This window comes from Argentina silus, assembly GCF_951799395.1.
Source record: "Argentina silus genome assembly, chromosome: 12".
Lineage (NCBI taxonomy): Eukaryota > Metazoa > Chordata > Actinopteri > Argentiniformes > Argentinidae > Argentina > Argentina silus.
The window spans coordinates 1,259,111-1,361,610 of record NC_139666.1 but is presented as its reverse complement, the minus strand read 5'-3'; the positions used below and the strand labels follow the sequence as shown (position 1 = coordinate 1,361,610).

The following is a 102,500-nucleotide window of genomic DNA, read 5'->3' as shown; positions in this document are numbered from 1 at the left end:
GCTATGACATCACCGCTGAGCCAGCGGTCACAGGGCAGCCAGGTCAAGTGCCTTAGCAACAGGGGAACACTTAAACCCCAGGCCTCCAGACCTCCAAGGCAAGGGATCACTGGTAGACATACACACACACACACACACACACACACACACACACACACACACACACACACACACACACAGGCACACCAAGGGTTTAATGTCCTGGGTTTAGATACTTTGACAGAAGTGGAGTTCCACTAGAACACAAATCATTACTTCCTAACCAGCCCTGTCTGTCACCGGGTCCTGGTTGAGTCTACACATCACTGCCACTGCTGGTCAGGGAACTAGAAGATGTGCTGCATATTCTCCTGCTACGAAGAGGCGTGATCGACAAGCTACCCTTCAAAATCCACATTCAGCGCCACATTCCTGTCTGATATTCTCTCTCCTTACAGTATGTTTGTATGCTACAGTATGTTCCTCTTTGATCCCTTCTCCGCCTCGCCCCTAGAAGTTGTTGACGCCACAGAGCCTCGCACAATATCGGAGGTGAATGCGGGGAAAATAATTGATTTGACTTTGGAGGAGAGAGACGATCCCCAGGAGGTTTAAACCCGAACAGAGGAGGAGCAGCCATGAAGTGTGTAATCACTCGGTATCCATGACGCCGCAGACAATAACCCCTGTTAATAACCCTAATCTCCATCATCAGGACGGGAAGCAGGCAGGGTACGGAGGCGAGGAGAGGAAAGGCTGCTCTTTTATAAGGAGCTAAATTGGTTTTTCTGGGAGCTTATAAGGGATTAAGCACAGTGTTAAATCCTTTAAGTGTTCCTGAATACGTTGATATTCATGAATGCAGGACACATACATCCCCACATACAGATAAGACATGCGAGCATGCAAGCATTCATACATAGACGCGCGTGTGCACGCGCACACACGCGCACACACACACACACACACACACACACACACACCGGTTTTTGAAAATATATCAACAGAACATGCGTGATTTGTGTGGTGCGAAATCTGGCTGAAATTCCATAAAAATAGTCCATTTAAATGTTGCTAATTGTTTTGAGGGCAAGCGAATCTCAGAAAAACCCTAACCCTAACCCTAACCCTAACCCTAACCCTAACTGAATGTGTTCAAAACCTCTTCTCCATAATGTTACGCAGGAATACTGGGTTACTATTTATACACAACATAGTTTATGATGAAGAGCAGAGCCGTAGTGGAAATGTTCATATTGAATTAAACTCAATTAAAAACTTTTGCAGAATTTTAAATCACTAGCCTAGCCTGGATATCAGAACCTATTACTGCCTACTGGATATCATTGCTGTATAAAGGTCACAGAACATGGCTGAAGCCCCTGACCTCAAAATAAACCAAAAAGACATGAGCTCACCTGCTAGGCTGGACAACAGTCCCTGTCTGCTGTAGGTTAGCTTAGCCAGCGCCCCCTGAGCCAGGCCCAGCCCCAGCGCCCCCTGAGCCAGGCCCAGCCCCAGCGCCCCCTGAGCCAGGCCCAGCCCCAGCGCCCCCTGAGCCAGGCCCAGCCCCAGCGCCCCCTGAGCCAGGCCCAGCCCCGATGTGTGGCCGCCTCACCCCCCCTACGCTATATGCTATGCTATGCTATGGCTATGCTATGTGGGACCACACACACAGTCTCTCACACACTGCTAAGTGGATTACACACTGATGATTTGTGTTTGACCAAAAGCATTTGGTCACGGAGCACACAGCAATTCAAACCCAGGATTAGGCCTCCAGCATGTCATCCGTTTGGTCAGTGAGCGTGGCTAATGGTGGCGGTGATTTAGCATGTCATATAAGCTAACAGGGTGGGATAGACAGACACTCTGTCATGTACGGCATGGGAGAGAACCAGCCGGAAAAACACTGTTGGAGTTAGATATGAGGGAGCTTGAGTGTGAATGTTCTGGTTGGGTCTTCAGTTCACATTGACACCAGATGTAATAATGTGCCATGTCAGGCCCTCACAGAAAGAGTCAATGATATACATTATGAGAAAGTTCTTATCGCGTAATTAATAATGCAGTTGAAAGGTTCTTACATGAGTATCTTAACAGTCCCTCCTAAAGACCGCTTCACCCTCACTACCCCCCCTATACTAACCCTAACCCCAACCCTAGAGACCTCTTCACCCCCACTACCCCCCCAATACTAACCCTAACCCCAACCCTAGAGACCTCTTCATCCCCGCTACCCCTCCTGTACAAGTTCTCTCCTGCTAATAAAATAATAAATTAAAAAAAATAGCCTACTGGCATTACGACTGCCAATGGCCCCTGGTGTGAGCATTGATTACTTTGTCTTATGATGACTGTTGGACAGATGATTCACTTACTTAGACAAATGTATTGTTGTAAGTCGCTTTGAATAAAGGCGTCTGCTCAATGCCATAAATGTAAATGTAGGTCTTATATATCAGGCAAGTAGTGTATTGAGAAATGCATGATAGTAAAGGTTGAAGACCAGGTGATGCCATCTCCCTGAAGGTGCAGGTGAAGGTGCAGGTGAAGGTGCAGGTGAAGGTGCAGGTGAAGGTGCAGGTGAAGGTGTATAGGTGAATGCTTGCCATAGGCAACGTCAAAGAGGGAGTGAAATCACAGAGATAAAGAGTTGTTGAAGCTAGCTGAAATACGTTTCACAATAAATGGGTCTCTGGCGATGGAAAATGTTACAGAAAATCATGCTTAGCAATGGTAACATAACTCATACTACAATGCGGTTTGTTATGTCTGAATGTCAAACTGAAGTCCTCTGCATTCATTCACAAGTCAACTTTCTTTTCCGTTTAAAAACGACCACTAGCCCACACTCCTTCTCCACAATGGAGGGCTTTATTTTCGTTCGAAATGTAGTTTCCCACCTTCCCGGGGGACATGTTGTATCGCCATGGGGACCATGACAGTGCTTTGAGTCTTCAGACCCTCTCTGAGTAAATTCGGGTTGACCTCCATGACCGAAGCGCTGCAGAGTTTGTGTCAGGGCAGGAAATCTCTGTATGATGACAACGCCATGTGTGATTAGACAGAAACTCACTCTCTCCCTGAGTCTGAGGAGAGTCTGAGGAGAGTCTGAGGAGAATACTGTCTTTGTTCTCAGACAGCCAGTCCCACTGCTTTCACGGGTCGTATTATCTGTCCTGAGACTAAGTTATTTTCATACATTTTTTGATTGATAATGATGTATTTTGATTCTTATCTGGTTAAGATATTTCCGCTTTTCATTTGTCCCTCGGATTCCCTTGAGTACGTTCAAATTATGTTTTGAGAGGATTATTGATATTTCGTATGTCTTTATGTGGTTATTGTCTTCATATGATTATTCCAGATTCCAGTGAGTGTGTGTTTGTGTGTGTGTGTGTGTGTGTGTGTGTGTGTGTGTGTGTGTGTGTGTGTGTGTGTGTGTGTGTGTGTGTGTGTGTGTGTGTGTGTGTGTGTGCATGCGTGCATGCGTACGTGCATCTACGTATGCATCTGGACAACCACTTTCCACCAGACTGTTAACATTGGTCTTGACTGCTGTCCTGTGGCCTAGCCAGAGAAAGACGGCCCGCTGTGTGTCTGAGGGGCTCAGGGACCCCCAGCCACCGCCATACACAGCTCCTCATGTGTGACTCACCATTGTTCCTCTCACACACAGCTCTGGCTTTGATGTGCATGGTCGTCTCTCAGCCCAGTGTCTGTCTGAACCTTGCACTCCGCTCTGCTCGGGGGAACCTGCCGATCTTTCCCTACATGAAGGTAAAACCATGGATAATAGTGGTATCAGACATTTCCCTTGTCTTACTGTCTGATGGTCTACTGGTGTGCTTTAATGGTCATATGTTCCTCGAACTACATGATTATCAGTGTATGGATTAATTGATTTCCCTGGTTTGAGTAACTGATTAAGAGGTTATCTGTTGAGTAAGTGGATGTGTGGGTCTGTATCAACCAAGGGACTCTCTGTCAATGTTGAACTGTGGTGTTGGGAAACACCTTTCTGTGGCCTCTGATTAGTTTCATCTAAGGGGGGGTGGGGGGGGATGGGGGGGGGGTCCTTCCTCCCGACATTTGCTCAGATGCTTCCCTGGTTGCTACGACAACAGGCTGCCACATGCTGTTGAAGGTATTTTGATTGACAGACGTGCTCTGGGCCGACAGCTCCGAGAGGACAAAACAATACAGGGAGGAAGTCGGCCATTAGTCCCCTTACCAGTCCTTAACCTCTCCTTGATCCCTCTGGGGACGCAGGGTGTGTGTGTGTGTGTGTGTGTGTGTGTGTGTGTGTGTGTGTGTGTGTGTGTGTGTGTGTGTGTGTGTGTGTGTGTGTGTGTGTGTGTGTGTGTGTCTATGTCAACATGCTATTGGTAAGCCATGTCACACTGAGCAGTTACTGACCTTCAGTGATGACCTGTGATTAATTGATTAATTGATTAATTGATGATGATGATGATGATTATCGGAAGCAGAAGGAAGAGGAAAAGAATGAATAAGGTTATAAATATCATCCAACAACACATTGATTCACTGGTTTAATTACGTGGGCATAGACTCAATACTACCACAGATGCTGCATAGACTCAACACTACCACTGATGCTGCATAGACTCAACACTACCACTGAGATGCTGCATAGACTCAACACTACCACTGAGATGCTGCATAGAAACATGAAAAATAAGTCACAACCAAAATATACATTTCTTTATTGGTAATAATGAGGAACTGGAAACACGTCAAATATCTCACAGATGTGTGTGTGTGTCACAGCTTGTCTTAAGGAAGATTACCGAGATTGAACTGAGAATTATCAGAATGTATTAACGAAAGAAAGAAAAAAAACACATACACACACAGACACACACACACACACACACACACACACACACACACACACACACACACACACATACACACACACACACACACACACATACACACACACACACATACACACACACACACACACACACACACACACATACACACACACACACACACACACACACACACATACACACACACACACACACACACACATACATACACACACACACACACACACACACACACACACACACACACACACACACACACATTCCGTGTCATGATTAGTTGTTTGTGTGGAACAGGACAGGATCACACAGACTGAGGTAGGTTTAGTAGATGTGTAGTTTACGCCCCCTACTGGTCGTCTAGAAACTTACATCAACTCTTTATTGCAGGAATGTCAGTAATAATGCAATCATACCTTTATTTGTGTCTGCTTTTCTAAATGTAACAAAGTGCTACTAAAACAAGAGAAAAGATAGTAGAAATACATCAGCATAAGTACAATTCCAAGCAGAAAGTAAGCAACATTCAAATCATAATTAAATATTGTAATAGACATTCAGGCAAGTCATTGAAATAAAAAATAATTTATGATTTACAATGATACTACAATACAACCCTCATACCATGAAAAATACCTTAAACATATCAATAGATTTTTGATTCAAAATAGTCATATTTGCATTAGAAAAAAAAAACACATTTGTTCATTTGTCCTTTCCCTGTAATCCCAGTGGGCCCTGTGAGGAGTGTGGCCTGCTGAAAAACCAATTAGGTGTTTGTAGCCCATCTGACACCTGACCAGTTTTCATTCCATGCCCTCGCCCCCCCCTCCCTCCCCCCCAGCCCCTCGTCCCCCCCTCGTCCCCCCCCTCCCTCGTCCCCAGCCCCTCGTCCCCCCCTCCCTCCCCCCCAGCCCCTCCCCCCCCTCCCTCGTCCCATGGTCCAAGGCCTCATATGAGCCTTTAACTGCCTGCTTCTCCCTCCTCTCATCCCCTCTCATCCCCTCTCATCCCCTCTTCTTTACTTCCCTTGTTAAAGAGATGCTGACTCAGCGCGGCAATTCTATTCCTTTAGCTGTAAATATGATCCTGGGATGTGCTGCTGCAGCTAAGCCACAAAACTACATCATTACCTCTCTTAAAGCTCTCCTACAGTGTGTGTGTGTGTGTGGGGGGGGGGGGGGGGGGGGGGGGGGGGGGGGGGAGTAGAGACACTGGTGGAATAGGAACTCTGATTGTGATTGATGTCTTCCCATTAGCCTCTCTGTTAGCGCTCCGGTTCGGGGGAACGAACGAGCACTGAGTTGTAACACAACACATTACCTACTGAGTCTCTCTCATTCTCTCTCTCTCTCTCCCCCCCCCCCCCCCCCCTCTCTCTCTCTCTCTCTCTCTCTCTCTCTCCCCCCCCCCTCTCTCTCTCATTCTCTCTCTCTCTCTCTCCCCCCCCTCTCTCTCTCTCTCTCTCTCTCTCTCTTCCTCTCTCTCTCTCTCTCTCTCCATCCTCCACAGCCGACGTTTGAATAAAATATAGACCCTCTCTCCGAGATCCTCATTCCGTGCTCAAGGCGAGGCGCTCAGGACTGTTTTCACATCAAAACCATGGATAATAGTGGTATCAGACATTTCCCTTGTCTTACTGTCTGATGGTCTACTGGTGTACTTTAATGGTCATATGTTCCTCAAACTACATGATTATCAGTGTATGGATTAATTGATTTCCCTGGTTTGAGTAACTGATTAAGAGGTTATCTGTTGAGTAAGTGGATGTGTGGGTCTGTATCAACCAAGGGACTCTCCGTCAATGTTGAACTGTGGTGTTGGGAAACACCTTTCTGTGGCCTCTGATTAGTTTCATCTAAGGGGGGGTGGGGGGGGGGGTCCTTCCTCCCGACATTTGCTCAGATGCTACCCCTGGTTGCTATGACAACAGGCTGCCACATGCTGTTAAAGGTATTTGTATTGACAGGCGTGCCGACACAGCCAACGTTTGAATAAAATATAGACCCTCTCTCCGAGATCCTCATCCCGTGCTCGAGGCGAGGCGCTCAGGACTGCTTTCACGTCAGACGCTATTTGCAGAGTATCCCTACTCAATAAACACATCTTTGTATCCATGATATCTAACACTGTTCAAATTACCCGTAGCAGGAGTTCTCCCTGTGTAGCTCTCCTCTCCTGCACAAAATCTTGATTGTGGATGTACACTATCTGGAGTAGCTACCACAGTCAGGGTTTTTTTATGATAAATTCCCACTCAATACACGGCTAAGTATTCATCCGTATTCGTGTTGGCCTAACCTGCAGGAGCTATTCTCTACTGTGTACCACTACTGCCACAGCCAGGTCTGTTTTCCCCTATTTGGTGCACCTTGTCAAAATGACTGATGGGTACTAGTGCCCAGAGTGTCCTGCATTACCCCAACAAATGATCTGGGCCTGGACGGAGACCTTGGCCTGGGAGAAATCAATATTTCACCATTAGAACCTATCAGAGGAGAGTTAGGGGCCGGCGCTGTCAGAGGCGACGGGATCGGATCGCCACAACATTAAAGCTGACAAGTCCGGTGGGTGAGTAATCAATATCCAGTGGTTCACAGATCATTCCGGATCATTCCCGGTCGCGTCCTACCGCCGTGATGGATGTCCGTGGTGGGAAGAGAGTGATTCATGTTGGGACACCGTTTAACAGGGTTTCTCTCCTGTGCAGATGGACATCCCTCAGGGACGTACAGGGGGTGGAGGGGGCAGTGGAGCACCCATTACATTGTAGGGTGTCACACACACGCTCGGGCGCGCACAAGCACGCACACACACACACACACACACACACACAAGTACAGTGATTTTCTGGATTTTGTGCCCTGCCATGTTTGAAAACACCTCAGTGAACAAGGTCAAACTTGCCCCAGAGTTTGATGAGCAGATGTGGTTAGAATGACCATCCTGGCTGCCTTGCTTTAAGAAGAGGGTTGTGGGTTCAATATCAGATCATTAACACTACACTGGTATTAGGGTTGGGTAAGACTACACTGGTATTAGAGTTGGGTAAGACTACACTGGTATTAGGGTTGGGTAACACTACACTGGTATTAGAGTTGGGTAAGACTACACTGGTATTAGGGTTGGGTAAGACTAAGCCAGTGTTTAGGGTTGGGTAACCTGTTGGCCACTCACTGCAAAGAATGTTGATGACAAATTGGCCACTATCTACTGTTGAACCACGCTGGGTCTGGAGAGGAGAAAGAAGAGGCTGTCTGAGCGTCTTCCCCCACAGCCGTTCTGATGTGAGCGCTCTCAACCTTGCCTCCTGACCCTTCTCTGAGAGCAGATAATTGCTTGTCAGGAATAAATAGAGAGATTAATGAATTCATTAGCTGAGGGGAGTTTAGCTCTTCAGAGGAGCACTTACAGCTATGACACATCACGCCTATTGTTTTACTAGCTAGTTAGCCTTGAACAATAACATTCACACACTAGATTGGCTCATACAGTAGGCTAATCTAACCCAAAGCAAAACAACCAAAACAAAAAAACCTTCTTATCCTGGAAATTTAGCAACCGCCATGCAAACAAAGCTGCTCTAAATCCAGATTATTCATCTTAATTACTGTAGTCCGCGGGCGACTGTGTCTGTGGAAGCCTGTCGAAGACAGGGGACATTCATCCACATTAACACAGAATAGACTGGAACAGCTAATCCAGGGGTGGCAGGCTCTGCACATTTGGTGTACTGTACTCTCCCTGGGGTTCATGCCAATACCACGGGTGGAGGATGTCTTTCACTCACCACGGGTGGAGGATGTCTTTCACTCACCACGGGTGGAGGATGTCTTTCACTCACCACGGGTGGAGGATGGAAACCCAAGCAAGAGGCTATTTAATGAAAACAAACATCCATTTAATAGAATACTAGAAACTAAAAATACATTACTCAAAATATGAAACATTTATATAATAAATATAGTTTACACTGCTGTGCAGTAACGTGTGTGTCATCAAATAAGACACTAACACAACGAAAGTCAACAAAAGGCAGGTTCTTTATTTAACCAAAGAGATTGCACATGTTCAGATTCCAGAGGCCCTGCCAGCGAGAGGCCGGAAGAGCCCCCCAGTTCAACCAACACTCGTTAAACTCTCCACTTCCTGAAGAGTTAGAATACATGAAATACAAAGCAGTTTACCATATTCCTGAAACATGTCTCAGCTACTGTACTAACAATGTTGACATGACATGCTATCCAAACAAGTTATTTCCCACTGAAGATTGTACGTTTATAAAATGTAATGTCCCTCCATCGGCTGTTTTGTTTTTTTGCCTCGTCATGCATGTCTAAATATTATAAACAATCTTTACAAAAACACTGTTTTGAGAGTTTCCATTTCTAAATACATTTTGTAATTTCTGTCTAATCGAATCCATCGTGTTAACGGTTACAGAATTAAAAGGAGAAATGTTTCCTTCATTTTGCTGCGTTTCATCTCCATTTTGTATATATACTGTAGGAAGACATCCCTTCTACTTCTTTTTCTTTTTCAATACAACCAATTCTGCTACGGTACATTCTGTCCCACGAAGCGCGTGGTCCCTTCTCACCCCGCTCTATATCAATCAATCAATCAATCAATCCAACTGCAACTGGGAACGTATTACAGGACAGCTCAAAACAGAACCGTGTTGAAATTCAACATACATGTAACACTGTGATACACACCTGCAGGTAATGTTAAAGTGACCATGAGTTAATCTAATTCTCTAGATAAGAGATGCAGACCTGGTATTATATGGAGAGAGAAAGAGTCAATCTCACAACTGAGAGCCCACTGAGGATGGGTTTGTTGTGCCTGAATCTGGTGGTTAGACTACGCACTGAAAAGCGTGGATCCTGTCCAGAAACAACCCTTAGCCTCCCCTCCCTGGCTGCTACCTACGTCTGGAGACCTGAAAGGACCCGATAGATATAAGCAAGATGGTAGAGGCTTCGTCTTCCCCTCCGATGGGCTAGGACCCTTACTTTCTCAGTTTCCCAAATGCTTTGTAGCTTAAGTAGTACAGTCTTTATACATGTACCCACGCCTCTCCTGTACCCACGCCTCTCCTGTACCCACGCCTCTCCTGTACCCACGCCTCTCCTAGACCAGCAAAGTACTTCATTTACCATTTGTTTGATCACACAGAGAAGACTGACCTGCAAAACATTGATTTTTACAACAGCTACTCTCTCTCTCTCTCTCTCTCTCTCTCTCTCTCTGCTTAGTACCGCTTAAGCTACGAAGCTTTTGGGGGAAACTCACCCCTGATCTACACAAGTGTGGATAGGGAGCAGGGGCTAGTCCTAGTCTCTGATTGGGGGGGAGCAGGGGCTAGTCCTAGTCTCTGATTGGGGGGGAGCAGGGGCTAGTCCTAGTCTCTGATTGGGGGGGAGCAGGGGCTAGTCCTAGTCTCTGATTGGGGGTCATATGTTCTAGTGGGGACCCAAGATGGCGGGGAGCAGGGGCAGGCAAGGCTGGTGGAGACCGGGGGCCCAGTGTGCTTGTTGCCTTAATGCTGAGAAGCACCATGACGTTCAATACTGAACACTGCACCGCCTCTCCCTACAGCCGGACACACGGAGGGACAGAGAGGTCCCTCAAAATGAACATTCAAAAAACTCTAGTAAATATGTGGATATAATTGTACACAGTAAAAGCAGGAAATACATCTCACTCAATGTATATATAGACTAAAGATGTAGAATAGATACAGATATAGGCTATAGATGTTCTAGTAATAGTTGTACAATGGAGAGAATTAAGTCGTTAAGAAAAGAAAATAGTAAAAATGTGTATCCCTGTGTGTGTGTGTGTGTGTGTGTGTGTGTGTGTGTGTGTGTGTTTGGCACATTGGAGCCAAAGGTGTCAACCCACTGATGCTGATGAGGTGTAGACTGCTAGTCTGGTTCCGGTCCGGTTGCAATCACAGATTGCGTCGTAGATTCCCCCCCCTCCCCTCCCCTCCCCCCCCCCTCCACCCCCCACACACACACAGGACACCAGAACAGGTTGTGTTCTTCATCTCCTCCTGTCAACAACTCAATGTTTAGAATGTTGCTGGTGCATCCGTGAGCCCTGGATAAGGCTGATAACAGCCAATCAAAACACTGTTTTGTCCACCAAGAAATGTTCCACAGCGAATCGGAAGCACGGCTGCTGCCAGGGTTGACCAATCCCCAACCCAATGCTGCGTTCAGACGTCCTTTTGTAAATCCTTCTTTTGGCTTTTTGCTGCTTCAATAATGTCAGTCTGAGCTGCGGCTCCACGCGGCCGACTGATGTCAGTCTTGATGAGTCTTTTCCTGAACAACTTTACACTCGTACTGAAGGGAAAAAAGAGGGGAAAAAGAGGGTGAGCAATGTGACAGTTGAGTATCAATGCCAAGTCCTTTTACCACAACATTCAAAGTGATCGAGGCTAGTTAGACTTCCTATCCACACACGTGGCATTTGTTAGAGGGACATTTATCCAACTAGGTTTGTTTTTTCCCCCTAAACACTCACGCCATAGAAATCCTGTCCAGAAATTGCTCTGACATTGACAAGGACACACGTGTAGAAAAGGTGTTGCACCCTCACCATGGCGAGCTGCCGGCCGATGTTCCCCATGGTGATGACCCCGGCGAAGAAGATGCAGGGCAACCAGGACCGGATGTACAGGAAGTCTGGGGACGTATACCTGAGACAGAAGAGGAGGAAGTAAGACATTGTTGTGTAACACACAAGGCGGCCAGCCTGGAGGGGACAAGCTGCAAAGTTATAGATTCCAGATTCAGTGAGGTGGGGGGCTCTTTGATAAACAAAGAGCTATTCATCAAGGCATTTGCTTATTTATTTATTTTTTTGTAATATGTTTTTAGGGCATTTCTGCTTTATTGGGATAGAGACAGTAGAGATTGACAGGAAGGATGGGTGAGAGAGAGGAGGGATGACATGCAGGATATGTCGATGGCCGGAATTGAACCAGGGACCTTGTGATGATATGGTATGCGCCTTAGTGTGCTACGCCACTGAGTGCACCCATCAAGGCATTTGCATCGCTTTGGTTAACAAAGACTCTGGCCACGCTTGTCTATGGGGTAGAGGTGAGAGGCGGGGGGGGGAGATGAGGAGTGTGTGTGTGTGTGTGGGGGGGGGAGTGGCTCCGGGACAGGCCCCGGGGGCTGTCGGCAGCGTACTCACTGAAAGACTTCGTTGTAAACGAGGAGCTGCGTGGCTAGCGTGGCGAGGAAGGCGATGGCCACGCCCAGGCCGAAGCCGCTGCGGGAGCGGTCAAACGTCCACCACAGGCCGACGGACAGCGCCGCCAGCGTCAGAGACAGCTGCACGTTGTTGGCGAAGTCCACCTTCTGAGACAGCCGGGGGTTAAGGACGACCGCCTGAGTAGCTGGTAGAGCGCGGCGAGAACAAAGCCTAGGTTGTGGGTTCGATTCCCGCCGGGACCGTATATACTGAAAAATGTATGCACTCTGGATAAAAGCGATTATTATGTATACATGCGTATGGTTGTGTTTCTGACTCTCAGTAACTGGAGCCCCTTAGAACTATGGGTAATATAGGTTGAAACACTGGACAAAATGTTTGTTTGTTAGTTATGTTTTAAGGTTAATGGCAAAAAATGTTTGGTTAAACAGATTTTTAGATTGGCTTTTACTCAGGTTTTATGTTACATATTTACAGAAACTCTCAGTAACTGGGTTCAGTGATAACATTCAGTGCTAACAGCCGTGTAGGAGAAGGATACAGCGCTGGCATGGTTGATGCCCACGAACACGGCCACACAGCGCATCACGCTGGACCACTCCCTCTTGAACTTGTGGGGCTCCCCCAGACGACTGTCGATGCAGGGGTACAGCAGGCCGATAACCGCTGGGGAGGGGGGGAGAGAGAGGGAGAGACGGAGGGAGAGAAAGAAAGAAAGAAAGAGAGGGAGGGAGGGAGAGAGAGAGAAAGAGAGGGAGGGAGATAGAGAGAGAGAAAGAAAGAAAGAAAGAGAGGGAGGGAGGGAGACAAAACAATGTGATTTATTGCTGCAGCAGCACAGTACATGCCTGTGAGAGTATTGTGAGAGTATTGTGAGAGTATTGTTGGGGAGAGAAAAGCCTGTTGAATAGCATCAACGCCATTCTGATGACACCAACTCTCTAAAGCGACTCTCTGTTGTTGAGCTCGTTTCCCTTTGACAGGCCTACAGGGACGGCAACACCCCCCTCCCCCCCCCCCCCCCGGCCCTCCGCAACAAGGAACAGAACAACTTAAAGTAGCACTGACTGTGACAACTGCAAGCCTTCTCCTCACCCAGCCTAAGCCTGCTCAATCGAAAAGCTTACTGTTTCATTTTCATTTAGTTTGTCATTTGGCAGATGCTTTTTCCAAAGCGACTTACAATAAGTACATTTGTCAACAGTCACTGTAAGTAAAACGTTTGATAAGAACAGGCCATCGGCAGTCACAGTGCTAGAGAAAGGAAGAAACTTTATTTTATGTTTTATTTATGGGTAATGTAGGGTGTTAGGGGGTAGGGAGGTCTAAGGAGGAGTCCAGATGGAGCCTGAAGAGACGGGTAGGAAGACAGGTCGTGACCCTGGCGTCCTGACAGGCGTGGGACACTACTACATGCAGAGGAACTTTCCCTGGTGGAGTCTAAAGAAGCAAGAAATAAAGCTGTCTATCATGTTATGGTACAAGGTAAAGACATGGTTTATTACCTATAGAGTTATGGTACAAGGTAAAGACATGGTTTATTACCTATCGCGTTATGGTAGAAGGTAAAGACATGGTTTATTACCTATAGAGTTATGGTAGAAGGTAAAGACATGGTTTATTACCTATAGAGTTATGGTACAAGGTAAAGACATGGTTTATTACCTATCGCGTTATGGTAGAAGGTAAAGACATGGTTTATCACCTATAGTGTTATGGTACAAGGTAAAGCCCCAACTAACTCCAGAGCAATCGCACAGTACAAGTAATAAACTTGCTTTTGCCTCGTCAACAAAACCACAATACCCATGAGGCCGAGAGAGTCAAGTGTGCACTAACAACCAGAGGAAATCACTGCCGCCTTGAGGAAGAGGACTGGTCCTCGAGGGACACGCGCCCGGGGCTGTTGTGCTTTGGACTGAACCACTTGAGACCCGCTCACTGCTGAGCTGTATTACATTTACACTCCCAGCTAGAGGAGGGGAGACCCAGGGGCAAACAATCCAATAATGGTATTCAAGCCTGCCATGCACAAACCTGTGTGTGTGTGTGTGTGTGTGTGTGTGTGTGTGTGTGTGTTCCTTTGTATAGCCTAAGCTGTGTCATGAATGTGTGTGGGTGATTGTGTGTGTGGGGAGGTGATTGTGTCTGTGTGTGTGTGGCTGTGTGTTCCTTTGTATAGCCTAGGCTGTGTCATGAATGTGTGTGTGTGCGTGTGTGTACATGTGACACATCTCAATGCGCAGCATCCTACCTGAGGCAGTCCCACAGCATGGGGGCACCCACCAAGCGGAGGAGAAGATGCTGCTGATGACATCAGGGGGGAAGAGGGTGACATTCCTCTGCACCTGCAGCAGGTTGAGCACCAGCGACAGGAACACCCCCACGGAGAACAGCATGGCCCCCCGGATCACCAGGTTAGTGGTCCTGTTGGTGATGACCGCAATGTAGGGTCCTCGGGAGGGAGAGGTGGGACCAGACCCGGACCCTAACCGCCGTTGGGCCGCCGTGCTGTCGGCCATAGCTGCCAGGGCTGGGGCAAGCGCGGTCGCCACACTGGAGGTGATGAGGAACCCTGGACTATCCTCCGGAGGTCTCACTGCCAGCTGACATTCCAAATATCCTGAAATGCGTAAACGTATTAGTTGAGTTATTGAGCGAACACATTCAAACAGCAACTTGCTACGTAGCTGTACACTGGCAGGCTACATAACCAGTATTCATCACCCCACAAACAACAACAAGAATAGTTCCTCCCCGGAAATATCGGCTGCCAGCGGCAGAAGAGCTCATTTTATCAGCTGGTTATTATCTAGTTCGTAGATTGGGGCTTTAAATGGCAGTGATGCCTAAGGTCATTCATGCATAGCCACATCACAACAAACCAGCCCAAAACATTTACGTTTAGGTAACCTTAACTAACACAACTAATATTAACTAACACAACTAGTAAGCTAACAAGCGGGCTGTCCTGTTAATGTACTTGAACAGGTTGGAATAGTTGAGCTGAGCCACGATGACGACACTCAAAACAAACAGCATTATGTTGACGCTAGCGGAGCTAGCCTAGCTAGCTTATGCATACGTTAGCCACAAGCAATTTGCAAGAAATGAAACACAAATCTTACCTCTCAAGTGTAAAAGGGCTCTTGATGGGAAAATGAGAGACACATTCACAATATGTTTCTGAAATCGCACGTATATTTGTCTAACGTCAACCAGCTGTCAGGCGTATGGGACCTAGCGGCTAGCTTGGAAATTAGCCTCCTCGCTAACCAGTGTGTCGCCTACTTCCGGTGGCAGCGGGTCGAACAGCCAATCAGGTTCCACAGCCATGACGTAACCTCGTTCCACAGCCGTGACGTCACCCACCGCCGCCAGAGCGGCTTCTCTTTGATAACGACGCGCGCGCAGCCGACGAGAGGAGCTCGTTTCTGTCATTTATGGACAACGTTAATCCACCAATGGTGATTTCAATTAAATCTAATTCAATTAACGAATTTGGAGGGTAGTCATTCGAACCAGATGGTGTATTTCTTTTATTATGAAGCACAGTTGATATCAAATGGTTTTTTAATGTAGGCCCCTGAATTATGGCATAAAATCCATGGCATGAAATACAGCGTGACAAACTTGACGATCGCTACAGAAAAGGTACGCGTGAAGGGTCTGTAGCCAGCATGTTGAGACTGAATCATCATGAGAGTTGTAAATAATCACAGAATCCATCACAAGTAGCCCATACAGGCTCTGAACACTGAATACAAAATCAAGTGTAAATGTGACAGAGGATTAACTATGATCCACTGACTGACTGCCTCCTCCCCAGCTATCAGCTTATTAGACCAGCGTGCTGGATCAAATCAAACGTGTTGGTGACTGAACGGAGCAGTGATGATGAGAAACGCGAGAGGAGAGGCCGTCATGAATGAAAGATAACACGAAGAGAAGAGAGAAGAGAATTGCCTTGCTTACTGTGAGTGTGAGATATCCTGGGATAAACACCGAGGGATATATACAAGCTTGCTGCAATACTGCCCTTTAACCTATCTAGGGGTATTTACATAACCGTCATGCTATCTGTAGAGTCCGCTGTGTACTTCTGGAAATGGTACCATTAGTTTATGACAGCATGTTGACTGTAATTGGAACTGCATGCCTCCACATCATGTTAAATCAAGTTTATGACTACACCACTGAAACAGATTAAAAGTTACTTTCCATAGAACTTTACAGGCCGAGTGTGACATAAAAGTCTTCTTTTCTGAGGCGTAACACTTTCTGAGCAAAATACTTTCTTGACTGGGTCTCATTTGGGGATTTAGAATCCTGATTTATATTATATAAATGTGTTTACGCATTCATTACAAAATGGGAACATTTTGAAGAGATTCTCCTTGTTTAACCAAAATGTCTGTCAGCATTTTACAGAAACATTGACAACACTAACAGTATCCTTTCACACAGGGTGACAAGGGCTCAGTTCACACGGAGTGAAAGAACCTTAGGACAGTTTATTATGAATTCATTCAGAATCACTATTGTCATGAGTTTTCTAAATTTACCAGGGTGACTCGCAAAGTCCTGTCTGCTGCAATACCCACAGTCCCTTGGGAGATGTTCTTAACCATAATAATTAGAGTGATAGAGGGAGTCTGGACTGGGGGTTTCAATTAGCTGTCAAGGGCTATTCGGAGGCCCCCTGACGCTGAGGGAAAATGGCCGGGGACCCAATTCATCATCCTGCCTGGTCCGATGTGTGTGTGCCTTTTCATTATCAACTGTGTGTGTGTGTGTGTGTGTGTGTGTGTGTCTCTGTGTGAGTGTGAGTGTGTGTGTGTGTGTGTGTGTGTCTCTCTGTGTGTGTGTGTGTGTGTGTCTCTCTGTGTGTGTGTGTGTGTGTGTGTGTGTGTGTGTGTGTGTGTGTGTCTCTGTGTGTGTGTGTGTGTGTGTGTGTGTGTGTGTGTGTGTGTGTGTGTGTGTCAGACCCCTGGTACAACGGTGACAGATGGGGAGAGGAGGTGGCGGATGGAGGCAGGGGTTGCACCCTTGTTGCAGTCATCCCGATTGGCGCAGTACAGGTCTCAGCTCCCCCCCTAATAGGCCCCCTGATCCTTCCGTTGTCTCTAATTAACCTCTAACCCCCTCCCTCCCTGCCTTATCCACCAATCCCCAGACAGGGATAACAAGACAAGAAAATGGCTGATAGTGTAGTAATTCCCATTCTGTGTGTGGCAACGAACACAGTACATGCAGTTAGTTTGGATATTATTAGTGCTGATCTGCTATCATACATCACTCTCATAATATAAACAATAATAATAATATACATGCCATTCAGCTGACGCTTTTATCCAAAGCGACTTACATTGCAGTGAGTGCACACATTTCAGTATATATGGTCCCAGCAGGAATCAAAGCCACAACCTAAGCGTTGTTAGCGCCATGCTCTACCAGCTGAGCCACAGAGGACCAACAACAAGTTACAACATTATATGAACAGATGTGCAAAGGCCATACAGTATTGAACATGCACTGTAATCGATTGAACATGAAGTGAAAATGTGTAAAACACATTATTTGAAATTTGAAAAACACTTCAGTGAAGACGGTTGTATTTTGCCTGCATGCATGTCGTAGCACATTCCCCCATCCACAGGGTACACAGGGTACACAGGGCAGGAAATCACTCACAAGGGTTTGACACGACATGCTCTCTGTTTGTCTGTCGGAGGCTGACATGCTGTGAACCCGCATTAACATCTGTAGCCCTGCTTCATACACAGCAACGGAGGAGCGGGCAGGCGGGAGACAACCCAGGAACAAACAGAGGAGCGGAGGAGACATGCTGGAGGTACGTCCCTCAGAAGGCATTCTGACATTTACGGCAACAATAAAAAAATAAAACAATGAAATCCAGACAATGACATTGTGTTAATGCTTAATGACCCAAAGTCATAATAGAAAGTCACATTATCTGTAATTACTTGATCATACATCTTTTTGCATGTCATTTGCTGGAACGTGAGTGCACACACACACGCAAGCAAGCAAGCACGCACTGCCGCACGCGCACACACACACACACACACACACACACACACACACACGCACTACTTTCTTTAGCACCAATCTATCAGCCACAGAGGAGAGAATGCATCTCATCTCTCAGAGCTTGGGACACAGAGGGTGGTTCTGGGCGATTCAGAGTCCACTAGTTCATCATTGTCTAGGAAAATTCTGGTGACTAGGAGGAAAAATGCTAATGTCTCATAGCTGGCAACACAGCGGGCACAATACCAGCGTGTGTGTGGCATATTGAATGATAATGACAAAGCAGGCTATCTCCCCTGTGAGCGGGCCTGCAGAACGATGATTACAGATTGGCCAGTGTATCTCCCCACCCCCCCCCCACGAGGGGCCGTGATTCTAATGCTAATCACAGTTGGAGCCCATTGAAATATATCTGTCTTGCAAGACAAGCAGAGGAAGTCGAACTGAATAAACCAGTTAAGCCATACAATTGTGTATAACTACAGTAGCCTACTGTGTTTATTTGACCAAATGAAACCCATTGGAATTCTTGTACTGTGCGTTTCAACCTTCCCTAACCTATTGCACCATCTGCTGGTTCCAGAAAAACTACAAGCCTGGTTTTGTGAGGAACAAATTATTTTGGTACAGTAAGTCTTTCCTGATTCACAATAGCACTGGGTAACCCATTGTTTGTATAGAAAGGAGCTGATGGAGAGGTTGAAAGTGTTCCCTCAGGATATTCATCCACACCTACGTCCTGTACAATGCACCAATCATCACACAGGTACCAGTCCACTCTCTCTCTCTCTCTCTCTCTCTCTCTCTCAGTCAGTATGAAATGCACTAAATGGGATTCATCATCCATCCATTACTAACTATGAGACAGACTCCTCCAGTGCAGCTCGCCAGTAAATATCAGTCATTTCTAGCTGCTTTGTTTTCATATCCGAGGAGTGAAACAAGAAGGGGCCTCAGCCTCCGAGCCGCGCGCAGTGACGCTCAGCTGCACACTCAATGTAGGTTAATGGAGGGGGGCGGGGCGCGGGGGGGCGCTGTCCGTACCGCCGCCGTGATTGGCTGGCTCCCCGCGGCTCCCCGGCAGCAGCGCGGACTGTCACAGTTAATCAGGAAGTGTCTCTTTAACATCGGCCTGGGCTATCAGTGAGGTGAGCCCATTTGCTATTCAGGACGAAACAGATGATAAATCATTTGTACATAATTAGTGCTCAGCAAGGTTACAACTGACACGTATTTTCATCTTAATTAGGGAGGAAATTTGTTCCATTAATTTAATTTGGTACACATGAGCGCGCTAGCACCTAACTAAGTTAATTCTACACCTGTCAGGGTGGGGAGGGTGTGGAGGAGTTGGATGAGGAGAGAGAGGGAGAGAGACTCCTCTATCAGGCTACATTATTCCATATGTAGGCCATGATAGCAATGGGAGACGTTGGAAGAGTGTAAGCGTATTGAAAAGCTATGGGTTTTGGGCACTGGGAAACTATTACTGCAATGTAATCACAACACAGTATTAACAGTGTAATAATCCATTACAGGAAGAAAATATTTATTGAATCATTCAATCCAGCATCCTCTGCAGATCGGCTCTCTGAGTGCAAAGGGGCAATGTGCCTTCACCATAAAACAAACATGTAACACTATCACACTTCTACACGTTGCGGAGGGCAGACCAGTTCTACTATGAGATGGCTGTGGTCCACATACCCTCTGTTCAGTGATTCAGTGAAGGACAGCTATTTGTATTTGTGAGTGAGAACCACTGTTTGTAATGGTTTCAGCCGGCTGAACTCAGGTTAGTCCAAGGACTGGGTCTCTTTTCAGAGTCGAGGAGGCTGAGGAGGGGAGAGTCTATGAAGCTGTCGTAATAGAATGAGAGAGAGAGAGAAAGAGAGAGAGAGAAGGACAGAGAGAGAGAGAGAGAGAGAAAGAGAGAGAGGGACAGAGAGAGATAAATCGAGAGAGACAGAGAGAGAGAAATAGAGAGAGAGAGAGAGATAAACAGAGAGAGAGAGAGAGAGAGAGAGAGCAGATAGAGAAAGAGTGAATGACTGATTTAGGAACTATGGGTTTGTTTCTAATGGAATTCTCCGGAGCCTCTTGGGCGCTCAAGCTGACAACTATTACCTGCACTGATGCATAGTCCATAATGGGCTCCCCCTCTTTAATGGAGTGTCTAACACGTGAAATACAGAGATGTCAGGTGCCAAAGCCTGCTCCCTCTCACCAAAGTGAAGGTCTAACACGCTCTCTAATAGCTTTTCTTTTGGACAGTGCCGCAATGTACTTACAAATACTGTTTATTGTGAATGTGCTACACACACACACGCACACACACACACACACACACACACACACACACACACACACACACACACACACACACACACACACACAGGTACATTCACAATTAATTAAGGGGTAATTAATTAGGAATTGTATTTCTCTCACTCTTAAATGATGGACATCAATGAAGAAGGCGACGGTGACTATGATATAAAAAAGTTGATTTGCTTGAATCAGAATCAGGGCGCCTCATACCTCCTGAATCAGAACGTTCTACCAATCAATCAGAGCTTTGATGACTGTCATCAGTGGCATTACACCTCCATCTGCTGGACGACAGTAGAACTGCACTATGAAGAACCGCTGCAGTTCTTAAACAACGCAGTAATTGTGTAAACTAGATTATGGTTATTTGACTCATGCATGTACTCATACAACAAAAGCGGTTGCGTATCTTGCACGTCTCATTTTTTTTAATTGTTGTGTTTAATTTTTCGTCACTGTCAGACGAGAGGTCATACGCTTTCATCATGTGACACACCACATCAGTCCAACATGGCGGCCAGTGTTTTCCAGAGAGTCAGAACAGGCTCGAAAATAGGAGCTCAATATGATCAAGAGGGCAACCTTATCCAGGTAACAACACTTTCATCTTAAGCAACACTGTGGCCTTGAGCTCTCCAAAAGTGGTGCGGTTAGCGTCATTGCAACCACACGATATTGGAAGGTGAACATGGGTGGGTGTGCCTGTCAAGCTAGCAGGCTAACTGGCAGGGAGATGTAGCCCAGCTAGCGTTAGTTTATTGACGTTTCAAAAAGGCAAAGGGAAAGTCTGCATGTCTACATGTATGTTTTTTCTGTGTAAAGATGTTTCAGAGTTGAACTAGTCTAGTGCCTAATGTCTTGGTAAGAGAGGATAACTGGTAGCTGGCTTGCCTTCAGACGTGTTAGGTTTACATCTAGCTGCAGTTTGATAGATGAACCTCTGACTGGCGTGCAGGTGGAGACCAGGGAGGATGAGGAGCAGAGCATCAAATTGGCAGAGATCTTGGAGCTGCTGCTCGCTGCTGGATACTTCAGAGCCAGGATCAAGGGACTGTCACCTTTTGACAAGGTAGGTAACTTGACACTGCCAGTTTTCCTCTAGATCAGTGACTCTCATTCCTGCTCCTTGAGAGTTGCCACAGTGTGTCCGGGCTTTTGTCCCAGCTTATCGTATCACCCTTTGTTGAACTGATCAATAGCTCTTCAAAATGATGATGATCATTTTAGGATTAGCCATTTTCCCTTTAGATCAGTGACCCTCAATACAGGTCCTTGATTCACTCCTAATCGACTGATCTTCAAAGCCTCGATTAGCTGAGTTGTTGTGTGTTAGTGCTAAGGTGGAGCAAATCCTCCAGTGCAGTACTGTATCTCTCCGGGACCAGGAGTGAAGAGCACTCCTCTAGGTACACTTCCACTCTGCCTCCCTGACGTGTCTGTCTGACGTGTCTGTCCACAGGTGGTTGGAGGGATGACCTGGTGCATCACCACCTGTAACTTTGACATTGATGTGGACCTGCTGTTCCAGGAGAACTCCACGATCGGACAGAAGATGTGAGTCAGCTCTCCTCTCCTCTCCCTCTGAGCTGTGTAGATGCACTAACTAGTGGATGTTATTCACAGTGCAGGACGTCCAGGGCTGCTGTGTGACCGTGTGTGTCGTCTGCCTACAGAGCTCTCACAGAGAAGATTGTGTCAGTTCTGCCTAAGATGAAGTGCCCCCATCGCCTTGAGCCCCACCAGATCCAAGGGCTGGATTTCATCCACATATTTCCAGTAATACAGGTGTGAGCATTGCTATATCACAGGTCACAGGTGTATCACAGGTCACAGGTGTATCACAGGTCACAGGTGTATCACAGGTAACAGGTGTATCACAGGTCACAGGTGTATCACAGGTGTATCACAGGTCACAGGTGTATCACAGGTCACAGGTGTATCACAGGTCACAGGTGTATCACAGGTCACAGGTGTATCACAGGTCACAGGTGTATCACAGGTGTATCACAGGTGTATATTTGCTAGCTTTAGAATAACCGAGCAGACACCCTGCAGTGTGCATCAGTTACCCAATAGGACTGTGGTATTGGAATTCATACTGATATGATTAATAATCTGTCGTTTGACGTCACAAGACAAGTGGATGTACTTTGGTGTTTGTGTGCAGCCGGTCGTGTTGCGCCTGTTTGAAATGTCTGTGTCTGTCTCCCAGTGGCTGGTGAAGAGGGCCATAGAGACCAGGGAGGAGATGGGAGATTACATACGAGCCTACTCTGTCTCTCAGTTCCAGAAGACACACAGCTTCCCTGAGGTGAGGGTTGGCGGGCGAACAGTGCATGTGTGTTGGTCGAACAGTGCATGTGTGTTGGTCGAACAGTGCATGTGTGTTGCCTTTTCGGGGGTGTGCAAAAAAAATGTGTGCCAAAAAAAAAAAAATCATTAAAGTACTCTTCTTCTTCTTCTTCTTCTTCTTCTTCTTCTTCTTCTTCTTCTTCTTCTTCATCATGTTTTCTCCCTCCATCCTAGGATGAAGATTTCAGAGACAGGAGGAGTAGTGCTGTGAAAGCAGTCCTAGATGTATCAGTGAGTAAATCCATAAATATGATAATATGTACAGCACCAGTCAAAGGTTTGGACACACCTTCTCATTCAATGGTTTTTCTTTATTTTTATTATTTTCTACGTTGTAGATTAATATTGAAGACCTCAAAACTATGAAGGAACACATATGGAATTATGTAGCAAACAGAAAAGTGTTAAACAAACCAGAATATGTTTTATATTTTAGATTCTTCAAAGTAGCCACCTTTTGCTTTGATGACAGCTTTGCTCACTCTTGGCAAGGTGTGTCCAAACTTTTGACTGGTACTGTACTTCTATATAAATAAGTCCTCTAGCCTTATGGTCTGTATACTGTACTAGGTCTCTGAGATATCTTCTTCTTCTCTGGTTTTGACAGGAAGTGTATAAACCCCAGAGGAAGTACAAGAGACAGGTGGAGGCAGGTGAGCTGTTGGACGAAGAGTCCAGGGTTCACTCCACTCTCCTGGAGTATGGCAGGTAAGATACAGCTCTCCATGTTTATCTTTCTGTCTTCCAACCCCCCGATTTCTGTCTCTCTCTGCCTCTCTGCCTTTCCCATTCTCTGTCTGTCTGTCTCTCTCTTTTCCCCCACTCTGTCTCTCTCTTCCTCTCTTCCTCTCTGTCCTCCAATTCTTCCTTTCTTTCCTTCTCTCTCAGCCAACCCTAATATCACAGTGTTATGTTTGACTGTTGTTCTACCATAACCTTTTCTCACCATGCTGTTCTTGCTCCATCCACCCCTGTCTTAGAATGTCACATTACCTTCTGTAAGTACTATGTGTGTGTGGACTGGTTTGCTGCAAGTGCTTTCGAACGAACATGTGTGTGTGTGTGTGTGTGTGGTTTAATTACAGCAGAGATTTGCTGTCCTATCCATTGTTTTGCTGCTTTGCTGTCCTATCCATTGTTTTTGGCTGTGGCACAGAGTAATAGACATTAGGAGTGGATGTAGCCTATTCTGTGTCTTTACAAACCTGTGTATTTGTTTATGATTTGTTTGTTCATTTGTTCTGGGTGTATCCAGTCTTATGCCTTCAGCATGGTACATTTATTCTATTTTGACGAGTCTATTGCAGACCGAGCTTAATTGCAGGTGTGATGCAGGTGTGTGGAATGCAGTGTGTCTTATGGATGTAAAGGGAGTGTGTGTCCTGGCTGGACCAGGTGCCTCCTGTTAATCATGTGATCCTCTTCTCTGTTACGATTACAAGTGTCTGTCTTCTCTTTCAGACGCTACGGATTCAGCAAGCAGTCAAAGCAAGACAAGGTGAGCATCACTGAGATGGGATCCAGTTACGAAGCCTCCCTTTTAATCACCGAGGGCTACGAGACGTTAATGACACAGTCTTAATTAGAAGCCCATAACTACAGCCTTACACCCACACTTCCTGTACAAGGACTGTGATCATTTGGAGGTCTTTTTGATCCGTTATTACAAGGCTGGCAGGTGGATCACAGATCTGGTTCATTCATCACACACACGCGATACAGCAGGGTTTGAATAGAGCAATGAGATCACAGGTGTACTGTTACTGTTACGGTACCTGGATGACATCAAGTGGAGGGGTGAGAGAAACACCTGTGTCTTCAGCTCTGCTTCCATGTCCATCACGAGACGCAGTCACGAGACCAAGGGGGGGCGAATCTCCTCTCCTTGCCTCCTTGCCTCCTTGTCTCCTAGCCTCCTAGTGCACACTGATCTCCGACCAGCTTTTTGCGACGCGCTCACGCTGTCCTCTCTCGTCCCGCAGGCCGACGAGCGGAAGAGCTCATTGGCTCAGGGCTCTCAGGCCACACCCTCGGGGATGACGGAGGTGTCTGAGGAGGAGGATCTACAGGCAGCAGAGGAGGTGAGGTCACGTGACACCCGCGGTCGTCCCGGGCCTGTCCGAGAGCCGCCGCTGTGGTGATGTCACTGACGTTGACTCTCTTGTGTTTCCTCCCAGCTGCGTATTAAAACGCTGATGACCAGCATGGCTGCCATGGCGACCGAGGAGGTAAGCAGGATGGATCTTCTGTATGTACTTGTGATTGGCCCTTGTCTTGGTGTCCTGGATAGCCAACGTAACTAAGAAGCCTGCTACGTTACAACCAATGACAACACGTTAGCGTTTTGTGTGGTGTTTACCTAGCAACAGTACTTTAATCGGCTACAAAATGAAGCATCATCATTTATGGATTTTTGGTGAATGTGAGTGCTGACAGTTTGGGTGACTTTATTCACCCTCGGCACTGAATGAGTTAAACACATTTATGTGGGGCGCTCGGTGGCGTAGCACACTAAGGTGCGTACCATATCATCGCAAGGTCCCTGGTTCGATTCCGGCCATCGACATATCCTGCATGTCATCCCTCCTCTCTCTCACCCATCCTTCCTGTCAATCTCTACTGTCTCTATCCCAATAAAGCAGAAATGCCCTAAAAACATATTTTAAAAAATAAATTAAAAAAATGTGTGTGTTTTCCTCCAGGGGAGGCTAACCGCTAGCACCGTGGGCCAGATCGTGGGCCTGCAGTCTGAGGAGATCAAACAGATTGCATCGGAGTACGCTGAGAAGGTGAGCTTCTGACACGTGTACAGAACCAGTCAAAAGTTTGGACACAAACTTGCCAAGAGTGTGCAAAGCTGTCATCAAAGCAAAAGGTGGCTACTTTGAAGAATCTAAAATATAAAACATATTTTTGTCTACAACATAATTCCATATGTGTTCCTTCATAGTTTTGATGTCTTCAATATTAATCGACAATGTAGAAAATAATAAAAATAAAGAAAAACCATTGAATGAGAAGGTGTGTCCAAACTTTTGACTGGTACTGTGTCATAAAATGTCCTGGAGGAACGTTTACTATTGATAAACCTCTCCGACACCGTTGGCCAATAGCAGTCGGGGCGTTCGTCGGAGGACCGTCCGGAGCGGTACGGGCCGGTCCAACAGCACCGGAGGATGGTGACGTCTCTCAACAAACAGATCCAGCAGAAGACCAAACAGCTGGAGGAGGTGAGGCTCTACTCTCCACTGCTCTACTCTATTCTACTCTACTCTCCACTGCTCTACTCTATTCTACTCTACTCTATTCTACTCTACTCTCCACTGCTCTACTCTATTCTACTCTACTCTCCACTGCTCTACTCTCCACTGCTCTACTCTATTCTACTCTACTCTATTCTACTCTACTCTATTCTACTCTACTCTCCACTGCTCTACTCTCCACTGCTCTACTCTCCACTGCTCTACTCTATTCTACTCTACTCTATTCTACTCTCCACTGCTCTACTCTCCACTGCTCTACTCTATTCTACTCTACTCTCCACTGCTCTACTCTATTCTACTCTACTCTCCACTGCTCTACTCTATTCTACTCTACTCTATTCTACTCTACTCTACTCTACTCTATTCTACTCTACTCTCCACTGCTCTACTCTACTCTATTCTATTCTACTCTCCTCTACTCTATTCTACTCTACTCTATTCTACTCTACTCTACTCTCCTCTACTCTATTCTACTCTACTCTCCACTGCTCTACTCTATTCTACTCTACTCTCCTCTACTCTATTCTACTCTACTCTCCACTGCTCTACTCTATTCTACTCTACTCTCCACTGCTCTACTCTATTCTACTCTACTCTCCACTACTCTACTCTATTCTACTCTACTCTATTCTACTCTACTCTACTCTCCTCTACTCTATTCTACTCTACTCTCCACTGCTCTACTCTATTCTACTCTACTCTCCTCTACTCTATTCTACTCTACTCTCCACTGCTCTACTCTATTCTACTCTACTCTCCACTGCTCTACTCTATTCTACTCTACTCTCCACTGCTCTACTCTCCACTTGTCTTTTATCCACATTACAAAGAAATCATTCCTTGAAGGGAGGGTGACTTTGATAGAACCTGTGTGATATGTCACTGGTCATCATTATCCCTTCTGCCCGCTGCTGAGATCGCTTTAAACAGTGGAAGGATACACAGTCGTATAGGTTAGTATATAGTATATGCTTACTAAAAGGTGTGTGTGTGTGTGTGTGTGTGTGCGTGCGTGCGTGTATCTAGATGCAAGCCAAGCATTTAGAGGTGAAAGCAGGATGTGAAGAGGCCAAGACCAGACTGATGGAGGTGGGGCATGTATCTTTACACACTGCAAATACATTTCTCTCAACAAAACAAATATTTAAACATGTTCACAAAACAAATATTTAAACGTGTGTGTGTGCGTGCGTGTGTGTGTCCCCAGGCCACGGAGGCGACAGAGAGGCTGGAGAAGGAGCTGGGAGCTCTGGAGGAGGTGGAGACTCAGGCTGACACCCAGTGAGTGTTGGAGGAAGAAAAGATGAGAAAATACATCAAATATCTTCTTTTTTATTTTTATTTTTTTCAAAACTCTTCTCGATCAGTCTTATTATGCTGTCTTCATGTATGTTGTCTTCATGTATGTTGTCTTCATGTATGCTGTCTTCATGTGTGTTGTCTTCATGTATGTTGTCTTCATGTGTGTTGTCTTCATGTATGCTGTCTTCATGTATGTTGTCTTCATGTATGTTGTCTTCATGTATGCTGTCTTCATGTATGTTGTCTTCATGTATGTTGTCTTCATGTATGCTGTCTTCATGTCTTCATGTATGCTGTCTTCATGTGTGTTGTCTTCATGTGTGTTGTCTTCATGTGTGTTGTCTTCATGTATGCTGTCTTCATGTGTGTTGTCTTCATGTGTGTTGTCTTCATGTATGTTGTCTTCATGTGTGTTGTCTTCATGTGTGTTGTCTTCATGTATGCTGTCTTCATGTATGTTGTCTTCATGTATGTTGTCTTCATGTATGCTGTCTTCATGTATGCTGTCTTCATGTGTGTTGTCTTCATGTATGTTGTCTTCATGTATGCTGTCTTCATGTGTGTTGTCTTCATGTATGTTGTCTTCATGTATGCTGTCTTCATGTATGCTGTCTTCATGTATGTTGTCTTCATGTATGCTGTCTTCATGTATGCTGTCTTCATGTATGTTGTCTTCATGTATGTTGTCTTCATGTATGCTGTCTTCATGTATGCTGTCTTCATGTGTGTTGTCTTCATGTGTGTTGTCTTCATGTATGTTGTCTTCATGTATGTTGTCTTCATGTATGTTGTCTTCATGTATGCTGTCTTCATGTCTTCATGTATGCTGTCTTCATGTATGCTGTCTTCATGTATGCTGTCTTCATGTATGCTGTCTTCATGTATGCTGTCTTCATGTATGCTGTCTTCATGTATGTTGTCTTCATGTATGTTGTCTTCATGTCTTCATGTATGCTGTCTTCATGTATGCTGTCTTCATGTGTGCTGTCTTCATGTATGCTGTCTTCATGTGTGTTGTCTTCATGTGTGTTGTCTTCATGTGTGTTGTCTTCATGTATGTTGTCTTCATGTATGCTGTCTTCATGTATGTTGTCTTCATGTATGCTGTCTTCATGTATGTTGTCTTCATGTATGCTGTCTTCATGTATGTTGTCTTCATGTATGCTGTCTTCATGTCTTCATGTATGCTGTCTTCATGTATGCTGTCTTCATGTATGCTGTCTTCATGTGTGCTGTCTTCATGTCTTCATGTATGCTGTCTTCATGTATGCTGTCTTCATGTATGCTGTCTTCATGTATGTTGTCTTCATGTATGCTGTCTTCATGTATGCTGTCTTCATGTATGCTGTCTTCATGTATGCTGTCTTCATGTATGCTGTCTTCATGTATGTTGTCTTCATGTATGCTGTCTTCATGTATGCTGTCTTCATGTATGCTGTCTTCATGTATGCTGTCTTCATGTATGCTGTCTTCATGTATGCTGTCTTCATGTATGTTGTCTTCATGTATGCTGTCTTCATGTGCACCACCACAGCCTGCTGGAGAAGCTGAAAGCTCTGGTCGCCATGAACGAGAACCTGAAGCATCAGGAGCAGGAGTTCCGCACACATTGTAGAGTGAGTTTTACTGTTTATACGCTTGTACACTTTCCCCTCGTACATTAGTACAACATCTCATTGAACTTAGGGCAGAATGGATGTTTTAAATGCACCTACATCAGACATGTAGTCCATCTGAAGTGTGTGTGTGTGTGAGTCCATCTGAAGTGTGTATGAGAGTCCATCTGAAGTGTGTGTGTGTGTGTGTGTGTGTGTGAGAGAGTCCATCTGAAGTGTGTGTGTGTGTGTGTGTGTGTGTGTGTGTGTGTGAGAGAGTCCATCTGAAGTGTGTGTGTGTGTGTGTGTGTGTGAGAGTCCATCTGAAGTGTGTGGTTTATGTGTGAGTCCATCTGAAGTGTGTGTGTGAGTCCATCTGAAGTGTGTGTGGTTTATGTGTGAGTCCATCTGAAGTGTGTGTGTGAGTCCATCTGAAGTGTGTGTGGTTCATGTGTGTCCAGGAGGAGATGGTCCGTCTGCAGCAGAACATTGAGGACCTGAAGATGGAGTCAGGAGATGACACTGAAGACGAGAAGGTAGCCCAACGTTCCGAAGACGGTCCGTTCCTGTCCAGCTGATGAATGTCGATGTTAAACAAGATTAGATTGACTGACTCTCTCTCCCTCTTCCTCACCCCATCTCTATTTATGCCCCCTTCTCCCCCTCACTTACTCTCCCCCTCACTTACTCTCCCTCCCTCTCTCTCTCTCTCTCTCTCTCCCTCTCACGTTCTCTCTCCCTCCCTCTCTCTGTCTCTCTCTCCCTCTCCCTATCTCTCTTTTTCTCTATCTCTCTGTCTGTGTCTGTCTGTCTGTCTGTCTCTCTCCCCCTCTCCCTCCCCCTGCCCCTTCACCTCTCTCCCCTAGGAGAGGAGTCAGCTGATAGACAAGCAGTACACCACAGACAGAGAGAAGCTGCAGAAGATCAGACTGCTGATGGCCCGCCGGAACCGGGAGATCGCCATCCTGCAGAGGAAGATGGATGAGGTGCCGAGCCGGGCCGAGCTGACCCAGTATCAGAAGAGGTTCATAGAGCTCTACAGCCAAGGTTGGGGGTCTCCGCTTCATACGCTGATCTGGGTTCAGTGACTTGGTTTAACCCCTGAAATCTGGTCGCTGGATTTTAATTGAATATGGACCCTTGGCTCAGTACATGGCTTGATTGATTTAGAAATTAAATTAATTGTGGTCTGGGGTGGTCCAGTGGTCCAGCACCACGGCCTACAGTGCACACATATGCCCATGTCAGCATGGGTTAGAATCCGGCCCCTGCCCTGCTGACATCCCCTGGCCCCTGCCCTGCTGACATCCCCTGGCCCCTGCCCTGCTGACATCCCCCAGCCCCTGCCCTGCTGACATCCCCCGGCCCCTGCCCTGCTGACATCCCCCGGCCCCTGCCCTGCTGACATCCCCCGGCCCCTGTCCTCCGTACTTTCCCGTCTTTCTTCACTGTCTCTCTCCAATAAAGAAAACAATAAGAGTGGGACTGCCCCACAAAAAAAACTAAAAAACAAAGAAGAAATGAAATGAATGGCGGATGTTAATATTCTTCTCTTCTCTAACAGTTTCTGCAACACACAAAGAGACCAAGCAGTTCTTCACCCTGTACAACACACTAGATGACAAGAAGGTGTACTTGGAGAAGGAGGTGAGAGAACAGAGAGGGGAAACAAATGGATCAGTTCTATAGGTTTCACAGAGCCTGGACAGGTGACAGCAGCTTGTGTACTCCAATATTCATCCTCCTCCTCTGTCTCCATACGTTTCTGTAGGTGAATTTACTGAACTCCATCCATGACAACTTCCAACAGTGAGTATTCTCATTTCCTCAGAATGTTCAGGTACACCTTCTGTTGGCCCTGTGCCAGCTGGTGATGTGAAGGTTCTAATGTCCTTCAGCCCCACGCTTGGTGTTATGGGTAGTGTAGTCCAGCGGGCTCATTTCCTGTCTTTCCCAGGGCCATGGCGTCCTCAGGAGCCAAGGAGCAGTTCCTGAGACAGATGGAGCAGATCGTGGAGGGAATCAAACAAAGCCGCATCAAGGTAATAAATAAAATAACAATAATAATAATATTTTTTCCTTCTTCTACCATTGTGACCCCTGGTCTGAGCATTGATTACTTACTATCTTATGATGACCGATGGTCTATTCATCAGTCATCATAAGATAGTAGATACTAGATACTTACTTAAACAAATGTATCTGTTGTAAGTCGTTTTGGATAAAGGCTAAATGCCATAAGTGTGTGTGTGTGTGTGTGTGTGTGTGTGTGTGTGTGTGTGTGTGTGTGTGTGTGTGTGTGTGTGTGTGTGTGTGTGTGTGTGTGTGTGTGTGTGTGTGTGTGTGTGTGTGTGTGTGTGTGTGTGTGTTCTGTCCACCCGTCAGATGGAGAAGAAGAAGCAGGAGAATAAGATGAGGAGGGACCAGCTGAATGACGACTACCTGGAGCTGCTGGACAAGCAGAGACTCTACTTCAAGACCGTCAAGGACTTCAAAGAGGTACTTCCCCATTGAGGCAATACTGCCCTGTAGAAACAGCATAGATACAGTAGAACGCTGTGGTACGGCAGGGATGAGTTGCTTTGTTCATGTGACTTAATGAGCTGTATTGATTCCAAATGCATTCTAAACTGAATTAGAATTGTGGAAAAGGATTCTTTAGGTTATTGAATTTGGTTTTTATTGCGGTTTATGAAAGCTGAGAATGTGTAGTTGGCTGTGACCGAGAATGTCACCCATGCAACAGTTTACTTGGAGTGAATCGTTGGGGTTCTGTATTTTTTCCTCATTGTATTTATCTTCTTCTCTACAGGAGTGTCGCAAGAATGAAATGCTGCTGTCCAAGCTGAGGGGGAAGGGAGCCTCCTAGCCCAGACTCACGCCCCCTCCTAGCCCAGACTCACGCCCCCTCCTAGCTCAGACTCACGCCCCCTCCTAGCCCAGACTCACGCCCCTCCTAGCCCAGACTCACGCCCCCTCCTATACAATCTTCAAATGTCTATTTCATTTGTTACTGAATCATGAATTATTCTCTGTAATCTCAATTATTTGGAGATCATCTGCATTGCCTTATTCTGCCTGTTGTGTTGTGATTTTGAAGCATGTCGTTGGTGTCCTGTGTAGCTGTGACTGACGCTGACTCTGATCCTACACCAAGCCATCAGTCTGAATGTTCTATTTACTCATGTGCCGTTCACCTGTGCCCCAGTGATTTGAACCAATACTACAGCCCTTATGTGATACAGTACATACTGTATATATATATATCTGCCATTTACCTGATGCTTTTTTCCAAAGCAACTTACATTACAGGGAGTGCATACATTTATCAGTGTATATGGTCCCAGCGGGAATTGAACCCACAACCTAAGCGCTGTTAGCACCATGCTCTACCAACTGAGCATCAGAGGACACCATACTGCATGATATTATTCCATGTGTATAATTTGCACTTAATCTGTACCCCTGTCAGTGGAGGTAGAAATCGGAGGATGGGCTCATTGTAATGCATGGAGCGGAATGAGGAAGAGCATGTGGGCCTGTCCTCTGATCTACCTCCACCAGCCTCCACTGACTGCTGTTCTAATTTAAACAGCTCTTTCAGACGTGAACGTTCTGTAAATGACTGAAAGCCGTCAGACTAAGTTTGGCTTCACCTGTATCAGTATTAATACAAATACATGTATGAACAGAGGTTGTTAGTGTTAAATGCAATCATGAAACCCCCAATAACTATAACTACTAACTGTTGCCTTTCAGAATTTGTATTGAATAAATACTGCACTGAATATTTCTGTTGTGTGTTATGGTGCTCTTAAGTGCAGCATTTTTACACAGGCAAAATGTCAGCCCTAAACCCACGTGTCTTTTTCTCGCCTGGCTCACCATTCCTATGTTGGTGTTCAATAAAATATTTGATTGCACTGCATTTGTGATTCTTCTACATGATGAAGTTTGAGAATGTAACTTTTGTAGCAGGATTTATAGAGCTGACAATTCATAATTCTTATGACTAACTAACTTACAGTATGTATGACTAAACCAGAAATTAGGTTTGGTAGGAGAGGGATTTTGACGAGACATTCCAAATTACGTTGTCAAGTGAGTGTTCCTAATAAAGTGTTCAGTGAGTATATATCTTGGTAGATGGTACTCGTTTCCCCTTTGCTCTGTTTTGAAGTTGGATCACAATGTGCATAACGTCTGTCAACAGCTGATGTTTGGGTTACAACACATTATTACAACACTACTGTTTGTCTCAATATCAGCAGTGAGTCAGCTGCACTGCTTGTGATACACTTGAGGAGACATTCACAGTTACGTAATTAAGACCTTTGTGTGTAGACGCAGAAAAAGTGCACTATTAGGCTGGACTATTGTTGAAAGGGTGTAGTCCAGACAGATGCCAGTGGAGCAGAGGCGAATGTATCTTTATCTCCACCCTTCTCCCTTGTAGATTATGTCAGAAATAACAACACAAGGACCAATACAAAAGAGCTCTAATCTAGTGGAGACAGCGTTCCAAGCTACGGTCTAGAAGAATGTTATTGCAACCTTTAACAGATCTGTATATGGCCTGGAATGTCCCCATAGAACAGTAACAGTAATTGTAGCTGGTAGCAAATAGTTGAATCCATGTATTTTTACCCATCAAATGTTTCGTCTTGTCTACAGGAGTGTCGATTATCACATACACTTTACACTGTGATGTGGCCTGTTGGGAGTATTGAATCAGTTCTCCTTGCCAAGTTGCCATGCTTATATCACAGGTTAGGTTAGGAGCGCAGAAACACTGTATGATGTTATGTCTGAATGTTTACTGTTTTTACAGTAAGTTCGATGTTTACCACATTGATCTTGCTGCGTGACGTACCCACCTGGACTTACACAGAGGCATACAAACGGACTCTGGTTCTACATAGAGACAGGAATGTGCTGTTATGTTCTGTCTACCAATGGGGCATTCACCAGTGCCCTGTCTGGGCATTTACCAATACACCACCCCTACTGTATGTCATAAAAACTGTAGGAGATTCTCCATGATATTCCATGTATGTACTCTGTGCTTCTTGGCAGGCACTGTACTGTTATTTTCTAATCAGTCTTTTCTAACTGATCCAGATTGTCTTGCTTGTACAGTATCAGTGTTAATTTCAATACATATTGATTTCTGTAATACTGTGCATGGAAGCGCCACTTACTGCAAATGAAACCACAAAACTCCCAATAAATATGTCCAGTCATAGTAGAGATACTATATTACACTGCTTGTATGTACTCAGTACTGACTGCCTTTCAAACTCTCTTTGCCCATTGCATAGATTTCAGACACAATTACATTTAAGTAAAATCAAGGATCAGGAAACGTTTGGGTCGTTAAAGAATAAGATAATTCAGAGACAGGTATCCAGTCTTTATATTGTGCTCTGCACTGAGATGTTTCTGTGTCTCTGCAGCGTCTCAAAATCGGATGTTCTGTGTTCTTAACTCCGCCCAGGGGCGGGACTTATAATCAAAACAACTTTAGGTGCGTGTCTCTGATGTTCTGCGCCAGACTGGAGAGGTGCAGAACGGAGTCTGTAGGCAAGACGATTGTGCATGAAAACTTAAGAAGCAATGCAAACTTCGACAGCGGGTGAGTAATAGGCTTATTCGAGGCAACATTCTTTGTTGATACCATTGATTGTGCTCATTTAGTTTTTTAATCGATTATCTTATTTTGCAGAAAACTGGAGTATTGTCGAGAGCAGGAGCTTTGGAGGTTTTGGCAGATCTTATAGAAAAACCAAGGTTCCCCTCGACTGTCGTTCTCAACCGTTCGGCAAGCCTAATTTTAGCCTTTCTCGGGTAGGAAGAAAGTATCTGTGTTTATTTGTGTATTTTTGAAATTCTGTGGGCGGAGACTTTCTTTCTCTTCCTGTTCTCTGGTAAACAACTTCTTATCTTTGGTTTCAGTATCAGTTATGTAAGGGCTGTGTGTGTTCTGTTTGCAGGAGATAAAAACACATTTGAAAATCTTTGCAGAATGGAAGAGTTTTCTAAAGGTAAATGGAATGGCTTTTTCCATATAATTATGGATTGAGTAGTTCTGTTCTGTCAGAATTCTGTCACAGAATTATATTTATGTTTGCAGGGAGGACTGTCCAAAAACTCCCTCTCACAAACTCCCCCAACAAGTCAGTCTCCATCTCTGGATGAGTCCAAAGTCATAATCAGAGAACTTTCCACACATCTTTCTAAGATCTCAAAGGTAGGAAACAGTGAAGGGGAGCACCAGAGGATGTAGCACCAGTTTCAGAGGGAGAAACTAAATAGGAGAGGGAAAGCAGGTTAATTGTCCACTGCAGGTTTACAACAGTATATGGGGAAGATATGCAAATTGCAAACAGATGGAAAGAGAAGAGCGTAGAGAGTAAGATATGGAATAATATACAGGTTATTATATCCTACTTGATATCCCTTTCAGTCAGATGCAAATGTTGTTTTCTGATTCCAAACTTTATAGAACCAAGACCATCTCACCAACAGCCATGAGGATGACTACAGCTTGGCAGAATGTCAACAGTTCATCCTACAATGGGCAGAGGAGCTTACCACCTTAAAGGTTACCAGTTAGAACAAGGACAAAGATAACCGGTAGCAACATCTGATATTGTTTTGCATATGCAACAAGCATGCAGTGACAAGCTTGTGTGTTTTTAGACGTCTGTGGGTGAATGCAGAACCTCACCAGGCTGCAGAGTTACATGGGAGGAGTATCTGGAGGAGGAGAGAACATCTCCAAAGAAGGCTGAGAGAAGACTTGAGGAAGCTCAGCGTGTCGTCTCCGGCTGGTCTGCAGGACTACTCTCACGAAAACAGGTCTGAGAAAAATAACGTGCAACCCAGTATCCTGATGAACAAGTATTGGTTGTGGCTTCAATGCTTACATTAAACAATCACAGTTTTTTGTCCAATACATGATAGTAGAATGTCTATGTCCCTGTAGGACTCAGTGTGTCCAGGTGTGGACGTGTGTGCAGTGCTGCAGGACCTGGAGAGACAGTGGAAGAGAGGGAAGCTACCCAACATGCTCCCTGTCATGGACTTCATCATCTGGAGTGTCCTCCAAGAGCTGCCTCAAGAGGTATGATGATACTGTACTGTGTGGAATATAACATGAGCGGTTATGGCATGGTATTAACATTGGAAGAGCTGTTTCCCGACCTAAAGATGTTAACACATGATGTTAAACAATCTATGAGTGGTTGGTAATTGGATCGTTGGTCATTTTGTTGTCCAGGGCTCCATCCCTCAACTGTGGCTGAAATCCAAGCAGAGGTTCAAACATACAGGTAGCCTCTCTTTAAGTATCAAACAAGATAACACGAGCATGACATATGTACCAAATTCTTTTTGTTTGTGATAACTGGTTCTCAGCCGTGCATTATGCCATTGATAACTCTCTGTTTACCTACAGCAAATACCTTCATAGATTTCAACTTTTTCATTTTCAGCCTCGATTGCAATGATTCCAGAGCCAGGTATGTTGTGTGTCGATAGGTCTGTAATGGATCAGTTGTCATTGTACTCAAGAGCTTTATTGCTAACGTTTTTTGGTCTCATTTCAGTGTGGGGTTGGATAAGAAAAGCAGCAGGTAAATTCATAGATGTTACGTACTGTAGAATAGATTGATATATCCATTACATACACATTAATTCTATCCATATGGAACATACAGCATAAACACCCATACATTTCTTGTATGTGCGTACAGTAGACAAATATTTGAACTACTTACTTACATTCTTTCACTCAACTGATACGTCAGACTGTACATCAAGTCTTATTTATTTATTTTGCAGTTGACATTGTCTTGGACCCCGAATCAGCCCATCCAGCGTTCATTATGTCCAAAGATAAGAAACGTGTTAGGGTGGGAAAAGTCATAGAGAGTGAGTATGATCCCAGTGACGGATCTGGCAGGACACCACACAAGTATGATGGGTGGTGGTGTGCTTTGGGAACAGAGGGCTTCACCTCAGGCAGGTATTACTGGGAGGTGGGGGTTGAGAGGAAAACGGATTGGAGAATAGGGGTAGTTAGGGAGTCCGCTCCAAGGAACGGCTTCTCAGATCTGAACACAAGAACAGGTTACTGGGCGTTGAGGATGCAGGTTGCTGGGCTTAAGGCTCTTACAGTTCCTGCTGTTGATATCCAGAAGCCAGAGGACCTCAGGAAGATTGGGGTTTACCTGGACATGGAGGAGGGGCAGCTCTCATTTTATGATGCTGTGAGATGCAGTCACATCTTCACCTTCAACGCCACGTTCTCTGAGAAGGTTTATCCGATCTTTGGCACTGTGGAAACAGACACAGATCTTACCATAATGTAATGCATGTGACAGGTCATCAAGATTTCGGTGGAGTGTCAGTCATTCTGAGACAGTGTACAGTGCTTTCAGTAACAATTCATTGCTTTTGATTCCCTGAAATAATGTAAATAGTGTAGACCAATATGTACGCAAAAACCTTCAAATAAAAAAAGAGAATCTATATTTTAACCTTGTCGTAATTGTTTGATTTCAAAGCTAACATTTTAGAGCACAGAGCCAAAACAAGAAACAGACTGTATCGAGCTGGGGCTTCCACACGGTAGAAAACAAGAATCCTAACCCTAACCACTGCCTCCACTTCACATGTGGTGGACTAGATAAATGTACTTTCGTTTGAGCTGTGAGTTCCTATTACTGCACTGAGAGCTATTAGCAATAGAGACCATTAATAAAAACATTTCCATGCAAGAGCATGAATCCATCTGAGACTATTTTCACATAAGAAACAGAATGTACAGGTGGCCTGGTTGGCCTGGTGGTTTCTAAACCAACATACCCCTTCCTGATCATGAATACCTCTGTGTATTTTAGGGTCCTTTGGTATCATATTATCTAAGCGTCCTGGTGGTCTGTAGAACAGCTGCAGAGTTCATAATGTGAATCTATATCATGATTGTCCTGAGTAAGAACAGGATCTTCTATATTTTGTTCCTGCATGTAACATGTATGCATTGTATGATGCATCTTGACAGCTTTTGAAAGAGTGCAACCAAATCAACAACAACAGGAAAAAAAAAACAGATGCATGTCTTAACTGGTTTCAACATTAGAGGAAGTACTCTTCTTCCCCTTTTAGTGGCTGCTTCTCACAAGCCAGAACAAGATCGAAGGAAAACATTGTCATTACTAGGGGGTGTTTTCAGATCACGATAATGATAAGATCGGTATGATGATTATCCAGTCTGGGGAGGCAACAAGCTGAGAGAATCAGAAAGCAAAGGGAGAAGATAATGACAGCTCACTTGAGCGCCAATGTTTGGCACTTTCTGTTTTACAATTGAACTATTTGAACCTTGACACTAAATTCCCCTGGGGTTTCAGGTGAAATATCCATGACTCACTGTTGATACTGGGAGGGAAATGTAGTGTTGGAGGAACCCATGTGTTCACTGTTTACTATCGACACCAACTGAGGAAAACCCAAACATGATGTAGAAACCCAGCAGGAAGAAATGTGAATGTTCTTACTGTAAATGACATCTGTACATGTCTTGTTCCTGGTAGCTGTGCTCACAACTCCATTGATTTGTATACTAACTCAGACGTTGTATCTCAATGGATCCAGTAAGGGATTGCAGTGCAATGGTTTGTGTTGTACAAAGTATCACAACACACAGTATATAGACACACTACATGTGTATAACAGTTTCACCTGGCACAGACTCATACATACAACAGTTTACACACACACACGCACAATATAATCACAAAAAATCAGGTTTGCATTGAGGTGACACTAAATTCCCCTGGAGTTTCAGGTGAAATATCCATGACTCACTGTTGATACTGGGAGGGAAATGTAGTGTTGGACGAACCCATGTGATCGCTGTTTAACATCGACACCAACTGAGGAAAACCCAAACATGATGATGTAGAAGCAGAAGCAGGAGTCTGTGGCATTGATACCATTGAATGGCCCTCTCGTTCCCCTGACCTAAATCCAATTGAGCACCTATGGGACGTTATGTATCGGTGCATCCGACGCCACCAAGTACCGCCACAGACTGTCCAGGAGCTCACTGATGCCCTGATCCAGGTCTGGGAGGAGATCCCCCAGGACACCAACTCATCAGGACCATGCCCAGACGTTGTCGGGAGTGCGTACAGGCACGCGGGGGCCATACACACTATTGAATGGGCAATGAGGAGCTAGAGGGCGCCCTCTGCTGGTCATAATCTCTTAAAGCAGCATACAGTATTCCATCATTTGATGGCTTGCCTGGAGGTTGTGGCATAGAGGCGGGGAAACGGAGGTCTAGGGTTCTGCATTGAGATTAGAAATTGTCTTGCTATAGGCTACAATATAATATTTTATTGATTGCGGAGGGGCTGATTAAGAGTTTATTATCCACAAAAAAAATCACTTTGACATAGGCTGTCATATTCTCCAAGAATCAATGCCTATATCATTCATTCATCAGTCACCCCTTTAAAGGGTGTAATGGTAATGATTACTGCATGGTAGGACCAAATGATTTATTTCAATTTATTTGGGTTTTTCAACTGTATTAGCAACTGTTCGGGTTAGCCACGGTACACATGTCTAATACGTTGTGTGCTTCATGTAATGTCGAGAATCACTACAGTATTTACCCAATTAAACATCAACAGCCATAAGCATCTGTTCAGCTCAATCATTAAAATGAAATCACTTAAATCCCCCCCAAAAAACAGGCTCCAGGCAGGGATCAAACCCCGCACCTCACCCCTCATCTGGAGCAGCAGGGACATCTCTATCCACGCAGACTGGGACAAAGGGAGGCAACAAGTGGAAATGATGATCTGTTACGGTGCGGAAATCCGATTAGGTGTGAAAATATACTTCGGTAATTTGATTTTAATGATCGAGTTGAACAGCGCTTATGGCTGCCTAATGTTTAATTGGATAAATACTGTAGCATTACTGTAAATACTGTCTCTATATTACATAAAGCTAGCTCGATACTAACGCATATTAGCTAAATTATACCATATTTTGGATCCATAAATACAAACGCATATTAGCTAAATTGCACCCTAAGAAATACATTAAATACAGATGCACTCATAATTCTGATTATTGCACAATATCGAAACCCGGAAATTACAAGACACCAGAGAGCATCAGAGCACCCCGAACGTTACCCGACCCATCTGTGCCCCCGAGGCGGATACGTCCCGACACCGTAACACAAAAGAATAATACATAATGGCATGTATAGATTTTTATTGTGACATCACAGGTAAACAAATAACTCCCATAACTAAACTAAAAATCCACACCGACAAGACCATTTCTAAAAGTCAAAGTAAAACACAATTTGAAAGAGATGCACAACTCAGTCACACATTCTATGTAGAGGCACAGACCTGCATACCAAATCTAGACCTCCACAGTTGTAAATCTATCCCTAGCCCCTACCCTGCATATAACATAACATATGACAAGATTGGATAGAACTGTTAACCTTTTGCTTTCACCTACTGTATCCAAGAGGATACACAAGTGCCTAGGAGGTAGGAGGTAGGGGCTTGGGGTCGATTGGGAACATGACGACGACCACCATCACCCCCCCTCCTCCTCCTCCTCCTCCTCACCTGCATCCACACTCGTCCACCACCATGTCCTGGTAGTGTCTGAGCACCACGTTATCGTTGTTGTCGTAGTAGAGCATGGAGACGGGGGACAGGCGGACGGGCACGCAGCAGGGCTGGGGCGTGCCGCGGGGGTCCAGCGAGTGCACCAGCGTCTGCAGGATGGCGTGGTTGGTGCCGTTCAGGCTCTCGCTCAGCGGGAACGGGCACTCGCCGTGGCAGTAGTTGGCCAGGTAGCCCTGCGGGGCGATGATCCAGTCCTGCCAGCCCACGTCCCGGAAGTCAATGTAGAGGCGGCGCGGCTTGCACACGTTGCTGGGCGTCACCGGCGGGAGGTACGTGGCGGCAGCGGTGGCCGCGGCGCTCCGCTTCTGTCTGGAGCTGCACTGGAGCGGGTTCAGGGACACGGCCACCAGCGAGGCCTGGAACTCAGGGAGGGTTGCGGTTGGCCCGTGGAGGGGGAGGCTGTTCCCCGGGTGGTAGGCCAGGAGGGGGTCCTCGGGGTCCTCGGGGTCCTCGTCGTCGCGTGGCGTGGCGTGCGGTTGTAGCTCCAGCACCAGGCCGTAGTTCCGCCCCGGTCGACGCCAGCTGTCCGCCAGCGCCGTGAGGTCAAGGGTCAGCGACCCCGCCTCAGGGCGGAGCTGCACTGACTGGGACAGCAGGAGGCGGCGGTTGGCGGCGGCGTTCGCTCCCCTCAGCGTGGCGCGCAGCACTCTGTAGAGAGACACGCTGAGGGCCCGGGCGCCCGGGAGGAACCTTGGGGAGCGGAACGCGTCCCAGTGGAACCTTATTTCCAGTTGCGCCAAGGAGAGCTGCTCCACGGGCTGGAGGACGGACATGTTGAAGAACAGATGCTTCTCCACGCAGCCATGGCAACCGCCGCTCCAGCCAGAGACAAGTCTACCTGCAGGATCAATTTAATTTTTTTAAAATCACAATCATTATTCTAGTCACACAATATAGATATTACTCCATAATTCATATCATTATCTCATTCATTTTCAACACACCGGGGATACAGAACTACATATCTTAGCTATAAACATTCAGTGGAGTAAACTGGTCCTGTTCACATCACTACAGACTGTTATTCATTTACAAAACAATATTTAGGACAAACTGCCAGCCAGATAGATGATAGGGCTACATGAGGAAAATTAGTTATTTTATTTATTTCAACAAAAAGTTAGTTCCCACTCCCAACACTGTCCCATGGGGTGCATCCCAATACAACACTGTCCCATGGGGTGCATCTCAATACAACACAGTCCCATGGGGTGCATCTCAATACAACACAGTCCCATGGGGTGCATCTCAATACTCCAAAGTGGTTTGTTCTCCTTATCTCCACTCCTACAATGGTATTCCAACTGGAATTCTCTCCAGAACAGTTTAAAACTTGAGGATCTAGTCACTGTGGTGGAGTTTAAACACTTGGTCGATGCAAATATCACAGATGTGTGTAACTGTCATTTGGACAGATGTCTTTAATGATGACATTTGTGTTTCTATATGTAACTGTTGTACTGTATGTGTGTCCATAGTTTGTTCAACGTTGTGTGTGTGTGTTGTTTTGTCTGAAACTTTGTTCCCCCCGCTGCTGTTGAAACAGGTCTCTCTTGAAAAAGAGATTTTCATCTCAATGAGACTAACCTGTATAAATAAAGGTTAAGCAAATATATCTGGGAAGACAAGTCTTCACTTTTACGGGTCCAGTCCTCTCAGATCATTAGGGTGAAGAGGAGACAAGGAGAAGGATCTACTTTAGATTATTGGGACGCAGCCCTGGGGACTCATATGAGGAGGGAGAGACAATCAAGAGGTCATACCACGAGGGCTGTATAATATTTTTGATAGAGTTCATCATCCGTTTAAGTACAACAACAGCCATCCTACGAACTAAACCTCACCTTGGTCCTGCACAAACCGAACGATGTTCCCACGCACTCCGTACTCGGACACCACGCACGGGTCGTTGTCGCGGGCGTCGTGGTCCCGGGCGCTCGTCCTTTTAAACATTCTCCACAACACCGAGGGCACCCGCCGGTGTTCCGACGGCTTGGGTCGACCGGAGAGGCCCAACGAACCCAAAAACAAGCGCTCCTGAGTTTTCCGGTCTTCTACATTTGCCAAACCACACGCGCCAAATGATAAGATTATTAAAACCACAAACTTCATCGTTATTGTATGGTACGTTTGAGGGCCCGTAGCTTAATTACATACAAATAAACGATTGCAAGACCTTCCTTCCCCTGTCAGCCCCAAGTGTGTGTGACTCCGCGTGTTTGCAGGAGATGTGATTGATGATTGACGGAGTGGCGGTGCGCGCCCCCGACGGGTTTCTATCAGCGACCAGGTGTGAGACGGCGTACGCTAACGACGGGTGCCGTGGTCAGTCAGATCAGCAGGAGGAGAGAAGCGGCCTCAATGAAAGCATTTTGCTTATCAACCATGTAAACAAAAGAGACACCTCGCTGCAATCACCATGTAAAACAGGTACTTTGAATGAACCCGCTTTTAAAGTCCTTAGTTAACTTTCCACTAATCATACTTGTGAGTTGCTGTTCTTTGGATCAGTGCGTATTTTGGCACAAGGGCATTTGGGAAAAGTAATCTAATCAGTTCCCGTATCTCTATTACGCTCGGCAGAGGTTTTACTAGAGACTTGGAGTAGGAGCAGCCAGAAGGGGAGCAGCCAGAAGGTTATATGGATGAATATTAATGAGCTTTATCTGGTAGGTGACACCTCATGGATGGACCACAGACGCCCTCAGATAACATCACTCTGTCTGTCTATATGGAAGTGTGTGTGTGTGTGTGTGTGTGTGTTTTGTGTGTGTGTGTGCCTCTGTGTGTGTGTGCCTCTGTGTGTGTGTGTGTGTGTCTGTGTCTCTCTCTCTCTCTCTCTGTGTGTGTGTGTGTGTGTGTGTGTGTGTGTGTGTGTGTGTGAATACTCAGAGCACTTATCAACATGAGCTGTCTCTTAGATATGTAGGAGTATTCTGGGATGGCGTAAGTCTCTGTATCCGTGGCGATGTGAGCCTGGTACAGTGACCACTCCCCTACGAAGCGACCGCAGTAAACGAGAACCCCGTCTATCGTTGAGCCATTTCTCACACACACACCCACACACACACACACACACACACACACACACACACACACACCCACACACACACACACACACACACACACACACACAAAGACACACACACACACACACACACACACACACACACACACACACACACACACAAAGACACACACTCTCACTCCCACCAGTTTCGATTGTGTGTGTGTGTTACTTTTCCCAGTTATGACCCCCCCCCTCCCCGTTCCTCCGCTGGTGCTGTATAAAACACAGGCCAGACACCACAGCAAGGACTCGGCTGGAACAGAACAGGGACCAGACTCAGACTCCCTCCAGGACCCTGGGACTGTAGCTGATACTCAGACTCCCTCCAGGACCCTGGGACTGTAGCTGATACTCAGACCCCCTCCAGGACCCTGGGACTGTAGCTGATACTCAGACCCCCTCCAGGACCCTGGGACTGTAGCTGATACTCAGACCCCCTCCAGGACCCTGGGTCTGTAGCTGATACTCAGACCCCCTCCAGGACCCTGGGACTGTAGCTGATACCAGAGAGTTCTAGACGGAGCGCTCACTCTGACAGGACAATGAAGCCCTGGAGGTAATTATGTGTACTGCACATTTGAGACAGGATAACTGATCATGAGTGAAAAGTGAAGAGGTGTCTGATGTCTCTCATTTGTGTGTGTGTGTGTGTGTGTGTGTGTGTGTGTGTGTGTGTGTGCGTGTGCGGTGAACCAGTGAAATGTTAACCCTTTGGTTGGCGTGTGGGTGGGCCCTTGCTGTGTGTGTCTTCTGGACGACGGCTGCAGACCAGATTCCAATCTTTCCACACACACCATCACCAGCCACCACCACGGACAACCCCTCTACCCCCACCACGGACAACCCCTCTACCCCCACCACGAACAACCCCTCTACCCCCACCACGGACAACCCCTCTACCCCCACCACGAACAACCCCTCTACCCCCACCACGGACGAACCCTCTATACACATGACACACCACCCTGATAGCAGCACAGAGACCAACCTCTTTGTTTCAACAGAAGGGTGAATAGCTCTCCTGAACACACTTACAATAAGGATAACTTTAATCCAAGGCTGAGTTATTGATAAAGCTCTGGACTGATGTTAATTTGAAGTTCAGATAAGAACTGAATCCTTTCTAGAGCTGGGTTTACAACCCATAGATTGAACTTAGTTGTACCTCTTGGATTAGGTCAATAAATATCTTCAAAAGATGTGAAAGATGTGACTAAATTAAGCCTAAATAATATTAATTTCAGGTTACAGTTCTCTGTTATGTTGACATGGTAATGTGTTTGATCTGCTTGCAGGCCCAACGTGGGGTCCCATACACAGACACACCCGGAGGCTGTCTCCATGCCAACAGCGACGATGACAACATCAGTGACAGGACCATCAGTTGCTCCTCTACCCCTGACAGTGTCGCAGACCCCAGAGACGATTGTTACCACCGGCAACACCCAGAATAACACTCAGACAGTTTTGTCGCCCACGGCAACATCACCAGCGTCACCACAACCAGCAACATCACAACGACCAATAGTAACATCAACACAGCCGAACCCCACTCGCCCAAACACCACTGTGCGACCCCCCCGTCCATCACCACCTGCCCCCCCCCCACAGCACCGCCCAATCATCCCCCCTCCCCTGTATGTCGGTGATGACGACGACTTTGACGAAAAAGAAGAGGAGAAACCGGTGAAGGAGGCGGGGCCTGAAGGCGTCGGAGCGGAGCCTCTGTGTGACTACGACCCCTGCGTTCACCTGCAGGGACCCTGCGCTGAGGTCAGGGAGGCCAAGGGGCGGAGTTGCTCGTGTCCCAGTCTGACTCCGCCCTCCGTGACCCCTGACCCCGTGGAGGCGCTGGAGGTGTCGGGGGTGTGGCCAGAGGCAGCCAGCGTCCGCTGGTGTGCCCCGACCTCGACCGTGACAGAGTTTGGCGTTCGGGTTCTACTAGAGAACGGCAGCGTGTTCAGTAACGGCAGCGTGAGCTCCTGGGCGAGGCAGACCAGCGTGTTTGGGCTGGAGGCGGGCCTGCGGTACAGTGTGTGTGTGAAAGCACAGAACCGCGCCGGAGACTCCCAGACAAGCTGCGTGGCGGTCTCCACCCCCCAGGGCGGTGACACGCTTGCAGTGTATGCGCTGGCGGGAGTCTGCGTGGCCCTGGTGTTGACGGTGGTCGTGTTGAGTGTGTTTCTCCGCAGGCTGTGTCACAGAGGCTCCACACACACACCACTCCTCAACCCATCGGCACACACACTCCACGGCCCACACCTCACCAGCCTGGTGTCCGTCCGTAATGCTGCCTACATGTGCTCTGACGAGCAGGTTGCAACCCCGCACACACACGCGCGCTACACGTGCACAGACCAGCTGAAATTATCTACCAGCGCACGCAAGAAATAGAGCCTCTGGAGCTATCGCTAAACCTCGATCTCACATAAAAGCACCTACTGTACTTACAATCTAACATGCTCACACATAACATATTTATATCCACTATAATTGTCTTGTGATTTTTTTGAATGTCATGTGATTGTCTCTGTCATGTTTTATTATTGTATTACTATTGTAGCTGTCTTGATGACAAACTCATTTCCCCATCTCATCTCTTATTGCACTCCTACTTGTTCTGAGCTGCCAGCGGACCTTCATCTGTACCATTCGTCTGTACCATTCATCTGTACCATTCATCTGTACCATTCATCTGTACCATTCGTCTGTACCATTCATCTGTACCATTCATCTGTACCATTCATCTGTACCATTCATCTGTACCATTCGTCTGTACCATTCATCTGTACCATTCATCTGTACCATTCATCTGTACCATTCATCTGTACCATTCGTCTGTCATGTAAACGTGAATAAAGTTCCGGTCGCGAAACCAGTGGGAAACCCTTTCTTCTTCCTGTCGTAGTCATAGTAACTGTAGTCACAGACAACCATAGCCAAGCCTTACCCCATATTCATAGGGATAATTAGAAAAAGCTACAGACAGCCAGTCAACTAAAATTTGCTATGAACAGAATATCATTATCAGTTTTTTTAGACACTTGGTCCCTATTGAAAATGTACTTTCATAGATTTTAAATTTCAGAGATGACATTGACACACTGATTTGGGATATTATTTACAGAACAGTACTAACAGTGGCCAGAGGAGGGTAGTATAGTTACAATGTAGGCGAGGAAGAGAAGGGATCGGATAGGAGAAGAGTGAACGTGTGAATGGCGAGGACGCAGGTTCTTGGACATAGTAGACGACACCACACAATGAGCAGAGTACACACAGACAGCAGAGTACACACAAACAGCAGAGTACACACAGACAGCAGGGTCCGCTACACACAACCTACTGATTGACCCTCTTTCACAGGCTGACTTTGGCGCCACTCACACACACACACACACACACACATTATATATATAATTAGCATATTATTTGTGGTTCCTTGATCGTTTTTACTATATTTAAATGCTACATGGAGATTAAGTAAACTGTTTTGAAGAAATCCTGGACACCGGAAGTAGGTGGGCGAGGTCCGGAGTTCAGATTCGAGCTGAGTTGAAACTTCCAACAGGACTTTAATCCAACAGGACTTTAATCCAACAGGACTTTAATCCAACAGGACTTTACGTCCTGGGATGTAGAATCTGGCCTCATTGCTTTGCTGTCATCTTACTGTAATATCACAGACGTGCACACGTCTTTTACACGTTTCAGAAAACGAGTCTGCATTGCACGATTGACAGATTAGCTTTCGAAACCAAGGCAGGCGCAGTATGAAAGCAGTCGTTCTCGCTGCGGGATACGGGACCAGGTTACAGAGAGATGTGGAGGGTGACCGAAGCGGAAGATTCAAACATCTGGTTGGCATGGCCAAACCACTGCTCCCCGTGGGCCACTGCGCCCTGATGTCCCACTGGGTCCACGCTTTGACTGCCACTGGATGTGTGGATACAGTTTATGTGATAGTAAGTAACATCGACAGTGCGTCATACTAGCCGGATAGCGCCCTCCTTTGGACAGATCGACAGAGACAGATAGAGTCGGAGACTTTGTCATGTATCGAAATACAAATGACCCCGCCAAGACACAGTTTTGTAATAAAATCCTTCTTTCGCTCAGTCTGATTGTTGCTCCGGTGGTTGTCTTCTTTGATTGACTGTATAGAAGAGGATGCTATCCGGCTAGTGTCATATGTGCAACAAGGTCGTCTTCACACCTTGTTTGTTTGCTTAAATTCTTATTGGCACCATCTGTGACAATTATTGTCTTAACTTCTTATTGGCACCGTCTGTGACTGGAGTATCCAGTCTATATTTACATGTGGATGTTGTTTACAAAAAGTACAGTTTTATTAGCCAGAGCGAGCTCCCAGCTGTACGTACAGTCCCCTGCATAAGTAACGGGACCTGCGAACCAAACATACCTTCCCAAACAATAAATTCCGTTACTTAGAACAAGAATGTGCAGATGAATGAGTCAGACACTGAGAGTGTAATGACCTGTCCTGTCTTTTCACCTCAACAGACTAACGCCTTATACCACCGCGCGTTCGAGCAGTGGGCCCAGGAGTTCCCTGCTGTTAAAATCCTCAGTGACGGAACCAGCAGCAATGAGGTTGGTCAGATCACAGTGCTAAAAAGCGCAGTCTTTTATGATGATCATCATTTGTGGTTGTGGTTACACTTGGTACACTGGTCTGTGCATCCCTAAGTGACTATTAACTGCAGCATCATCAGTTAAGTAAGCTATATTATTTTTAGGGCCAAGAGAAATTCTTGACCATCTGAACTGTCGCACCATTAATTTGTAATCCAAAGCTTCTCCTCATGGAACCTCCGCATACCTGGCTTGTCTAACTCTGGTGTCTACACGGTTGAGAAGGTGCTATATCGGTCTCTTGGTGCTGGGGTATAGAATTACCAGAAAAAAACAAGTCAAGAATTGCTCCGTGCCTTACTCAAAAACGTACTTAAAATGCCTGGGCAGGGCACCAAGTGCAGATTTTAAAAACACCCCATTTTACCCGTGTAGGAGCGTCTGGGGGCTGTGGCCTGCCTTCAGCTCGCAGTCAAGCACTTCAGGATAGAGGACCACGTGGTGGTTGTTGGCGGGTATGTTTGAACATTCTATGATTCGAGGGTTAAAACTGATTAATACGGAAGAGGATTAGGGCCATGTGGGGAAAAAAAAGGTGCTGAAAAGATCCCAACCTTCAAAGCCCTAATACTTAATATTCTTATTATGTGCTAAAAGAGCAAGGATTTCCTGGTTACTAAAATCAATTCTGCAGTAGTTTCACCAGGTCATCTAAGGGGAGGCATGCAATTAACCAAATCCCCTACTTTAATCTGGAAATACAACTGCAACTTTATTTTTAACATGTTGAATTGTTCTTGACCTTTTATTTTGACTTTACGAAATTGACTTTATTTTCGAAATTTGTTTAACTGCCCCATTTCTCTTCACTTGGCCCTAATAATCTGTTCCGTAGGTTAAAGGTTAAAGGTTATTAGAGCTGTTATCACTGCTGAATGCCGGCACATTCTGACATTTTCTTTCTTCGACAGTGACACTCTGTTCAAGGAAGATTTCAGCCTCACTGAAGTTAAGAAGAGGTTTTCTGACTTTCAAGAAAGGTGTGAAGACAGCAGTCTCGTTCTCTCTTACGAGTGTAAAGAAGAGGGTGAGTGAAATATAATTAGAACATCATGCCAGCAGCTTGCCTCCAAAACCACAGGGAAAACCACTGCAGAATGTCTAGGTCTCTGTATCCACTTCCATACACTCACGTTGCAGTGCACACACACGTTGAACAAGTCTCAATTAGGATTACACTTGTTTAGCGGTAGGTGCGTAAACGGGTTGTCCATTTGTATTTGAGACCAATGTGCATCTATCCTATAGAGACCTGTAAGTATGGCATTTTGGAGGTGGATGAAGACCTCCAGGTGCTCCGTATGAGGGAGAAACCGCTTCCCTCAGAGACAAAATCACGGAGGGCGGTGAGTCCATTTAAGCTCTTCAACATAGCAAGCCTCCTTGCTTTAGAAGGCTTGCAATACAATCACGGGTACCATGTCAATATATTTAGTTTTGAGTAATAGAGGTTCAACTGGGGTGCCATTAAGGGGTTTGATTACTGATGAGCAAACCGCATTTGACTTGTTTGATAAACCTCTATGGAATACACTATATTTTTTGTCTCCATTTTGTTTTGCAGTGTCCCTGTTTCTATTTGCTTTCCAAGAAAACTTTATCTTTGCTGGATGCCTTTCTTGATGAGAAAAAGGTAAAAGAAAAAAAAGAAAAGGTCTTCTGTAATGTTTTACATTTGTGATGGTGCTTTTTACATTTGTGATCTCCAGACACTGATAGATTCCTTTTTTCTCTCCAAAGGAAGCACCAATCGAAGAAAAGGATGCTCCAGGAAACTTTTTGTCATGGCTTATTCCAAGGTAGTTCCTAAGATTGACTGTTAGTATTCCTGGTTTAAATACAATACCTCATCTCAAAGTAGACAAATCTTTTTTTTTTTTTTTTTTTCTTTCAGAAAGCCTGTGTACATTCATCAGATATCCGGCCGGTTTGACGTGGGAAATCTGCCGTCCTACGAGGAATGTGACCTGTATTTCAAAGAAAAGCTTCAAGATGTGAAGTCTTACATGATGTAGATGACAACAAAGATGCATGTATGGTATTGACAACATGAGGAAATAAGTCACATTTTTGGACACAGAAGTATCGGATTATATAACAATGAACATTTATGTACTTCTGCTGCAATCAAAGACATTCTCATGTCAGTTAATAGTGTGGCATACTATGATCATAATCGTTAAAGTACTGTGAACTCTGCAACAACTGAAATGTACCATGCCCCTAATGAGCTGGATTCAATCCAACTGTTCCATGCTGTGCTCCCCCTCCCTCCCCCTCCCTCCCTCCCCCACCCCCACCCCCACCCCTCTCCTTCCTACGGTCCACATTTTCCCAAGAGGAGGAATTCCACTCTCCCTTTCACACAAAAGCATTACAAAACATTCCTGATTAAACATTTTATTAATCTAAGCTGACAAGTCTCTTGCACTTGTCTGAGGCCTTCTCGTGGCTGTTCTCCATCTTTGCAATGCGGGAGCCAAACTGCATCGCTCTCTTCGGCAGGACAGTGGAGGGCCCGAGGCCCAGCGCCTTGGCAGCCAGCCGTAGTAGCAGTTTCTCCCCTACACCTCGAGGCAGGGACAAGTCTGCCTTCTCAAACACAGGCAGGGCGTTAAGGAAACTCACAACATCCTCATCCAAGTAAGGAAACCTATTAAAAAAAGGGAAACAAAGTACAATATGTCACGATAACGCCATGCACTTCAAAACATAGAACCTGGCAAATATGGAAAACCAGCTTCCCAACTGAAAAGGGCAGAATGTGAGCTAAAAACAACAATGACATTAACCGGTAATGTAATTCGTAAGGGCCATGAATGATTAAAAACAAAGTATTCATGAACCGAGGGCCCTGTACTTACCTAGCCTCTTTCCCATGGTCCCCGATGATTCTGTCATCTCGTCCCAGATTCCTTGAGGAGATTCTACCCAGCTCCATGGCCAGCTCTTGGACCAGACCCTCATGTCCAGAGGTCTTAAAGCGGACTCTGTGTCTGGAGTACCCTGCCAGCTGCTCATCTGCTCCGATACCGGTCAAAACTACCTGCAGACACGGAGGAGTTGAGCATACACGATCTTTGAGTCCAAAAGCCACCCTCTCCTAAAGAGCTACTTGGAGGTCTATGAATAGGCAGTGTTCATACTTGGGCTCATTATTTAAATTATTCTATGTAAACTAATATTATGTGGTCCAAGTTGCACATTAAAGAGAATTCTTTTTTTTTTTTTTTTTAATTTATAAACGAAATTCTGTAATTGCATGAGAACAAGTATGTTATGCTGAAACACATGCAAGTAAATAATTTACTGAGCAAACTAATTTGCTCCTCTTTTATCTATCACTTTGTTGCACTGTTGAGGAGCTAGCTTGCCCTAAGCATTTAATTTCACAGTCTACGGCTGTATTCCGTGTATATTACAAATAAACTTTGATTTGATTTGACGCCTGTGTAGTCAGGCCGAAGTAGCTGAGGGGAACGTTCAACAGGTACAGTGGCCTGCGTAAGTATTTGGACAGTGAAGCATTTCTTCTTCTTTTGCTTCTATACTAGGTTAAATCAGCTTTTATTTATTTGTATGAATATTTGGTTTCACCTTTTAGAAACAATAAACACTTTTTATATATAGTCCCCCTATTTCGGCAACCAGAAGTATTTGGACAGATTGATATTATGTCCAAATTAAGCAGTCCATGTTTAGTATTTGGTTGCAAGTGGTGTGGATGAAATTACTGAAATGCGTAGTAGAACCACCATATTTGACACCTGTGTGTATTTAAGCTACAGGTAGGTTACAGGTAGGCTACAGGTATGTGTGTTGTTCCTCAAGGACACCATATGTTCTATTTTGGTCTATATATATATATATAATTTGGGTCGATTTCCAGGTGCAAATTTCTTATTGGACATTTCCGTTTATGATATTTTACCTTTGCAGATGAGGTGAACATCCTCTGTCCTTTGCCTTCTGTGATCAAGCCAGTTCCTCTAGCTGCAAACCACACAGCACACCCAATGCTGTCGTCCAGCACGGTCTCCAGCGGGTGCACCAGGTGACAGATGCGCTCCTGACGCTTCTTCTCAAGCTCCTCTTTAGTGACGTTGATTTCAACAAAATTCCATCTTCTCTCTGGATTCAAGTCCTGAAGCTCTTTCACGCCTGCTCTGCCAGTGATCCTGTCAGGAACATTAAAGGGGCTACACGGAGGGGAAGAACGAGCTGCGTCAGTCCTGGGATCTGTGGGCTTCCTTTTGTGCTGTTTTACTTTCTTGGCAGACTCTTTCTGAGTCTTTGGCTCCCGCATTTCGAAAGCTACATTCAGAAGGTCGATTGGTTCATTGGTGGGAATGTGGCAGTCAGCAAGAACAGCCAGAATCATTGAGTCAATCCCCCCGGAGAAAAGTATGGCGATTGCGGCTTTGTCGTCGGTGAGTGGGGAGATCGCCGGCGTTTCCGAGGGAAGACATTGCACACGTCTCCGTACTGCCTCACCGAGCATATCTATCAGACCGCTAACGACCGGCGTCCTCTCACCGCACGTTAGCAACGCCTCCAGGTTGTCAACAGAAACCTGTGAGCTTGTACAGGGTTCCACCTCAACCGACTCAGGGACCGACATGTTCAGAGGGCAAACCGGAGAGGTGAGGAAGAGGCCAGAGGGGTTCATAACTGCTGTAGTGGACCGAGGAAGACCCTCCCACTTAGGTTCATGACCAGAAGGGAACATACTCTCACCTGAGTGAACCCACGGATAAACCTCAAATGTCAGGGAACGAGACTCTGCGAACGCCTGCAGGTCAATCCTGTAAACACCCATGGCTGGAACCTCTTGCCAAAGTGTACCGTCACAACCAGGAGGACAAGTGGCCACAGATGTCAGATTCAACACGTTCTCCTCAGCATCAAACTGCCACAGCAAGCTTCGCCGGCCAAAGAAGTCTCTCCCAAACCAGAGGTAGTGTCCAGCTTGTTGGTAATATACAAAAGCCCAGGGCCCTTTAACTTCTGACAGGACAGGCAGGATCTCTGTAGGGCTGTTGCAGGCTGATAGGTGGTGGCAGAGAACATCAGTGTCATTCTCCTCTGGTTTCACCGACAGTCCATCAAAAACCTCACCGTTCCACAGCAGAACATTACCATTAGGGTCTTGTGCTGGCTGAGGGGTAAGGCTACCCCTCAGGTGGAGTACATGAGCAGAGAAAAGACAGCGGTAGTGGGGATCCGTTGCAGTTTTGGTGACATCCTGACTTGAGTTGGGCCCCCTTCGCCTTAGGTTCTCACACACGCTCTTCTCCAGAACCAGCTGGGAGGGGGACAAGCTCAGCACACAACAGATGCCACACATGGCTTGTTGCAGACAGAAGGTATTAACTGTAGTTCCCTCCCAGATTGAGCGGAGCCTACATGTCCTGGAATCCCTTCTTCATGTTGTCTAGTACCTCTGAAAAGAAGAGAATTGCACATTAGGATTAATTAGGACGCCTTACACAAGAAAGGGTTTAAGAGAAAACCAAACTGTTACGGTACATGTCTTTACTTACGTTTGCATGAGGCAAGAGTCTGTCTTCTGTCTGCCAAGAAGAATATGTTACTGTTTGGCTGTTGCACGTACACCCTCTGAGAATAATATGAGAAGAAATATGTATTAAAGGCACATTCTGGGATTTGTTCCGCTGTTCAATGGTCATTTCAATTCATTATAGGCTCATTAATTATCTAAAAATATGACTCATCATAACCCAAATTATCTTGGTTTGACTTCTGTTTGTAAACAACGTCTTCGTAAACAAACAATGCATATCTAATCATCAACACATGTATTAAGTATTATTGGAATAGTGTACTTTTGTTTAATCTTTAGGTAAAATCAATTAAACTACCCTGTCCTTATTCATTACTCTTACTAGGCTATGTGATAAAATCAGTATAAATCATGTGGATGTAAAATGTATTGCACAAGGAATAAAGCGCAGTTGCGATTTTAAATGATGTAAGCACGTCTCTGTTGTTGGGTTTAGACGGCATGGCTATGCTAAGCTAACTATCAGAAGAATAGCCCCAATATGTTCAAAACTATAATTGCAATTGCATGGACGGTCAGTCCTTTCCTCCAGAGCTGTGAATATGAATTTGAGGGTGGTCACATTTCCCCATTCCCACCTCTCCACTTTACACCCAAAACAAGTGGTGGGCTAACCATTTGGCCGAATTAAGTATTGCATATTTAAAGTCAAACATATCTCACATACTATAAATATCATATGGTACAACGAGGTCATGTACGATAGTCACATATTATACGATCATTTTTCTTACCCTGTTTTTCTTCAAATTGGAAAGCTCGTCAACCACGATTTTCTGTTCCTTGATCTACAGAGAAAGAGGAAAAAATAAAACCACTCATGAGCTGCGGAAACGTTCTCATTTTCTCTTATATTCAAACCGGCCACCTAAAGACGGCACAGCATTAATGCACCACCCAGTGACGGAGTGTACGGGTGGTGAAACAGCTATTACACACTCTGTGTTACCTGCAGTGAGCAGGAGTTATCTACAGTAGCTATCTCTAGCTAGAAGCATTCCTACCTTTTTGTTTAATTCCTCTTTTAACGTAGATTCTCCCTCAGCAGCGTTTTCGTTTTCCTTCTGGTTTTTTGCAGACATTTTTAAGTGAACTAAATAACATCCAGCGACGGGATTAGGAGGAAAGTAGAAATGTTGCCCACATGTTGCGACCGGCGAGCACTGATGACGTGAAGGTTGTCTTCTACTGGAGGTGCGTCACTGGAGACGCCCAAACTAACGCTCAACGCTGCAGAACTGACATGAAAATTTTCATATTTGGCTGCTAAATGTACTCCCACCATAATATAATTGAATGTTCTTCATTATTTTGCTTTCCCCATCATCCCAGAAACAAAGACCGTGTGAGAAACAGCGCAGGTTATAATATTTATTCACAAAAAAACTGCGCAGGTTAGAAAATGTATTTTCTTTTTTTTTTTTAATCCGTTCCAAATCAAATGTTATTTGTCATGTACATCGCGTACAGCCGTAATTGATAGTGAAATACATTGGGGTCTTGCTCCTCGCTCAACAACAAGAGTTAGCAACAATCAACAAATCAACACCAAGAGTAAAAAAAAAGAAAAGAAAAGTGACAATAGAAGAAGGCAGAGACTCAGTGTGAAAAAGATGCAGTTCAGTTTTATGGACACATAAGAAAAGACCCAGAGAAACCCAGGGCTGTACTGGACATGCCGACACCCACTGATGCCAAGGCAGTTCAGCGTTTCATTGGCTTTCCGACGTACTGGCTGCCTGAACATTACCAAGCTGTACGGGAAATAAAGCACCGCTTGTTCCTCAAAGCAACACCGGACTAACGTGCTGCCAGGGAAACAGTCTGTGGGTTCAGCATGGGTTCAGACGCCAACGAGCAAAACTATGCTCAAATAGAAAAGGAGTGTTCGAGTATTGTATTTGCTTGCCAGAGATTTCATCATTATCTGTATGGCAGGAAGATGATAACAGCAGAGACCACTCGTATTTTTTTTGTTTATTTAACCTTTATTTTGGCAGGGAGTCCCATTGACCAAGGTCTCTTTCACAAGGATACAAGGTCTCTTTTACTGTGCATATTCACAGTTTACAATCATACATCATACAAAATTACAACATTATAAAACACAATCAAACAAACACATTTTTCAACAAAGAGGTCCTCAATCAAACTGTTAAGTTGCCTGAGTGGCACCAGAACAATCAACTAAAATGTTTTTTTGTAGATAGTTCCAGCAGTGAGGTGTACAAAAACTAAAAGTGGATTTAAGCTGTTGATCGCAATCCTCGAAGAAGCCACTCCTCTGTGCCCCTAAGAGTCTCCAAGGTCTGTTAACGCAGCTGCAAAACTACAACCTGGGAGTCAGAGAGATTCTGAGCAGAGCAACAACACAAGGCAGGAAGTCAGTTGCACCACACACAACACTGTGTGCAGCATAGAGAGAGCAAAGCATCTCAATGTTGCTAACCACAGGTTCCGTCAGAGCTTACGGGACACAGAAGAGGCTGAGGACGATACTTAGAGTTGTCCTATCAGGATGGCCAGATGTGAAAGAGGACACGCCCCTTGATGGGACAATTGGCGTGATAGGTGTTTCTGGTTCGTCAGGTCTGTTCCTTCACATCATTTGTGCAGCCATAAGAGAGCTCTCAAAGTCTAGTACTGATTCTAGGCTTTGGAGTCTGCTATTGGTGTCGGTCAACATGAGGACCAAAGAGACATCACTGAAAGTCAGGGAAGCCATTATGAGGCTGAAATATCCCCAAATCAACAGTTTGGAACATCATTAAAAAGAAAGAAAGCGCTGGTGAGCTCAGAAATCGCAAACGGCCTTGTAGGCCAAGGAAGACTTCTACAGTGGGTGACCGAAGAATCCAGGTCTACTATAATAGCCTTTCTCCAATAGGTGCCAAGTGGGCTTAAAGCAAATAAACACATGGGCTATTTAAATGTTTTAAACGACTAAACACAATCATTTTTGCATGGTTTTGACCTGATTGACTGATTACACTGTTACACATCAATACATGGACCTCTCCAGATCTCACTCTGGGTATTTTTCGTTCGTAATGAGGGCCCAGGGCTTCTAGTGTTGACTGTTCTGTCATTTATCCAGGACTCTGCAGACAAACATTGACCTTGCTCCACATGCACATGAAGTGAGAGGTCAAGCACAAAATCCATGCTCACAGCTGCCAGTAACAAACAAAAACGCTATCTGCTGTCTGTCTTCACTCAAGTCTGTTGCCAGGTGAAGCAAATTGTTCATATCGATTGGAAACACCTGTGAGATGTTTATCCTTTAAATTCCTGGTACGGGATTTATCTGGATACAGGCAGGCAGCCTTTTTTGTTCATTATTCTGACTGCCATTTTATTTCACAATCAGCCCACATATTGGTATATTGTCATTACTTGTCCTATGCATCCCTTAATAGACTATGAATCATGTTTGTGATGCGTAAGAATCACAATTGATACATAAATAGCTTATAGATGTCTATGAATTTAGATAACAAAACTAAGACTCAATTTTATAAATCTACGAGTACTTATGACCGAGTGAAAACGAGTGCAGTAAGACTTCCAATAAGTGCAGAGTCTCCAACAAACGCTTGCAAATGAGCAACCGTTGCGACATCACCAGTATTTATTCAACAGTGACAGATCGTTTACGGCAACGTTGTATGGAAACAATAATAAATTACTATATCTATCAAAGATTAATCTCGTTTTGACAGATTATTGTAGGCCTAGGCTAATAATGTTGGTGTATATTTGATCTCAGTATAGTATCTATTTCAGCTGTCATATCGTGGGTTTGAGCAGCAGTTTGGCTGCAGCAGAGTAACACAAGACCCGGAGGTCTACTATTAATAGCCGGTCTCCAATACGTGCCAAGTGAGCTCAGGGGTTAAAGCAAATCAACACAAGCGCTTTTTTTTAAATATATATATATACATTTTTAAAAAAGTATTTGTAGCTAAGATTGTTAGCTGCAGGCTAATGCTAAGATAGCCGAAGGGCAGCTCGTATCGACCTAGGTCTGCAGCCATATGACGTTGCTCAAACCAGACTTTTAAGGTTTCGTGTACTTCTGTGCATCTCTAAGTAGCAGCCGGCAAGTTAAAATGATCAGAAATATGCCCAGTGTTTTAAATACTTGTATTTCGTGTCTATGCTAGTCATTTTAAGACCATGATATTTTGGTTATTTTCAGGTGCCGGAAAGCCGACGTCATGCGTGACAAAATCAATCACCGCTCCAGTGGCTAAAGCTAAAGCTAGCTACAAGTCATGCCAATTCACCGATACGTGGGCTGATTAAAATAATACACGAACATGGGCAGAGATGTTGTGGGTAGAGATGTCTTTACTGAGGAGATATTCCACTCCCTTGATTTACAATATGTTTTCCGAGAGACTGGGAATATGGCGCCAGGCTCATGTGGGGATTACATTTCGAGCCACTGTGACTTGTCTTAGCAACCGGTGCTGAACACAGTAAGACAGGATGATTGAGGCCACTCTGACAAGCCGTCCCTTTTTTGTGTTCCTGCTGAGGGTATACATTTAGATCACATATCTGTTTAGTAAACAGATATGCTGTTCCACAGCTAGCCTGGAATAGCCTCTTGGTGATGAATTCCCCCTAGGTCATGTTTGTGGCCACAAAATGACACAGCACATTGCCTGACCACTGATGACAGACCCCAGTCATGCTGACAATAACAACCCACTAACAGGGCTAGATCACCCATTACCCCTTCAATGGACCCAGGCTAAATCCCTCACCCTCAACTGTGTTCACACTTGTTCATGAATAGAGAAACATAGGTGAGTGATACCCAATGTCACTCATATAATTGCTTGTAAACAGTATCAATTGGCATTCTGTACCCCACAAAATTAGACTGTTATGTCAGGTCAGATTTTATGTATACCACACAAAAATGCTATAATTCTGTGTGCATTTACAAACAAACAAAACACATTAAGAAGCCACAAGTAATACATTGCTTGTGGTCAAAGATGTAACCAAGTGTTTTTCCACAAATACCAGAGGTATGCTGAAAAGAAGAGGATGACCATGACCAGTATTTATTTAATTGGGATTCGGAAATTACCAGCCAATGCTTTAGTTCACAATAGCCTATAGGTGACATAGAAAGACAATAGCCTATAGGTGACATAGAAAGACAATAGCCTGTAGGTGACATAGAAAGACAATAGCCTATAGGTGACATAGAAAGACAATAGCCTATAGGTGACATAGAAAGACAATAGCCTGTAGGTGACATAGAAAGACAGGGATTCATTTGTGTCCAATTGAGAGGAAGAAATATGTGACAAGTAAACAAGTGTATATTAAACATGTTGTCCCCTGTGAATGATGCAGCTGTATGAATATCTACTTGGGTAAAGTCTATTTCTGGGTCATTTCCAAGTTTTGAAATTGCACAATAATCTGAAAAATGAGGCAACCATAAGCGCTGTTCACCTCGATCATTAAAATGAAATCACTTAAATCCCCCCAAAAAACACACTCCAAGCAGGGCTCAAACCCTGCACATCACAGCCATTGTCCTTCACTACAAATATTGGTATGGGTAGGTGCGCTGAGCACCAATGTTTTTCCTTAATGTTAAAGGAGTTATTTCCTTTTCCCTTAATATTAAAAGAGTTGGGGCGCTTAGTGGCGTAGCACACTAATGCGCTTACCATGTAATTGCAAGGTTCCTGGTTCGATTCCGACCCTCGACCTATCTCGCATGTCGTCCCTCCTCTCTCTCCCATCCTTCCTGTCAATCTCTACTGTCTCTATCCCAATAAAGCAGAAATGCCCTAAAAACATATATTTAAAAAAAAAAAATATTAAAAGAGTTATTTTAACCCTGCCCCCGAAGATTTTGTAAGATCGAGTCGAGCACGCCATTCCCAAATTTAATAAGAATTTAATTTAAATCAATTTGATTGCATGGTTAACTGATTCTCTACAATTCAGATTTGACCCCAAAGCAGGTATGACAAATAACTTTAGGGTATTTGGTTGTAATTTATAGCCTGATGATAATGATGACATTCTAGTTTTGATATTTTACTATTTCCAGGGTGGCCTTTATCTACTTTAAATATTGGTTTTATAGCCACAGAATAAGAATGAACAGGAATTCAACAGAAACATCTATTTAGACTTGAACTCAGATGACTTCTGTTGGCCACTAGAGGGGAGGGAGAGAGAGAGAGAGAGAGAGAACAGACAGACAGACAGACACACACACACACACACACACAAAACCACACTTTGCGTGACTTTGAAGATCTCCCTCAGGAACCATCAATCCCCACATCAAAAGTTTCATGTGGTAAATTTACAGAATTATTCTCTACAATTCAATTGTTGTCAAACGGTTTGGGGAGGGAACAACAAAGGTAGATGGAGATCTTCGACGCAGGCGTGCAGAGACGTGTCACAGATTGCATCGTATTTCTATTCAGACACAATCCCATAGGAAACCCAAACTCCAGAAGATGATCCAATCAGAAAATGTTCATTTCATGATTTTGAACAAAGCTTACGGCTAACGGGTCCAAAAAGGTAGGCCTGTAGACCCGCAAAAACTGATGGTCCATCCATCTCCGCAAACTCCTGTAGTTATGATTATGGTTTTACTTTGGTGACAGAGATCAACAAATGCACGTCATCTAAAGGTCCAGTGATCCATATGCAGAGCTTTGTGAGGAAGTGCTTGGTTTACAGCAGAGGTCATACCATGACAACATGAAGCAGAGGTCATACCATGACAACATGAAGCAGAGGTCATACCATGACAACATGAAGTAGAGGTCATACCATGACAACATGAAGCAGAGGTCATACCATGACAACATGAAGCAGAGTTGACACCTCTTTAGGGACATATTGCTCTATTTTCTATAGGGGGTGACAAATCATACACCAGTGTCTTTGGAAGCAGCCATGCTTTGTACCTACTGGTTTTGGTCAGTGTAGTCATCAGCCAACTGGTAGTTAAACAGGTACAAGAAAACAATTGTATTGGCCCAGAATACAAATACCCAGTGTGCGTGTTGAAGTTTATGATGTCTGAGGCAACTGTTTCAGCTTCACTCTGAGGTAGAGGAGACAGGCTTTCAGGAGTGGAATCCTTTTCCAAGTAGGAAATCAATGATAAAAGAGCAGAAGAGGCTATTTTTCAGAACTTTTCTGGAATGACTGGATGAAAAGGTCCAGATTGATTACCCTCTTGCCCCGTGATTGGGTAGTGCTTATCGGTGAAACAGTTTCTGGGAAATATTGACAATGTAACTACTTTATGACCACATACTGCTGAATTACCCAACAGAAACTGCATGTAGCTGAAATCTGTTTTTGAGACCGCTTTGCATTTACATTTACATTTTTGACATTTAGCAGAACATTTGTCTAAAGTAAGTGAATCATCTATACATCAGTCATTATAAGAAAAAAATCTATGCTAGGAAAAATCTATGCTGCCATTGGAAGTCACAATGCTATGGGAAGCATTTTCTATTATTATTAACAGTAGAGGAACTGTACAGAGGGGTAGTGGGGGGGTGAAGAGGTTTTTAGGAGGGACAGTCAAGATGTAGCCTGAAGAGATGAGTCTTCAGTCTACGGCGGAAGATAGGTAGTGACTCGACAGTGGGAAGCTCGTTCCACCATCGGGGCGCCAGGACAGCGAAAAGCCTGTATATGAAAAGCATGTATACCCAGACAGCACACTCATCAACTCCAAGATCCCCAAGCTTCCTGTCCGGTGTGTTTTAACACCAGACACACTATGTATGTATGTCTCTCTCTCTCTCTCTCTCTCTCTCTCTCTCCCCCCCCCATTGATATATAGAACGCTGGGAAGATAGATAAGAGGAGGAAATGAAATATATATATTTCAGTTCCTCCTCTTATCTTCTTCCCAGCGTTGTCTTCCTCACAATAAAATAGATGTTGCAATAGATTGTGCAACACAAACAGCCTAACCCTCAAAAAGAAAAGAATGAATAACCTCATCGTTTCGAGATTGCCCAATAAGGAAACACACACCGACATATGGATGGTGTCTGGTGGTGGTGGAGCAGCTCTTTGGCAGCGAGGCTCTTTGTTTTGAATTCACGTCGGCTTCGCTGCTGTCCGGGTCACGTGACTGTGACGCGCCGCCTGTGTCTCTCCAGGACATAAACACGACGGAGCGCCGCGCGCGGAGCACATCCACCTCCACCTCCACACCACACCACACCACACCACACCAGCCCGGACAGCAGGCTGCAGGAGCCCGCCGTCCTTTATCTGGTTGCATTTGAACTTTAGCCTTCCCCGGCTAAGGTATTTATTTCCAACTTCAGCTACAGTGATAGCTAAGTTTGGAAAGAGGAGAAGGGGTGACGTCTTGGCAATTCAATGCGCAGTGAGGTTAGCCAGCATCGATAGCCTTTACAAAGAAATCCATATCCTATTGACCTGATTATTTCTGGAAAACAATCTCGATGGATAACGCTGGATCTAAGAAACGTTGCTGTGGTATGTTTATTTTATTTATTCGGTGATGTCATGCTTTCGCTAGGACTGGAATTCTGTCAAGTTTAGCAGCCATATAATACAGGCTATTGATTACCACACTGAGAATAATTGTTTGGACTACCACACATATTGCCATACCTACAACTACAACATCCTCTCCCTTGCAGAAACAGTCCAAGACTTCTTCACATCAGCAAAGTTCCTTATTTACCTGGGACATGCCCTGTCAACATGGGTAAGTTGACCAAGTAGGCTGTCCGAATATTCATACTGCGTCCTGTTCACTTAAAATCTACGGTATATTAACCACACTGCGTATTAATGTTTACCAGGTCCTATGTAGTATGTGCCGTAGTCAATGTATACATATTTGGTTTACTACACTCACTCACGTAGCAGGAATGACAGATTTCCCTTCCTTAACACCTCAAAACGGTCTTTTCAATAACAGCTTTCCCGTTCGCTTTTCTGCAATATTATGCCCTAGTGTGCTTAATCCTTGGTCTGTCTGGCTGTTTCTGGCCCCTCTGTCAGTTCCAAACAGTGCATCGTGAGAGCTAATAATGTTGTCAAACTGACCGTGCAGATAATTACAAACCTTTTAGCTGTAAACTGCAAACACGCTAGTGGCTTATTGCGGGGAACCGAATGCATTTAGAAACAGTTTCTTTGATACCCAGAAGCAAGGTGTATTTATTAAGTCTGCACTATCGCAAAAAAAAAAAAAACCTGCTTCAAGATATCTCACATGTTTTTTGTGTTGTTCTTGCGGAAAAGTTGAGATGAAGTCAAAAATACTCAGCAGAAGACAGAGGTTTGATCAGTTTTTCCCCGAGGCGGTGGTGGATTCCGAGCGCCGCCTCATGCAAGTCGCATATCGAGGGGAAAGCGTCCGTTATGGTCCCAGTTATAGGACCAGTAAACTCTTCTGGGTATTTTGACTTCATTTAAACTTTCCACAACAAGGAACAACAAAAAAACAAGTACGATATCCTAGGATATGTTAAAAAAGATGTAAAAAAGTTTAGAGATTAAGTTGTAAAAAAGTATGTACATTTTTTTAGAGATTAAGTTCTTAATCTCGCATACACAAATGGTTTACTAAATAGTAGGCAGTATGAATATTGGGACTTTAAATAATAGCTATCTTGATGTGCATCTTGTGCACTTGGCTGTTTTGACCAAATCAGAGATATGTTTCTTCTAGGCCATCGGAGTGTCCATGAGTGTAGAATTCAGTTAGGAAGGGTTTCTACAATATTTGTTCTACAATGCAATTCACAAAATATGTGCTTTTGTTTCCTTTGCCTAGTCCTTGACAGGCTCTTATCAACAGTGTGACATCACTTTGCTCAGCAGTTGTTTTGAATCCAGCCGTAGGCCTTCACTTTAGAAAAGCACACTTTTGGGCCCCAATTTGACTCCACAAATAGTGCTGACAGAGCAAAGAATACCGTACAGCTCAGAGTACTCTACAGTATGATTTTTATCGTAGCTTGACTTTAACAATGGTTTTGAGAACTGTAATTATTCAATCAGAGTTTTTGTAAACAGTCTGAAAATGCATTGCATATCATGGAAACGCTAAACACAATGTTCAAAACTCCCATTGGATTATTCCTCATTGCTTCTACTAGAAACATTAAGGTAAAGATGGCCGACTTGGCCCGAATTGTACACATTTTTGCACATGCAAATAGGGGCCCTTAGTTGGGAGAAAGGTGGCTGATGTCAGCAGCTACAGGGTCTTCTGACACTTGTTTCTCTGTAGTTGTTGAAGTGCACCCCTCACCTGGGTAAGTAAGTTCACTCACCCGAAGTAACTTCACAGACTACATTTTGACAGAATGACTTTCCCCCTCTGTTCCCTTAGCCCCGTGTAATTGAGTGAAATTGCCAGTAGGTCAGCTTGAGTTGCATGTAAAACCACTAGTTAGGGGTGAGACTTGAACAACAAGGAGGTTAAAGGAAGGGTTATGATGAGGTTAAGGCTCGCTAGGTGAGGTGAGGGAACATAAACATGATGGTGTTAACAACTCTGAGGTTGTGGGTTCGATTCCCGCCATATATCCTGAAAAACCATATATACTGAAAAATGTGTGCACTCACTGTAATGTAAGTGCCTCTGGAGGAAAGCGTCAGCTATATGGCATATATTATATGATTCCGATCAGGAGATATTCAGAAGATTACAACGATATCTTCAAAGTCTGGATTGAGCAATGTTTTAGGGCTGTCGGGACTCAAGTCTAACGGAGCTGCCCATGTGAGTGATGCCAGATAGGCCTAAAGCTGCAGAGAAACAACTGTCAGGTACATAAAGTCCTGTAGCTGTGGATTTGGGCGAGGACAAAGCGATCCGGCAGAACCTATTGTAACTTATCCGCAAAAATCTTGCCATTAAGAACCTGCTTCAAATTACTCTGGTTTGTTGTGTTGTTTTTTCTTGCTGACGGTTAAAATAAATTCAAACTACTCATCAGAAGCTATGTTTTAACCCAAATCAAATTTAATTAAATTTGTCACATGTATCACATACCGTTGTAATTGACATAGTGAAATGTTTTGGGATCGTGCTCCTCGATCAACAACAACAGTCAGCAACAATCAGCAATTCAATAATACATAATACAAAGTGGTAATAGTGCAATAAGACCCATTCTTCCTGCCATGCAGTACCCCCTCAATCTGTTAAGTGTTCGCACTATCACATTTGAAATCTCCACAGAATGGATAAATTATAACTTGTAGTCTCTAGTCTACGTTTTCCCTGACTCAGTGTCACTACTCAGAGATGGGTCCACCGGCTGTGTTCTGCTGATAGCTGTAGCCTAATGAGCACTCATTGCCAAACTATGTCCATGCACTGACCATGTGTCTTTTTAGGGCGATCGAATGTGGAACTTTGCGGTTGCCGTGTTCCTGGTGGAGCTGTATGGCAACAGCCTCCTCCTCACGGCCGTCTATGGGCTGGTAGTGGCGGGGTCAGTGCTGCTGCTCGGGGCCATTATCGGTGACTGGGTGGACAAGAACCCCAGACTCAAAGGTGTGTGGCTATACGTGTAGTGTCCCTGGCAGAGCTTAATGAGAGTCTATTCAAAGTCAGTTATGTTTATACTTTTGAATATAGGCCTCCTGTGCCTGGGACACAGTCTGGGAGGTAATTTGGGATTAGAACTAGTTTTGGGGGGAATGTGTGTGTGTGTATATATATATATATATATATATATATATATATATATATATATATATTAACAACAATTAACAATACTATTAATTTAGAAGAAAATTGGAAAACATTTAATTGTAGAACAGTTTGTCATGGGTTAAACCTTAAATGAAGTGAGCAGCCAGAGGGACATGACTTGTCTCCGCTCCTGACAGGCCTCATTCTCCTCTCATTTGACAGTGGCCCAGACCTCTCTGATTGTCCAGAACTGTGCAGTCATATTGTGTGGGATCCTCTTAATGGTGGTTTTCCAGTTCCAAGACCAGCTTCGAGAGCTATACAATGGATGGATTCTGGTAAGATCCTTTGATATCAAACTTTCTCTTTCTGTCACGGTAATTTAATGGTAATTTAATGGTAACTTGCAGAACAAGCATTAACCTTTTTTTTGACGGGCACAATGCTCTTAACTCGGCCTAAAATCAGACTTCTCATGTGACTGCGTTGTGTCATTTAGATGAACTTTACATATCAATTAAGGAATATGTCCTGGAAGACTTCTGAAAACTTGTCACTATGGCTGTATAATCAGCAGTCTTAAGCCAGACGGACACACTTTCATGTTTTCAAACTCAGACAATTCCAACCGCTGAGAGTGTCTCAATTGCAAGGGTTAAAAAAAAATCACACCGTTTTGATGCAATGTACACTGCACAAGCAGACCCCTCTCGCCCTCCCCTTCAATGTTTGATCATTTCCTAGGGCAGAAATGGGGCAGGCCACGAAATAATAAGAAATTCCCTTCTCATGCACCGAAAAAGTAGTCTAAAAAAACATGAGGACAATTTGGACATGATAGCCAGGTGTGGACAGCAAGGGCGGTCTATTCTTTTCAAAAAGCGAAGAATTGAATTTGTGGAATCACTTATATCAAAAGAGCAGCTTTGGTCCTGCGAGAGCTCCACAAGTTTTTCTTCAAGTTCATGGTTCATGGTTCCAATCCGAGAATTAAAATGTATTATGTAGTTACTCTCATTAAGTGTTCTGTCAGTATTTTCCTACGGGCCCAAACCCAGCTCGCGTGGTGACGTTGTTTACAGAATCCAGGATTCCCCTCTCTGTCCTCGCTGACCTCGCTGCGCACAGGAAAGAGCCACAACCAAAAAATGTGAAGATGTCCAGAGTTCAAATCGGACGTGGTCGCGTCTTCTCTTTGTTGACTGTTGTTTACCAACTCACACTGTGCAAGTGGAGATGTCAGGTTCTTCAGATTACCTGTGTTTACAGCCCATATGTACCTTGTGTTGTGAGAACATGGCCTGTGGCAAATTTGTGTCCGTCTGGCTTTAGTCTCTCGTGTACTAAATGACCTCACATACTGGACAGCCCCAGTACCCTACCTCACATACTGGACAGCCCCAGTACCCTACCTCACATCCTGGACAGCCCCAGTACCCTACCTCACATCCTGGACAGCCCCAGTACCCCACCTCACATACTGGACAGCCCCAGTACCCCACCTCACATACTGGACAGCCCCAGTACCCCACCTCACATACTGGACTGCCCCAGTACCCCACCTCACATACTGGACAGCCCCAGTACCCTACCTCACATACTGGACAGCCCCAGTACCCTACCTCACATACTGGTCAGCCCCAGTACCCTACCTCACATACTGGACAGCCCCAGTACCCTACCTCAGCAGCTAAATTCAATTTCACCCCCCCCCCCCCACCCCTTTTTCGAAAAAAAAGTATTACTTATTAATGTTCCTTTTTTTTATTCAAATTGTCCTTTGCTGAAAGGAGCTTTCCCCTTTTGTTGAATTGGAGATTGTGTTCAATCCACTGGAATTTGTTTGAACACCAACACCTTATCCAATGAGAGAAAACACGTGCCTTGTTTTTTATGGTTGAGAGAAGGTCATCAGGGTTATCAAGAATAGGCCTGTATACGTGGGTTACGTCATACTTCCAAAAGGGACACGTCTTGCAGTTCTGAAGAGGCCCTTGGTTTTTCAAAGGAGGGGGATTCAGCTGTGGGAGTGTGGTGTGGTATTTGAGTGTTTCTGGAGGTGGGGGTGAAATAGGACATTGAATGTCTTGTTCATGGCTGTGTAGTCAGCGGGTTCTTCTAGGGCTGTCACATGAGGCAGAAAAACGCTGCCCGGCCAGTTGAGCCAGTCGTGTCTGTATTCTGGTCAGAACAGCTGCATCATAATGTACTCAAAAAACAAACAAAACCGCAGTGCCTTTTGTTACACAGTGACACTGGCCCACGGTTGTCAAGCATTGTAGTGTTAGCTGTTTCTAGATTAAATGCTAAGCTGTTTTTGTTGTACAGTAGTTTTTTTGTATGCATTGTTGCCGAGTGATAAGGTCACATGTTGAGCCCTAAGTGTCATAATGAAAATATTGTCCATGATTAATTTCCCTAACAAACAATAATAAATGTGATATTTTGGGGGGGGGTTTTCAGACGTCCTGCTACATCATGGTCATCACCATGGCCAACATCGCTAATTTGGCTAGCACTGCAACCTCCATTTCCATCCAGAGGGACTGGGTCGTGGTTGTAGCTGGGCAGGACAGCAGCAAGCTGGCAGGTCAGTCTCCAGAAAACGTTAATAGTCCAGGATGTCGTTGTCATGCCTCTCTCTCCGTGCAGTGGTGTGTTATTTCAACCCTTATTGAAGCTGAATCACTCTCATTTTTCTTTTTTTAACCCACTTTCACCTTCGTCAGTGAAGACTATAAAATTGGAAAGTCTTCCAAACAATCACCCTCCTATCTCAAAAAGAATGTTTTCATGAGCCATAAAGACCAGCTGATTGGCCTCGCCAATGTTCCGGAGCTGTATGCTAAATGTTCTTACCTGCAGAAGTCAGTTCACCTTAGGTGCATTGCACTTATATAGCCTTCAAGAAACCTGTAAAAATGTCTGTCTGTCAAACGAACGTGTGGAAAAGCTGTCAACCTCAGAGAAGCATTATTCACATTTCCTTTGGTGTCCAAGTTGTTAATGTTTTTGTTTAGTTTTTTCTCTTAATGGCAATTGAAAAGTGATGATGAGGTTTTTTTTTTTAATGTTTTTCAGGAAACTTAGTCACTGGCTGAAATTGTAAAGCCCTTTTTCTCATTACCCCTCCCCTCCCCCCCAACCCCCCCCCCCCCCCCTCCAGACATGAACGCCACAGTGCGGATCATCGACCAGCTGACCAACATCCTGGCCCCTATGTTGGTGGGCCAGATTATGGCTTTCGGGTCAAACTTTATCGGCTGTGGCTTCATCTCGGGCTGGAACCTGTGCTCCATGTTTCTGGAGTACTGCCTGCTGTGGAAGGTCTACCAGAAGACCCCAGCGCTGGCCATGAAGGCTGGCAAGAAGGAGGAGAGCCAGGAGCTGAAGCAACTCAATTCCCACAAAGGTAGTAATAATAATAATAATAATACACTTTATTTACGTTTTGTGATTGGGCGAAGTAGGCGATCGCATATGGCCCCCAAATTAAATGATTTATGTTTTATTATTTTCTGCTTATCGTTGCCACAACTTCGGAGCGCTTGTTGCTTCAGTGACTAGTGGAGCAAGGGAGGTGTGTGTGTGTGTGTGTGTGTGTGTGTATAATGGGTGTTAGTCTGGATTTGTATGTAATGTAGAACCTGTTTAACAGGTTGATGTTTGTATTGTTGTTTGTTGTGTTTTTAGGGGTCTGCGCCCGAAGGCGTACAACTCTGTTGTTACTGTTAAGACGCTATCGCTCAAAGGAGGTGACCGCTACCCCCAAATATAATATTACCCCCATTGGCCTAAAGGGGGTGCTACAATAAGTGTTTGAAATTGCGACCTTTGAGGTCATATCTCCATAACGCAGTGATCTAGAGTCACCAAATATGGTATATTTGGTCCCTCTCATCACAATGAACAAAAAAGCCTCGAGACTTTCCGCCATTTTGAATTTCGTGAAAAACACCAAAAACACGAAGGCTTTTACAGTTATTGACCTATCTGCACCGAACTTGGTATGTAGCATCAACGGACTGAGGTGCACACAGGGTAAACATTTTTGACCATTTGAACAATGAACATCGCCATCATTAACTAACCACTTCAATGTTAATGTATTTAATCTGAATGTAGCATAATATTTCTCATACTTTCCATGTTTATCCATCTAAGCTGGATATTCGTGCACTCAATACATTTCAGTACTGTCAGTTTATTTCCTCCACTGAAAATTAACACTTAATCAAGCACGGTCTAAGGCATTAGTTGGTTTTAAAACTAAAGCACAAAACTGCTTTTTACGAACTTCATTTGCATCTTTACTCGGAAGGTGATATATGCTTGAATCTGAGAGGATTGAACAGCTGTAAACACTACGAGGTTGATTTGCTACAGTACGATTTGATCTGTTTTCGGTCGTATGGTTCAACCTGCCACCCATCTCCGTGTCATTTTCCTCCTGTTCTCCGCAGAGCTGGAGAACGGCCAGAGCCCAGTCGAGGCCTCCCAGCTCATGAATGAGACGCTGTTGGTTGACAAGCCGGATCCTTCAAAGAAGACCAGCCGCTGCTACCAGGTGACGGAGCCCCTTCGCACATTAAGGGACGGCTGGGTGGCCTACTACAACCAGTCCATCTTCTTCGCCGGCATGTCCCTGTCCTTCCTCTACATGACGGTGCTGGGGTTCGACTGCATCACCACGGGCTACGCCTACACCCAGGGCCTCAACGGCTCCGTGCTCAGCCTGCTCATGGGCGCCTCGGCCGTGTCGGGCATCTGTGGCACCGTGGCGTTCACCTGGGTGCGCAAGAAATGCGGCCTGGTTCGCACGGGCTTCATCTCGGGCGTGGTCCAGCTCTCCTGCCTCATGCTGTGTGTGGCGTCGGTCTTCGCGCCAGGCAGCCCCCTCGACCTCAGCGTCTCGCCCTTCCAGAACCTCTACAGCCACCTCGTCGGGGACAGCAGCACCGATCCAGACACTACCGAGCACCAGAGTGCTCTGACCGGCTACGTTAACGGTTCGACCATGCCGCCCCCCCCCCCTTTGCAGTCCTACATGTCCGTCAGCCTGCTGTTTGCCGGGGTCATTGCTGCTAGACTTGGTAAGGAATGAAATGTTGGTAAAATGGCTTGATGTGTGCTGACCGCACACCTTCCAAAACACTGTCATACAACTAACGATGACAATATGTTTTCGTGTGGCTCAGTTGGTAGAGCAAGGCGCAAACAATGCTTAAGTGTTTCAGAAAGTGTTAACCCACCAACTGCCAAAGCATTCCGGAACACTCACCACCTAGAGTGCCACGTGTTCTGTGTGGTGTCTACCTAGCAACAACACTCTGATTGGCTACAAAATGAAGCGTCGTCATTCATGCACCCCCCTTGGAACTCTGGAATGTTAACAATTGAATGTTGACTCTATTCACCCTAGGCACTCAATGAGTTAATGAATTTAATATGTTAAGCTGGCAGCTTATTCTTCCATCTGGAGACAATATCACAATACCGCATGGAGCCATTTCTCATCCTTTCTGTCATTTGTTTTCAGATTACAGCCAGGGAAAAAAACAAATATACACCAGGGTAAACATTATGCTCCATGAAGATCCATCATAATGGAGAGTTTAGGCACACAAGTGCATATTCTGCCATCTCTCCTGAAGTTGCATAACATCCTTAGCTGTCCATATAGCTAAAGTGACAGATATGTCAACAGTGGCTGATCTGCTAGACTAGCAGGCCAATATGTGCTCTCTCCTCTCTGAGGTTGACACGCTTGTGTGCATTTAAGCCTCTACCTAAACATCCCCATGTCGAAAGCAACTGCGGAGCTCAGCTTCGGTTTGATTTGCCGACGAACGGCGCATAGATGGTAAATATAGACATTCTCGCTCGCTCATCTGCGTAATACTGCGCATGTAATATATCGTAATGATCCCGTGTAAGGCCCGTTAGCAGCTAACGGGCGAAGGGAGTTATGTCTCTCTCGGTGTTGTAGCTAGCGTGTTGTAGCTAGCGCAGCCGGTTTCTAAGCAGAAGGTTATGAGTTCGATACCCGCTTAGGGCGGGTATTAGGGTGCCCTGGGTGGGTATTAGACCTACAAGAGGCAGATGTGGGTCAGGCCGGTCTGCAGGCTAGTGCAGCTGGCGTTTTGTATAGAGATGCCAGAAACCGTGCTCAGTGTTGATGTAAGGCATGGGTTTACACCCCCAAATGTAAAGTAAGCACAACTTGTCGACATAGCTGTTGTGTTTCTGCATGCACGATTCAAAGAGGCAGCCACCAGAGACAGAAAGGTGAAAATCAGTCCCCAAGACACCCCTGGCCAGTAACAACATGCTTGCATACACATATTTGAAATATTTCCGGCCTCCGATGTTCTCTGCAGAGCAATATTGGCAACCTTTGATGCCAATATTGACTGATAATTACAGTCATTTCCGCATCTGTTTTCCATCCTGTGGGGTTTTATGTGGCTGTAAACATATTGTATACTTCCTGAATTACTTGTTTTGCTCTCCCCTCTCAAGGTCTGTGGTCCTTTGACCTGACTGTGACCCAGCTCATCCAAGAGAATGTAATAGAATCGGAGAGGGGATTGATCAACGGGGTCCAGAACTCCATGAACTACCTCCTGGACCTGCTGCACTTCATCATGGTGATTTTGGCCCCCAACCCAGAGGCCTTTGGGCTGCTCGTCCTCATCTCCGTCTCCTTCGTAGCCATGGGCCACATAATGTATTTCAGGTTTGCCTACAAGAGACTTCAGAATCGCCTGTTCCTTTGTTGCACACCTGAGGAGAAGACGGAGGTTGACAACCCCTGTCTGCCCACCACTGTGTAACCCAGAAAAGAGACCGTGTCCCTGCTTTGATCTCTGCAACTAACGCCCTTCCAACCCCTCTGCCATCGGCTTGGTGGAACAGCCTTGAGCTGTCGACCTGCTTGCCATCGGCCGCCACAGCACTAATGCAAATACTAATGTTAGCTAATACTGCTAGCTGATAATGCTAACACTTAAGTACTACTTTTGTGTCTAACCTTGGTGTGCACTGTCCGTTTTAGCCATTGTTGATAGCATTAGCCCTTAGGGAGGGAAGTAGTGTAGCTGCCGATATTAACACCCCTCTGTGACAAATGGCTGGCCGAGAGAGGTGTCACAAAATACAAAATAAATAACACCACTTCTCCCTGTTCCTCTCTTTCCAATACCTCAACTGAGCTGCGCTGTCACGCAAGCTGGTTCTGCTAAAAGCTAAAGGAGGGAGAAACATTGCAGGTACTGCTGCTTGCAGTTGCTACAGTTACAGCTGCTTACTGCTGAAGTGTGTTCTGTGGCTCTAGGGCTGCCGGAATGACATTGCATCTTCAAAGTGGCGGAGGGATACTCATTTTAACAAAGTGGCGGAGGGATACTCATTTTAACATTTAAGTTATCTGTTTCTCAGTGGCTTTATTGGTGCTGTCGACCTTCCTGTTAGCATTTCAGAATACTAGTTACGTTTCCTTTAGCAAGTAACCATTTTGTTTTAGATAACCTCCACCAGTGAGGAACGTTGTTCTGGCTCATCAAGTTTAACGTAAGTTTGGGATAAATCTCTTAAATACATGGTTATAAGGGTTATGGAAATTATTTATTCAGGAATGCAGACATTAAGTTTATCTTTATATCCTCATTATCATCAGTATTGTCTATCTCTATGCATTCATATCAACCACATTTTCAGTAACCAAAGTGGACGTTATTATACAGCTTAAAGGAACTGAGGGAAAACCTGTTGTTTTCTGTCGATAAGCATTCCAAATACGATTGACGTGTAGAGAGGAAGCAGCGTAGTCGCCAGTAGTCGCCAGTACATTTAAAGATCTCTAACCCCCTTGATATTGTACCACTTCTTCTCAGTTCTTTACCAGTAGTCAAGATCATTATTCTATAGTTGTCGTCAATTGATTTTTTTTATGTGGAGTCGTCCAAGGGGATTTTTTTAATTGTGATTGTTACACAGGCACTTTATTAAGGTATTGTACTCTGTCCATAATGAAAAGATTTTCAGGCACTTTCAGACATGACTTCAGCATGTTGCACCACACTAACCCCCCCCCTCGCCCCCTCCCCGCCCCCTCCCCACCCCACCCCACCCAGAGTCAGCAATCTCAGTTGACCACTAACTGCCATTACACGTGTTCAGGCATTTGGGCTAATCTGTTAGCTGGTTGCTCAAACACCACTGTGAAGGTTTGCAGACAACTTATTTTCAAATGTTCTCTGACTGCTTTAATGTGCACATTTGTTCCCAGCAGACTGCAGGGTTATGACTAACCACTTCTCCATGAGGAAAACCACAGCTGGATCAAGGTGAATTTTTTAAATGAAAATATTAGTGTTGGAGATGAGAATGAGCACAGCACATGGAGAGAACAGTATGGCCTTTATTTTGCCCTGGGTGGGTATTAGACCTTCAAGAGGCAGATGTGGAGTCAGGCCGGTCTGCAGGCTAGTGCAGCTGGCGTTCTGTACAGAGATGCCAGAAACCGTGCTCAGTGTTGATCCAAGGCATGGGTTTACACCCCCAAATGTAAAGTAAGCACAATTTCGAGAACTGAGCACGAAGTACCAGCGTTTCATTTGTTCGGATTGTGTATTCAGGAATATTTCATCAGACATGGCCATATAATATGTATTTTCATACACTAACTAATGTGCTGTCCATCCAGAAATACTATTTGATACACTGTACTGGTTGAAGTAAAACAAGTATTTGTGTTTGTCATATCTCAGATTATGTTGTCATTGTCTATAAATGTCGGAAGTCTTTTTTACGCCTTTGAAATGTTTTTTTTTATATTCTAGTGTAAACATTTGTTTTCTAATTGAGAAGTTTTCTGAAAGATTTGTTTGTGAAATTGTTCTCTGTCTCCTGTGTACCAAGCAATGCTCTTGCATAAACCAACTCAAATCATGAGTAGAACATGCTGGTGCATTGTACCTGCTCATTATTGGAAAATACAGAAAAGGCATTGTTGAATATAATCGTTTTTATAAGTAAAACAAAAGATCTTTGTGTAATCACAGCTTGCATCATTGAAAGCGTAAAATTTAGGTTTATTCTTATTCAATTGCATCACACTTCATTGAAGTGAAGGACATTCATATGGCTTGTATTGCATGAAATAAAAATAAAAACTTGGTCGCTCTTGAAATGTTTTTGTGTGATAACTTATTAGCTGTACAGGAGAGGTCGGCGGCCATTTTGAGCAGCAGAGTTGCCCCCCTGTTCACTGGCTGTGACCCGGCTGCTACTGTGCGGGGTCGCATTCCACAGCGGGGGTTAGCCGCTATTAAGTCCCTTTCAGGTAGCCAGTGTTAAATGGACTGACTTTAAGCCGAGCTGGGTGATCTAGACTTGCGTGGTTTGGGGAAAAGACAAAGGGCTCTATTTTCAGCCGGCGCAAAATGGACTCAGGTCCAAACGAAGGCATATTGGCAATTTGTGTCAGCGGTAACAGATGAGGTTGCTGGAGCGGTGTCTCCTCTGCGCTCAGCTGGGTGGAGGAGCAGTAATAGCAGCATGTTCATGACAATGACCAGGCCAAGAGCCATCAGTTGCATTGAAAATTCTGGCCTTGAAAATAGCACTGATATTTCAGACACACACCAGTACCAGCGCTCCGCCAGCTCCCGCGTTTGCGCCAAGACTGTTTTTTTCCGCCGTTAAAAGATAGCCCAAATATAGACCAAATATAGACCAAAGATAGCCCTCTACATAAGCAAACATACATCTATTGAGTAAGTGTTGACAAACACAACATAATTATAAGAGCATATACCTATTTCTCCCATTATACTGAATATACTCCAACAGTTCAACTGACAATCAGTAATGCAATGTGTTGCTGTAAGGATCTGGTTCAGAATCTTTTAGATGCCTTTGATTTATATTTGTTTTTTAATTGAAGGTTAGTCACCACATTGATGGTTATAGTTACTATTCAGTCGGTCATTATGAAATGAATGGTGGAATTCATTTTTAATTAGATGACATATCATACTGTTTTAATGCACCCACATGCTTTTGTGACAGTTTGTGAGAGTTTTAGTGCATTTTGCTAAAGAGATGTGGTGTTTTGGCAAACGTCTTTACTGTTTAGGAGAATGTGTGAACTGTTTTGTAACTGTTTCGAAAAATGTCCTCAAGCAATCAGAAAAGCTGAGGGTCAAAGGGGAAAACACTTTGTTCAAGTCCATAGTCTACTTAAACGAGCCAGGGACTGATAAGTATGCGCACAGGAGATTAGATTTCATTACAAATAATTTCCTTCGACTGTCAATTTGGACACCATAAATATATATTCCTTCTGTGTGTGTTTTTTTCCGTTTGTGGAATTAACTTCACAGTCCGTTAATATCAGGTCACAAAAAAAGTTAACGACGAACATTGAGCGTGTCCTCATGGACCAATAGGGAAACTGAGGGAGACCCGGATTCACCTCTTCCCTAGAATGTTAATGGAAGGTTCATGATGAACCTGATGTCCCTCAGGTGAAGGTGCAATGGTCATGAAGATGCAGCCTTCAGGCACACAGGACTGAGTCACGGTGGACCTTGGCCAGATCATGCCGGAAGGAACCGGAAACTGCTGAATCAGACCAATACATACTTTCTTATTCAACTCTAGGAACAGGTAAAAATGTGACCCACTTCTCCAGAACGCTTAGTAAGGGCTTTCAACTCATTTTCTCTGAACTGCAATACTGCAATCTAGGAACCATAATAAAGTTATATGAATGTGTCTGTAAACTGACAAGTACAGCAGGACAGCCTTGAGGTTCCCAACCAGAGGGTTGCTGGCTTCCGACCCCAGTGCTGTGGGGAAAGATCTGGCAGGGTGGGTGCCAACAAAACAAAACGTTTCTGTTCAATCCCCTCAGTCGTGACCAACTGCCATTGTGCAACTACCTAAACCTGTCCCTGGGACAGAGCTCTGCCAGCTACCTAAACCTGTCCCTGGGACAGAGCTCTGCCAGAGAGCCTAAACCTGTCCCTGGGACAGAGTTCTGCCAGCTACCTAAACCTGTCCCTGGGACAGAGCTCTGCCAGCGAGCCTAAACCTGTCCCTGGGACAGAGCTCTGCCAGCGAGCCTAAACCTGTCCCTGGGACAGAGCTCTGCCAGCGAGCCTAAACCTGTCCCTGGGACAGAGCTCTGCCAGCGAGCCTGTGCTGCTCTCAACTTGTGTTGTTACTCACAGGGTTGGGTATTCAAATAAGTGTCCATTGAAATTAGTTGATACTATTTTTACTAGTGTCATTGTCTTATCTTGTGGCATTAATCTTGTACACACATCGTTTGCACCAACTCGACTTGATTGAGTCACTGCAAACAAACACTTCTGTGTAGAGATGAATAATACAAGGTGATTTTCATTTAGACATCCGTACACGTACACCAGAGGCGTCATGACCATTTAAAAAATAAGTGTTTTATTTAACCTTTATTTAGGCAGGGAGTCACATACCATACATCACACACAATTATTAAACACAATCAAGAAAAAGCACATTTTTCATCAGAGGTTCTCAATCAATATTTTAAATTACCTGAGCGGCACCAGAACAACCAACTGTAATGTACTTTGTAGACTGTTCCAGCAGTGAGGTCCATCAAACCTAAAAGCAGATTTACCCAATTCGGTGGAGACCCAAGGAACCTTGAGAGTTAACCAACCCTGAGAAGGAGTTTGGTAACTTATGTTCTTATACTTCAATAATGAGGTTAGGTAAGCCGGGAGCTTATGCAGTAGGGCTTTGTACACAAATAGGGAGTAATGATGAGATCTACAGGACTTTAACGAGGTCCAGCCAACCTTTTGATAAAGGATGCAATGACGCTTTAAAACTATGACCTGTGAAGCGAAGGGCGCTATGATAGATGGAATCCCCAGGTTTAAGAGTCGTGGCTGCTGCATTCTGGTAGATGACGTCACCATAATCAAACACTGGCATGAAGGTTGATTGCACAATCCGCTTTCTGTTGTTCAGGGAAAGGCAAGGTCTATTCCCATAAAATAAACCCACCTTAAATCTTTTTAACAAGCTCCTCCGTATGTGTTATAAGGGAGGCCACACCCATTGTACATCATCAGATACATCATGTCAGCGGTAACAGGTGTATAACAGGTGTATAACAGGTGTATCAATTTCAGTTCAGCAGGTGCTCTCTGGAGGACAGTAAATGCAGACTGTGACTGACTGGTCGTGGGGGGAACAGCATATACAACAGAGTTAATGTACAGTGCCCTGCGTAAGTAATCTGACAGTGAAGCATTTGTTCTTCTTTTGGCTCTATACTGCAAAAGTTATAATTACTGCAAGGTTAATGAGGACCTCTTCACCCCGTACGACCCCGCTGCACAGGTCATCCACTGTTAATAAGGAAAAAAAGGAATCCTTCCTTCTTCTAGCATTGTGACTGCCAATAGCCCCTGGTCCTAGCATAGATTATTATTTGTTTCTTATGATGTCTGATGTATAGATGATTCACTTACTTTAGAAAAATGTACTTGTTGTAAGTCACTTTGGATCAATTTCCTGTATGTGCAAATATACTTGGCCAAATAAAATAATTCTGATTCTGATTCTGATGACTTCTACAGTAGATGACCGAAGAATGCTCACCATAGTAACTCACCATAATAACTCACCATAATAACTCGCTAACCTGTCTTAATTGATGGTGTAACGGCTGACAACAGCAAGTGGACAGAAACATCTTGTCTGCTTGAGTACAAGCATATGCCTCCAAATTCACTGAATGGTGCTTCACCATACAGTAAGATAAAGACACAAACCTGCTCCCAGAGCAACTAGGGACTTTTTCAAAGCCAAAAAGTGTAAAGTTCTTGACTGGCCACGTCAATCTCCAGATTTAAATCCAAGCTTTTGGAGCATCGAGCCAAAAGAAGAAAACTATTTTAACCATTCCATTACTTACTGTAACTAGTCAAAAGAACTAGTGGACTGTAACTAGTCAAAAGAACTAGTGGACTGTAACTAGTCAAAAGAACTGGACCAAGAATTAATCCTCATGGGGCACCCTTTGTTATGTCCAGAAAACCAGATTTAACACCATTTTACCCTAATTATTTCAAAAAAGGTTTAGGGTTAGGGAGGGGGCATGCTGGACTGATCATATAGATTTGACTAAAAAAGCTTTAATGCTTGGATTATGATACTATACAAGTGTGATCGTTAAACTCATAAGACATTTAAGTTATTAAAGAACCAATGTGTATCATCATTGAAATGACCATTGAACAGCTAAACACATATTACATACAATTAGTCATTGGAGGGTCAGGGGTTAGCACTATCAGGAGGGTCAGGATTAGCACTATCAGGAGGGTCAGGATTAGCACTATCAGGAGGGTCAGGATTAGCACTATCAAGCACTAGATAGCAGGAAAAAGTTTCAGGTATGGGGAAAAAAATGTGCTCCAGCTCCCAGAGGAGTGAAAGCCCCTTCATCCCCCTTTCATATCTGTTAAGTGTGCCAGGTATAAGGCACGGGGGGGTCTCGCTGTGGTGTGGGCCAGACACACTCAGGCCCCAAACAAACAATTTCACAATACAATAAAGTTGCTCCTTATAGTAGAGAAAAACAAACACATCTGTAGGTATTGTGTTAATGCAAGAATCCGTAAGCTTGACACATTTTCAAAAACTGAAATCCATTTATTGCATCAAAATCAAATCTGGGAAAAGCATGAGTTGGCAGAGTCATGTGTGTGTGCATGTGTATGTGTGTGTGTTATTGTGCATGGTCACGGTTAGGAGTCCAGGAGGCTGCTGAGCCAGCAGTTATCCTGTTTTCTAACCCTCCTCAGTTCCCTCTCCTGGGCTTTGGTGAGAACCAGAGTTGCAGAAACCTCGGCTGGCCCCCGTCTCACCAGCGTCCTGCAGTCACGGGGGTCAGCTTCCTCCTCAGAGTCCTCTTCCTCTTTATCACTCTCCATTTCCTCTTCTTCTGGTTTGTTTTCCTCTCTGTAGCCGTCAAAACGCAATCAGGAGGAAGAAAAGACTGGTGGTTAGTGATGAGGCAAGCCCTGGACCTGTGGTTAAACATAACAAAGCATGACAAAGCAAGTCTTCATAGATAAAACAGTGTTCCTCTATGAATAACACACATCTGGGTTATCTGGGTTTAAATCCTGAGTTTGCTGACCAGACCGACAGACTTCAGCAGGTTTGCACTCCAGACTCTTTTCTTCCTGAGGCATATTAGCCCACTTCCATCTCAATGTATTTGACTGTACTGTTGTTTCACCTTTATTTGACCACGTACAGTAAGTCGACTGAATCCATTCTCATTTACATAAATTACCTCAGAAAGCAAGAGAATCAAATTAACACGGTAAACAGTAAGACTTCAACTTGAAGCACCTTACATGTTTTATTGCCATATAAACATTCATAGCTCCTAGTATGCAGTCAAAGGGCATTATGAACACGTAAGAGATGAAATAGGACACGAGAAAGCTGTTATATATTTGTGGTACATATTACATCCCATTGTTCCTGCTTCCTTGTATAGTGACAGCGTCATTATGCCCCATGACTGCACCTAAGACACCATGAGACCGGGGCTCTACAGCACTTCAGAAAAGCATGCGTCAAAAAAAAACGTTACCAAGTGAACATTAAAGTTGGTGTGGAATTTCAATGTGTCATATGCCCCACTGGTCAAAGCATTTGGACACTTCTTAAGTTGCTTTCAGCTTGAACTCACTAACTGCCGAAGAATCCCGGAACCCTCCCCACCTAGAGTGCAGAGTGTTCTATATGGTGTTGACCTGGCAACAATACTTTAATTGTTTCCCTCCTAAAGACCTCTTCCTCCCCACTTACCCCCCTGTACAAGTTTCTCTACTGTAAATAAATAAATAAAAAAAAAAAAAAAAAAAAAAAAAAAAAAAAGAGTAATTATTCCTTCTTCTAGCATTTTGACTGCCAATAGCCCCTGGCCCGAGCATAGATTACTTTTTCTTATGATGACTGATGGATAGATGATTCACTTACTTAGACAAATGTATTTGTTGTAAGTCGCTTTGGATAAAGGCGTCTGCTAAATGCCATAAAATGTAATGCAAAAATGTAATTGGCTACAAAATGAAGCATCATAATGTGTGCATTCCCAGTGAATTAAGTCACCCTTGGCATGTTGATAATTGAGGCAACTTTATTCACCCTCGGCACTGAATGAGTTAAAACATTGTTCAGCCTATTTTCAGAGAGCAGCTATTCTGCCACGGCTTAACTCTGACATCACCCCATTCAGCTGAGTGACCCTTGACCCCGAGTAATGTCAACACGGACACCAGATTGTGTGCACGGTGTGGACAACAAACACCCAATGTGGAGTAAAATCACAGAATTTCAACATTTCACATTTTACTTGTAACCTGCATTTATGTGGTCCTCTGTGGCTCAGTTGGTAGAGCATGGTGTTAACAACGCTTAGGTTGGGGGTTTGATTCCTGCTGGGACCATCTATACTGAAATGTGTGCACTCACTGCAATGTTGGATAAAAGTGTCAGCTAAATGGCAGATATTATTATATGTCAACGTCATAAGAAAATACTAACTATAAAAACATTAAGGAAAGCGCATGGCCACGTTCACAATTCCAATCCTTCCAAGCATCTGATTTAGACCTGGCATGCATGTGAACACCTGTGGTCAGTGAGGTACCAGTGAACCCAGGAAGGAGAAAGACTCACCTGGCCTCCGTGTTGGAGAGGAGCAGGGAGCGGATGAACATGGAGCAGAGGAAGGAGGCCGAGGGCAGGACGTGAGCCGGGGTGTGCAACAGCTGAGGGAGAGAGACAGAGACAGAGACAGAGACAGAGAGAGAGACAGAGAGAGAGAGAGAGAGAGAGAGAGAGAGAGAGAGAGACACAGAGAGAGACAGAGAGAGACAGAGAGAGACAGAGAGAGAGAGAGAGAGAGGGGATGTAAGACGGGAGACAACTGAAGATAGATGTGTGTGTGTGTGTGTGTGTGTGTGTATGTGTATGTGTATGTGTGTGTGTGTGTGTGTGTGTGTGTGTGTGTGTATGTGTGTGTGTGTATATCTATCTAATATAATTGGGATTTGGGATCTGTACATGCACTATTTAGGTGTAGATGTTTCCAAGAAAATGGACCCAGCTGTGTGAGGTCCAAAACCTTTTCATGTTCTGAAGCCGGCACATTGGTGGCCAGTAATCCTTGTATGCAAACACACACACCTCCTTAATAGCAATGGACCCCTGTGGGAGCTGGGTCCTGTCTGTCAGAGGATTGACCAGGTTTTCTTGCTGCTGCTGCTGCTGTCTGTGTTTCCCTAGCAACAGGTAGAACGGCGTCACGGTTACGCTGTCGTCGATCACAAGCTGAAATAGAAAGTTGAAATGGTAAAACAACCGAGGAGGAAGTGGAGAATGCTGTACATTCAGTGACCTTTATCAGGAGGAAAAACACTTAGTCACACAGTCAACATTTTTACAGCTTTTGAAAGTTTTTTTTTTTTTTTTGAGTGGGGTCCCACTCTTAATTTTTTGTATTTTTATTGGATAAAGATAGTGAAGAATGACAGGAAAGTAAGGATGTCAAGCAGGGCGTGGGCCGGATTCCACATGGGCATATGAGTGCACTGTAGGTCGTCGTGCTAGACCACTGGACCCCCCCCCAGGCCATGGTGCTAGACCACTGGACCCCCCCAGGCCATGGTGCTAGACCACTGGACCCCCCCAGGCCATGGTGCTAGACCACTGGACCCCCCCAGGCCACGACATTTCGCAGCTTTTTAACAAAACAAGACTCTTACCTGTTTACTTGATGCTACCAGCCGATCCTCCTCCGTTTTAGTGCTGAAGGTCATCAGATCCTAGAGGTCGTCAGGTGACAGGAGAAGGTAGAGGCGGAGGGGACCAATGAGCACAGAGCATCAGTGGGACATGAGGCAGAGACACAAGCAGACACAAATCTCCCCAGTTGACTACAATGTTTTCTTTTACTAATTTAGCAATGCAGTTCCGTTCCTCTTTGGACACTGTTTAAATGGCCCCTGGTCTGAGCATTGATTACTTTACCTTATGATGACTGATGGATAGATGATTCACATACTTAAACAAATGTGTTTGTTGTAAGTCGCTTTGGATAAAGGCGTCTGCTAAATGCCATAAATGTAAATGTAATGTAAATGTTTAAATGGTAGCAGTGTTGGGTCAGGGTTAGGGTTGGGTCAGGGTTGGGGTCAGGGTTAGGGTCAGGGGTCAGGGTTGGGTCAGGGTGTTATATTCACCATGTGCTGGGTGAGGGTTGGGGTTAGGGTTGGGTCAGGGTCAGGGTTGGGGTAGGGTCAGGGTCAGGGTGTTATATTCACCATGTGCTGGGTGAGGAAGTAGAGCTGGGAGAGGTTGAGCCACTGGGCATGCTCCTCACAGCTCTCCAGCATCTCCTCCCGTGGAGCGAAGACGGCATGCTCCACCCTGCCCGCACACACGGCCTTCTGGGAACAGAGCGGTCGTGGCTCGCTGGGCTTGAAGACAAACACTGTTGGGGGGGGGGGGGGGGGGGGGGGGCACACAGGAGCGTTCATGAATGGAGCACATACTACTAAACACTCTGAGCAGGGGTGGCAACTTTCAGATCTTATTTGGGCAGTTTCCCAGACACAGATTAAGCATAGCCCTGGACGAAATCACCTACAATGGAAAATCTCCAGTATGGACGCTTTTTAATCTAGAATTAGTTTTTCAGGTTTTTTGAACGAGGGAAACAGAGCCTTGTTGGAGCTACGAGCTCTAGCAAGGGAGCACTCACAGTCTGAACTGCCGGACTGACAGCAGAAGGCGGCCATGTTCTCAGACAAGGGGTCAGCCAGGAGCAGGCTCACATCCATGGGTGTACTCCACTCCACTGAGAGAGGGAGAGAGAGAGAGAGAGAGAGAGAGACAGAGAGAGAGAGAGACATGTGATGGAAGGCTTAAGACTGTTGCTCTTATGCAAGTTCAGACATGTGCCGTCTCTCCATTGTGCGATTTCAGCCAGGCTGCAGACCAGCTGTGGCTAACCTGGGCAGAGCGGCTGAAACATGGCCAGTGGAGGCAAGACAGATATTATTATTATATTATTGACACACACACACACACACACACACACACACACACACACACACACACACACACACACACACACACACACACACACACACACACACACACACACACAGCAAGGCTGTCTTACATGAACAGGTGAGGAGGTTCCAGCAGCAGAGCAGGTTTTTGGTGGTGGTCCCCAGCAGGTACTTGGAACAGCTTAGCCGTCCAAAACAAAGGTCCCTGGTGGATCAAATGAGACCTGTTACAGCCCTTCTCTCTCTCTCTCTGTCTGTCTCTCACTTTCAAATACCCCCCCCCCCCCCCCCCCGCCTTAACCCTAACCCCTCCCCTCCCATCCCAACATATTTCACGGGATTAGTGGCATGGAGCTTTTCCATACCAGAGCTCCAACTGCAAAAACGCAGTCATCTGAAATAATGTCAGTTCACACCACATGCAGACACAACCTGAATTCCATAGGAGGCGGTTCCACAGGGCAGCTGTCAAAACAGTGCACAGGCACAGGGCCACTCTAGTAACTTACTAATAGAGAACCTCTGCCCCGCCATTTTGTTCTGGCACTTGCCTTCGTGCAGAGGTTCTCTATTAGTAAGTTACTTCAGTAAGATGAGCTAAATAATAAATACCAATGGAGTGGACTCCTGGTATAAGCTTAGGAAGCATCCTGGGAGTGGACTCCTGGCATAAGCTTAGGAAGCATCTTGGGAGTGGACTCCTGGTATAAGCTTAGGAAGCATCTTGGGAGTGGACTCCTGGTATAAGCTTAGGAAGCATCTTGGGAGTTGTGTACATCAGCCCTTAGAGGGATGGTTCAGCCCATTGTCAGCCCTTAGAGGGATGGTTCAGCCCTTAGAGGGATGGTTCAGCCCATTGTCAGCCCTTAGACAGATGGTTCAGCCGTAGGTTTACTTCAGGTAAAGTTAAGGAGTGCTCTTGGACCAGGACTGGTACATGGCACAGTACCTCTCGGCGACCCCCGGGTGCATCTGAATAAAACTCTTAATACCAAATGCTTCTTAAAGCCACTAGTGCATAAATGGGAACTTTACGCGAGAACAAGATTAGCGAAGCGGTTCATTTCAGGCGAGTGGAAGAGAAACCCCGTTCAGGCTTTCCTGTACTCTCTGACCTAGACAGAATGACTTGGCAAGATTCCATTCAAAGGACCAACTGAGGCTGCAGAGAAAGGTCTGTCCCAGAGAGAAAGGTCTGTCCCAGAGAGAAAGGTCTGTCCCAGAGTCAAAATGGAGGCCAGATATTCCTTTGTTTTCTCAGTCATGACTCATGGACTTTACGCGTCGTGATCAAGTGCCCTCTGTATTTCTGCTAGCGAGGTCAAGGTGACTAGCTGCTCTACACCCTAGACACGTCAATGTTTTTTTATTTGAGTTGAGTTTTGATTCACAGTGCATTTACTGATTGTTTTGCTCAAGCAGGCGGGTCGTCCTGTTGGTTGACAGCTGACAGCCTGCATCCAATTTCACGTGTAATTTTACTGAAACGTTGGAAGAAAAGGAAAAATTCCCCAAAATGTATAAACGCTGGTTATTATTATTATGTTATTATTATTATAATTATGTTATTATTTATTACCACCAGTGGGGACGCAACACAGCAAGAGGACGCAACACAGCAAAGGTAGATGCACCTTCTGACTGCCAATGGCCCCTGGTCTGAGCATTGATTACTTTGTCTTATGATGACTGATGGATAGATGATTAACTTACCTAAACAAATGTATTTGTTGTAAGTCGCTTTGGATAAAGGCGTCTGCTAAATGCCATAAATGCAAATGTAAATCTATCCCTCTGGTAACTGAACATAACCTTGTCTCTTCAACTGTCGAGTGCATCGACTGCCCATGCACACACAAGGAGGTTGTCCTCGGCAACAATAGCTGTAAACAAAGCAATATCTGTCTATTCTCTGTCTAGGGTAGATAGGGGGGGAAACGTCACATGGTCAGTCTGAACTAAAATCAATACTGTTTTCGAACCGCTGAGACTAAAGCTGCAGGTGTCATTTGAAAAAAAAGGTCACGAGTAGCAACTTGCTGTAAAAATCAATCATGTCCCTCGCTGTTGGTAAACACGAGGGGTGGAATGTCCAGCATGACAGCGCGTGCCGTCCTATTCGCCCTCCACTTCACCCCTTGTACACGTGCCAAGTTCCCCCCCCCTGCCTGATTGTTGCGTTGTTGAGGAGTTGCTCACCCTAGAGCATTTCATTCCATTGGATCCTGTATAGTGTGTAAATGACCATTAACATTTGATTTGAGTTGGTAAAGCGTGTGCATGTGTTCTCACCTGATGGCCCCTGGGGGTTGGGACAGGGTGGTCAGCAGCTCCCAGGAGGCGGAGTTCCACACCGTCACCACCTCCTGAAAGCCCACAGCCAATAGCGAGCCGTCGGCTGAGAAGCAGCAGAACCCAGGCCTCAGGTTGTGATAGGCGCCAACAAAGTCACATGACCAGGAGGCGCCCTCTTCTGGCAAAGCTGCGTAATTGTGTAGAGAAAAGAAATTTATGAATTTTACACGGTCACAATACACTGTGTAATAGATTAAAAACACACATTACGGCAATAAGAATGTGACATACAAAACTGGGTTGGCAGGCTGTTGCAGAGAGGCAGGGCTCTATGACAAACGGACCTGCCACCTTCTGCATTCTTTAAGAGATCCTGGGCGGTGATTACATTTCCTGCCCCCATTAGACTGAAGGAGATCTGCCACGTAGGCTGGAGCTCAAACACGAAGAGCTGCTGCAGAGCAGAGCTTTTCAAGGCTGGTCCTGGAGAGACCCACACAGGGCTGCAGGCTGCCAACAAGTCTGAGTCACGTGTATTAGTGCAGGGCTATAAAACACAAGCTCGCACACCCTTGTGGGCCTCCCGGACCAGGGGATTGAAGCACTGCCACAATAGAGCAACTGCTACACCGGTGCTTACACTGGCCACCTGATTTAAGAGGCAACATCAAAAGACGCTGCGCCAGGAACCGCTTACCCGTTTTGTCCTCTGCCAGCAGCCAGGCTTTGAAGTGATCGTCTTGGCTAGCCGTTACCAACATGGTGGTCCCGGCTGAGGGGCAGAAGCACATGGCCGTAATCCTGTCGTCGTGGGGGGCCGAGACGGTAGTATTCAGGACAAAGCTACGGGGTGGGAGAAGAGGGAGGGCGGGTGAGGAATGAAGGTCACACTCAGATATAAACAGGGCTTGGGAGGAGACTGCTGTAGGGGTGGGCAGTGGGAGCACACGGTCCGTGGTTTTTACGATGCCTGAATTTGCAGGGTTTTGGTCATTCATTTGGGGCCTTTTTTCAAAATGGTCTGTTCACATTGTCAACTGCCACCAAGGAGGTCATTCAGTTGCTGCTCATTGTGTACACCTAAAAGTGGGTACATTCCCTGACCAATCACCGTTTGTGGTCTGTTGCTTGGCAACCTGCTGTATGGCTTTATTTGTTGTATTCTATCTATAATACATTCACATTTATGCAAATTCATTTACTGCCAGCCATGATATCAATTACACATTTTTCCTTTTTATACTTCGTGTACTCATGAAGGAAAACAAGTGGCATCTGAGATAAACTAGACATGAGAAATGTCCTGAATCTATGAGGCTTTGACATTTAAGTCGCTCAGCTGCCACTGGCCACCCTCATCATCTGAAGGTTTCAACTGTGAATTAACAACTAAACTATGAACAATCTTACACACCTAACAGTAGGGACAGCACCATCTAGTGGACATAATATGGTACTACAGCAATGTCCAATGGGACATTAGACACACCTTCATTGACTGTCTCTCTCTCTCTCTCTCATTTGGATTCCTCCCATGAGAAAAGACCAATCACTGCAACACTAAATCTGACGTAGAACCAGATAACTGTGAACAAACTGCACTTCAAAAAATTCATGGTCTATCCTTGTGTTTCAGTGTCAGATGGACATCTCTTTTCAAATAAAGAGGGAGATATTACTCCACGACAAAAACTGACATTACTTGATCTAACAGATCTAACACTGTTTGAGTACTTGAGTACTTGAGTACTCATTCCGACCGGCAACTCTAGAGCTGCTGAAACGACAGAAACTCAGATGAAACTCCAGCACCTCTGGTTCTGCTGGTCGTACGCCCACATCTTCAGACTGATCTCCAGCTCAGAGCCCTTCTGCCTCCTCTCCTCCACCGTCGCCAGCCACCGCCCCTGGGCGTCGAAGGCGGCCGTGACCACCTCGAACTGGTCCAGCCCCTCCTGGTGAACGTACTCCTGCTGTACAATATCCAGCTGCAGGAAAGGAAACGTTTAGTTGTGTCCTTAGTAAAGGTTTCTCTCTTGATTGATAAGCTCGTATTGGGAACTGGGGCTGCGACTAACCATTACTTTGTTATCGATTATCCTAATCAATGAATTTACAAAAAAAAAAAAGCTTTTGAATGCAATAATATTGATATACCTTTTCCAAATGCATTGAAGTGTGTACTTTAGTACTTTAGTTTATATTGAAATTGTACCTATTCATAATATGATATGCCATTTAATATACGCCATTTAGCTGACGCTTTTAGCTGACGCTTTTATCCAAAGCGACTTCCATTACAGTGAGTGCATACATTTCAGTATATATGGTCCCAGTGGGAATGGAACCCACAACCTAAGCGTTGTTAGCACCATGCTCTACCAACTGAGCCACAGAGGACCAGGACCATATGACTGTCATAATGAGCTGTCATTTGATTACTTCCTGTGAACGATGAAGGCAATGCTTACATTGTACAGCTGCTTGTCATGCAAGAGAGAGTAGAACTGCAGATGCCCTGGTTTTCCGTTAAGCACTAAAGCTTTACTGCGTGGGTCAATCAGCAGGCCTGTCCTCACGCCATCGCCTGTAGGGGGAGGAGGGAGGGGGGGAATCGTCAAAGTCTAAGTACATGTCAATTGGAGGAAGCAGTAGGTGCATTCCCGAAACACACTTTCTGTGCAAATGACGGGGTCATTACATCACGTTGTGTTTCCTGAGATTAAAGACTTCTCCAGGTGTTGTGGAAGGGGGAGGAGGGGGGGCACTACTCACCTTTGACCAGTCCCTGAATAATAGCTGACACTTTGACACAACTCTGGATGATGGTGATCTCTTAGAAGGAGGAACAGAGAAAGAGGGACAGGGAAACAGAGAGGAGAGAGAATGAGAGGGTTAAGTCTACACAATACACTTGAGGGTACTTCCAAAAGTAAACACCGAGCTATTGGCAAGGGCACACGATGATGTCACACGATGATGTCAGGACAGCTTTTTAACGCTAGGTGTTTGGGGATCAAGAGGTGGGAGGAGGGCGGGTCAAGGGCGGGAGGAGGGGGGGTCAGGGGTGGGAGGAGGGGGGTCAGGGGTGGGGGGTCAGGGGTGGGAGCGCAGCCCGGCATTTCTTACTGTTGTCTGAGTGGGAGGTGGTGTAGAGGGACCCGTCAGGCGACACGGCGATGTGTGTGATGGTGGCGCCCAGGCGAGGCAGGAAGTCCTTCTGGTTCCCCTGGGTGTAACTCCACTGGACCAGGACCGACTCCATCCCCCCGCTGAGGAGGTTGGTGCCTGCAGGAACAACAGGGAAAACAAGTCAACATTGAGTTACCGTGCAGGTTGCCAACGATGCCAAAGACCGCCGAGTGTTTCCTTGTCGAAACCCCGCCATTTATTTTACAGAATTTTGGGCTGTACAGATTAAACAAAACAGATGCTTCAGTTGACAAATGTTTGAACAAAAATGTCGACGTCAGGGTGAGTGACAAGTAGACAAATAAACAAATAAAAACACTCTTAAAGCGATTAGCACAGTTTTATTTATGGGAATGGCAATTTGCACAGTCAGGGGTCATACAGTCAGGGGTCATACAGTCAGGGGTCATACAGTCAGGGGTCATGGGTTCACCTTCTGGTGTGAAGCACATTGTGTTGACAGGACCATGGTGCCAGTGGAGGGTAGAATACGTATACTCCTTCTTCTGCTCGAAGTTTCTCCTGGTAAGAGAGAGAGAGAGAGACAGAGAGACAGAGAGAGAGAGAGAGAGAGAGAGAGAGAGAGAGAAGAGAGAGAGGACAGACAGTATTACCCAAAGAGGACTGAAATAAAGCTGATGAAACTCGGGGTCATCCCTGTGTGTATTGCTATTTCCTCCATGATCTGCTTTTAATGAGCTAATAAATTCAACCTGATATTATCAATCAAACGATCAATTAATCGAAACCAGTGGTGGGTTACAACGGTGACTTTCGGTTCGTATGACACAGAAAGTTACAAAGTAAGACGTTTAGAATTAACCTAACGGAGCCCCCTTTCTTTCTATTCCTTTTAATGGAGTGGAACCCCAGTCTCCTGCTCACATCTCTTACGCTTCATTGAGACAGATTAGAAACTGAGAGAGACCCAGATGAGGTGGAGAGTCTAAACGCAGGAATGGAACCCTGGTCTGTGAGTCAATAAAAAGAAGACATAGATATTAAAAAAAAAAAACATCTGTGAGTTGTCTTCTTCCAGCACTACTCACCAGAGGCGGATCTTGCCGTCCTGGTGGCCGGTGGCGATGCAGTCATCTTTTGGGTGGCAGGCGATGCAGATGAACTCGTTCTGCGCCCCCTTCTTTCTCACTGCACTCAGAGAAAACCTGTTTCCCCACACAGACAACATAATAAATATCTTTTTTAGGGCATTTCTGCTTTTTATTGGGATAGAGATAGTAGAGATTGACAGGGAGGATGGGAGAGATGACATGCAGGATATGTCGATGGCCGGAATCGAACAAGGGACCTTGCGATGATATGGTATGCGCCTTAGTGTGCTACGCCACTGAGCGCCCCACATAATAGATTGAAGTGAGTGTTGTGGCTGAAGTCATACACTACTGTATGTGTTAATGAATTGTATCCACTAAGCAATGTTAGGATGTCAAAATCAAGTTCTCCATAAAATATTGTATGAATGTTATGAGTCTTGATTTATAATGTATAATGAATATATAATGAATTTGGTTTTATAGATTTGCTTTAATCTCAAAATCACAATCTGAGGACTGGCCACAGAACACAGACTAGGATTAAAGGACTAAATCCAGACAGGGCCGACTATCGCTTACCTGAAGGACTTCTGCTTCTTGAAAAAGAATACCTGGAACTGTAAACCTTGGGCAGAAGCGATGTATTCACCCTTTGGGAATGAACAACATGACATTGTTTAGGTGAGGTGCTGGAAAATGTCGAAAGTACAACATTTTCAAATGCCAATAGCCTTAATGTCCTTCATAACTGTAGTAGTAGTAGTAGTAGTAGTGGTAGTAGTAGTAGTAGTAGTAGTAGTAGTAGTAGTAGGTACACAATGTCTTGAGAAAAACATAACATAGTGAGAACAGTTTGAACCCTTCAGTGCATACAAACAGCAAATACAGGTGGATGAGTAGAGGCAAGGGGGCTGATGTGGTACTGACCGTAAACGTTGAACTGCATCATCATAATAATAATAATAATAATAATATAGTATATAATACTAATATACACCATTTAGCTGGTGCTTTTATCCAAAGCGACTTACATTACAGTGAGTGAATACATTTCAGTATATATGGTCCCAGCGGGAATCGAACCCACAACCTAAGCGTTGTTAGGGCTGTGCTCTACAACCAAGCCACAGAGGACCACGACAACTGCATGAACCCCTGGTGTACGTACCCCCCTGCCGAAGGCATTAGCCCCAGGGTTGGGGCTGACATCAGTGAGCACGCAGGACAGCTCCCGGGCCTCCACCTCCTGGTCCCCGCAGTGGGGCAGATGCACAGCCACCAACTGGAAGGCCTCTGGATCAGACCGAGGCAGTAGAAAGGTTAAAACTTTATAAACACTTAACTAGGGCTGTGGGGTTATATGATGTATTGATTTCTGTATTGAACTGTGTTGTGTTTTTTTATGTGTTGCTTTGTTATTGTGTAAATATTGTGGACAGGGTGCTCCTGCAAAAGAGCCCTTGTTCTCAGTGTGTTTCCCCTGTAGAAATAAAGGTTAAATAATATCTTAAGTTTTAACTTACCAGATTTTTTGTCGCTGGGTACGGGGACAACGATAAAAACAACTCCCCCATGTTTTTCTTGGACATGTATGGAGTAGATAGGATATCCAATGATAAAGGTCTGCAAAGGATCACAATTGGTCATTTATACAAATGCGGAACAGTGAGGGCAAGAGACCAGGTTATGTGAAGAACCGACGTGCAAGCAGTACCTTGATGAGAATGCCGTCTGTATAATCCCACAACCTGACAGTGCCGTCTGCCGAACAAGAATAAGCCTGCAGGAGAGAGAATCAGAATATGAAAATCTGAACATAAAAAAATACATTTCCCAACCAGCATAGAATGGGCCCAGTACATGAAACATCAACAACATGTCACACCATCACACATAGTGGTTGACGAACCTGTAGATGGTTAGTAGGATTGGTTGACAAACCTGTAGATGGTTAGTAGGATTGGTTGACAAACCTGTAGATGGTTAGTAGGATTGGTTGACAAACCTGTAGATGGTTAGTAGGATTGGTTGACAAACCTGTAGATGGTTAGTAGGATTGGTTGACGAACCTGTAGATGGTTAGTAGGATTGGTTGACAAACCTGTAGAGTGTTAGTAGGATTGGTTGACAAACCTGTAGATGGTTAGTAGGATTGGTTGACGAACCTGTAGATGGTTAGTAGGATTGTGGACGACACCGGTCACCAGGTCTGTGTGTCCCTGCAGATCATGGATGCATTCCTCAGTAATGGTACTGTACACTTTCACAGACTCCCCTGAAGCACACAATAGGAATCTGCCCCCCAAAAAAACACAACAGAGAGAAACTGATCAATGACAAATACAATAAGCCAGCTGGCTAGCAATATCGTTCATGCAACGCAAAGACAACGACTGTTTATTAGCCATGAAATCAATTCTCATCAATTATTGGAATGTGGTAATTTTTGGCTACTAATTCTTGCCTAATTTCGAGGCTACCAGCCGCTCCAAGTTCCCTGATCAGCAAAAGGTAAAACCAAGTATCATCACAACTATTGACTTGAGTTTCATTTTGCAATGAAAATTGCCGGTGTCAATGACTGTAAAGATGTGTGATCCGTTCAGAACCCTTCAGTAGGTGTTCCTCCAGACAGGTGAAGGGGGTGAAGCTGCTGGTCTCTGGCCGGCAGCAGGTCCCACACTCACCTTCCAACACACCTTCATACACACCTAGCTGGCGGATGTCCATGTGAACATATTGTCAAAAAGGATCCAAACCAACCTACGGTGTGGTCTTTTCTATATTATTGGTCCTGGGCTTCCAACTTGGGTTTCGGGCTCCCAGCAGCTCGCTCTCTAGCTACGAAGTAAACACCAGCACTTCGCTAGTCCCTCACTTCCATTATGTCGCTAACTAGTTCTAGTTAGTATCTCGCTAGCTAATGACACACATACACATACAAACCTGGAGTCGTAAGTAATAATTGGCTCTCTGAAGTTTATTTTGCTTCCACCGCTGTGAACCACGCGGATTTCGCCGTGCGCCACCATGTTTCTGCACCTCAACTTTGACCCTTCCACCCTGACCCGCAGCCGGGGTCTGCCCTCCGCTGCCGCTGCCGCTGCCGCCGCCCTACCGCCGCCGCCTGGGCTGGAGGGTGAACTACAGGCGGGGAGGAACCAACTCCTACCCGCCCCAGCCCCGTTTCACTTCAAAAGGAAAACAATACACTACGGACACTACGTCCGTGGATGCTCCCTTTAACAAAACCTTCAATAAGTCCTTGATTCCCTTCACTGTCAGGCCTTCTCTCCTTCTCTCCGTCCCCCTCCCTACTGCTCCCGCTGCTTCAACACATGCGCCTGGTTCCAGTTCCTCAGTACCAGAACTCCTGTCAGGTGCTTCCCTACTGACCCAACAATTCAGCGCTTAAGACAGTCAAACATATTTGCGTTGTTGCGTTGCCACATTTATTATTATTATTATTATTATTTTATTTTTTTTAAAACACTTGTTATTCTCATTCATCATAAACTAGTGTTGTTATGTGTTTATTCCATTCCACCACACATGATGATATATATCATCATCAACTTATTGACCACTGTAATCATATGAATGAAAATATAGTTTTGGCCTAAATGTTTGAAGAGTTAACAGGAACCTGTGTCAGCTGTGATGGTTGGCGTGTAGGCACATGTTTCCAGTAGAGGCTCAGGTGAGAGGAGAGGGGAGGACAGAGCCGATGACGAACATCGAAAGGAGGCCACACATTTAAAACGAAAGTTGGGGAAGGAAATAAATGCACATGCTTTGGGTGCCGTGGATATTTCTAACAAAAAAACCGCCGAGTCCAAACACAGGTAGGCTTTACCAGACTATGAAATTCTATAAGTTTGATGATTTCAATGATGACCCTGAAGATGCGCTAGTCCGAATTTAACTTAAATTAAAAATAGGTCAATAACAAAATATAGGCTTGTTAACATGCTTGATAGGCCTACATTGGGCTTTCAAATAGACAAGGAACATTCTATAGAATAGTGTATTAAGTGTATATTTAGCCCATTGTTGCGAAATTATAGACCCCTTTGTGAATTTCCGAATGTATTTGTTTTTAATATGTTGTTATTGTTGTAACAAAATATGAAATATATGTGTTTTCATGAAATGGATGACAGCCAGAGCATAATATAATATGGTTGCTATATATATAAATCGTCAGATACATTTTTGTAGACACACCTTCCATATCGTTCATATGTAAGTCTTACCGGTTTGAAGCGTACTGTAATGTTGTGGGTAAACCGTTCAACAGCATGAGTCAGTGGAAACAGATTCAGCAGTTAGAGATCAGATACCTGGAGCAGGTGGATTTCCTCTACGATGACAACTTCCCTATGGACATTCGGCAGGAGCTGGCCAACTGGATTGAGAGCCAAGACTGGTGTGTGTGTGTGTGTGTGTGTGTATGTGTGTGTGTGTGTGTGTGTGTGTGTTGTTGTTCTTGTTTGTGGTTAGGAGTGTCAATGGGTCTTACTACACTACTTGTGAGATATCATGTTTCCTTCAGACAAGCATATTCACATACTTGCATTCCCACAGCATGTGCTACGTTTTAATCCAATATAGACTCATTGTACTTGGGTAATGAACATACAAACAACCACACACAACAGTTAATTACAGAATATGACATTCATGGAATAGGTTGATCTTGATTTAGATGAATGGGGGATGAATAGATGAACAGTAGATGATTTATAGCCATGATTTAAATGTTCTCATCACTTATTGCCTGAGCACAAAATGTCATGAAATCTGATACAAAGTGACAAAGGTGTGTGTGTGTGTGTGTGTGTGTGTGTGTGTGTGTGTGTGTGTGTGTGTGTGTGTGTGTGTGTGTGTGTGTGTGTGTGTGTGTGTGTGTGTGTGTATTTTCAGGGACACAGCTGCAAACCATGAATCCATGGCCACAGTCCTCTTCAACAACCTCCTATCTCAGTTGGAGAGGAAGTGTTCTCAGGAGCAGAACTTCCTTCAAAGACACAACCTGAAGATCATCAATCAGCAGATACAGGTGAGGCTCTGACCAGGACACAGGTTACAGGTGAGGCTCTGACCAGGACACAGGTTACAGGTGAGGCTCTGACCAGGACACAGGTTACAGGTGAGGCTCTGACCAGGACACAGGTTACAGGTGAGGCTCTGACCAGGACACCAAGAGGAAAGAAAAGAGAACAAATCTGTGCTCTCCTTCTGTTTTATAGACCATAGTATTAGACCACATCTTTTCAATGCTATACTGATGACACCACAGCCTTGACACCTTCCCGAGGGCTTATAAACATTTGGTCCATCGGGGGAGGAGTCATTTGAAGAAAAGGGGGGCAGAATTGATATCTCCCCCTTCAGCAGTAGATAATAAGAGTTCAATGTAAAAAGTCAATTGCACTGCAATCACTGTTGCATGTGGATGAATGTGGATGGGGAAGTGAAAGGGCTGCATGTGTCACCTTTAGGGATCGGCTTGGAAGCATAATGGCATTCCTTGTACTGTAGGAGCTTTCACTTCAGGTGAATGCCATTTTGTTTCAATGCTTTGTTCTTTGAGGCCTCCTGCTGAGTGTTAGATTCAAAGCATACAGGAAATGGTTGTCTGAGGGCCTTACTTACCTCAACTTACTCAGAAAGAATTATGTACACCTTTGCAAAATGGAACCTTGTGGTTCAATTTCCGCTACAGCATGTGTATGCAGAATTGTGTATGTGTATGCAGAAGTTGTGATTTTTCTTAGCTGAAATAGCAGGACAAGTGGGAGGAGATCGGTTGAGAGGTTGGTCTTTGGGTGGAGGTTGTGTTTGTTATTGTTTATCCTGTGTGTGCTATGGTAGAGTGGCTAGGTCTTACAGGAAATGAAACTCAACCGTACAACTTTCGCTGGAATACTGTGTTCCTGCCAGCTTTGGTGTATGACATGGTCCTCTGTGGCTCAGTGGGTAGAGCATGGTGCTGACAATGCTGAGGTTGTGGGTTCAATTCCTGCTGGTACCATCTACACTGCAATGTAAGTTGCTTTGGATAAAAGCGTCAGCTAAATGGCATGGTAGAAGAATGTCAAGTCATGATAGAACTGTGAGAACTCACATGTAACATGATAACTGTGTAGCAGCTGTATCATTCATTCACAAATTCAGTCAAAGGTGAAAGTTTTTGCAAGTCTGTGATTGATTCATGTTGTTCCCAGACACTTGCTCGGAAGGTCTGGTGGACCAACGCATTAAACTTTGATTCGGAGCCGCAACTTGCAGTTGTGTGATTAGCTGAAATCAAATAATGACAAATACTTGACTCAGTAAATTCAGTCCCACTAAGGCCAAGTTTGGGTCATTGTTATTCCAGGCTTATATGTGCTGTGTGCAAAAGTTTGGGGACGAGGTTTGTGAATGATCAACCATTGATCATCAGAAGTAAAGGATCATTAATGAAATAATGTAGTAGTACTAAATGGTGTCATATAGACAGTATGATCGGTATGGGTTTTGTAACACGTGACTACCCACTGTGCAAATATGATAATGTAAAGATGTGTCAATGTAAAGATGGAAACCAAGGTTATACTGCATCACCCTACAGTTGGGAAGAGTGAGCGGTACTGAGGTTGAGGGGATTTCGCATGTTCAAATTATTAGTGATGTTTGCACCAGTTGCCGTAATGGTGTTGTTGTAATAGGGCATTGCGTGGGTACATCAAAACCGCCTCGGGTTGCACACTCAAACCAGTAGTCACGAATGGAGGCGAAAAACATACAGTTTCACACTTTCCCATCAGAACTTTCCCTTGTGTCACGTCTAAACAGGATAGGCCTTTCGTAGAATACAGCCAAGTTCAGTTCTCATGATATTCGTCATTCATCTTTTGCACATCAGAGATCCAAAACAACACAGGCTCTGTGTTTGGAATGATTCTCAAAGGATGCGTAATCATGATAACTTTTTGGTTTTGCTTTCATGTCTGTTCCCGGTTCTGCTTCATTCCTTCCCCACATGCGCGTACATGATTGCTTTTACCTTTAGAGTAAAATGAATGCACGATTCAAAGTTGCTCAAGGAATTACGGTAATAAATATAATAAATCTAATACTTAATACGTTTTGATAAGAATACAGCACTTTATTGTCTATTGAATTTCCATAACATTTAAATTGTATTTGGCCCTCTGTCTTCAAAGGTATGAATTGGGTTTTTTAAACAGGCGGACAGGACGTGCAACAATATTTCTTAATTATATGTATAAACAAAACACATATAGATTTAGTACAACAGACTCTTGTTGAGGTCTGAAAATACAGTAGTTACTGCAGAGATGATGAATGCGCTAATAGATACTTTCCAGTGGAAACTGGTACAAATTTGAGACTTCATTTGAGACCACCTCCCACAATGTACAGTAGAGAGAACTAAACATGAGCTCTTAGAAAACACTCGAACAAGACAAGTCTGTCTAATCTCGTACTCTGTTCATCATTAGCCGGCTTTCCACAGAGGGGCTTACGCTGTGTGCCCGTGTGTGCCAGGACCAATGGCTTTTCCACAGTCACATCAATGGTGCTTCCTCCGGGTCTATTCAGTGCTTCCTCCGGGTCTATTCAGTGCTTCCTCCGGGTCTATTCAGTGCTTCCTCCGGGCTTTGAGCCTCCTCTACCCCCTGGTCCTTATGAGGCCACAGGGGGCTGGGGGCACGGAGGATTACACGGGCTGGGGGCACAGAGGATTACAGGGCAGGATACTGTTACCAACCAGGTACTTTAGTTGGGTAGCGAACTTGGTGGATGGGCAGCATAATCAAAGTTAGCTCGCTGTAACTACCTACACAAACTAATTGATTTGAATAGTGCTTTTTACAAATAACATTACCCTAAACTGCTAAAGTTACCTGTTGAGGAAACCGAAGGATTTGAAATGTTTGCCACCTGCAGAGTTCGCCACCTGCAGAATGTAATGTGTGTGTGTGTGTGTGTGTGTGTGTGTCTCTCTCTCTCAGGTGAAATACAAAGCCACCCCTGTCCTCATGGCCGGAGTGATCTCCAGTTGCCTTCGAGAAGAGCGACGCATCATCTCCACAGCCAGCATGCAGGAACAGGTGAGTCACACTGTTACGAAACCTGGAAAGGCAGAAGGGGAAAGAGTGACAGGGTTAAACCGTAAACGCGTACATTAAAATCAGCACATTTTTGTAAACGGTGGGTAAAACCGTTTTTTATTCACCATAAAAAAAGATGCTTCAATTCAAAGACGTATATGCTCCATTAAATTCCTCCTCCTTTGTGTAAGAACAATAGCAAAATAAGTTTGAGTGTCTGTCTGGTGTCTGGTTACTATGGGGTCAAAGTAGAGATTCTCAGCTTTAATTCAATGTTGTTGTTTTTTCAAATTGGGTTCACCATTTAGATAGATATTTTTTCAACATGCTCCCCCTATTTCAGGGCTCCAAAGTATTGCAAAAAATAATATAATGTCGAAATAAAGTACTCATGTTTTTGGTATTTGGTCGACAATCCTTTGCATGCAATAACTGCCAGAAGTCAGCAACCATTGACCCACCAGACGCTGGGTGTCTTCTCTGGTGATGCTCTGTCAGGCCTGGACTGCAGCCATTCAAGATTCAAGATTCAAAGTGTTTATTATCATATGCACAGTAGAAAACATGTTTCCCTGTACAATGAAATTCTTGCTTTGCTGTCCACAGAATGCCAACCAATGTAAAATGTACAATACTAAAAAATATACAATATATACTAAACAAAATGTACAAGATAACAAAATTTAAGGCAGCCATCTTCAGTTGTTGTTTGTTTTGAGGTCTTTTTGCCTAAAATCTTGAAGTAGATTGTGTAGATGACAAAAGTGTTGAGGCATTACTAAAAGCACCAAGTAGTGATTTTAATCCAACTAAAGGATTAATACGTCTTTTTGACAGGGACCGTTGGAGAAGTCCATGCAGAACTCGGTCGCCTATGAGAGGCAGAAGAACTTGGACAACAGGGTTGCAGTGATCAGGAGTAGTGTGCAGGTAACTACGTGTACGTGTACGTGTATGTGTACGTGTACGTGTAAGAGGCGTTTTCATGTAGAGAATGGTCACTTTTTGTTGGTTCAAAAGTTTTGGCATTGGGAACCAGACATTTTCTTACGCTTTCCTCCTCCTCCTCCTCCTCCTCTTTCCTCCTCCTCCTCCTCCTCCTCCTCCTCTTTCCTCCTCCTCCTCCTCTTTCTCTCCCATCAGATGATGGACCAGGCGGTGAAGTACATAGAGGACATGCAAGACGACTTTGACTTCCGCTACAAAACACTCCAGTCTCGAGGTGAGCCTCGTTTAACATGGCCCCTCCCCTTATTAACCAAGTACAAATCACCTTAGCCAGTAGAAACACATTAAGTTAAAACCAGAATGTCTTTAGTCCACTCTTGCACAGGGGAAGATTATCGGCAGGTCCTTTCTGTAAATAATGCCATAATGTCACCAAGCCGTCTTCAGAGGCATCTGTGCTGATGACCGCTGTCTTTGAAGGCCTGCATCGGCTCAAAGCCATTGGTTGTGTATGTTCTGTCCCCTCCCAAGCTCTTATTATGCTTCATAGAATAGAAGAGAACATTCTACATGGAAGATTAATCCCAAGAGTAGGACAACAACAACAACATAATAGCCTACACAACATATCGACAATTCCTCTGACAAAATACCGCCTAGGAGTTATTACAATAATAACCAGTCAGTAAAGGTGTGCGATAAATAAAACTGTTTAAACCAAAAAAAAGTAAAGTTTTGTATTCTGTTGAGTGGAGAAATTCCAGTACAGGTCCCACATTCACCGTCAGTGAAGCTGCTCTACTATTGAGTCATGAGGTTAAATCCTAACCCTAACCCTAACCTTAACCGTCAGTGAAGCTGCTCTACTATTGAGTCATGAGGTTAAATCGAAAACTGAGAAGTGAGTCACCTACAGTTTCTACATGTTCTGCTGTGAAGTAATTTAACCCTAACCCTAAAAACCTAGGAGGATTTATTGTAATCTAACTAAAAACCTAGGAGGATTTATTGTAAACGTAATAGCCTCTTCAGAATCAGAATATCAGAATAATTTTATTTGGCCAAGTATATTTGCACATACAGGAAATTTACTTGGTGAGGTTGGTGCATGTATGTATGTATTTGTTGTAAGTCGCTTTGGATAAAGGCGTCTGCTAAATGCCATAAATGTAAATGTAAATGTAAAATGTAAATGTCCATGGACATAAAAAACAAATAGCAAATATTAACAAGAAATTTACAAAATAGCAAAATCTTAACAAAATAGCAATAACAAATTTACAAAAAAGAGCAGCAGAACAATCCATCTTGAGGATTGATAATAGGCTACTCAGTCTCACGAGGCTCGGAGACAGAAGGGGCGGAGACAGAACACCAAGACATCCCAGTTTGTGCCGCGCCATTTTACCTACGCCTCGGTAGAAGGGGCGGAGACAACGTGACGCGGGAGAGGACGAGGACACCTCAGCTCCTACGACCACGATTCCTTTCATCCTCGTTTCCTCGTCCACTCTCCTTGATTCCTCTCCTCATTTCCCTGTGACACGTGAGTGGAGGATGAGAGGAAGTAACTGAGAACGGGCTTCTGTGTCCCTCAGATCCGGCAGAGAGGAACACTGAGGTCATCAAGCAGGAAGTGACACGACTGCAGGAGATGCTGAACAGGCTGGACTTTAAGAGGAAGGTAGGTGACTACTGGTCATTCACACTGTTCATTCACACTGTTCATTCACACTGGGAACTAATGGGTTAAATCAGCCTTGTTCATCACAGCACAACAATTTTACACACTCGTGTGACTATGGTAACATTTAATAACTTAAATACTGTACAGTATTTGTTAAAAAGGAAGTTTTTTAGGATATCCTAGTGAATATTTTGTGAGAGCTACATTGTTTGTGCGCGTGTCTCTGCACCCTTGAAATGTTACCCATGGTCTTGAAATGTTACCATGGTCTTGAAATGTTACCCATGGTCTTGGACAAACCAGTCTTCCACATTGGAGTAAAAATGTGTCAGAGACCAAGTCACGCAAAATGTGGTCTTGATACCGGTCTCGAATATTACAACCCCAATATTGTTGTGCAAGCGAGTTTGAATCCCTGGTCGGCCCAACAGGAAAGGACTCCATTAGACATGGAGCTGCTATTTGATACCCTTTTAATCCCTCCCACAGGAGATTCTGTCTAAGATGAGTGATGTGATCAAGGAGATTGACGCGCTGATGACCTCTCCTCTCAACCCTGAGCTGATGGATTGGAAGCGCAGGCAGCAGATTGCCTGCATTGGGGGTCCACAACTCACCGGACTGGACCAGCTTCAGAACTGGTACTGTAAAACACACACACACACACACACACACACACACACACACACACACACACACACACACACACACACAATTTGTGTGCCTGAGTTTGAAGATTTCATCTTTACATACCAGACCATTCATTAAAGTGACAGTAGCAGTAGTCTTTTGTCTGCCTCTTGCTGCCTCAACCCTGTTTAAAGACCCACTGGTGTCCTCTTCTCACATGATGTCACAATATCAACATGTTTAAGTTTGATATCAACATTATCCACTTTTAAAACCATTAATATAAACTTGATATCAAGGATAATAATGTTGCTGCTATTAAAAACTATTTCCAAATAGATCAAGCTAATTTTAAATCCTTGATTGAAAATATCCTTTTAAGGTATTTCCAAATACATTCCAATATTCAGTTACACCCATTTTCAAATGAACATTTGACAGTTACATTTTTTTGCCTTGAAGCTAATTGAAATACTTGAAATACAATTTTGACCCTGGTGAAGAAATAACTAAACACAAACACCAGAGATCTCAACACATTAGTTATCTCTCTCTCTGTCTCTCTCTCTCTCTCTCTCTCTCTCTCTCTCTCTCTCTCTCTCTCTCTCCCCTCTCTCTCTCTCTCTCTCTCTGTCTCTCTGTCTCTCTCTCTCCCT

General features: G+C 44.8%; 9 protein-coding genes across 12 annotated transcripts in view; 5 read left to right on the top strand and 4 right to left on the bottom strand.

The window, feature by feature from the left end:
- Nucleotides 1-10,843: 10,843 nt before the first annotated feature.
- insig2 (insulin induced gene 2) lies at nt 10,844-15,341 on the bottom strand. The gene is made up of 6 exons (XM_083681956.1): nt 15,206-15,341; nt 14,332-14,700; nt 12,619-12,743; nt 12,057-12,223; nt 11,454-11,553; nt 10,844-11,197 (listed from the first exon to the last, which is right to left on the bottom strand). Exons 2-6 carry the CDS (start codon nt 14,597-14,599, stop codon nt 11,156-11,158), a joined length of 702 nt encoding a protein of 233 aa, XP_083538082.1. The 5' UTR covers nt 14,600-14,700; nt 15,206-15,341; the 3' UTR covers nt 10,844-11,155.
- Nucleotides 15,342-19,258: 3,917 nt separating this feature from the next.
- On the top strand, nt 19,259-32,889 carry ccdc93 (CCC complex scaffolding subunit CCDC93). Of its 2 annotated transcripts, none has more exons than XM_083681944.1 (23): nt 19,259-19,279; nt 20,925-21,053; nt 21,418-21,531; nt 21,922-22,016; nt 22,136-22,247; nt 22,675-22,773; nt 22,989-23,045; nt 23,422-23,522; nt 24,276-24,312; nt 24,797-24,895; nt 24,992-25,042; nt 25,517-25,603; nt 25,931-26,044; nt 27,104-27,166; nt 27,285-27,358; nt 28,914-28,995; nt 29,436-29,510; nt 29,841-30,021; nt 30,539-30,621; nt 30,746-30,783; nt 30,932-31,016; nt 31,360-31,473; nt 31,787-32,889. In XM_083681944.1, the coding sequence occupies exons 2-23, from the start codon at nt 20,973-20,975 to the stop codon at nt 31,841-31,843; spliced, it is 1,899 nt and encodes a 632-aa protein (XP_083538070.1). In that variant the 5' UTR covers nt 19,259-19,279; nt 20,925-20,972; the 3' UTR covers nt 31,844-32,889. The 2 variants fall into 2 exon arrangements, with proteins under 2 accessions (XP_083538070.1, XP_083538069.1); XM_083681943.1 differs by having other exon boundaries at nt 25,928-26,044.
- Nucleotides 32,890-34,523: 1,634 nt separating this feature from the next.
- Nucleotides 34,524-37,517, top strand: LOC310813100 (butyrophilin subfamily 1 member A1-like). Of its 3 annotated transcripts, XM_083681948.1 has the most exons (11): nt 34,524-34,609; nt 34,700-34,821; nt 34,968-35,018; nt 35,108-35,224; nt 35,480-35,578; nt 35,677-35,835; nt 35,963-36,100; nt 36,257-36,308; nt 36,471-36,497; nt 36,585-36,611; nt 36,820-37,517. In XM_083681948.1, the coding sequence occupies exons 1-11, from the start codon at nt 34,591-34,593 to the stop codon at nt 37,347-37,349; spliced, it is 1,341 nt and encodes a 446-aa protein (XP_083538074.1). In that variant the 5' UTR covers nt 34,524-34,590; the 3' UTR covers nt 37,350-37,517. The 3 variants fall into 3 exon arrangements, with proteins under 3 accessions (XP_083538074.1, XP_083538073.1, XP_083538075.1); XM_083681947.1 differs by having other exon boundaries at nt 36,471-36,611; XM_083681949.1 differs by lacking the exon at nt 35,108-35,224 and having other exon boundaries at nt 36,471-36,611.
- A 3,125-nt stretch (nt 37,518-40,642) lies between these two features.
- gdf3 (growth differentiation factor 3) lies at nt 40,643-42,834 on the bottom strand (the record flags this gene model as incomplete). The annotated part of the gene is made up of 2 exons (XM_083681952.1): nt 42,554-42,834; nt 40,643-41,547 (listed from the first exon to the last, which is right to left on the bottom strand). Exons 1-2 carry the CDS (start codon nt 42,819-42,821, stop codon nt 40,643-40,645), a joined length of 1,173 nt encoding a protein of 390 aa, XP_083538078.1. The 5' UTR covers nt 42,822-42,834.
- Nucleotides 42,835-47,334: 4,500 nt separating this feature from the next.
- LOC310813104 (uncharacterized protein) lies at nt 47,335-50,464 on the top strand. The gene is made up of 8 exons (XM_083681953.1): nt 47,335-47,744; nt 48,304-48,393; nt 48,811-48,890; nt 49,347-49,462; nt 49,684-49,781; nt 50,000-50,068; nt 50,176-50,234; nt 50,330-50,464. Exons 1-8 carry the CDS (start codon nt 47,553-47,555, stop codon nt 50,448-50,450), a joined length of 825 nt encoding a protein of 274 aa, XP_083538079.1. The 5' UTR covers nt 47,335-47,552; the 3' UTR covers nt 50,451-50,464.
- A 54-nt stretch (nt 50,465-50,518) lies between these two features.
- asnsd1 (asparagine synthetase domain containing 1) lies at nt 50,519-54,396 on the bottom strand. Its single transcript, XM_083681945.1, has 4 exons — nt 53,979-54,396; nt 52,367-53,878; nt 51,300-51,481; nt 50,519-51,088 (listed from the first exon to the last, which is right to left on the bottom strand). The coding sequence occupies exons 2-4, from the start codon at nt 53,780-53,782 to the stop codon at nt 50,839-50,841; spliced, it is 1,848 nt and encodes a 615-aa protein (XP_083538071.1). The 5' UTR covers nt 53,783-53,878; nt 53,979-54,396; the 3' UTR covers nt 50,519-50,838.
- Nucleotides 54,397-62,353: 7,957 nt separating this feature from the next.
- slc40a1 (solute carrier family 40 member 1) lies at nt 62,354-74,925 on the top strand. Its single transcript, XM_083681946.1, has 8 exons — nt 62,354-62,557; nt 62,725-62,792; nt 65,444-65,603; nt 65,967-66,082; nt 68,208-68,334; nt 68,911-69,156; nt 70,208-70,837; nt 72,267-74,925. The coding sequence occupies exons 1-8, from the start codon at nt 62,524-62,526 to the stop codon at nt 72,578-72,580; spliced, it is 1,695 nt and encodes a 564-aa protein (XP_083538072.1). The 5' UTR covers nt 62,354-62,523; the 3' UTR covers nt 72,581-74,925.
- Nucleotides 74,926-79,418: 4,493 nt separating this feature from the next.
- Nucleotides 79,419-93,490, bottom strand: wdr75 (WD repeat domain 75). The gene is made up of 21 exons (XM_083681933.1): nt 93,400-93,490; nt 92,619-92,748; nt 92,168-92,233; nt 91,977-92,076; nt 91,622-91,746; nt 91,033-91,103; nt 90,448-90,564; nt 89,832-89,920; nt 89,336-89,494; nt 88,982-89,041; nt 88,678-88,793; nt 88,019-88,194; nt 86,904-87,049; nt 86,204-86,393; nt 84,022-84,116; nt 83,599-83,694; nt 83,159-83,328; nt 82,601-82,660; nt 82,023-82,166; nt 81,513-81,604; nt 79,419-79,775 (listed from the first exon to the last, which is right to left on the bottom strand). Exons 1-21 carry the CDS (start codon nt 93,483-93,485, stop codon nt 79,562-79,564), a joined length of 2,502 nt encoding a protein of 833 aa, XP_083538059.1. The 5' UTR covers nt 93,486-93,490; the 3' UTR covers nt 79,419-79,561.
- Nucleotides 93,491-94,178: 688 nt separating this feature from the next.
- The window catches only part of stat4 (signal transducer and activator of transcription 4), an 18,427-nt gene continuing 10,105 nt past the window's right edge, over nt 94,179-102,500 (top strand). The window contains 8 exon segments of the mRNA XM_083682030.1: nt 94,179-94,298; nt 94,754-94,882; nt 95,380-95,515; nt 98,481-98,579; nt 99,417-99,509; nt 99,723-99,801; nt 101,126-101,211; nt 101,704-101,855. Of these exon segments, the coding sequence (XP_083538156.1) occupies nt 94,755-94,882; nt 95,380-95,515; nt 98,481-98,579; nt 99,417-99,509; nt 99,723-99,801; nt 101,126-101,211; nt 101,704-101,855 (773 nt within the window). The 5' untranslated portion in view covers nt 94,179-94,298; nt 94,754.

Excerpts from the sequence above, each read along its gene's own strand:
- insig2 (XM_083681956.1), bottom strand. The coding sequence starts at position 14,599 with ATGGCCGACAGCACGGCGGCCCAACGGCGGTTAGGGTCCGGGTCTGGT. Across the intron at positions 12,744-14,331 it reads ATGCTGTGGGACTGCCTCAG|CGGTTATCGGCCTGCTGTAC; the intron begins GTAGGATGCTGC and ends CCCCCTCCCCAG. Across the intron at positions 11,198-11,453 it reads TCGGCCGGCAGCTCGCCATG|TACGAGTGTAAAGTTGTTCA; the intron begins GTGAGGGTGCAA and ends TTTTCCCTTCAG.
- ccdc93 (XM_083681943.1), top strand. The coding sequence starts at position 20,973 with ATGGCGGCCAGTGTTTTCCAGAGAGTCAGAACAGGCTCGAAAATAGGA. Across the intron at positions 22,017-22,135 it reads TCCACGATCGGACAGAAGAT|AGCTCTCACAGAGAAGATTG; the intron begins GTGAGTCAGCTC and ends GTCTGCCTACAG. Across the intron at positions 30,622-30,745 it reads AGGTGTACTTGGAGAAGGAG|GTGAATTTACTGAACTCCAT; the intron begins GTGAGAGAACAG and ends ACGTTTCTGTAG.
- LOC310813100 (XM_083681947.1), top strand. Across the intron at positions 35,225-35,479 it reads ATCTTTCTAAGATCTCAAAG|AACCAAGACCATCTCACCAA; the intron begins GTAGGAAACAGT and ends CAAACTTTATAG. Across the intron at positions 36,309-36,470 it reads GCAGAGGTTCAAACATACAG|CCTCGATTGCAATGATTCCA; the intron begins GTAGCCTCTCTT and ends TTTCATTTTCAG.
- LOC310813104 (XM_083681953.1), top strand. The coding sequence starts at position 47,553 with ATGAAAGCAGTCGTTCTCGCTGCGGGATACGGGACCAGGTTACAGAGA. Across the intron at positions 49,782-49,999 it reads AGACAAAATCACGGAGGGCG|TGTCCCTGTTTCTATTTGCT; the intron begins GTGAGTCCATTT and ends TTTGTTTTGCAG. Across the intron at positions 50,235-50,329 it reads TTGTCATGGCTTATTCCAAG|AAAGCCTGTGTACATTCATC; the intron begins GTAGTTCCTAAG and ends TTTTTCTTTCAG.
- asnsd1 (XM_083681945.1), bottom strand. The coding sequence starts at position 53,782 with ATGTGTGGCATCTGTTGTGTGCTGAGCTTGTCCCCCTCCCAGCTGGTT. Across the intron at positions 51,482-52,366 it reads TGTTCACCTCATCTGCAAAG|GTAGTTTTGACCGGTATCGG; the intron begins GTAAAATATCAT and ends CCGTGTCTGCAG. Across the intron at positions 51,089-51,299 it reads GACCATGGGAAAGAGGCTAG|GTTTCCTTACTTGGATGAGG; the intron begins GTAAGTACAGGG and ends TTTTTTTAATAG.
- slc40a1 (XM_083681946.1), top strand. The coding sequence starts at position 62,524 with ATGGATAACGCTGGATCTAAGAAACGTTGCTGTG. Across the intron at positions 65,604-65,966 it reads CAAGAACCCCAGACTCAAAG|TGGCCCAGACCTCTCTGATT; the intron begins GTGTGTGGCTAT and ends CTCATTTGACAG. Across the intron at positions 70,838-72,266 it reads GGTCATTGCTGCTAGACTTG|GTCTGTGGTCCTTTGACCTG; the intron begins GTAAGGAATGAA and ends TCCCCTCTCAAG.
- wdr75 (XM_083681933.1), bottom strand. The coding sequence starts at position 93,485 with ATGGTGGCGCACGGCGAAATCCGCGTGGTTCACAGCGGTGGAAGCAAA. Across the intron at positions 87,050-88,018 it reads TACGACCAGCAGAACCAGAG|CTTTGTCCTGAATACTACCG; the intron begins GTGCTGGAGTTT and ends CCCACCCCGTAG. Across the intron at positions 81,605-82,022 it reads GGTCCATTGCTATTAAGGAG|CTGTTGCACACCCCGGCTCA; the intron begins GTGTGTGTGTTT and ends TCTCTCCCTCAG.